The sequence below is a fragment of the Stigmatopora nigra genome, chromosome 3, assembly GCF_051989575.1.
Source record: "Stigmatopora nigra isolate UIUO_SnigA chromosome 3, RoL_Snig_1.1, whole genome shotgun sequence".
Lineage (NCBI taxonomy): Eukaryota > Metazoa > Chordata > Actinopteri > Syngnathiformes > Syngnathidae > Stigmatopora > Stigmatopora nigra.
Genome location: NC_135510.1, coordinates 4,743,226 through 4,872,939, shown reverse-complemented (window position 1 = coordinate 4,872,939; position 129,714 = coordinate 4,743,226). Strand labels below are relative to the sequence as shown.

General features: G+C 38.1%; 2 protein-coding genes and 2 long non-coding RNA genes across 11 annotated transcripts in view; 1 reads left to right on the top strand and 3 right to left on the bottom strand.

Annotated features, from left to right (window-relative positions):
- Nucleotides 1–16,042: 16,042 nt before the first annotated feature.
- On the bottom strand, nucleotides 16,043–87,667 carry LOC144194779 (uncharacterized). Of its 2 annotated transcripts, none has more exons than XR_013325971.1 (5): nucleotides 87,543–87,667; nucleotides 87,344–87,451; nucleotides 71,472–71,571; nucleotides 49,267–49,342; nucleotides 16,043–16,131 (listed from the first exon to the last, which is right to left on the bottom strand). It is a non-coding gene; the product is annotated as an uncharacterized LOC144194779 (long non-coding RNA). The 2 variants fall into 2 exon arrangements; XR_013325970.1 differs by lacking the exon at nucleotides 16,043–16,131 and adding an exon at nucleotides 40,691–41,973.
- On the top strand, nucleotides 27,109–111,940 carry unc13c (unc-13 homolog C (C. elegans)). 4 transcript variants are annotated; one of them, XM_077714055.1, is made up of 33 exons: nucleotides 27,109–27,553; nucleotides 33,393–37,677; nucleotides 44,794–44,816; nucleotides 45,663–45,709; nucleotides 47,347–47,425; nucleotides 51,730–51,783; nucleotides 56,012–56,231; nucleotides 56,608–56,835; nucleotides 59,964–60,105; nucleotides 63,393–63,562; nucleotides 65,024–65,139; nucleotides 66,205–66,368; nucleotides 69,101–69,257; nucleotides 69,599–69,667; nucleotides 74,087–74,176; nucleotides 75,145–75,273; nucleotides 79,128–79,261; nucleotides 80,948–81,033; nucleotides 90,658–90,784; nucleotides 91,245–91,341; nucleotides 91,585–91,728; nucleotides 92,279–92,356; nucleotides 94,010–94,087; nucleotides 95,749–95,775; nucleotides 98,047–98,135; nucleotides 98,510–98,647; nucleotides 100,262–100,385; nucleotides 100,542–100,601; nucleotides 102,467–102,547; nucleotides 103,880–104,027; nucleotides 106,922–107,014; nucleotides 108,369–108,528; nucleotides 109,729–111,940. In XM_077714055.1, exons 2-33 carry the CDS (start codon nucleotides 33,570–33,572, stop codon nucleotides 110,012–110,014), a joined length of 7,746 nt encoding a protein of 2,581 aa, XP_077570181.1. In that variant the 5' UTR covers nucleotides 27,109–27,553; nucleotides 33,393–33,569; the 3' UTR covers nucleotides 110,015–111,940. The 4 variants fall into 4 exon arrangements, with proteins under 4 accessions (XP_077570181.1, XP_077570180.1, XP_077570183.1 ...); XM_077714054.1 differs by having other exon boundaries at nucleotides 100,539–100,601; XM_077714057.1 differs by lacking the exon at nucleotides 95,749–95,775.
- Nucleotides 91,185–120,297, bottom strand: LOC144194778 (uncharacterized). Of its 3 annotated transcripts, none has more exons than XR_013325969.1 (4): nucleotides 120,272–120,297; nucleotides 119,013–119,116; nucleotides 109,411–109,549; nucleotides 91,185–91,317 (listed from the first exon to the last, which is right to left on the bottom strand). It is a non-coding gene; the product is annotated as an uncharacterized LOC144194778 (long non-coding RNA). The 3 variants fall into 3 exon arrangements; XR_013325967.1 differs by lacking the exon at nucleotides 91,185–91,317 and adding an exon at nucleotides 97,162–98,636; XR_013325968.1 differs by lacking the exon at nucleotides 91,185–91,317 and adding an exon at nucleotides 97,162–98,636 and having other exon boundaries at nucleotides 119,013–119,119; nucleotides 120,272–120,291.
- A 5,383-nt stretch (nucleotides 120,298–125,680) lies between these two features.
- Nucleotides 125,681–129,714, bottom strand: part of igdcc4 (immunoglobulin superfamily, DCC subclass, member 4) — a 28,955-nt gene continuing 24,921 nt past the window's right edge. For both annotated transcript variants that reach the window (XM_077713652.1, XM_077713653.1), the window contains exons 15-20: nucleotides 128,377–128,547; nucleotides 128,108–128,242; nucleotides 127,437–127,539; nucleotides 127,015–127,240; nucleotides 126,817–126,933; nucleotides 125,681–126,739 (exon numbers count right to left, since the gene is read on the bottom strand). In XM_077713652.1, coding sequence (XP_077569778.1) covers nucleotides 126,296–126,739; nucleotides 126,817–126,933; nucleotides 127,015–127,240; nucleotides 127,437–127,539; nucleotides 128,108–128,242; nucleotides 128,377–128,547 — 1,196 coding nt within the window. In that variant the 3' untranslated portion in view covers nucleotides 125,681–126,295. The remainder of the gene's footprint in view (nucleotides 126,740–126,816; nucleotides 126,934–127,014; nucleotides 127,241–127,436; nucleotides 127,540–128,107; nucleotides 128,243–128,376; nucleotides 128,548–129,714) is intronic.

Below are 129,714 nucleotides of genomic sequence, written 5' to 3'. Positions count from 1 at the left end.
CACTACATAGATACATCCAAATATACATAGAAAGCAAGTGTAGAATATGATTTCTACAGGTTTCATCCATTGAAATTTAAGACCTTGTAAGACCATTTTGAATTGAATTTAATGTTCTCACCTGTTAACCCTGTTAAAAAAATCCTAAAACTAAACCATTTAAGTCAAAATGGACTGAAATCCTAATCGTAAAGGAAGAAAAAAACTAAAATAAAAGTAGCAAAGCTCTCCAATGCAGGTGGAAAAGAAAATTCAAATGCAAAGAGGAATGCAACACAAACTTGTTCTATCAAGGATTCTCTATCTGTACAACATTGGAATCGGAATAACTTATTGGCAACATGAACTCAGCAAGGCAGCTAGCCAACAATCCATACTGAATGCAAATCTATGAGAAGTAGTCATCAATAAGACTGCACTATAACATATTTTTTTCAAGAAACATACCGTTCAGCATATAAGACTGCATTTCTAAACAGTGATATTTTTTAAAGAAAAAACATGTGATTCAACATCCGTGCTAATGCTTCTATCATTGAAGATACAAGTCCTTGCAGAGGATATATTCATGGCAGCAATTCCAGTTTTCCAGGGCATTTGGCCTTGCTAACATTCCACCTCTGGCTATCTAACCACAGCAGAAATTGCGTGCATTGGCAGCAACATGCTCGAAACACGAGGCCTTGTTTTGCCCATCATCCGGTCGTATTAATCAGCGCTAGGCAGATTACATCAGAAAGACAAGTGAGCGTCGACCACGTTAACGCGCTTGCTTCCAAACAGGAAAAAACAGATCAAAAATAGAAGCTCCTGAAGCAAACAGCGAGTGCTGCTGCTAATCTAAGCTGACATATTGGGGAGCGAGTGGGGAGGCACACTGGGAAAGCCTTACTTCAGGGTCCCTTGTGTTCACCAGTGTGCTATTTAGATGAAGAGGAAAGCCCAATGTGAGCGATGCATTGATTGATTAAGATGACATGCTTGCCGTGTAGTAAACATCCAAATTTTGAGGGTGTATGGGCTAAAATATAAGCATGGTATAAATTCTGGTTTTCCGAAGTAAAATCTCTCCATTTTTAATGAACTACAGCCTTTCATACCATTGTATTTTAATGCAGGTTGAAACAATATTTTGACAGTTAGCTATTTTATCTGTTGAACTTTAGTGTAAAATTCCAACAAACCACTAAAAGGCATTTGTTGAGATGCAAGAATTGCACAGAAAATAATTTCAATGAATCCAAGGCGACGTGATGTTTAGGTTTCTTTGCTAGGGCAATTCAAGATTTACAAATCCTCTCGAGTGGCTCCAAACATAAATTGTGTAAGGGAGAAGGGCCCAGCTATTCAAATTGTTATGTGCCAGGAAACCATAGTAGATGGCATAGCGAAGCCTTTTTTTAAGGTGGGGAGGAAATACATGAGCTGCCAGATATAAAGTAGGTTGTTTGTGAGTAAGTCCTTCACATTACTCTCTTGTCAAACTCTATATTGAATTGTTGAACCTCAGTGGCACTTCTGAACAATCCCGCAAGAAGAAGGTACGCCAATTCTTCGAAGCAGTTGTTGTCAGATTCGGTATCAGCCCCAGTTATGGATTTGGCCATCACTAAATTCCATGCTTTTTTTTTTTTAATCCAATCAATAAAAGGTGTATGTTGCATCTATTGTTGTGAAGCTGTGCTTTCACCTTAAAGCTCTGCTTTATTGAGGAGTCGAGAGAGGAAACTACTTTGGTTAGGCTTCCAGGAATAATGATCACATAATAGGGAAATCATTATCTTCAAACTGTTTTAAGTCTCAGTTGAATTTAAGGGCGTATTCAGACCTGCACTGTTTGCTCCAGACCAAACCCATAAAGTCTGTGGTGCGCACTTTTTGTAATGGTGTGAGGATAAACCAGACACTTAACTCATTTGGTGCTAGAGACAGTACTTTGAATGGGAGGGCTGTTAGCGATAATTAGATAGTTAAAAATGTAAAAATGTCCATATTCTTTTGTCCCTATAAAGTCAATTGGATAAGCCAAGTGGTCAAAACGTCATTTTAACCATGTCTGTTAATTACGATTCCATTATTATCTTCCAATATTGTCTGTGCTCTTGTAAAATATATTTTATTTAAATTGCAATTCCAATTTAATGATGGAATATTGCAACTTTACTTTTGTAATGTTTTTCCTTACAAATATGATTCTATTTTGCAATATTGTAAAATATTTGAATTAGATTTTTTTGAACCAGTTTACTATTTTCTCTCTAGACGGGAGTTTATTATTGTACCATTTTCATTATGTATTTAATCTGGCCTTTTTAAATTAAAGTGATTTTAAAGATGACTACAAAAAGATCAATGCATATACACAAAACATACTAAAATTATATTGATGGAATCAAACCATTGAGTTGATGAGAAATATGTTGCATCTCGCAGTAGTGCTGTTCATTTTGGATAGTGCAACCACAATTCGATGTCCAATGAGGTATGTTTATGCATTCTGACATTAACAGCACTCCAATTTTATGTCACTAACCTTATTATATGTATGTTAAATAATTAACCAGAAAAACACTACACTCCATAAAGTCCAGTATCTATGTGATGAATGAGTTATTCCAAAACAATAATTAAATATTCAGAATAACATTAAAAGATAGATTCCAGACTTGTGTGATTTGATAAGGCAATTTCTCCTTTTGAATGGTTGTGATCCAATTAAAATGCTTTTAGTACATATCCCCAAGCTCATCATGAGTATTTAATTGTTGGTAGTTAGTGGTTCGATCCATTTGTAATACAGCACAAATCATCCATCCACCATCTTGTTTATAGGTTCCTTAAAGCGATTTAATTTTTCCTCAGGGATATCTTGAAGACCAAAGCTTGTGTTGATATAAGGAACCGGGATTAGCAAAAAATAAATAAATAAATTGAGTTTCTATTGTCTTTTTGTCCATCTTGAGCAATTTTCGGACCAAGTCTAAAAGGGGTTGTTTGGATTTTTACTCATTGAAGATGATAAAACCAGACTAGAAAATAAAATAAAAAAACAGGAGAACTGGTATGTCTGTTAATATGAAGGGTGATGGGATACAATTGAGAAAGGTTTTGATGGCTTTGAACTTAGTATACAATGAAAGATCTGGAATGTACAACCAGATAGGGTTGCTGTAGAAGAAGTGTCATGTGGATTGCGTGAGAGGTCTTGTGAGAAGCCGGGAAGAAATTTTGGACCGATTGCAATTTAAAGAAGATTTATTTGGTAAGCGTGTGATTAAGGTCATGGGTTAGCTGGAGTACATCCCAGCTGACTTTGTAAAAGAAGCTAGGGACACCCGAGCTTGGTTGCCAGCCAATCACGGGGGCATGACTCTTCCATTTTCATGCTTAGATAATAAATAGCGATGTAACCCAAATGAATCAAATTTGGAAGGGATAAAACCCATGAAACAAAAGACCAGAGACTTTTCTTATTTAACCAAATGAATAAAGATACCAATTCACTTTTACTGACAGCGATCAAATGATCGTAGCCAAGTCTTTCGGTGTAGATGGATTGGGTATCACATTTGAATATCTTCACTGAATGCCTAGATGACTAGATAATGCCACTTAGACTAGATTGGAAGTCCAACTGACAATGACAACAAAAACTACGTTAAGGAGTGTAGTCCAACAAGTGAGTCATTACACTACTGAAACTTCTCAGAACAAAGAAAAACATGTCTCGCGACAGACCCCCTTAATAAATAAGGGGAAGAAAATCACAGCCAAAATATCTCAATTCATCGGGATTACTTCTTCACAAAGGGTTTCCAGAGAAAAAAGTTTGGGCCAAACTTATTTTGGCCTTGTGGTTATTTTTGGGTTCTCGTAGAAAGCCTGGGACCGTGGTCAATGATCCAATAAAAGGGTTATTGGCATTGATCAGATGAGGAAGAGTTGTATCTCTCCGCAACGCACCACTACTTGCTCAGACCGCTTCGGTCTTGCACTCTGAACAGCAATGCTATCGATAGTGAATCGACATAACTTTGAGTCGCTGTTGATGACGCACTCTTTTCCTATTTTTTTATGTCCGCCATAGAATGCCATTTCCGCCTCTTGGGGAATACACCCCTCTATATCTGCATTTTAAAATACAGGCTAGATAACACAAAACACTTTTTGCTATCACATTAATATTAAATTTCCCAAGATGTGAAGTTGGAAATTGAACGTGCATTTAAAAAGCGCCTTGAGTGATTTTGGAATTCCAACGCTTAATGAATTATTAACGATAGTTTTTTTTTTTTTTAAATGAAACGCACAAGGCTAGGAAAAGTCAATTTTTTTTAACTTGCTTTATTAATGGTGTCCTCTGCGCTTTCAGGAATGCTAAATATAAATTGATGCTTAAAGTTTCTACCAAGTTTTTTTGGGGGCGGGGTCAGGGAAATCAATATCGAACATTAATATAATAATGAATATTTTGGCTTGAAGCTAATTGTCATATGATTCAATTTGGCAAAAATATATTGGAAAATATTGCTCAATGCTCAACAAACGTATCTTCTTCATGTTTAAAAATTTACAAAAAATATAAAACAACATTGACCCAAGATTATTCCACACAGGTGGCCGCAGGCCGTAGTTTGAACACCACTGCAGTCGAAGCAAACATTGACCGAGGAACATTTTTTCCTTGACTCCAAAAAAATTCAGCAAAATCCATGCTGTGCTGGGAATATCAATGATGTCCTTCCTTTTACCCGCTGAGTAAAAATGACCTCTATAGCACACGTTAAAATGTGGATTACATCTGTTGTGTGTAACTATAGCGAAGATTGAGATGTAACAAAATTCTTTTGGTCATACAAGTCACAGATAATTTACTTAGTTCAAAATGTCTCAAAATAAGATAGTTATGGAAGCCATAATACTACTATTCACCTTGTATAATACAGTAGCAAAGTCACAATGAAGTACACATTTGTAGAACAAATACTTTTTGAATAAGAGTTCGTAAACTTTTCCTATTAAAGTGTATTAAACACCTAAATGACAATTTTTCTTCATTATTCTTGCCACAGCATTGTGTATGCAGTATCAAAGTACAGTTTGGCAAATATATGTAGCAAATACTTTTATGTCCAGTCATTTTATGGACATCCAGTTATGTACTATTTTCTCTATAGGAGCATTTCACCAAATTTCCAAGATGGAAGTGCAATTTTATCGCCCATTTGCAGTTGACGGTACAACACTACAGCAGATATTTATAGCAGCACCTGGTCACGGGGTGATTGGCCAGGTCGAGGGTGAACCTGACAGGAAGCAGGGATAACACATCCTTCCGAGATTTAAGCACCACGGACAGTGTCATGGATTGCCGATAAAAATGCACAGTAGAGCCACTGATACAACTGGAACATATATACTGTAATTTTGCTCCTGTACAGTGGATCAATAACAATGCTGACTCGGGGGGCCCTGGAACATATGCACTTTGCTCGGAGTAGTAAAGGATCTCTATATAGTGTAGAAATAAATACATATTTTATATTTTCACAGTGTAGTGCAGTGTTTACAGTTTCCAAAGGGTTCCATTTTGTTTTATTATGCCATTCTAGCCATAGTTAGGCGATCAATATAAGAAGTAAACTTTCACCTTCACCCCAATTTTGAACAAACTTTGAATTAGTTGGGGAAGAAATTATTTTGATTTTATGTTAAACCTTAATTTTGGACCCAAATTAGAAGAAATGCGCTTTGTTTGATTTTTTTATTCAGTGTAAAATGTCTTAATGGTTTTCGGGCATTTGAAACTCTGTATTCTTTATGAACTGATTGCTCAATATCTGACAAACTAGTGAATTTCCATATATAAACTGTTAATTATAACGGACTGATTGCCGAGATTAATTTTCTTATGATCTTTAAACTTAAATTTTAAATAGTTTTCAGGGATGGGATAAAAAAAACAAAAGATAATAGTAAATCCCATGTGCGCGTGTGTATGTGAGGCTGCAAGCCTTCAGGCACGGTATACACTACGTGCATGTTGCAAGTGGAAGTACAGTAATCCTTAGTTTGGATGTGAGAATTACTCTCCTATTTGTACAGTGTAGGCGGGATTAACGCTGCCGGATTATATCTTCAGGCTTCTTGATCTACTGAGGGTGATATGTTATGTACACTACTAAAGGCGCCCTGTTGGTAATTGTGTCTATTAGTGACCTGTTTTAGCGGATTTTCTCACTTTATTAGGATTTTGGGTGCAAGAATAACAGTATTATGCAATATGCTTATAGATTAAGTGGTGGGTGTTCTAAATCTGCTTGAAAACATGGGAAAAAAACAAAAACAAACATTAGACTTAATTTTATTAAATCTAATAGAGAAGCTCTTCCCAGAACACAAATGGTTGTTTTTATTTATTTATAAAAATAAAAATGTTTAAAATAGTATTTGTTTTAAAAAAAACATGATTATTATTATATCTACACATAGATATTGATTCATTTTCCATGCTGCTTATACTCAAGGTTTTAAGGGTGAGAAAATATAAAGTTAAATCAGGTTAAAGTGGGTTTTGACAGTTTTTCAGCAAATCTGTAATGTACAGACAGACATATGTTTCGGATTTTTCTTGTGAAGTCTCTCAAAAACCGAGCAGCTTTCCAGTCGCTGCTTGTGTAGCGTGATGATACGTGACATTTGAAAAATGTCTGCAAAGTGATGCGATTGGGCTTCTAGTTTAATGTCTTCTAAATCATCTCGGCAATTTGACAGGTAAGCTCTTTCCACTCTTAACATCGTTATTTCAGCAGTAACTAATGTATTAAGGTAGCACATTCGGAAGGGTTCCTGTTGATCTTGCAGTAAAGATGTTGCGCTGCGCAAATTGTAAGCCAGTTCCCATTTCCTTTCATAGACAGAGTGCAGTCAGCAATCTTATCATCACTTCTCTCATCACTCCTTCAACAGACCCCCCACCCCTCTCTCCACAAATACACACACACACAACATCGACGCTGAAAGATAAGTGCGGTCATATTGTAACAATTTTCAAAATTACTGCACCTTGCCAAGAAAAACTTCAGCATAATACCGTGTAGGTTTTAACCATATATTTTACATTAGATAAAGTTCATAAAAAATAACTGCAATGTAAAACTGCCCTACCAATCACAGGAATAGCCAAACCTATTCAATGCAATGTGAAATAATCAGCAGTTCTAGCAATAACAACACAAATATACTTTGCTTTTGGCTCAAATTAACACACTAGAGTTCTTTATTTCTGTTTCATACGGTAGTATTTGAATGGGTGCTTTTTAAAGGGGGTAAAATACACTGTGGTCCATAATTTTGATTGCATGACCTGTATACTTGTTCCATTGACACAGAATACAGATAATACATAATGTATGTATTTCTTGAATCTTATTAGAGGTTTTACTGCTATATTTAGGAGTGGATTTTGTATATAATGATAGCGGATGATAATCATGCTGAAACACTTGAACATCCCACTTAAACTGTAAAGCATTAGTTATGAATGGACATTCTGAGAGCAGTTTTTTTCTACCAAATTGGAACAATTCTTTACTTGACTTACATTAGAGGACGACACTAGCAGAAGCCTAAAAGCTCAAAAGGTTGAGAATGAACAGACTTTTCATGGGGTTACCAAGGAAGAGCATTTGCATTACAACTGACTGTACATCATTTAGATGGAGTGCCAAAGTCACACTAAAAGTCAAGCAACTGGGCTACGGGTCAAATATTGATTCAAAGGGAAAACACAACACCGGCCTGAGAAGGGGATGTCAATGCAAACGTTATATTTTAATACATCATTCTGACATTGTATTTGCTTAAAATGTTTACTATTGATGGGAATGACAAACTTGGTCGATTTTTCATGCAAATATTGTAAGATAGTTTAATTAAATAATTCCATCTTGTATATTTTACCAAGAGCACCTTTTATACCTTGTCTTGATTGCCTTCCGATTGGTTCCTGCCAAAACCAATTCACAGCAGTTTTGTATTTCATTCCCACATAGTACTAAACATGATGCCAACTATGACATTTAGTAAAGTCTAAACACACAAATTAAGATTGTGCTCATTGCCAAACTCGGATTGTACGGCAATTACTGCAAACTTGCGTGAGGAAATTGAGTTGAAATTGCTCATTCACTCTGGATAGGATGTGGGAAAAAACACCAATAGATGTGTATACAACGTCTCTGATTATTCACATAGCGAAATATATTCACTCGAGGGAGGAACATTGTGAAGCTTCATGTCACCAATCCATGTTAATATATTATTGTAGCCATGCTAATGAGTGTCGCTCATTTGTAAATACCAGCTATTTATCATTGTTTACAAGCTGACCATGCTTGGTATATGACAGCTATGCACCCCTCTTTCCCTGGGTGCTTCTGTTGAAGGAGGGTTGTTACGGGTTATTATGCAACATGAACTCTACTTAAATCTCTTTCCATCTTGCTGAGGAAGCGTAGGCGGTTGTAATAAAGTCAGCCAATGCCAAAAGGAGCAAGCCTGAGGTGCGTTTTCAATGTCTTGGCGTGGAGGGGCGACCCCCAAAAGTGTTAGCTATTCGCTTCCCACACAATTACAGCAATTGCAGTTAAACTGAAAACCAGATTACAGATTGACCCAATGTTATACACCGATTGGAACCATTCACTCGTCTCTGATAGCCACTGATCCTGTGTGTGCATGTTAGGATATATCAACCACAATCACTGTAGTCCTAGACTACAATCATTATGCAAAACACTATCCCAGGCAAACGATTAAAATAGTAGCTAGTGTTTTAGCTTGTTTTGCTACCAATTCCGGGAAAATTCTTAGCCTATGCTAAGAGCAAAACAATGGGCATGCAATGTAATTGTTGACTAAAACTAGTCAAGAAAAGAAGAATGACTAAATATGACTGAGCATCATAGGTTTTTGCCTCGCAAAGACTAATACAAAGATTAAAGGGGCTAGCAAATCAACATTGCTCAAAAGCAACAGTTCTCCTGAGGGTTTTGTGTAGCAAAGCAATCTACTTGACAGCAATCATCTGGTGTAATCGCTTCTTCTATTATTTACAAGATGTGTTGAAACATGGCGGCCACTTGTTGCAGTACGTCAGACAGGATGTAGCTCCCTGAGCAATGTACTGTTTAAACTGGCCAATAGTGTTTATTACTGCGACATTTGAAGTTTAATGTAGTATGTATTCTGCAACTAATTGGTGACCAGTCTGGGGTGGAATCGACTCCAATTAAACCATGACCCCAATGGAAGGAAAACACCATAGTAATGGATCGTAAGACTAACTCTGTTTTTCTATGCAAAGCAATTCTGTAGGAATAATTTTGAAATCTTCCCGTAGGCTGCATTGCTGGCCTGCACACTGTCAAAGCTAGTTTCCACTGATGAAAGCAGGCGAGCTCTTAAACTCAAACGACGCCTCCGCTTGGCCATGAGCAACATTGACCTCCAAATGTAATTAAGCACTAACCAATGTTGACTGTCCGGAGGATAAGTTCATCTTTTGAAACAGTGTCCATTTTGAAGGAGATAACCATATTGACATCTGACATTTTCTAACATCTGACACAAGATACAATGTAACACCAGTTTGTCAACTTTTGCATGAGTCATAAGCACACCCACAGAGTGCCAAGTGATTATTTATTGTCTACAATTCTTGAGTTTTTGGATTGTCAGATCTTATACAATGTTTCCAATATAATTGTTTTGTCAATTTTCCTAACTACAATAGGGTAACGAAGCTAGCTATGTTCATCCGTAAAGCTAAAGATAATAAAAACGAACATATGCTGGTTTTTCATGTTTCTTTTGCCATTAACGATGGCCTTAATTCTCCTCATTTTATCTGTTTTTCGTTGGTTTCACGCAATAGAGAAAAAGCGGCTGTACCCAGTGGTGCTGCAAAGGATACTGCGAGATAAGGAATCAATCAAATGGGATCTTACATAGCACTGTTTTTTTTTTTCATCTCAAGCTGCTCATCTATGAGGCGTGCCGGAGTGGCTCAGCTTCAAGCGCCACTGAAGATGTCCTTCACAATGATATGCTGCCCTCACAAAAGAGAACAAGAAACTGATTGAAAAGTTGAGTCTGCTGTTTTACGTGCTGCTGTCAAGAAGTATGTGTGCAGTCTGTTGGCATCCATTGAACAAGTACCTGCAGGTGGATTTTCAAATCTTAAAAATGTATCATTTGTAATTGAACATCTATATTAAAAGAGAAATAACTTTAGAAAGTTTTGGTCCTGTGTGCATTGTCTCACTATTAACCTAGCAAAATGAGGCTAAAATCTTGTAATCTAACAAAAAACATACATAGTACTATCCAAGTTCCAAACTGGACTTCAGAAACTGAACATGAACACAAGACCCGCAAAGTTATTGAAAACTTTTTGCAGCTTAAATTGTGTACCACTGCCTAAAACCTGAGTATGAGATGAATAATGCACGTGTTCATTGTCATCATATGTTGCCCCAACTTCAAGCTTGACCTTGATGAAGTATTGGAATATAAAAAGCCAACTGAGATCATCAAATTTGTTCTTGGAACTTCTACATGGAAACATCTTCAGATAATTACAATGATCATCGCAATCACCAACAGGCATTGACCTTGACGCCGTGAGCCAAAGTGGCCGTCAATCTGATAATGGAGTTGCTCATTAAATCGTTTGTAACAAACGACTTAAGCTGTTTCGCTGAGGCTTGCGGAGAAAATGATGATAGAAACAATGTAGACCGAGTAAAGCCCCATTAATGTGAAGCCAACACAACACCTTTACTATATAATATAAAGGTGACCATGGTTCTTTCAAGGGGGTTTTGACATGGTGTAAAAAGGTCTACGTTAATTCTTACGATTCAGAGTAAAATCCCATTACGTTATATAGATTGTACAAATACATATAGTATATCAGGACAATAAACGATCTTTCAACAAGCTAAGAAAGAGATGCCTCACACTATATTTTGGCTAGCATTAGATAGAGAAACCGCAATCTTTACGATGTATTAGACACCACTGCCAAAGTGGGCCAATGGCATTTTTCTTGTAGAAAGTGCTAAGACAACAAAAAACCAAAGCTGTGATCTCTCAACTCTTATTCATCTAATGCTCTTGGAGATGCCTTCCTGAAACGGAAGTGCAGTGATCTGCCTTCAGGGATTTGGATGGGAAGGAAATGCAAGGATGAGAAAGGGGGAGTCGGGTGGGGCTGTTGGTGAGAGGAGGAAGTGCGGCAATACGGGGAAAGAGTACAAGGGGTTATCAGGTTCTGACAACTGAAAAGTGCTCAAAGAAATGTTCCTGCTGCAATGTTTTCGTTTCTTCTTACCTCTAAGATGTAAAATGTGTGTTGTTGCCGGCGAATACTATACATGTCTACTTTCATTTAGTTCTATATAGTATAGCTTTATACAGAATATCAATTACGTGAGATCATGTAACCATGTCATTTAATTACTGTGAGATAATGGAACATGTATGTGACAGTCTACTGGAACACTTACATTGAACTAATCTACTCAGGTCAGTCACCCAATACAGTACTATACATATGCTCACAATATGGTGCAGAAAACACAATTAATATTTTTTGTCTTGAAAGTTATTGTTTTTCTGGCCCTGGACACTTGTCTCCTATGTGTGGGTATTGCTAAATGTTAGTTTGCTATTCTGGAAGTTGTTCAATAAGAATTATAACAGCGTAAGTATCAGTTTTGAGAGGTTTTCACAAATTATTTCTGGAAGAATAACCTGGTGAGGCACTTGGATTATTTTTAGTGGTTTACTCTATATATAAAAAATAATAATTGGAACCTGAAATAGAATTTTATAATCTAAGTATACATGACTGTTTTGAATAACTCCTCTGTTACATAAGTGTTGCTGTTGTTGTACAGGATGTCTGTTTTAATTTTTTGCTTTGTCTCAGAGTCTTGTACGTTTTGGAAGAGTGCCTATGCTCAGTTAAGTCTTTTACAATACATGGTAGTACTTCATTTTATTTATACTTATTGTAGTGACACGGCAGATGAAAAAATAGACAGAAGTCAGTATTACTCTTTGTCAAGATTCCCAGTACTTGTTGGGTGCCCAATTGTGCATTTTATCCGGCATAAAATGCAATGTGTATGCGCCACCTGGCTGTATCAGCAGTTTGTGTGTGTGTGTGTGTGTGTGTGCGTATATGTCAATCAATTGAGCATCCGCCTGCTTGAGGCGCTTCTATCTTCTCTCTCATGTAGCTGGCTGAACAGGATATATGCAAATTCAGCTATTTGAACCATGAAATGATGGACATTATTTGATTCAAACATAAAATGAATATAAAGTACAGACCTTAATTAAAATGGAAAAGGTCTACGCAAACTATTAGGTTTTTTCTTATTTTTTCTTTAATGTTTTTCACCTGCATTGCCTGCACATTACATAACACGTCTTTTGTACTGCATAGTGTTTACATAGAAAGTCTCTACACATTAACTTATGAGAGCTTCCATCGCTGCCTTATTTTTGTTCAGCCGTACAATTCAAATTGGGTCTAACCTTAATGTTAATAACATTAACACAATTACACAATCTCTGTTGCTTCCAGTTTTTAATGCTTACACCAAAAACTTGGATTGTGTTTTCAGAGGACATTTTTCATGGACCCTGTGATAAAGTGATAAAATTATGAACACTGGGGTTTTGTGCGTTGGCAGTTAAAAACTTGACGCATTTATTTAAAAATTGTAAAACTTCTGGGTTGCGTAACTTTGGGTTCAAACTCAAGTTCAACCTTTAAAGTGCTTAAATTGGGGAGAAAGAGTGGAAGTTTATCCTTCCTTAATGAGCTTGAGTTTTTATTCTGTAGCAGGGATCTTCTGTGAAAAGGCAATTAAAAATAGCATTACATCGGCTGTCATTTTGTTTAATGTAAACTGTGGTGCGCTAACAGCCCAAAACATTTCAAAAGGGGACTCACCAGATGCGCAACATGGCTGGTGAAACAAAATAGTTACTGCACCATTAAATTGCACCATTACTAAAGTTTGTGTCTTGGCAGCGTAGACTCAAAAAAAAAAAAGAACCAAATTTAAGGCATTACTTTGGAAGTGGCAACATTAAAACATATTTACCTTATTTTTTCGCATATACACATCATAACCTTAACATCTCAAATATTTCCCCTTAAAGACAAGATTTTTTCACAACATCTTGCATTGTATTTTATTTAATTTTTTTTAATCGATACCCTGACTTCGTGACCGGACGTTTGGTCGCTGGTCTTTTGGTCGCCGTTCTTTTGGTCGCCGGTCAAATGTACTTAGATATTAAACAGTACTTGGATATTAAACTCTCTCTTAGATATTAAACTATTCATCTTTGATATTTAACTCTCCCTCTTAGATATTAAACTCTCTCTCTCATGAATATAATTTTGAGAGCTGGCGACCAAAAGTCCGGCGACCAAAAGACCGGCGACCAAAAGACCGGCGACCAAAAGACCGGCGACCAAACATCCGAGCACCCCTGTCTTTTTCTTCTTGGAGAAGAATGTTTTCTGTTGAATTTTTATGTTCACTTTATCTGGCGTGGCAAAGTCGATGGCGAGGAAATGTTGGTTGAACGTGAGGGGGGAATTCAAGACGTGGGCGACTGTCACGCCAGATTAAGTCCCACCGGTCTCATTTCTCTGGCAGCACACACCAGAAACCTCGTGACTTGATGTAAACGGCCACGCAGCCAAGGGAAGAAGAGTGGAGTCATTGTCATTATCATATTTATGATCTCAATATTCCCACCTTGATACCGGGGGGTTTGACCACCCATGGGGATCTTTGATAGTTTTACTGACTGGAAACAGAAAATCGTAAGCTTTTTTTTGAATCCGATAAAAGTGACGGAAATGAGAAAAGTTGCGTTCAAGTAGTGTAAATAAAAAAATAAGTTGGCAAGGAGGGTTGTATTATCTATTTTTGGTTTGGAATTTTCACACCATTTAGACCAATTTTTACACAGAGTGAGTATAAACAACACCATCACAGTAGCAAAAAAAATGAGTAGCTATGAATCTCACACAAGCAAGCACGAACATATTCAAATGTGTGTGTACATAGACTGGATCATTGGCAGTGAAAAATACTTTGTATCGATTATTCTTTTAGGTCAGAATCACTTAAATTGCAGCCATCATCAATTAATTCACTGTGTCGCTATTGGCGCTGTGTAACCTTCATTTTGACCTCTTATTAGAGTTGCAGGCAGCCACGGTTCATTCAGCATCCATCACGGTGTCGTTTTTGTTGTTGTTGTCTATGTGCATTTGGATCCTACGTAACGTATACAAGCATCTATGCTCATGCTCTTATGTAAAGCCATATACCATGAATATGTTTGTCACATGTTGAGCTACTGTCATGAGTCATGCTTGAACATGCTAGTTCAGCAGAAACTGCAACGGATGCATTTCACTTGGCGATTTGGATTACTGTACCGCGTCACGTTTTCTCTCGAGCATGTGTTGAGGAATAAAAAAATAAGAAGAGATCTTTGGTTTTTGCCATTACTTAGTCAGTAAAGAACCAATTCTATTAGTATCATTTCCAAACCAAAGTTCTTAAAAAAGAGGTATACTTCATTTCTTTAGGCAAATGTAAATCTGCAGTTAAAACGCAATCCCACCCTTAATTTTTACAAAAGCCGCATCATACTTTTAACACCAAATAAATATAATTTCAAGGGGGAAAAAAACCCTATCTAACCTGCAAGGATGATTGCTTAAGTTGTAAAAATAATAATTTTCCAGGTACTCCCACTTGATTCCAAAACAGCACACATAAAGCAACATATTGATCATGAATATCCCTATTTTGTCACCAATTCCTGTTCAAGAAAGAAGAACCAAGAAAATCTCACCAAGACTTCCACTACTTCTGAAATCTTAAGACGAGAAACTAACAACCAATTTCAAACCACTCAATCACATCATCCCAAAACTCCATATCAACCAAGAATAGAACTGAATGACGATACTAATCAAACCAATGCACCCATCAGATTAAAAAAAATCGGCATGCAAGTACCACCCTTAAAACCAAAAAACTGAGCGGTTGTGTAGGGCAAATCTGCATTTGGATATATAATGATAAACGACCTTGGCTGGCGGTCGCAATCCATTCACCCGATCCATAATTTCTATAAATGACATCTGATGGCTCCAAGCGCCTGAAGGGATGTAGAAGGCAGTGAACAACAGAAGAGCACCTTAGAAGAGAACATCCAGTACCAAAGAGGTAGGCGTTTATACAGTGAAATCCTGGCGTGGTTCCGCAATATGGAGCATGTGGCGTCTTTCAATCGGAAGAATCCTTTTGCTATGGAGTTGTGGTGTCAACGCAATCATTGATGTGGATTAAAGGGGAAATCATATGGAAATATGACATTTGATTGCTTGAAAACAAGCCTGTGTGTGTGGATAATCTGCCCTTCCATCAAATGTGAAATCAAACAGCAGTAAATATACCATGTTGCATCTCCAGTTACAGGTTTAAGACAGTGTTTTTTTTGCAGAAACTACAAGGTTGCAATGATTTTATGTCATAACTACATGGCAATGATGGCAAAGTAAAGGTTTTATGGGGGGTTAAAATCCTTGGTAGACATTTTTGTAGAGATTTGCTAACCCAAGAAGAGTAAAATTAAAGCACAGTAAATATTTCATTAGCCTTTTTTTCTGAGTTTAGGTTGAATATAGTGTTTCAAGTATAAATTAGTAGTATTTTTTTTCCAGAAATTGAAAGTAGTTCTGTTTTTATGTCCTAACAACTTTTGAATTATGACAAAGTATTATATAGTTTGGAGTGAAAAGCCATGATAGAGATTTTTGTTGTTGATAAGAATGAGTTGTAACAGCCACGGTAAGCAAATTTACTCTTTTAAGAACACACATTAATAAAATACACTACGCAATGCATTTTTACTTACTTCCTCAGTGACGATTTGTTGCCAGCCCATCAGAGTTCAAATAAATTGGATGCATATTATTGTCAATGGCAGGACACAATTAAAATGTGTCTTTTCCTACAAAAAAAAAACAAAAAAGACCAAGAGTCAAACAAAGCCAATATAAAAATACTAATTTTCAACTGTCTTTTATTTTTCTTAATATCACTAGCTTTTGCAAATTCATTCGCACACCCACGAGCCCATTAAAAGATAAGAACTTACCACAGATAAATCTTTGAAGAAGAAAAAAAAGTCACTGAAAATATCAAGAAACTGTTTTTTTCCCTTAGTTTATGGGTTTCATTAGCTTGCATTGCACTGACGAATAATATATTGAGCATCTCGAAGGTTGGCCACCATATTAAGAGATTGGCTTTTTAAGGAAATATGAATGAATTCATCTGATTTACTTCCATTTAAAATAATGATCACTTCACATTTCTGGCCAAATGGAATGAGTCATGCAAAAAAATATATGGTGTATGGATAATTCAAAACAAATTTGTTCAACTTGAGTTATAGTTTCATCTCAAAAAATAAAAAATAAATAAATATCTCAATTCATTTAGGATGAGGAACCCAAAAAGTGTATGTATCAACATGGAAGGTGGACTCACCTCTAAATGAAATGCTTTTATTTTGATACATTTAGTAAATGTCTGTTAATCTGAGCTATTTAAATCAAGACTCACTATATAAATATATATATATACACACATCCCAACACAGCCCACTGGTTGTGTGAATCTTTGTACTTTCAAGAGGCTTCTGAGAATCTGCTTCCCTTATAAAGCAATCTAGGAATCAGCAGCAGCTGAGCAGAGTGCTCACAGCTATGTCCCATTAGGTCCTACACAAAAAAATTATAAAAGCTAAATTATTTAAAAAAAATGGATGGAAATATTATGCAAAATCCTAGTAGTTATGGTACATAGGTTTGTAGAGTGTGAAGTGTTTAGAGCTTCAGCTTCCAAATATTTGAAAATGAAAATCTAGGGGCAACAGGGGTTCGGAAAACACACGGAGGTGATACCATGACAGATGGCTTTTAGCTGGACTTTTTCCATTGGCTGCATAATAATGTGCTCACAAAGCCAGCATCTTAGAACCAAATAGGACTAATCATGATATTCCGCATTCTCTTTATACACGATTGCTATTGAATGAATGGTTTCATTCACATTTTAAACAAGCGCCATGAAAGAAACACGCCAAAAGACCATAAATGCAGAAAAATCTGGTTTTTGCATCCTCAACATTCTGCACTCTGACCCTAAACTAGTCACCTCACCAACACTTGTTAAAGAAAACTAAAAGATAAGCCTCAACAAGGGTCTCTTAAGTGTATTATTATATTGCCATTGAAGCACTCCACTAGTCATCGGGTTGATCATCCCTCAACGATTGGAAATGGTGGGCAATTCATGGGTTTTTTTTCTCCATGTAGCCTTATTTGCGCCTCCCATTATAAGCTGCAGTAAAAACCACCGGCTCTGGCTCACCCTGTAAATAACGAAAGAAAGTGCTGTAGTGTCGCGGCAAAGTCGACAAAGAGATTAATAACTAGGGTCCAAGCCGTAGAAGTCCGTGATAATTGCTCTCAAGAGAAATGGAGGTGCGCTCCATGTGTATGTTGACGGTGATGCTATGAATACTTGAAAAGCATTGTTAAACTAAATCAAAGTGGGACCACATTCATCATGTATGCTAGAGCATAATTAGTCTGTTGCGGCAAGGAACGACGCATGAACAAACATCCGTGTCTTATATGGATAGCCTACAAATATGGACTACCTGAAATATAGGTCAAATTATGATTCTATATTATGGTGTCAACCCACAGAGGGAGTTTGTCGCGATATCCCTTTTATTTAAAAACAAATCCCAATGGAATTAATAAAATATCAGGATGGGAATCGATGTAAAACGTGGAAGAAAGTGCTTTATTTAAAGACATGGATAACTAAGGACTGTCCGCTTGCAAATTGAGGCAATTAGGAAGGGCTCAGTCAAGTCACCCCTATTAAATACATTTTTTTATGTCAGTGTTGAGTCCTAGCAGCAAGAGTGGCTTTCGTTTTAAAAGTTTCAGCATGGATTTTCACTTTATGAACTTTAAAAGATAAATTGTCATAATCAATAGCAGAAAAAAATGTGAAGTCGTGAATTTGCGATAAGTGAAGTCGCGATAATTGAGGGATTACTGTACATGCTTTTCTAGATGAAACAAATCAAGTTTCCAATCTGACCCACGGATTGCTGAATCTCTTATCAGTCACATTCTTTCTCCCCCTGCAGTCAAAACTGCACTGGCAATGGCAGCCAATGTGTTATCAAGGAAACTTAAAATGCCCCAAAACCAACAAGGACTAATCTGGAAATAGCCAAAAATCAGCAGAAACACCACCTAGCCCGGAAATTCCCGCAAAGTCAATACGAAATGATCCAAGATTTACAGAAAATGACCTCAAGCACCCTAAAATGTCATGAAACTGACCCAAAATTGACTTCCTACCAGCCATTAACAACAATCAAGGTCCAATTCCCTTAAACTGGCAGTGAATGCTCAATTTTCAGTGCCATTGATGGTTATTAGACATCCTATCCATTTTGACTGGGACAATGTCAGCCATTAAGTTATCTTTTTATAGCCAAAAATTAACTGCCCAGACCTCTATGATATCAAACTGGCAAAAATATGGCCCTCTAACGAAACTGAAATTGACACCTCTGCACCAAGATCAGCCATAAGGGTCCACAAATATACCCTTTCTAACAAAGCACAGGACTCGGCTTATAATGAGCCTGCATATGATTTCAGCTCATAAATACTATACGCACAAAATGATAATAAAATGCCGCCTTGCCCTTTACAAGGGACACCACACGCACATAGAAGCGTGCTAAGGTGTGGACGCCTAATACTTCCACAATGAGAAAGAGAGAGAGAGAGCAAGGGAGTGACTATTATTAACATGAGCTCAAAGACTATGGTGTCAGGGGCTTCGCCATGTCAGCAAAGAACTTCCTGTTTGCCGTTAAAACGCACAGCAGGGCTGTGGGAGCGAGATAATGAGAAACACAGAGCATGCTGGGAGATAAAGAGAAATAAATATTCAAAAAAGGAAGGGAGACCCCCTAGAGCAGAAGTCATTGCCTGATGTGACATCAGTCAGTAAAGCCAATGGGAATTCTGTATTCCTCAAAAGTAACAGGAAAAAATAAGCGTACCAAGAAAAGGAAATATGTGATACCTGTTATTATATAATATATCACTTTCACGACTATGATTGGTCTTTTTATTTTTGTTCATCTTGGTTTTTATCGCCACCTGTTCTCGTCAGCCTGGCTACTTGTGCCAATTTATTATCTCGCTGTAACCACCTGTGTCCTCAGTTTGTAGCTAGTTCCCTGATTTCCCTCTTTTCATATTTGTTCCTTTTGTTGGTGCTTCTGTCTCAAGTCCTGCAGATTTTGTCGAGAATTCCTCTAGTGGTGATTGTCGTTTTCTCCTGAGTATTCCTTGTTTAGTTGGAATTTTGATTCTTTTCAGGTAGTTTTCATGAATAGAGCATTTAGATGTCGGTAAAATTCGTGTTAAACCCATTTCTATTGTTAAAATACGATGTGAAGATTACAGTTCCTCCCCTTTGTTGCGTTGGGTCATTATCACCACAAACCCCAGACCAATTTATTAATTTAACACAGGCATCAAGGCATACACTGAAATCCAAACCCTGATTGAAACATTAATTCATGCACAATCTCTAATTGAGACCTGGAGCACTAATTGTATGAAATCAGGCTTAGTAGCCTAATTTAAAACCTCACAGTGTTTTCATACAATCTCTGTGCTCTGCATACCGATTAATACTTACAACTAAATTATGGTCGTGGCCAAAGCTGTACCAATATAATATTTCTTGGGGGGGGAATTGGACACCACAAAGAAGTTCAAGAAATACAAACATCAGAGCCACACAAGCAATAGGAAGAACATGCCAAATTTATAAAGGACAATATAAACCAAGCTTGAGATTGGCGTGTCTACATAATTTTGTGTAGAATTTCTCACACGACCGTGTTTGAAGGCCACAAAAGGTGTCACGCAAACAAGTTTTTATCTGCAATGCAGCAGCCGAGCAAAGTAGACAACGGGCTCCGACTCTGCCAAGGACTTAAGCACCCATCTATTGATCCGAGAGCATCTCTATCACATTCCGACGATCCCAAGAATACGCTCGATCTTTGAATGCTGTCTCAAAAACCTGGGTTACTGCCATTCTGTGATCTGGCATGACTAAAAAAAGCTGTGTGGGGTACTTGAAGGAATTCACATTGGTTCCTCATAAATGCAAGTCTGTGTGAAACGTCCCAACATGACTTTTGAGGAGAGTCCTTTGAGCTCTGCTCTTTGTATGAGGCAAAGTAATACTTTTAATGGGTGGGAGCAAAGTTTTTGGATAATGAATAACAGTCAAATACTATTATATACTATATTTTTCCACAACATGGGACAGTCTAATTTATTTAAGATGATTTTTTTTTACATAATTTAAAGAGCCTCAGCTACAATTAATTAAAATTAAGTCTAAAATTGATATTTGACAATTATAGTAGTGGAAATATACTGTGCTGGATTGTTTCTTGTATTTGCAATGCAATGAATATGAATGATAATATCAGTATATAAAAAAAATAATTAAAAAAACTAATGTGGGCGTACAGATAGAAAGTGGTTAGCGCATCTGCCTCAAAGTTCTGGGGACGAGGGTTAAATCCTAGGTTGGTCCTCACTGTGTAAATTTGCATAATCTCCCCATGGCTTGTGTGGGTTTTCCTCCTACCCTACAAAAACAGGGTAGGCTGGTTGAACTCTCTATAATTTGCCCCCATGTTATCAGTGTGATCATGAAAAGGTTGCCCATCTCCTAGTGGCCTGTGATTGGCTGGTGTCCTCTACCTGGTTCCCATAGCTAGGTGGGATATGCTCCAGCACCTCCTACAATTCTTGTGAAGATAAGTGGTTCCGAAAATGAATGAATTACAAAAGCGATGCACCAAAAATTCTAATAGCTTTCTGCATCAGTTAATTTAACACGCTATCCAACGAGTGTCTATTTTATCAACAACCTTCAGATTTTTTGAATCATTTTGCTATGAGCAAATGGCCCAAAAAAAAATGCGCCCAGAGAAGCTCAAGGCACCGAACATTCATGTGTTGTGTCACCCGCTGAGTTATCTCCCAGTGACTTGGGGTTCCTTTCATCATAAATGAAACATTTTTTTTCCCTTTAAGCCAGCGAGCACGTGATAGATTTAATGCTACGCAAGCCCCTCCACGCTTCAACAGAGGGATTTGAACCTCGAAAGGACCAACATAAAGGCCATCTGCTTGTCTCATTAGTGGTGATGTTTCTACATTCGTGCCTCAAGAGGACAAAGGTCTGTCATGGAAGACGGTTGAGCGATTATGTACGGTATACAGTATATATGTGTGTGTAGTTGTGTGTTTCTTATGTGTTGAGATGAAAGCTTTGTGGCTCTGAAAGTGCAACCTTGGGGAATGCAAAAAGTCACGGTGCAAAACAGCCTTGGAGTGTATTTGAACTGAATGTGAATAGCCGGTGGTTACGTTTTTTTTTTTTTGGCACTGTTGTATCACACACTGACAGTTAAGCCAAAATCTAATGGCCTTGTTGGTCACCTTTAAGATTTTAAAAGTAGGATTAAAAAATGGCTACTTTTTTCCTAAAATACGAAATGACTGCAGATTATTACTCGCAGTCCAATCTAATTAAAACAAGGAAGAGAACTGATAAGAGGGCGTTATGAATGGAGTGGCAATAGGAAGCAATTCAACTGTGTTATTAAAATACTAAAGCAGTAATATAACTGATTCACAGGTTGACTAATTTGAATGGAAGAGTATTATGACGTCTTTTTATGACTAAAATGGTTTTGGAGAGTGAGCTGAACACTCAATTGGGTTTTAATGGTGACATGTTTAAGGTTGGGGAAATGGAAAATGGGTTTAAATGAGTTTTTTGAAACCTCTAAATATTAATACTCAAAATTTGGTTTGTCATTGGAATACCTTGGATAAGATTGCATTTTAGATTACTAGTGCTAATGTACGTTATCCATACATATACATACAAGTATATACATAGTAAGTTTTTTTCTGTATTAACTCAATTGCTTTAGTTATTTTAGCAATGAGGCACAACTTTGTTTTGTGTGCATCCAGCAAAACTCAACCCAGCTCTATTTACCTTTTGGTTTGGCATGACAACAGGGTTGACCCACCATTGGGAGATGCAGCTGTTTCTGCTTGATAACACACTACACAGTATTCCAACTGCCTGTACAGTTAATAAAATAAACGGAACCGCTTGGAACTCTAGTTTCACTTGGGACTGGTTGGAGTCAAGGCAAATGAATGCTTAATAAATCCAGATTAAGTGGTTTTGGAATGAATTTAAATGGTCACTGGAGAGAGTGTAGTCGAGGGTTGTTGTGGATTTTCTGCTACCTTCCAACATTGAGCTGCAAATTCATTGTAATAAGAGAAACGGCTTCACTTTATTTCCCTAGTCAACAGCGGAAAAAAATAGCGCTTGAAGTCAACTTTAATAACTTTGGAAACAGTGGGAAATAAACTCAATATGGAAATAAAAGCCAAGGGGTAATCACAGATATTTGAGTGTTACTCTGCAACTACAAAAACGAAGTAAAAAAAAGTGAGAGCAGATATTACGTAGCGAGCTAGACACACACACAAAAGACAAGACAGAAAGAATTGATTTGTACTGACAAAACTAATATTCCACAACTGAATTCCTCTATTATTATCTCTCTCAGACACAACTACTCGACACATTAGCCAACTCTAGAGCGCATTAGACTTGAAGTGAAGCATGTCATAGCGCTTAAATAAATCATTGGCTGAATGTTTTGCAGAATGAAAAATCATCAAATGGGTCCGATTTGTTTGAGAATGCAGTAATAGCAGTCGCCAGCAGGGGGTGAAAGGGGGCCACACACAAACCACGTAGCATAGTGCTGCCCCCCCACCCCCGAACATCTTCCATCCACCCATGTGACAGCGAAGAAAAAGGGAGGGAGGGTTGTGACTTCCCCAAGAGGCCTTACAATTAGTGGCTGCCAGAGGAAGGCAAACTGACGAAAAAAGGACTGGAGATGGAAGTACGGAAAATTCCATCGCATAATGTATTTCCTAAATGTCAGCATAAAATGAAGGCCTTGTTCAAAGATTCAAACATGGAGATTTTATTTAGAGAATAGAGATTGACAAATGTCATCTCGTCTCATTTTCTGAACCGTGTTATCCTCAAAAGGGTCGTGGGGGGTGCTGAAGCCTATCCCAGCAGACTTCAGGCACATGGAGACACTCTGAATTGGTCGCCAGCCAAACGCAGGGCACAAAGAGAGAAAAGACCATTCATTCATACCTAGGGGCAATTTTGAGTGTCCAATCAGCCTACCATGCATGTCTTTGGAATGTGGGAGTAAACCGGAAGACCCAGGGAAAACCCACACAGGCCTCGGGGAGAACATGCAAACTCCACACAGGTAGACCAACCCAGATTTGAACCCAGGCCCCCCACTGTGAGGTCAACACGCTAACCACTTATCCGCCGGGCCACCCTATTGACAAGATACCTTGTCAATTGTACCTAAACAGCTGGTATAAATTACTACGTGTTCTAGGTTGGAGGCCATCTTGTAAACGTGATCTACAAGCATTGTGATTCTGTTTTGCCAAGACCCCAAATAGTAAGAGGTTGATTGCATTCTCGCTTGCTAAAAGGTTTCAGGCATTGTTTGATGTATATGTATAAGTGGTGAAGACGGCCATGACATCCGGTACTTTTAAACTCGGGGAACTGGCTATCAATCTTCATCTTTCAGTGGTCTAGACAGTGCTGGATGTCAAATCCATTTGGATTTGGAGTGCTGAGCGCTATCATTCGCTGACAGCGTCTACCAGTCAAAATGGATTTCAGGTTTAGTGCTGTCAATGACAGCTCGTGAGTTTTAAACATGGGGTTTTCATTTTCTTAAACCAGCTATTTGGTGTAGTACCAAACTTGACCTGTGTGGGGCAGCATATAGCATCCATGGAAGCAAAGAAGAAACAGCGTAAGAAAATGAGTAGCGAAAAGCGAAGATTTTATTCGGTAACAAACTATATCGTCATGAATCATTTTTTAGATGTTTAAATACACAAACAGCTACGCTTTTGGTATTTATCAGTGGCATAAGCCTGAATTTTCTACATTACTTAAAGTCAAATGAACAAATCAGGTCAGTTTAGAAGATTTCTTAGAAAATGTTACGCACCAATGGCATGACAATACAAGATTGAGTCTTTGAACAATAACACAATATTTGCTGCTATTTTGACAGCCATGAAATGATTTGAGAACCTTTACATTATTTCATGCAATATAATGAACACATGTAACCCAATCAATTCTATCTCACCTGAAGAAATTTTGATATTTTTAACAATTGTTGCTGATACATTTTAGACAATATGCATAATTTATTAAAATAGCACGTCTAAAAGATGATGAAATGAACGATATTTTGTAATTTGTCCAGAACTACCGAAACTACAAATGACATGAAGGTTTAAACTCAAGTTCACTTCATTCTCCAATTTTAATAGCTTTCTTCCAAAAATGCTTTATGCATATAATTTTTGTACAAGTATGATATTCTCAAGCTTGCAAAGCACTATTAACCCACCCCTCATGATAGTATAATGGTTGAATTTTGCCCTATTTTTTTTTTGTGCGTACCACATTTAAAGAAGATCAAAGCAGATGTTTTAATTGACTTTCCCACTAGCTACTTTTTTTTAAAACTATGTCCTCTATCAATACAATTATTTTGTGAAATGCTAAATTTACACTGTGACCCTGGGTTTTATTCAATACACCGGAATGTGTGCATGACCAATGAGCAATTAATGTTGGCGTAATGAGAATATTGCTTGTGTTTACTCTGGATTAAAGTGTGTCGACATTGGATTAGATTTTGGGACTCTACACATGAAAATCATAATGTCATATTTATAAGAAATGCTTGTACCATTTTAGATATAATATTTAGATTTTTTTTTTTAAATAAATGGATTAAAAGAACTGGATTAAACCCAGAAAATTCTTTTTTTATAGATAGAAATAATGTTTATTTTATCTTTTTTAAATATATTTTATGATTTCACAAAATTATTTTTTAACTAAAAACAGAAAAAAATGATTAAAAAATTACAATTATTGATTCAAAAGGGGGGAAATCAGGAAATATAATATACATCAATACTCTTCATTTTAATTTGATCCTAAAACAGAAAGTCGGCACTTATCATTTACTTTCCCGGGCCACACAAAATGATACGGCGGGCCAGATTTGGCCTCTGTGCCGCTACTTTGACACATGTGCTTTCGGGCATTTGCCGGCTTCAAAATTGGCCAATGACAACAAGAAAAGTAAAAATAAATATAAGTATAGCAGCATTAGGGTGGTACTTGGTTTATGTTCGCCTCAACTGTCAGTGTCGTGTGATTCCAATGCATTAAATAAATAACTAGGGTTTCCAGCACAACAATGCATTCCCATACATAAATAAGTGGTTTCCAGCACATCAAATTTAGAGGTGGCCACACTAGTTAATTGTGATTTTGGTGCCGGGCCAAACAGAATGAAATTTCTTTTTGCATGCACTTGTACTTGGCTGAATGTCAAAGTCTGCTTTGTGTAAATATTGCTTGAGTCGAAGGATGTTCTAACTACTAAACTATTTTTTTGGTTGTTTTCTTTCAGTATACTCTAAATTATACTGACCTTTACCATTTTTTAATATTAATAATGACAAAATGGAAGTTGCAAAGCGCATGCAATCTCATCCAATCCAGCATTTAATAAGTTCAAACTCCTTAAGTCACTTTCTCTAAAAAACAAGACAACAAAATAATCATTACTATGTAAATCACAGAAAATGGACTATCATTATCATCCCTTATCTGCTATCACATAAAATGAACTCATGTCCTCTCATTCTCCTCGAAAATGACCACTTTTTAGTGGGTTGTTTAATATTCATGACCTTGAAGTGTTTTCATGCAAAATATTTACTGCAGTTATATCTTCACTATATCTTGCAGTAATTGCGTTTAACAAATTAACCAACTCGTAATTTTTACGATAGTTAGTCATCAGCCATGTATCCTACACTATATTTTATCTTGCCTTCTTACCCTTTCCCTCCATTGTTCCCTCTTTTGGGCTATTTTTTTTAGCCAAGTTAAATGTAAATAAGCCTGACTTCCAATCTAACATTTTCTAGACCAATAGCCAAAGTGAATTAAACAATAGTATTTTCTGAAAACGCACTGCAAAATAATTAACACAAATTCTAGTTCTGCATGAACGCAAACACAAAGAACCATTAGCATTACATTGTGCTTGCAAATGTTTAAAAAATTCCAACAAATGCACTCATATATTAAAAAACAACAACTCTACAAATCTCTTAACCAAATACTCACAGGCTAACACAGCTAACAGACTCAGGACACGCTCAAAAGACACTATCAGCTCTATCTTTCATTCTTAACCAATCAGCAACCCTCCAAAATTTCTGACAACCAATCAGCCATTGCTCCTTTAATACAAACATATTAAATCATGTTCCATTCTTATAACACCATAAGAACCGAACATGACCTGTCCATAACATGCCCCATATATTGATATTTTGTCCTACCTATGACCTAGAAAAACAAAATATACACCCACACCTAAATATTTATCTTTAATTAGCCCTATTCTACTCTTTGCATAATCAGAAATACAAGCCATTCACACACCCCACAAAAAACGGGGTAGCAAGAGAGAAAGAAAGCGCGAGAGTAAAGGAGAACGAGGGAGGATGGAGAGAGAGAGAGTGTGAGTCTCGTGCAAGGGAGGGGACAGACATTCTCCAAGCAGGGGAGTAGAGCCTCAGTCTGGGCAGTAAGGAGTAGAAGCAAGAGCAGCAGCAGCAGCATCAGCACCATCAGCAGCAGCATTGCTGTCTGCCTCTCCCACTTACTACCACTACTACCAAAAACCCATCTGCATCTAGCTTTTCGGACTACACGTGACCCAGAAGAGGAGGTTGGAGTAGACTCTTATTTTTCCTTTTGATTTTTGGTAAGGAGTCAGAAAGTGAAGCATGGAGGAGGAGAGGCGCGGAGGTGCGGCTGTGTGCTGTCTGCCAGGCGCCCGGCGACCATGATGCCGCTGCTTTGAGAGCCTCCCGTGAGCAGGCAGCTGCGCACCCAGCCGCCCTCTTCCCCTCCCTCTCCTCTTCCCCTCCTCCCCTCACCTCGCCAACATCGCCGATCGGCACTCACTTGAACGCAGGGGTTCGGAACCGACACAACCACCAGCGTCCTGCAAGGGAGCTTGGCATCAGCAGGTATTTTTTTTTACGTGCGTGTTGCATGCGTAAGAATGAATGGACTTCATTCCGTTCCTTGTTCGCACCACCACCCTCTCTCTCTCTCTCTCTCTCTCTCTCTCTCTGTGGCCCCATCATCCATCCATGACATGCCGCTTGACCGGAATGCAGCGGGATCATGCAAATTACACTCATTATTTCAAGAAAAAAGAAAAAACGGTGCACATGCTTTGCATTCCCTCTTTCGCTGATACCATAACATGTGTACCGTTTCCACTCCGAGACTTAAAAGGAAGCCATTATAGTGATTTTTTGGTTTGGTTCATGAGGCAAATGCAGATTTAAAACATAGTCAATATGATCTGAAGATGCTACCCCCTCCCCTCCATCACAGTGGTGTGGTCCTCTCACTCTCTCTCATTCTCTCCCTCTCTCTTTATCCATCTCTCGCACTGTCGGTTGCTACAGAATGCAATCATGCACATGTGTGTGCATGCATGTGCGAGATGCCACGCACACGCCCACATTCATCTACACTCTGCCGTAATCCCAGATCATGTGCTTCGGGAGACATGACGTAACTCTTATGCATATTATCTACGACGTGTTGCCACCCCCCCAACCCCTATCCAAAATATGAGGACAGATGACCCCAATCTGGCCATTGGGAGAAATGGGTTAGCATGCCTTCAAGAGGGTGGCACACATATTTTAAGGCTCTGGCAAATAGAGTGTTTGAAAGATGGCCCTCAAGGGAAATGGAGGAAATGGGTCCCTGGATATTAGTGATGATGGCCTACAGCGTACTCAAGCAAGTAGGTGTGGCTGAGGTGGCTTCCCCCTTGTTTTATTTCCGTTGGACTAAAGTCAAACAGATGGACACTAGGATCATGGGAGCATCCTTTTTAAGGGAGTAGTTTGGCTTCAAATGAATATATAAATAGCTGTAGTAAATACTACGAGTTAACTCTTTACATAGAGAGAGATTTTCCATTCTAAATATGCATTGATTAATATCTGGTGCTAAATTCCTAAATTATGTGAAAAGAGGATTCTTTTACACTCAAATGAAATTAAAGCCAAGAGTTGCCAAGCCAGCATAAAATGGTACAGGATTTATTTGTATTTTTAAAGGAAAAAATGGTGCATAAGGAGAAGAAAAGTTGCTACATTGGGAACATTAAGAATATATAACACATGTCATAGCTCCACCTCTGGTTGTCATGGTAACAAAAAGCATGTCTGCTATTTGCATGAGGCAGAACAGCACCACTTCATTCAATATTTTGACTAAGCTTCAATTAAAGTAGAATCTTAAATGTGCTTTAGTTTATCCTGTTATGTTTTGATAGATTATTAGTAAGCTTTTAACATATTAAAATGTTACAAACTATGACAAATAAAGGAATCTCATTTTAGCCTTCAAGATGCAAGCCCAATTTATTCAATGTAGCTCGGATAAGGTAACAATTAAAGTAGGTAACTAAAATAACGCAAGTCAAACTAATTTATTAACATATTAGCAGTGGATGAGTACTACTATGTACACACGCCAATGATGCATGGTTATGGTGACTTCATGTTTTTGTGTTTGCCTGGGGGTGAGGGGTGGGGGCTGAGTCAGACCTTCTGCTTTAATTATTAATGCTAACTTATTGTTGCTTTAGCAATATTGTGCTGACAAGACAGGACAGTAACATGTACTATTTTATGACGTTAATGAAAGTTCCATAAATGCTTTTACGATAGACATCAGTTTGTTTGTGGATGTCCGCTAAGTTTAACTCCAATTTTAAGGCATACTGGTTTTATTTTCTCCCAAAAAACCTTGCATGAATTCCAAATTACAATATTTATTTGTTATTGTGCCCATGTGGGTTCTTTTTCTGGGTACTCCTATTTCATCCCACATCCCCGAAACATATATGGAAGGCTGATTGAGCTTTCAAAATTGTCCCTAGAAATAAGTGTGAGTGTAAATGGTATTTCATCTTCTTGTGCAATTGGCTAGTAACCAATAGATAGGCTCATAGCACCCCTGCAACCCTTGTGAGGATTGTGAGTATGGAAAATGAATGAATATACAGGTGTGTAACATAATGGTATTAGGATATGTTAATTTAAACAAACTGTTTTAGGCTTATTGTTCCATCTCAGGATTGCATGTCGATTCCTTTTCTGCCTGTTAACTCACAATAATCCCCCCACTAAGATTCTGTCTGCCTAGGGATGCTTTTAGAGCTGTGGGGGCCATTAAATCAAACCATTGGTAGCTTCTCACATTCACTGTGTCATTCATTAATCTGACTACATACGGTTGAACAGTCCCTAGAGAAGTCATCAAGTAGTACATCCCATTTTTTGTACCTCTTTGATCAATTCCACACAAACACTTTAACCATCAATAAACCCACCAACTAGCATATTGTAAGTCTCTATACTAAACAACAATCATCTTGTATTCTCTCCTCTGTATGGAATTGTTAATAATTTATACCCACCAAGACGATTCAAATAAAAATATCATAAACCACTCAGGTTATGCTATGGAAAGAATGAGTACTTGCGCGGATAGCTAAGCTGAAGGCAAGGGGAGATCATTTCACATGTCGTAGGTATTATGGCTGAAAATGAATGACCTTTACATTTCAAGCTGGTCTGCTGGATGCAGCGGTCAGACTGATAAAATGCAAATGGGCCGCAAAAGGTGATACAGTCATCCGTCATTCCTTCCGCCTAATTCCTGCGTCATTATTTCCTAACGGGACAATGCAGGCGATATTGCAAGGATATTATCGAGTCATTTGTGTGGCATTGCTACCTTGGGTAAGAACCTGAATGCTTCATTTGTCAACGGAAAACAGGCATGTCAGGATGTTGGCTTTGTGAAGCGCTGTGAGGCGGCAGAGCAATTGTTAATCAGCACTCATTTAAGATCAGCGCTTTTTTTAGTGTAGAGGATTTTATGTTGCACAAATTAAACACGAGAAACTTTATAGTTTACTAGCCAGTGGGTGTTTGATTACTCAACTGTATGCTTAACAGGTGTAAAGTAGACATGCTGACTACTGTTTTAGGTGTTCTGCTTAAGGTTTGTTGAGTGTCATTTACTATCATGGTACCAACTAGACGGAAAAAATGAATACTCCATGGAACTTTTCGGTGCCCGGACGTTTGGTCGCTAGTCTTTTGGTCACCAGGCTTTTGGTCCGTTTTGGTCGCCGGTCATATGGTGACGGAGAGTTTACTTTTGAAGCCAGCTCTTAAAATTATATTCATGAGAGAGAGTTTAATATCGAAGAGAGAGAGTTTCATATCTAAGAGAGAGTTCAATATCTAAGTATTGTTTAATATCTAAGTACATTTGACTGGCGACCAAAAGACCAGCGGCCAAACGTCCGGTCACAAACTTTTCTCATGCAACTTAATTGTTCCCTACGGTTTAGTTTGACATTAACAGCAGGACTCGATGAATTAGGTCACATACAACATTGTGTTGTCAAAATGCCCAATCTAATATCACTAGGGTGGACCCCAACCCCCCAAAACGTGGGGAATTATTAGTCTAATATGCTCAATTGATTTGAGACTAAAAGCTCTTACTACATTTTTCATTAATTCACCTCATTTCGTTTCACTTATTAGTTAGACTTGCGTATCCTCCCTTTTCTACTCATTTCATTGTGCAAATCCTATTCAATTATAGCATTCTTTCCGTGCACAAACCACAATATAGAACCACATAGACACACTGTCATAATATATGCTAGCTTTCTTGAATCTTGAGGTAGCGTCACAAAGGGAGGTGAGATGTTTAGATTAGATCATATGTGTCAAAGTGGCGGCCCGGGGGCCAAATCTGGCCCGCCGCATCATTTTGTGTGGCCCGGGAAAGTAAATTATGAGATTCGACTTTCAGTTTTAGGATCAAATTAAAATGGAGTATAGATGTATATTACATTTCTTGATTTTCCCCCTTTTAAATCAATAATTGTAATTTGTAATATTTTTTTTCTGTTTTTAATTCAAAAATCATATTGTAAAATCTAAAAATATAGATAAAAAGCTAAAATAAACATTGTTTCAGATCTATAAAAGGCTGAATATTCAGGGCTTTTAATCCAGTTCTTTTCATCCATTTATGTAAAAATAAAATTCTAAATATTATATCTAAAATGGTCCGGCCCACGTGAAATCAAGTTGAACAAAAAATATCCCTTAGGAAATTCTTTGCAACTTAATTTAAAGGCCTCACCATAAAAATAAAAAAAATAAAAAATCTCAAAAGGTGTCTCTGACGTACCCCGCTGATTAAGTTTGCCAACTTTAAAGGGAGTTATATAGCTCCAGGTGTCTATGAATTATATATATCGTAAAATGATAAAATATAATAAAAACCCAGACACTCTGATCCGATAAAAAGTTAAGATTAGAATGGGAGACGCCAATCACATGCTGTCTCTGCCCACACCATCTCCAGAGGAGGGCAGTTAGTAGAAGTTGTGTAGGTGGACTCTGACTGCAGGGCTTGTGATGTTTGAAATTGAAAAAGCACTCCATGAGGAATGCTGTTAATAGGTTAACTTGACATTGGCCAACTAAAAAGGTGTCCTGAAAAACCTTTAGTAGCATGCAGATTAACCAATTGTGACAGCAGAATTACGTCACTTCTTGGTCTGGGTAGCAACGTCAAGGTATATCAAATCTTTTATTTTCAAGCTGCGTTCAAAAATCTTCGGGCCCTAAACAGTTTTTTTCTAAAAGCATGCCAAATATGTTGTTTTGTTTGACTCATGCAAAAATTGAATTTCTGGGTTTCCTGGCGTGCCTAAATAACCTTTTTCGTAATAATTCTTGACCATAAATTGTATGAAATTTTCAAGACTGAGGCCATGATTGAATATTTAATCCTTGAAAAGTCCATTTATAGATCTAACAAAGATATTGTAGTTTATCCGGATTTGAGATGAGCGAGTTGTGCAAAATATCCTGAAATATCAGACCATTGAAAATGTCCAGGGATAAATTTAGGGATGCTTTAATTTAAATTAATCTTTAAAGGTTAGGCTGTATTTTAAGTTTATCATGAAAATTCACCTTGCAGCAAAATAGCCCTAACTTTTTGCAAGTTGTGTAAAGATTCTTGTAAACTTAACAATTTCACAATTTGCTCCAGGATGCTAGTCGTTTCCTTCAGTGAGTGATGACTCAAAAATCTACTCGGACAATCTGATCATGTTCAACCTTAGAGATCCACTGAAATAGTGTCAATTCTTTATGCTTGCATTCCAAAAGAATAACAACTAGTTGAACAGCTGTACCCACTCTTTTGATGTGTGCCAGTCTTTGCCAGTAGTGAGATTGTTGTCACTTCAAAACCGCAAATTTCAAGGCTAATGTGGAGCAGCTGTCAAATCCCCCTGGATGACAAATATTGCTCTTTCAGTTGGTTGGTTTTGCTCATTGGTATACAAATGTCTCCAGCAGCTATCCCAGACTGTTTAAATGTTCAGCACTCCACCTTTACATGCATAGTCTGCTGCATCATTGTATTATCGCCACTTGATTGATTCAAGTAGCGAGCCATAAACGTCATGACTTTGAATAAGGGACAAATGGAATTCCAAGTCATTAACGTTTAATTAGTTAATAAGTCATACTTGTTATTATAATCAATAAATGGAGATGTTGCTGTGTCTGACATCACCATTTTTATCCCGTGTTGGAATGTGTATTTCTTTCTTTAAATCAAACATTGGGTGACCTTTTCATTTCATTCATTGTATGAATAAAAATCTAAATTTCAATAGGACAGAGAATTGTGTAGATAAAATAACATTTCTTTTTCTCCTTTCAGGGGGATATCCTTTCCTGAATTTTAACACGACTGCTATTTCCTTCACCGTGTTGGTTCTGGTGCAAAGTGGTTCGTTCTCCACAAGAAGAAGTTGAGCTAGTCCTCATCGTACCAGTGGTCTCTTGTCATTGTACTCCTTCAGTTGCTAGTGCTACAGAGTCTTCAGCGTTGCCATCCATGGTTTCTACCCTCATCAAGATTATATCAGATTACATTGAAAAGATTTGCAAAGGAATGTTTACAAAGAAATTGGCAAAGCAAATCAAGAAGAAAGAGAGAAGTAAAACTAAGGATCAAACCAAATTGACCACTGACCTGCAAGCACACAATCCAACTCTTTCTAATACAGTGAGGACCACTGTTAAAAAGATCTCCAAATGTTCCTCAGCACGTAACGTTTCGTTGGAAGACGACGACGGCAAGAACGACTGCTCATCCCTATCGCCCACTTTCAGTTATCGCGTGGCCATTGCGAATGGACTCCCTAGAACCGCCCCTTTCTTGAATAACAACAATGAATGCATATTTCCCGAGGTTATTTCAATCGACAGTAACTACTCCGACACACTGAGTGACGCAAAGCCTGTCCGTAGACTGGATGAGCATAAGTCGCACACTATGCCAGTAAGACGGAACCGGAAGAGCCTTATCAGTTTGGCTCCTTCTGACGGGAGCTCCGAGGGTGAGCGAGTGGAACGATCCAGTCTCCACACGCTTCGGCTTGGCGCCCTTCGCAAATTGAGGAAATGGAAAAAGAGTCAGGAATGCGTCTCCTCAGACTCAGAGGTGAGCAACTGGAGGAAAACACTCGGCATCCGGAGCAAGTCTTTGGACCGAGCAGGACGGCAGCAAAAAAGCTCTACTCTGGAGCCAGGTTCTTCCTCTACAGGTTGCATCAATCAGACGCAAGATGTCATGGAAATGATCTTCAAAGAACTTCAGGGGATCAGCCAAATAGAGACAGAACTGTCCGAACTACGTGGCCATGTCAATGCCCTAAAGAGCTCGATTGACGAGATTTCCAGCAGCGTGGAAGTCGTTCAAAGCGAAATCGAGCAACTTCGCTCGGGATTTGTTCAGTCAAGAAGAGAAACACGTGACATCCATGACTACATAAAACAAATAAGCCACCAGGCCAATAATTCAACATTGCGTTTCATCAATGTTCCCGAAGAAAGGTCAGAAAAAACAGAACATCTTATATATAAATTACTAAAAGACAAAGTGGGTCTTACTGATGCCCATAAAACTATTAAAATCGAGCTTGCACACCGGTTAGGGCAACAACGAGAATGTTCCAATGCAAAGCCACGCCCCATTATTGTTATATTCGCAACGACGCAAGATAGGGATTTAGTCTTGAAAAAATGCTATAAACTTAAAGGCACCGGTATTACAGTTTCCACCGACAGCTTAACAAGGGAAGGGAAAGACCGGAAAGAAAAAGCAATGTCCTCCTCACAAACCTATGAAAGTATGGATATTAAGGTTTCAGGGAAAGATAAAGTAGTGGAGAGTGACGACTGGGATTCAATGGACAGTGACAAAGAGTTAGATGAGCTGAGCAGAAACAAATATGCAATGGTAATCTCGAAGCCTACTCACAAGAGTAAATCAGAGAAAAGACGATCTCATGACCAGAGCCGGTCAGGGGAAGAAGCCAGCTACTCAGGTGCAGTTCACTATGCCGATGATTCCTACTATGACCCCGACAAGCAAGGAAAGGCTTACTACACAGATGTGACATCAGGTTGGCTCTCTCAGAGTGACTATTCCACACCAAAACTTAGTCGTTCGGAATCAGACTGCTCAAAACTTTGCCAGTCATACTCAGAAGACTTTTCAGAGAGTCAATACTTCACAAGGCCCAATGGCTGTTCCCTGTTATCATCTTCAGATCAAGAACTGTGGCAGAGAAAACAAGAGGACATGGCGTTCTCTTGGTATGGTAGCCCCAGTCACCAACTCAGTCAAGGAAATCAGCCTTACGAACACAATGAGATGGAGACAACAGAGACTGTTGACAGTGGAGTGAGTAATGGACTTGTCTGCATGTCTGGAGACAGAAGTCACTACAGTGGATCCCAAATTTCTTTGCAAGCTGACTTGTCACCTTGGAAAGACTGGCATCACATAGAGCAAGGTGCTGATTCAGGCTTGGAAGTATCCATAGAGGTCAGCAGTCCATTTGACCCATCCACCATTCCAGGTTTCCCAGAGAATATAACAAAATGCCAAGAAGTGGATTTGCAATTTGAAGGAGAGGAGGAGTTCATGATGCTTAACAGAGATTCTTCCTTGCCACCGATAACCACCCACATTATTCATCCCGTAGTAGAACGTGAGCCTACTAAAGCACATGCACGCCAGGCAAAAGGGACTTCAAAGGGAGTGACAAAAGAAAGTACAAAGGTATCATCAAAAGAAACGACAAAAGCTACAGCTAAAACTTCCAATAAACAAACTAAAATCATGTCAAAAGATACAACTCCCAGAATACAAGAAAAGGAGACTGCACATGTACCTGCAAAGACTCCACCTAAAGTGACAGCAAATGCCACTGCAAAAGAGCCGGTGAGAGAGAAAAGAATAGCAGTGAAAGACAACTCTCAAGTCCCCCTCAAAGACATTCCTAAACCAACAGCAAGATATGCCACTCAGCCTGTCAATGAAGATGTACCTAAAGTAGTACCTAAGGTCATAAACAGTGAGACAGTTAAGATCAGCAAAGCAATTCCAAAGGTTTGCCAGGCAAAGACACCGAAACAAAGCCCAAGAGAGTCCCCAAAAGAGAGCCCGAAAATTACCCCAATCGCGAGCCCAGCATCGACTCCCAAAGAGTCTCCAAAAGAGTCCCCCAAAGAGTCCCCTAAGGTATCTCCTAAGGAATCCCCTAAGGAATCCCCTAAGGAATCCCCTAAGGAATCCCCTCTGACCAGTTTTAAAACACCTATACAAGGCACACAGAGAATTGGTGCCAAAGAGGTCACCAAAGAAGTTGTAACGGTACTTCCAAAAGAGTTACCTAAAGTAGTGAATAAGGAGAGCAACAACAACAATAAAGTACCACCAAATAAAGATTTAAGCGTTTCCGTAAAAAAAGCACCAGTTCCTAAAGAGACCCCAAAGGTGCCTGTGAAAGAATCCCCTAAAGCATCCCCAATTCAATCACCTAAAATAGTCTCCCCAGAAACCCCAAAAGTAGTTGTTAAAGATACTCCAAAGGTTGCCTCAAAAGCAATTCCAAAGGAAACATTTCCTGAAATTGATGTCAATCACAGCTTTCACCAAACTCAAGGTAAATCCACAACAATGTATCGCAGCCAGAGTGAGATTCGGACAGAAAAGGTTGAGGAAGTGCCAAAGTCATGGAGCAGCAGGCTCAGCATAGACCTAAGTGAAAAGTCTTTTGGTTTTGGCTTTGGTTCTACACTGCAGAGGGCAAAATCAGCTTTGGAGGTTGTGTGGAAGTCCGGGCCACCGAATGCTCCCCCACCTCCCGAGGAACCCACAAACCCTTCTTCAACATTCATGGGCCGTTTCCGCACAATCTCAACATCCAACTCACCATCTGCTCCAGAATCTCCTGCGCATAAAGAACCTGTTCCCTACAAAGCTGAGGAAGCAATCAAAGGTGCTGAGGAGAAAGTTGTTGAACAAACTGAGGACAGTGAGACCCACTATGTTGAGGTGATGGAACAGGTCCTGGCAAATTTGGAAAACAGGACTAATGTTAACGAAACTGAAGAACTCGAGCAGGAATGTGAGCCGTCTCAAGATAACGATGATTTAGAGGACATCAATGCCTCTCAGGATAATAACGTCCCTCAAAATGTTGAGACCTCTGAGAATTTCAGTGCCACAAGAGACAATGACACAAACCAGGAAGCTCATGTCCTAGAGTACGACTGCGGGTTGGATGAGCAGTATGACGAGGAATTTAGCGAAGAGTATGAAACTAATGTGACTGAGGACACAGCCGAGTATGACGCAATGGTCGAGTATTTGGATGTTGAGGAACCCGACGAGACAGAGGAAAATGACCTAACAGAGGAGATGGAAGAGGGTGACGAGGATTTGGAAGCGATTGAAGAGATGGTTGAGGAGACTGTTGAGACCTCTGAAAAAGTGGAGTTACCTGAGGGAGATAAAAGCACAGACATCACGGAGGAGAAGCCCGCAGAAGCACCACCGAAGAAGCGCTTGCGACCGACATTTAAAGAGGCTGCTCTGAGGGCCTACCGTAAGCAGATGGCTGAATTGGAACAACAGATTTTGGCAGGAGGTAGGTTTCCTTCTCCAATTCGTATTGTTTTCTATCACTTTCATTTAAGACGCATTTTAGAACACCCAGAACAATGTCACCAAAAGCAACATATAATGGAAAAACATTAATATAAATGATATGATTCTCAATTCACAGGGGTTTTATGGAATATCCACACATGATTGAGGGCTTTAAACTCCAAATTTTGCTTCCATATAAATTAGAAATTCCTAAAATCTTACATTGAACGAAGAATTGTTTGCCCTAGTATTTATAATAATACTCAACCTAAAAAGTATTTGAAAGAGCACATAAGACCCAATCAGTCATTCTTCAATTTTTTTTGGTTTGTTTTACTAATTACCTTAAATTAGCAATACGCAATGCACATTTTAAGCTGCAAATGAACCGAGGTGAAATTCTCACAGTGGGAATAGAATCCCATAATTAAACAAACCTCTATACCGTTAAATACTTTGCTCCTACTTGGATTCACTAGAAAGAGTCCAAAAACACTTCTGACAAAAGATACATCTAACTACAGATGTTGAAAATTGTGCCATAATTGGTAGTGCACACATGCATATTCTACCCCTCATTAGCTTTATGCCTCCATTCTGTGTAGTTGATGTGTGCTCGTCATGAGCGTGCTCTGATGCATGTTGGCTGGTTTGTGTGTGAGCTGTGAAGGGAGTCTCAGCAATGCTGCCACCCCTGCCAGATTTCCCTTCTTCAACTGGCTATAGCAGTGTCTGTATTCAGATGCTAATTCACGCTCCCAAGGGCATTCTGTAACCAGGTCAGCTTTGCTTAGAATATTTATAGAGGTCTACTGCTAGTGAAGTTTGAAGGAGGTACACACGTTTTATGCTTAATGCATCATTTCTTCCGAAAATGTGGTGATGAAAAATGCAGTTATTGGGAGAAAAGAGCCTCTGGTATTGTGTAGGTGATACCCCCGGATTTAAAATCCTACTGATTCAGTAAGGCCGTTTTCATCAGGGAATCCCCGCAAACTTTGAAAGATTTAGGGCATTCTTATTGGGCCTTTCCAAACTTTACTTAATATCTGGCTCAAATTACACAAACATGCAGCCATCTGCAGAAACCCTCGAGGTTATACCAAGGTTACAAAAGACACTAAGTGAACTTGTGTTCGCAGAGCCCAAAAATGAATGCATAAATAAGTGCGAGAGTAACAGAACTTTGCCTGAAAACTGCAGAAAAAAATAGCTGTCACTGTTCAATATATAACACGCCTCTCGCTGACAAAGAATGCAAGAATGAAGTTGACAAGGCAATTTTCTGCCTGTCCATTAAGCATCTCATACTGTACGCAAGTTGTCACATATCAAAATTTAAGGGTCGGTTGAGGGTTTCTGTATCGCTGTTATTGAAGAGGTGACAAATCCTCCTAAACTGCTTTTTCTCTCTCCGGAAGTTTGTATAACAGAGGCGTCGTGAATCACTCTCATTTGCCTAATGTAAGGTTCTGCCATGATCAATTTTTAATTTTTGTTCCAAAATAAAAGGAAGTGCATTTTCACATTAACCTGCAAATTGGTAGCCTTTGAAAAAAAAAAAAGACTTGAGGTTACGTGTGAGTGCTACATTAAGAGTTTATTATGTATTCATTTTATGCTATGCTGTGCTGGTCCTCAGGCAGTGCTGGAGTCTCAACAGGAAATGCACGCTTAAACCTACTCACAACTAATGACTCTGGGGTCTTTCAGATGCTCACCTTTAGTGGCTGTCAAATCTGCATGGACCAAAACTAATTTCTTTTTTTAGTCAGAACATTTTTTCTTATGGAAGTTTTGTTTTCTGTATTATAGTGACACATAATAAACGTTAAGTAAAAAGGATTGGGTTTTCGCAAATTTCCATATTTTGCATTTAATTGTATGTTTGTAACTCATTCAAGAATGTTAGAAAACTGAAACAAACTAGTGAAAATGCAATGCGAGAGAAAAAAGTTGAGGCAATCACAACCAACATAACGTAATAACATTATGCAAAACAAAATACTGAAACTCTACTATTTCCTACATCATTTTCAACGTTAGGTTTTGACCTCTGAAATCAGAAATGTCTATTTAGGCCTTCGTTTTCCATTCAGTATTAATTGACCCGAGCTTTGTGCAGAATCTGTCACTCGCCATCTGAGACAGTGCAAGGTGCAGGAAAGCCGATTTAGCCAAGGTTGAAAGAGCTAGGCTTTTTGATTGAAGTGCAGACAGCTAAAACCCCTGCAAAGGCTTTCTCATTAGCATGTCTGTCCCCAAAGCACAGATATCCATAGACACTATGACTTTAAGTGGAGTTTGGGTTTATCAATAAAAATGCAGGTAAGCAGGCAAAGAAATACAATTGTCTCATTGCAGACACCTCAAGGCATTTGGGTTGATGGGCCAACTGGCCTATATAGTTACAACACTGATGCCAGGACTCACTGGCATGTACAGTGATAGGCTTCTGTCAGCGGGGACTAAAGCCTCATTGAAGCCTGTCCACCCCAAAGGAAAGCAACAGGTTGTGGAAAATGCTTTCAACGATTTGTCATCCTGCTTGCCAAGATCAGTAATTACATTCTCTGATGTTACACTCTGAAGTAAAGGAAAAGAACAGTAATTCATTTTTCATTTGATCCCACAGACTCATCCACCACTAACCAGTGAACCATTCTTTTCATTTCAGAAGAAATGCACTTTGTTTTTTTTTGTTTTTTTTAGAGCGGAGCATTTTTACAATATGCGATAACATTTACTTGCTGTTGGGGTTATTGATAAGACAATTTCAGCTTGTCTTCTACTAATTAACAGTTGTCACTACTAAACAGTTTTTGCACAGGCTGGTATCCTCATTCTGACTGTTGTCCCCATGTATCAGTCGCAGGGTGAGAAATAGAGCATAAAGACTATTGGTTTGTCAAATTCAATGTTATCTGAACTCAATGACCCCACTGAAGCAGTGGGGTCATTGAGTTCAGTCAAACTAAACAGTGGTAAAACCCACAGAAATTGGGCAAAAATTAGAAATAGTATTTCACAAGTATTTTACGTAATAATAGGTACAACTACACATTTTCCCGCTTCACCAAAGTGTTCCCAGAACAAAATGAATATCTCAAGACGAACATGAAACGAAGTTCAATGCATCTTAAATTTGAAGATGTGCAATTCCGACTCCGAGTGATACTCAAAAGTATGCATTCTTTCTAAATAAACTACGAGAAATGATGATTGTTTTTCGAATCATTCTTTTTTTAACAGTTCTGTGCAAGTGTTTGGCAACGCAGCCATTGCAGTTATAAAGAGCCGCAAACTGATTAACAAGTGTAATTTGGCAGCCAAGTTATAAAGTGCCACTTCAACGAGTGAAAAAAATCAGATGCTTTCACTATGGAGACCTGGCATGTGTGTTGTACAAAACAATGGATGATAATAACGGATGAGCCAATAACGTATAGAATTTTGCTCAGAGGGCTAACATCATGTAAAAATCCTTGTATGTGCTAATGGAATTTAGCATAGTGTTTCTGTGGAGCTTTTGTTAACAATGGGACAGAATACTTATCTATGCCACTGGACATTTGAATTATTGTACAATAATGATTCCTCTCTGCCATGTTTGATGGCATTTTTAAATCCTTTAGTAAGATATTAAGTGATTAGCAATGGCAAAATCCTTTCCATCAGTTTAAAACAAGGTTACATCGCTTCACTAACGTAGAGCCGTGTGTCATGTAGCTATTACTGAATTGGGGGCTTGTTTTGTGATTACGTAACGATTGTTTCACTTGCTCAGAGGAGTTTCCCCCCGCTCTCCTCTATTGTGTGCATCTCTGCCTGCACTTGTAAATAGAAATGCACCAGCATATATTTACTGTCTCTCTGTTGTGTCCATCCTGAAACCAATGTTGTTGTGTATTTTCCACTATCAGCCAAAAACAGGCTTTTCCGCTCTGGTGAGCGTTGATCTACGCGAGGTGTGATCACGCGTGTCGGCAGCAAGATGCTAAATTTACTGCGATTGTTACTCGTGCAACACTTTGTTGAAAGCATGGGGAGATGACCGTGGGCACTATCTTTGTTACTTTTTTGTGTCTTTCCCCCAAGATTTAAGGCACCTGTGAAACGAGGTTCATCTCAGCCTGCTGTAAGGCTTTATCTAGTGCAGCTGTGGCGACGGCTCAATCTTGTCATTCTCTGGCTCAGAGAAGCTTAGCTGATTGCTGTCCACGGTGACTGCACACACAGCTGAGTGCTGCTCCTCTGGTTTGGTACAGCCATGTCCGATATGGTTTGGCTTGAACTGCGGTAGAGCAAGAATTTGCCCCGTGATTATCGAAAAGAATAAAAACCAGGTGACATTAGCAATGTATCTGGTAAACCTAAATAAATAATGAGTATATGATTGGTTATTCGATATTGGTCATTGGGTAAAATGACGTAATAAGATTTGCTAGCCATGAACCCCCTGTGGTATGTACGTAAAATACTTTTTTAAAGTAGGTTTTGGTCAAATACTATAATGAATGGTTCCTCTTAGTCTATAGCTGTGGTTCTTAACCTGGATTTAAACAAACCCTGGGGGTTTCGTGAGTCGGTCTCAGGGGTTCGGCAGAGCATCTGCCGTTGAGGTCAAGACACATCGACTCATCATGTCTATTCATGACAACATGCCCCGCTTGACCATCACTGGCTGCAGATGATCATGTGACATTGCTTGGCCAATCAGTTCTGCAAGGGATTTATCAATCTTGAATTTAAAAAAAAAAAAAAAAAAAAGATTATTGGTGTAAATAGAGTTTAGGAAGAATCATAATTGTGCTTAATTTGGTAATTTTGACTCTTTTCTGATGTGTGTGTGTGATACATCTGAGCTATTCTTCTGTTTTGCGGCTGTGTTCATACTGATTTTGTCCCCAAACCTTCTTAATTTGTGTTGAAAAGGTTGGAGGTAGAAACTGATTTGAGATTAGCATTTCTAGACTTTAATATCTTATAGCATTTTCTAGTGGGAAAGAGAGGAAGGAGTTGTGTCCAGAGCAGAAGGAGTTCTTAAGGATTCTATTGGATTTCCCCAGAAGTCTGCCAGTGTCGGTCTCTCTGAGGGTGAGCTGTGTACATTCAATCCCCCCACTTCGCTGCTTTCACTATCTGCTCCAGGTCCCACTGGACCTTCATAGTACACTTTGAATTGACTTATTTCGAATGTACTCGATTGCACGTGCAGGAGCTTTTCAGGGTTTTCAGGAAGAATTTAGCACTTGTATGGTAAATGTCTGGAAGTGTTTTGGGGCTTGGCTTGGGTTTTATTCAGGTCTAGCTAGGTTGTTGTTTTCAAAACCTTGCCGCACCTCCTCCCCGTACGCTGATCCATTGTTATCCGAGATCAATCCTACATAGTGCGGTCAAAGAAAATCTTCTGATGGTGTGAGTCACGTGTAAAGTATATTTTCACAATAGGATCTAGACACAACTAACAAAAAATAAAAATGCATTACTAAGTCAAAAAACGACCATCTGGGAATACAATCATTTCATTTTACACTTCATTCCAAATCCATGCACACGCTCAGATTTAAATTTTTAATGTTTAGTCATTAACAACCATAATACATCTGCACTAACTTTCAAGTACGCCGTGCATCATCTAATATTACCTTAATGGTCCACTTGACGGCATATCAAGCGCAAATAAAATTGCCTGGGTTTGCTTTAATCGCGGTTGCAATTTAATCACTCTGTCATAAACACTTTGTACTTTGTATGATGTTAGATAAGACTAGTGACGTCAATAATCAAAATCCAATTACTAGTCCCAGGATTACGTCCTAGCAGTTGGGTCTGTGATGTCATGCAGTTGTCTGCAAAAAAAAAATGCTATTACATACCGCTAGCGGACTCCTAACACGTTTTCAGCCTGCTCATGGTGCATTGATCTGGTGCATTTAATGTGCCTATTTGGTCATCAGGATGATTTTATTAATGTACATTCACTATTCCTGCAGTGCGGTGGATAATCATTTAGCCAAAGGCTTCAGAGTATGAAAATCAATAGGTTCAATGAATCTGCAGGTGTGATTACAAGTGTAAATGGTTGTTTATCTTTTTCTTCAGTGTAATTGGCTAGCAAAGCGATTCAGGGTGTCCCTCTCCTCCTCTGCATCCTGCTGAGATAGGTTTTAGCACAGATGTGGTCAAACTATTCCACAAAGGGCCGCAGCGTTTGCATGTATTCATTCCAACCGATCAAAAGGACAGCTCTACACCAATCTGGTGTCTTACAAGTGTGTAATCAGTTGATTGCAGTCACTGCTGTTATTTCTCAGTAAAAACCTTAGTGGTTAACTCTGCTGGATTGGTGGGAACAAAAAGCTGCATCTAGAGTGGCCCTTGAGGACCTGATTGGACACCCCAGATTTAGCAACCCTAATAAGTATAAGCTGTTAGGATAGTAAAACAAGTCCAACTTGATGGATACAAATATGGTAAATTTGTCATGTACTGTATTCTGTATTTTAGAGGTTCAATTGAAACAATGAAACACATGACTGTTCATTAACCACATTGGAAAATTAGGTTTGTTTGTTTTTTTCTGTATTATATATTTAAGATACACCTGCATATTTTCACAATACCTGGACTTGGCAGTACTTTACTATTGACTGCTAAACTAAAGGGCATTTTTACCGACTTCCATTTGGGGAAGAATGAATGGAATACTAAAGTACAGCAGGACTCGAAGCGTGTCTGCCTAAGCAGCCAAATTAAAAGCATCACCACATTTCTGACCTCTGTGACTCGGCTCAGCATTTCGACTACCCTTCAAATTTGAGTTAAATGGGCAAATTCTTCATAAAGTTACCATGAAATTAATTTTCTGAACTCTATAACATTTGACCTAAATCCTCCCTCCCCCATTTAATAACTTTTTAATAACTCTTCATACCACATTACAAACATATCCTCCAAATCTTGATGATAATTCCTTAATTGCACCACAAAGATTGGGATAATAGAATCATTTTTTTTGCATCAGATTTTGAGTTACAACACTATTCACCCGATGACTGTTTTTGCAACTACAATTGTACTGATTGCATTTCCTGTCATTTTCTCCTTTCAGACTGCAGTGCTTTGGATAATCAGGTTTTAAGTCACTATTATCATTCAAGTGATGTTCACGCATGTGCATGTGGTTTTGTTAGCCCTGTATTTTCAATACTAAAAGTTTTTGTTTTGTTTTGGGCCTGCAACTATTACTCAAATTCAATTTGTTTATTTTTTCCTCTCCCTGAGCACCCAAAGCCTGTTTTTTTTCAAGTTATGGTTAACCAAAAAAAAAAAACTGTAAATGTTACATTAACTGGTGCCTATTTAGCCTGTTGTTCGCCATTTAACATTTTAATAAAATTTTTACTTTAGTGTATGTTCTTGGTTTCTGGGGAAATAACATGTTTTAACTTGTTTTATGTTCATTTTGTATTATTTGGCTGGTGCGACTTATACTCAGAGGCAATTTATAGTCTGAAAATATGGTATGCTCCCATCACAGTTGTGTAATGATCATATCCCAAATGACTAAAAAAATTCCCCTGTGTGTAATGTAAACAAAAGGGGAAAAAATCTGTGTAATTATCTCTTGCCAACCCATTTTGCTGCTCCTTTTTATTTTCTGAATTTGTTTGGCGTATTATTTGGTCAGTGAACATTGCACAATAGGCATATCTGAGCCTGAAGCACGAAGAGCGACATCATTTTCAGTCTTGAGTCCACAGATTACATTGATGTGGAATAATTTGGTCCATTTTTGCCTTTGGAGCTTCCCTCCCTTCCTACTGTGATCCCATTCTCCCACTTCTCGCCCATCATTTATTTTATCCCGAATTGAGTCCCGAATGTGGGAGTGTTTGTTATGAATGAGCTGTTTTGTGATTGGTCATGTATCTTTGAGCCAACGGGCTTTTACCACAGAATTTGTTTTCTCTCTTGCAGCCTCGCAGTATTTTGGACCCCAAAGTGCTCGGCTTGCAGTCTGGAGGGTGAGTGGTGGCTCACTTTGTCATCTAATTGGTTCAGAATTTCTTTTAAGGCGATTTTTTTCACCCTATAGCGGCAGGGCAATGTGACAGCAATCTTTTGTTTTCTACCAGGCAGCTGTAATTAGTTAAGGCAGCTTGTTCCCTATTTTATTTTTTTTTGCGAAATATGGCAAATTTGGAACAGTTGGGACAACTTCATTTACTATTGGCCTATTTACATCTGGATCAGATAAAATACTTAAAGGAGACTATTTAAAACTACTACACTTTCATGTGAGCAAGTACTGGAACGTGACTGGATTTGGCTGAAGGCCTATCTCATTTCTCCTCAAATTTGATTTATAGGGGTGACGGTACACACTATTTTTTAACAAGTTGCCCAAAATTAATTTGGGTCTTTTCAGATTGGATTACATTACTGAGTGAGCCATCTTGTAGGTTGTTGTTAGGGTTAGGGTGTGACGTCACGGTCAATTAAAACCCACGTGAGCCGCCTAGGCTGAATAGCATAGTTTCTTAAATGGATATGAAACTACTTCCTATTTGTGGTTTCAATCCGTCTCGCAAAAATCAGATTTCTGTGCTTTGTAACTGTATCAAAGACCCATCCTGTTTCAATCTGTCACTTTTTGGCTGCCAATCTGAACAAGGCCTTTTAATTTCCCGAGCCCAGTGACCACTTTGTAATAAACAAAGCATGCACAGAGGAAATATCAAATGTACTCAAAAGGCTTAGCACAGATTCTAACCTTCAACCTTTTGGCTTAAAACCAGGAATTCTACCCACATGCTCCACCAGTTTCATTTGTGCCATTACTACTGTTTAGCCTACATGAACTCCGGCTCACTATTTGTCCATCTGGTGCGTGCCCTTTGCATAGAGGAAGTGAGAGTCAAGGGACCCCAGGGTGGGACAAGAGCCCACCCTTCCACTCGTCAAATCGTGCGACTCTGGGATCTTACAGCCGGAGACAAAGGCTTAGTGAGCTTCCACGGCAAAGCAAAGAACTTGCTGCTGAGGTCATTAGAGAGTCTTTGAGTGACAGTTGAGGTGATTCCACCCTGGGACTGGGGGCTAAGGAACAAGGCTGATGGAACACCAGAGGGAAATATATAGAGTGTGAGGATTGAAAGAGTGGAGAGGTCAATGGACACCTAAATGTGACATGGTCATAAAACAAAAAATACCCCACACCCCCTCAGGTAATGGGTCAGACAATTTGATGTCATGTTTATAAGATATGCAACATAATGCTCTCTTATAGTATGCGTTCCAAACTTCATAAAAATATGGATTACGGTGAAATTGTAGGAAGTGAACACCATTGAAAACTGAGAACTGCCCATGAGTGTCATTGAGTAAAACTTCAATATACAACAAACTCAAGATCAGTTTTGAACAAAAACACTTTCACGCCCAATCGTCCATCCATTTTCTTTGTAACTTTACATCCACACCTGTTACAATATACTGTAAATGATCTTGAGCAGAGGCTGTCACAATGGGATGCAATGAAGTCCCATCCAAAGGTGAGACAGGAAGAATGACCCTTGGTTGTAAATCAAAAGAGGAATGTCCCGCCTTCACATGATGTTATTATGATATTAACACACTTTAAATCTATCTACTTCTCTAGGGCTGGCAGTATTCTTTACGGTATTGACAGCATGCCAGATTTACGCCGCAAGAGGACAGTGCCTCTTGTCCGAGACCTGGTGAGTCATCTGCCTCAAACGGTGTTGTATGTGATTTATGTCAAAGCTATCGGAGTGACCTTTCACTGTGCCACTCTGATGGAACTACGTGTGAGTATCAGCTGAAGGAACGCCATAGAATTCTTACTTTTCTGTACAAAACTGGCTGATTGCCTTCCATAGGTACCAGATCAATAATAAATAAAAAGGAGAAATTACAAGACTGTTGTATTCGAACAAGAAAATACGTAGTCCCTACAGATGAATAAAATGCTAAGGGAAGATTAAACAAGAATCGCATTGGTTTTAGATGAACACGTAACCCCTGGGCATCTGCAGACTGTTAATGATAGTCTTATAGTATTAGGTACAAGACTCAGATATGAAAGACATTACAATTTGGAGCATTTGTCGTCAAAGCATTAATGTCAACACAACCAATGTCTAAAAGACATAAAAACCAAACCACAAGACCTACTCATCTTCTCTCGGGCGATTTAAAAACAAATGTAAACAATTGGGCCAAGATACAACATAAATGCAATCCACTTTACCTTGACTTGTTAGCTTGAAGCGGACAGGGTCTAGTTAAAATTGCTATCACGCTTGATGAATTAAACTAAAGGCCCCGGCACAGAAATTTTGTCCTAGCACACTATGGCTATCTGTCCTCTTTAAATCTGTCTAACCACCCATGACTAGCCTAAAACTATTCTTCTGTAATGGCATAAAGCATCAGACAGACCCTTCATTAGCAATAAAATCCTCTCAGTTCTCAATGAAAATGGCTACCAGATAGTCACATCTGTACTACTATAGCGGCCTTCTTTTTAAATCCGTCTCACCATCCGTAGTTAGCGTTAAAGTATTCAACTGGAGCGACAGGGTAGATCGAATGGAGTTCTATTCATGTAGAAGGTTTATCACTGTTAGAACACACCAGGCGGTAACACCACAATTGAGCAAAATCCACAATAAATGAATCTACTTTAGTTTGTCTGTGATTGTCTCTTGTGTATGTACGTTTCTCATCATCATGTACTTTGCCAAAAGTTAATATTTATGTTAAATATTAGTTTGGTTTATTTAAAATTTAAGGAGACTGTAGTAGTAGAGAAATACTATAGGTGCATTTGAATGCTCTACGTACTATGGATGTTGATCAATGTTTATATCACAGTGAACAACATGAGTTGATGCTGTATTTGTCCATGTCTCTCATGAAATTAATAACCAACATTGTCTTGGTAAGTATGGGTTGTTGTCTCATAATTTTTCAATCTCTGGGGATTTTGCGTGTATATTTTGCCATTCCTACATTGACCCATCCCAGTTATGGGTAATATTTTTCAGTGGGTTGTCAGATTTCAGCCTTTTTTTGACATTTATTTTTAATTTTTCTTAGATTTGGACTTGACTTGAAATGTTGACAACTCAACCCAAAAATATACATGTTAATAGGGGAAAGACTTCATTGACTTTTGATTTAACGGTGTGAGGCTTTTAAATCATGTAAAGTGGCACTCGTCAAGCCTTTTACACGTGGGATGAAGTCAGCAAAAAAAAAAAAACTGGTGCCCCCCCAGTCACGCCTCTCCTTTGTCAATATCCCCTCGCTCCCCACCTATCCCCCGATTTGCTGTATGATTGCTTCAGGGCAGCAGCAGCAGGGTTCACCCACATATCGGAAAGAAGATTTATAGGAAAAGAAAAGAAAATCAAAGATAAAGTTGAAAATTGATTCAAAAAACAGTGATATGACCACCGATCCGATTCTATCAGTCATGTCGCATTGCCTGCAGCAACCTCAGCAGTGCTGGTGCATGTTGATTAAAAAGCAAAAAGCAAAACTAAATACTTACATCAACACTTGCAGTTCATGTAGAGGTTTATTTTGCCATCCTCCATGGCTGTTCGTAGATCTTTACCATAACCGGGCTGCGAACAAAAGAGGCTGGTGGTAAAGACTGGTCCACTATTGTCAGTGTGTGCAGTGTTTGTTATGTCACCTGAATTCCTTCATAATAGATTAAAAGGATCAATGGATACATATAGTTCTTAATATGCATTGCATTTTCATGAGTGTATGAGTGTGTGGGTGTGTCTATAATAGGGGTGGGATAAAATATCTATTTTTAAACCTCATCATATCAGTTTTGTACGTCGGCACTAATATTTTGATCAATATACAAAATACAATTTGTTAAATGAAGCCCAATGTGATGAGTGGAATCACTCACTTTTTAATTGCTTTTATCTAGGCTTAGCATTGGTGCCCGAGATGAGAATCAAAGTCGCGTCTACATGAAAGAATTTGCCTCTACACAAGCAATTAGTTCAGAGATCAATAATTAACATGAATCTAAAACCTATCATTGAATGGCTGCCATTAATAAACCAACTGTAATTTTAATTTACCAAAGGGTGACAGTAAAGCTATTTTCCCCAATTGGCGCATGCCAGTAAATTTGTCATTATGAATTATTGGGTATTGCAAGCACAAGATAACAGACATATGTCTATGGCATCAATCTGTTGTTCTGAAATGAGAAATATAAAATGTAGTGTAGGGACACTAATGCATTATGATTAGCAGCAGAAGATGCAATGAGAGGTTGGACACATTAGTTCGGCTTACAGCTACCAAAATGAAAACATCTGATGAACTGTAAAGTGCCTTGCATAAAGAAAAAGGAAAAAAAAACAATCAAGAATCAAGTATAAATCCTCTAATTTTAAGGATTAAAAAAAAAGAGTCCCTAGTGTATAGAAGAGGATCCCAAATATTTACTTGGTTTTCAAATAATTATTGGGTATATTGCTTAAAATACGGAGAAAATAACAGAGATATGACAAATGCAAACAGAAACTGTAAGTGGAACAGAATAATGTTAATGACAATGAATACCCTTCATGCAAAATTATGACCTCGGTTCCTTTAATATATTGTTTTTGGATAATTTTTCCTCGTCATAACCGCAATTCCTACACTTAGTCTACATGCGTCTTTCCATTTGTGCTCTTCAACAGTTTGTGGGTGTATGCTGTATGTGTGAGAGTTCGATGTGTGTGCCGCAGCTGGCTTCATCTTTACATGAGTATGTCCGTCTGTGTTTGTTTGTGTCAAATGACTATGCAGAGCAAACAGCAGAACATATGAGCAAAAAAGCTTCACCCGACAGCGAGCTCAACAAAAGTCAAGCATGACTGCAATCGAGTAATAGTTAGTGCATGGATGGATTCAAAACAACCCTTAACCGAAAAAAGAAAAAAAATCATGCAATGGGCTTTTATAATCAATCTCTGATGACTAATTATCTGCTTATCAAAAGTTCTAAGTCATAACAATCAGCAGTCCTGCATGACAGTTAAGACACTTCTGCGCTCACTATGGAAAACACAATGACTCTGCTGTTAGTGCTTTTTAGTCCTAATTGAGCTTCTACCGCTTCTCTAATTCTTTTCTGTCTGTTTTTCACTCTCACGTGATGGCTGTCTGGAAACCACAGGCTTTGGTAAGCTTTCTTCTTGTTTCCACTTAAAGTGATTAACAGTGCATCATTCAGAAATGGGAAAAATAATTCATTTGAGAAAGCAGTTTCAGGTTACCCAAAGAATACAATGGAAATAATTGTCCAGTAAGATGAGATTTCAACTCTTATGTATAATACTATCAGATGATGTAAACAAAAATGCATTCACCTGTTTGCAAACTGCAGAGAATATTCCATGCGAAAGTTAGAAGCTGATAGGCTAGGCTGACACCCTAAAGAGGTTGTATGCAGTTTTTGGTTTGCAGAGCTAAACACTACTCTTTTGTGTTGAAAAAATACATAAATCTCTAAAATAAAGTATCGCTATCATTGAAGGAGAGAAGTCGAAGGCTACGAGATGTGGAGAAAGGAAGGTCAATGCTAACTGCTAAACTTTACATACTAATCTAAAATGCAAAGTTACATTCATGGTTGAAAAAGATACTTGTTTATGTAATATGTACAAGCATGAATTTATTTAAGAAAATGCCCCAGAAAGCCTGAATTACTTAGAGAAATGGTTATGAATGGAATCGTTCGCAATCTATTTCTTAAACCTTCAACCCTAATTGATTGAATGCCATTGTTGGACAATCAGCAACCACTGTTTTAAATTATTTACTTGTATATACATAACTAGAGTTGTGAATAGATGTACATTTCTACTCACTGCACTGTGAATGTATGTGATTTATTGCACAAAACCATTGAAAAATGGGTCATTGGATTTCTCCCTTCTCATCACCATGTACCTTGTTCCACTTTTGCTCCCAGACCCTCACTGCTCGAAAGGCAGGCATCTCGTTTGCTCTGGTGAACCGCTCCACCCTGAATAACGAGGACTTGGTGAGTACCCGGGCGAGCATCCTTGGCCTTTATTGTTCAGTTACAGCTGAGCTCTTCGGAAACGGATGTGGTTCTGTATGCAGGATGGTGTTGCCAGAGCCACTAGGTCTATTCACTAGCTTATATTCTGTGGTTGTAAAGATGTCTCAGTGATGATTTGGACATGGGAAAGAAAAAGTGTTTGCATGTTTCTAAAAAAATGAACTACCACGAATAAATTTGTATTGATGTTTCCATGGTAGCAGTTTATCAGAATTGGACATCTTTATAGTCGCCTTGCAATTTACCATAACATAATATTCTGTCAGCTTGTCGAACGGGTAGAAAAGATAGTTTTCCTCCGATTGTGGCTCTCTGCTAAATCGATGGCGAGTTCCAATTAAGGGAAACAAAATCCCTCAGACATCTCCATTTTCCCATTAGGCAATAAATGGGTAGTCCTACTGGGACTCTAATTACTTGACTTCAAAGATGCCATCATTTATCCAAAGACATTAAATAATTCAATGCTAAGACCATTTGAACTCTGTCGACGGCTAAAACAGTGGTACAAAATTGTCAACTTTGTGCTAAAGCGTTTATTATGTTGCTGACTAATATCTCACTCCTGTGTGCCAGATATTGAAATGTGCTATCCTCATGTCAAAGTCTGAACATCAATCAATTTATGAATAAACACCAGGCAATCCTGTAAGACTGAAATAACAGAGTACAGGTGAAATGCAGAAGTCAATAGAAAGAGACACTTCTGTGGTGACCTCCAAGGCTGTCTCTATATGAATTGATTGCAATTTGTCTCTCCCAGAGAGGAGGCGGATTTACAGTGATGTGGAGAAAAGACAAAGAAAAAAACTGGTAGACTAGTTATAACATAAGGAATAAATTCTTTGCATTTATTATGGAACAATCTCCATAGATGGAAAAACATATTTTGGCTTCATTATGTCCTGATGATTAGGACTTATTTCACTATCAGTTTTGGAAATGTGTGCCACGTCTAATGTTATCCCGATAGCATCTTTTAAGAAACTATGTGGACGCAAATTTATTAGTAATAAAATATCTGTTTCACATGCTCATATTTACTGTGCTAACAAATTGAAGAAACATAAGTAAAGGAGTATAAAAGCAGGTAGGACAAAAATATATTTGGATACTCCGCTACAGTATACAAACACAAGGAAAACATGCTTACAGGAAAACAGTGACGATTGGATATGAGGCCAAAAGTTCACAATATAACATAGCAATGAGTGAGATTAAAAGGATTTTACGGATGGACAATCCAGATGGAGCAGAAGAGACATGAAATATTCATTGTGTTTATTAGTGGAGCCGAGCTGCTCCCTTTATGAATTGAGACGATGCGTCCTTGTAATCAAGCGACTAAAAAAAAGGGGAAGCGTTGAGAAGTTTATTCGGAAGAAGGGGCAAACAAAGATTTGTGGATTTTTGTGGTCGAGTTCCCAGCAAGGCTGCAGATTGTGTGGTTGTGGTAAGTAGGCCGAGCAGATGTCAGAGTTTTATCTGCTGCATTAAGTCCAGGAGAGTGCTTCCCTATGAGGACTGGAAGAGTGGGCTGAAGGGCTGGATAGTGGGGGGAAGTGCTCGACATAAACAATCATATGAGGTTAGAGAGTGAAATCGGATCAACGAGGGTGAAGAGAGAAGAATGGTAGGGAAAGAACGCAGCAAATGATTCGTCATCTCTATCCTATGGCGTTGACGTGAACAGCTTGGCATCCATGTTGAAGTAACTGCCCATCACCGCCCGACTAGGGAGGTCCCTCCATCTTACATGTCCTGACTCGCATCCACCACTCTTCTTTACCTCCTATATTGTAGATGTTACAACTTTTCTGGCATTTAAGAGATCTGAATCACGCTTCCGATTGATGTGCTTTTAAGAGCAGAATAAAACTTTGTGCGAAGGCTTAATCTAGTTAATCAGTTGTGTTTTTAACGTCACTTCTAAGTACTGTGTTTATTTCCTAGAATTATCGGAACACTAGGCTCTCAACGTGAAGAGTCTGTCATTAAATTGTGTTTGAATGGATTTCAGATGAAAGAAGACAAAAGAGATGTTGGATTGATTAAACATTTTAAGATAAAATACCTATTCCACATTTTGACCAGCTTTAAAAGAAAAATATATGGAAGGAGCTCATGACAAAAGCTCTGAGAAAGGGAGGTGAACCTGAACTTAATACAGTAAACAAGACATCTCGAAACCTATGTAGGGCTAGAGAATTAAAAAAAAGACCAATACCGATATAAAATCAAGACATAGAAAAAGACAGGCCCATATAGGATGAGACGCAAGTCGATACCAAATAATTACTAAGAAGAACCCTACAAGACCATTATAGTATCATGCCAAAAAGCAGATTGAGACTAGAATAAGACAAAGACTTTGACATCAAGTCAAACTTTAGATGTTAGCAATGTAAAAAATGAGATCAAAGCAAGTCACACTATGTTAAAACCAAAGTCAGATCTAGCCTTGTGTGATATTACATAGAGATAACAGCATTTGGTGAACAGCATTTTCTGTTTTTGCAATAACACCAGGGCATCATGTGTCATTGCCACGACAAAAGTTCAGACTAGGCAATCTTTAGACCTGAAAAACAACTAGCAACTTTTGCGCCCTGTCTACCTGTGTTTGAGGAGTGGATGTTTGGACAGAGTGGTGGACAACACAAACAAGGGTGGTCAAAGGAAGGGTCAAACGGGAAATCCAAGATCTTGACTTTTGTGTCCTGTTACTCTCACATAGATGTGGCGTCTGTCAAACTCGTTCTCTTGCACCTCAGAGCTCAGGTAACCTCAAAGGGTGACTCATCCCAACGCTCTTCACACTTCCGTTAAGGGTTGTGATAGGCAGCTTTGGGAAGGGGAGATGAAGAGAATTCCGATGCTATCAAAAAAAGGATTGTTGTATCATTTATTCCTTCCATTTTTTATTACTTTTGTGAACACTTTTTGTTCATCATCGATTTTCGTTTTTCCACTTTTGTCTTTTCCAAGGTGACAGTATTGGTGTGGCACCCTTGCGCCCTCTGTTGACCAGTGGCTACTGCTGAAAGGGTTCCCAGCCATTGGGGGAACAAATCTTGTTAATTCATAGAGGAGTCGAATAAATCTTAGACATCTGCTCTGTCTCATCGCCCTTGGATTAAAAAAGGGAAATCTCTAACCGTTTCCTTTGGCGTTTCATTAAAGGGTTTCAGCTCTTTGCATGAGTGACTCAAAGTCCCCTCCGTTTAACCTAACCTTGTTGTCTGGTCATTTCGCATCATTTAATCATCTGTTGGTCTGAGTGGACCGTGCCAGGCTGCTCCAGGATTCTTTAACGCACGGGAATCGCGAACATGGCGGACAGACAGATTTATCGAGCCCCCATGGATCTTGTCTTTTTCGCCTGCTCCAACTCCATCTCAATCTGATCATTCCCATCTTTAAAACCTTCTTTACGACGCACATCGATTCTTCTTTCAGGAATTGGCAGGGCCCACTCATTGTTGGTGGTGCCATTGCTGCAGTAAAGCATTCTATTTCTGAAGGTTTCTGTCAAGACGGGCTTGTCAACGCCAGTATTTGGTGTGGAGAGGTTTTAGTCCGCCAACCAGTCGATCGGAACAAAGCCTTGGGGGCTAAGGCCGTTGTTAATCTGAGTTTAACGAGATGTAAGGCTGATTTACTTTCATACGCCGGGACCTTTCCTTTACTTAGAGGGTAATCAGACCGTGATAAACAAAACTAGCATAATTAATGACTCAGATCATGCATCTTAAACGACACTGTGGTAATAATGATTTAGAGGCTTCGTTTTTGGATACAATGACATCTTAATCCACACGAATGTGAACACAAGGGGTTGATTGGTAGTGGAAGTCATAATCCAACAAATACATCTATAGATATTCAAAAAACAGTGACTGAGTCCTCTCTTACGTTGAAGTTTCCTGAATTTGTAAATCTAACTGAGCATAGGTATTTCTCAGTGTTTTGGGATGTTTTAAATGCTACTTGAGTTAAAAGTGATTTGTAATCAGGGTTTTCTATCTGCTGGTGGACTACCAGGATTGTCTTTAGATTAATAATCATTCTCTATTCAGATGAAATGTTCTATTAGAATATGGTTGTAGTCAAGAGCAACTCTTAAATATTCTTATATAATTATATTCCATGGTACAACTAACACTTTTTTTTTTAATCTGCACAGAAACTTCACGTCTTCAAAAAGACACTCCAGGCCTTGATTTACCCAATTTCTTCCACAACGCCACACAACTTTGAGGTGTGGACAGCCACTGCACCCACTTATTGCCATGAGTGTGAGGGGCTCTTGTGGGGCATTGCTCGCCAAGGGATGCGCTGCTCCGAGTGTGGCGTCAAATGCCACGAGAAGTGCCAAGACCTGCTCAATGCAGACTGTTTACAGAGTAAGTGTCCCAATTAAATTGTACTAACATGCATTACAATGGTCAATTGAAAATATACCGTTTCACAAACTACAAAGACTATAATTATGGTTCAATTACATTGCACACTCAGGCACTTGCACTTATTATCATTCCCAATCAGTAATATAATCAGGGTTGTCCTTTTTGTAACAGTGTCGGCTCATAGAAAGGTGCCGCAGGATACTACTGCCTCGTTCACACTTAAATGGATTATCTACACCAAAACACAATGTTTTTAATGGTAGTATTGTAGTATAGTAATCTTTTCCTGAACCATTCTGTAATTTATCCATGTCAATGCGATAAGGATGAATTGTATATTCTAGTTACCATTTCAATTTAAAATCTTTTTTAGGGGCAGTGGAGAAGAGCTCCAAGCATGGGGCAGAGGACAAGACCCAGAATATAATTATGGCTATGAAGGAGCGAATGAAGATACGGGAGAAGAACAGACCTGAGGTGTTTGAGGTGATCCAGGAGATGTTTGATATCTCCAAGGAAGATTTTGCTAGTCATCTCAAGACCGCCAAGCAAGCTGTCCTGGATGGCACATCTAAGTGGTCTGCTAAAATCAGCATCACCGGTAAGCTTGGTGCATTACATGCTTTATATTTTAATTTGAGGCTGGTTAGCAAAACTAAACTAAAACTCCTATATATTATGGATCAGTTTAACAGACGTTCAAATGCTATGCCATTTAAGTAACAAAGCCATAACTCAAAAGTAGGAAAGTCATCTATGCAGTTATGTTTTCAAAAAAATATTATTGGCAGTTAATACACAAAAGCTGAGTGACTGTACTCCCGCATCATGACAATTATTCTCATGCAAACTAAATAATTGCACGCCATCTCTCAGCGTAGTTGAAAAAATGAGTCTGAATTTCTATTTTAAATTCCAACTATTACTATAGAAACTGAAAACTGGGATTGTCCATCACTGCTCAATTGTCCTGGGATAAAATCGCCATCCATACATGCCATAAATTGGTTAACGTCAAATAATATTTACTACTATGTTAGCATGGCGCATTTGTAAACTGCTATTCCATACAAGAGTGGTTCAATGTCCAATCAGAAATACAATTAAATCTGATAGGCATTTCCTGATGTGTTGTAAATAGAGCGTAAAGCAAAGTCCATTTTATGGGAACAAGTCGCATTCATACGTTTTTTAAACAAACTGCTATTATTCTGAACACAACAGCAGCTCCAGTGAAAACAGAAGGCACAGGGCCCTGCTTCTGGCAAATGTTAAACAAGCCTCAAATAAAAATAAAACAAACTCCTTGAGGCACTGTGGTGTGAAACTTTTGTGAAGTTCAGTCTCAGGTTAATCCCACAGCTGGAAAGGCTCAGATAAGTTTGCATAGTAAGATCTGGAAATGAGCCCACCAGCATGCTTTCTGAGATGCCAATCAAAATGTCAAGTGGCTAAGTTGAATTTGATACGACAGCTCTTGAGCGCAAATTCATTTTACTTTGATAAGTCTACATTTTGGGACCGCTCTCTCGATTTCATGGGTTATTTCATGCTTAATACAATGTAACATTTTCGGGTGGTTGTAAAAGGAAAATTGATGACCCATCCCTAGTCATGAACTTTATCGTCTTTACCAGCCTTTCTAGTAAAACACAGACTGTCGAAAATGGTGTCTGTTACTAGCTCATGTCGTAGTGCCATTATATAAAATCATGTTTAAAAAGAGAAAATCACCATTCACAAAATTATAACAATAGTAAACTGTACGCCAAACCCTTTCCTGTCCCTTTTAGTCAAGCACACTTGAGCAAACAAGTCCTCAGCCTCATTCTCAGGTCTCTAATCATTCCTTAGGGTGACTGCTGTTTGTCATTCTCAGCCTAGTTACTGCCTATTTTGCATTTTGGTGTCAATACATGAGTAAGCAGCAAAGACAGAGGCAGTGAAGCATTAATAGACAGGGCTGTCCAATATTGGATTGGTGGGGGAAAAGGGAGGTTAGGAGAGAGCTTCTGGACAAAAAGCAGGACTGCCTCTCTTGATACCCCAGGGGCCTATTGTATGTACCATTTTGGAATGCAGGCATTGCAGTTATTTGGTCATTATTCATTAAAGAAGGAATGACTGGCAGTCTGGCAATGACTCCATGGCTCTCATGAGGTATTCCACATTGATGCTTCTGAATTTAACATCAATGTCCAGAGAAAACTCCAGATCTATGTAGGAATCATGATTTTTGCACCATTAAGAGATTCTCTGAGCCCCCATTCCAGTACTGTTGAAAATCTGTAGATAAACAATGAAATTAAGTTGATTTAAAACTTACTTTTAAGGAGTTTTGTACTATTTTGATTTATTTGGTGCAGAGGTCACGTCTGCAGTGGTCATAAAAATTGATAAATACAGTACATGGTGATTTGGGCTGTTACTCTGTAATAAAGTGGTCCACTACAATAGTTAATAACACTGAGCATAAACTGAAAGTGATGATAGCAGAAAAACAGATTTAGTTTACATAGCTTTAGCTTGATAGTAGCATTCTGCCATTTATCATAATACAGTCAAGTGAGGGGTTAACTTAACAAGTGATGATTGTGAAATCTTCCATCCTGACCCATCAAACTTGACTGCTGCTGGGTATTTTTCCAATATGTTGGCCCTAAAAAGTATACACTTGTGTACTCAACTCAACCAAACAAAGCATAGTGATTTTGTGTATGGATGCAGAGATTGTACGTTCGAATAACCCCTCCAACTTCTAGATGCATTGGACTGGAGTTTATATGTAACCTGAATTATTTAACTAGTATCTTACATTTTTAATGACCCAGTGTACTCATCATCCCGTCATGGCGTGGTGAAATACAACTGTCTTTTTATGCTCTTCTCAGTATGTGGAGTATAGGATTCTGGATCACAACTACACAGCATGGACAAGAGATTAATTATGGATAGATTTAACATTATGAGCAAAATGAAAAGAAAATCTATCCTGTCAGTCGAGTCAGAGCTAATTTTTTTCAGCTCCTGGCTATCTTGCATGAATTTGAACAAAGAACCCAATCTATGAAAATACTGTTGCTTGAAAAATATTCGAAAAAAGCAACTCAGTCATATTTGGTAATGATTTCTCTAATGTTAAAATGAAGTTTTAGTCGTTGGTTGGTTAGATTCGGAATTGATGGGAAACTAAGAAACTGAAAAGTCTAGTCTAGTGTATTTCTTGCTTTGCAAATTAACTGCAGAATTTCTCTAAATTGTTCTGGTCCACCAGAGTCTTACGAGTCCCTCTCTGAAGAGTAATCTCCATGAAAACCATTTTGGTAAATACAATACCTGGCCTTAAGCGGCCATATGTTAACCTGCAAATACAAGGCAGAATCCTAATACCCAGCTTTAAAATGTCTCGAATCCACTCGCCACTGATTCTCTGCAAGCACCAGACGCACCTCTGACATTTACTTTAGGCTTAACATCAATCCTTTTGCTGATGCTACACTCTAACATGGGTTCATCAAATTGATAGACAACCAAAATTGGAAATCTGTTACCACATGACAACAAGAACAAGACAATTCTGCAAACAAAAAAACAAAAAATCCCCAACAAGAGCAAGGCAATTCTGACCAAAAAAAGCCTCCATGTTAAAATCTTTATTCCTACTTGCACGCAGATCTGAATTTCAGTTGTTGGGAACATCTAAGTGCCTGTCACTTCTTTCTACTCCAGTCATGAGTGCTCAAGGGCTCCAGGCCAAAGATAAAACAGGCTCCAGTGATCCGTATGTCACCGTCCAGGTGGGAAAAACCAAGCGGCGGACAAAGACCATCTTTGGAAACCTTAACCCGGTGTGGGACGAGAGATTCTATTTGTAAGTAGCACCCAATGATTTTACCGTTTCTTTGTCTGGATATTTCGTACTAGGACTCTTTTGTGTGTGTATGTGTGTTAGGGGCTGGGGTGGGAGGTTCTTAATCCATTATTTAGTATGTAAACCTGTTTTATTAATAGTTTAGCGGAAGTATAATTTGATAGAGCATGCAGCATAGCTCTACAAATAGTCCTGCTGCAGTTTTACAGTGCCATCCATCAGGGTATGCACCAGAGCTCTTATCCCTTTGGTTTTACCAACCGAATAAATTGTATGTGACATATGTCCTCCCCACAGTCCTACCCATCTGCCCCTTTTCTTTTGCTCTAAAAAGGTATGAAGTCCTATGATTTTCCCAACTCCTTTATTATGCGCTCTTAGTCTTGTCCTATTTCAACATTTTTTTAATTTCTTTAATGTGCACATAAAAAATAACCAGGAAAAGGATTTGACGAAACCTCCCTGCTACTTTATGGGGAAAATTAATGAGCAGTCATTTTTATTCTTTAATGCGGCGGGTGAAGATCTGTCAGATTTTCCGATATTCTCTTTTAATGCCTATTCATTATAAGCAAAATTAATCACTTGAATGTCCTATTATTATGTCTGAAAATAGAGTACAGTACATTTCCCCTAATTTTAGGGACGGTGCGAGCAATTTTGCAATCATGATCCACTATCTTATGAGAGTATATTTACTGTTTCACATTCGTTTGAAAATTATCAGTAGTTGCCAAGTTATTGAACAATCGTGGCATTGCTACTTGGCGGATATATTTTCTTGATAGCCCTGCCATAGAATACACAATTTCTAACTCGGAATTCCTGAAATATTGCAGTGATCATTACTTACAAAAACTTTTTTTGCTCCGGCTAAACAAGCGAACAGTCTATGTGATAAGGAATAATTAATTATTACATTTTTTTCATGAAACAAATGTCGAACAAAAAGTTCAAGTGTTAACCAAATTCAATAGTTGTCTTCTCAACGCATGGCTGAATAAAAGAAGGTTTTAATTAAACTGTGATATGTATTTCAACCCACAGTACTTTATCTTTAATGTAAATATGCCGCATGGTTATATGATTCACGGCGTTTATGCAAAGGCCAGTTGTCCTCAGTTCCTCTATGGAAATTTCCTATAAGTATTGCAGCAACTGATACTGTATGTTGATAAATCTGTCGCCTCACAGATTCCACCCGAGTTTGCCTACATGATGTCCAATTTAAATGCCGTGAGAATACTCGAGAACAAATCTTAGTGTCAGGTTATAAATCTGCATTTTTTTTTATTTCGAACATGATGGCCCTCGTTCAGGACCATTACGTCTCCTATTTTTGCAATACGAGTTAATAAATTGAGCCGAGTTAACACAGAATGCGATCAGATGGCATTAATCAGCGTGTAACAATCACTACGAAAACAAGTGGGTCTGACAGCAGATTCACAGTGACAAATCAACTCGTGCATTTGATGCCTAGCTCTAGACAGCAATATCACTTGGCGAGCCATTGTCACCGTGCTTCACCGTGATGAGTGCATCTTATCACAGCTATGAAGCCAGTAATGTGAGAGGCTGGCAGTGTTTATGAATCACTGTGCAACCTCATCTGTTGTCACCTTCCCCCAATGTTTTTACTTCCCGTGATACTACGTTTGTGTGAAAGTCCCTGGATTAATCATTCCTCTAGAGGTTGCTCTTTTTCGTAGTTCATGCTCTATCACGGCTGGCACCTTTGATGGAATGTCTTTGAGATCTAAGATTTTGGTCGGAGCATTAACATAAATGGCAATTCCAGATAGAGTAAAGTAGCGAATGGCTTCAACATTTAAAGGTGACTGTAATTTCAAGAATTTCTAGGATGAGTTCTCTGAAATTGCTCATGCTTCCGAATTCCGATATTATAGAAAATACGGAGACAATTTTTAATTTTTCTTTTATCAAGATGGGATGAAATTATTTCAGTTTTGCTCTCTCCCTGTTCTCCCTGTCTCTCACCTCTCAGCAAAGTCCTTTTTTTGGGGTCCATTGTACTTCAAATCAAATATGATTAGCACTCATATTGACCTTTACTCAAATTACCCAACTCCTAACAAAACCAATATATCGGCTATCTGAATTAAGAATATAGTACTTCAGGATATTAATCCATTTAATGTATGTCGTGACCGACGTTTGGTCACCGGTCTTTTGGTCGCCAGTCTTTTGGTCGCCGGTCTTTTGTTCGCCAGTCTTTTGGTCGCTTCAACAGTAAACTCTCTGTCACCATTTGACCGGCGACCAAAAGACCAGCGACCAAAACGGACCAAAAGACCGGCGACCAAACGTCTGAGCACCATTTATGCGAACAGAATGAATTGTGAACTCAAGACATGCCTCCATCACATAAAATGTGTATATTTAATTTCATCGAAAAAAATGCAATAACCCCAGAAAGTGATTAACATTTTATGACGAAAATAACAAGTACAACCATAGCAACTGCACTGCCACCTGCACACAGGCTCTGCACCTGTAGTGAGGCTCTAGCGGTGGCTATAATAAAACTCTTGGCTATTACTATAGGGATGTAGATTAATAGAGTGATACATTACTGTGTGCTTCGCAAAGAGCAAAATCCCAGACAAGCGAGTCTGCAAGTATGCAGGGCTTCCCAAAGAAAGGGATTAGCGCAGAAATACTGCGGCTAACATTCCTGTGGATTTTGAACCCAAGACGTCATTAGTACATGACCTAATCTGTTGGTATTAATCACAGGGCCGGACATTCTGACCCCATCTCTGGCTATAAGTGCTTGATGGTGTCGTTACCGCGAAGCGGCCGTTGGACAGGAGCAATGCTTATTTTACATAATGATGTTTTCACAAATAGATAATCCTCCTTGTGAATTCTATGCAGTCATTCTTGTGTAACAAGCAGCTCTGCTCTGATGATGTCCGCATATGCGCTAGGAGAAAGTCATGCAGAGGAAAGGTCATATAGCGTCTTGGGGGTGACAGACGATTCAGAACTCAAACAAATGATGCATGCTATTCATTCACCAATGCAGAAATGTATCTCATGACAGACAAGATTTCTTTATCATTGTGCTTTTAAAAAGAAAAGGTGAAAGAACGTACATGTCTGTGCGTGCCCATGCTTATATCCAATTGTGTGTTTGACATTAAGTCATTCCGCTCGGCTAAGCGCCCCGACCCAATGAGCTGTCAGCCAAACGCGATGCTGTAGAACACGATGCCGCTGATTGCTCTGACCGACGTTTCTTTTGCTTGTGCAATTCCCAGCGAATGTCACAACGCCACAGATCGCATCAAGGTGCGCGTGTGGGACGAGGATGACGACATCAAGTCGCGGGTCAAGCAGCATTTTAAGCGGGAATCAGACGACTTCCTTGGCCAGACCATTATCGAAGTCCGTACTCTCAGCGGAGAAATGGATGTTTGGTATAATCTCGGTACGTATTTGAATGGCAACTGTGCCAAAGTTACCCTAAACAGCAAACACTAGCAGACACACAGACCATACATTTACAAGCCAATTGCAAACATTTCATGAATTACTTCAAAAGCAATTCTCTTCAATCCCTGACATTTTATTTTATTGAATGTTAAGATTTTGTCATATCAAATTTCAGCCTTTATTCTATTTAATCCTAATTGAGCTACTGAGGTTTAAAGAGGATATATTTATATTTTTTAATTGTCATACGCCTGATTCAGGCAAATCAACAGGACTGATGCGAGGATTATTGAATAATTTCAGAAAAATGAGCAATAGACCGCTAAGAAAGTTAAAGTATGATTCTGACTTAACAAAGCATTAATTAAAGTAAAACTTTAGATCGTTCAGTCCTTATCATCTTGTCATAAATTTTATGCACATGGTAAAATAGATCTCCACATCTACGCCTTCCCTCCAAAATCCCATTAGACTAGCCGCAGTGTAACCATTACATCCACTCCCGTCCAATAACCATTACCCCCAAAGATAGCAGGATGAATTCATGGTCAGATCAAGTGTATTTTAGTTGAGACCATCAATGCTGTTCAAATACCACAGAACACTACATCCCTGTGGTTTCTGTTTCGAATGTTCCGTTATTTCCGCTCTCACGATGGTTTGAATGGCGGATTATTAGGAGTGGCGACTGCTGCTGGAGTATTGTTTGTCTCTCTAGCTAAAAGGAAGCAATTTGCGCTAATAGTGACCCCCACGACCGGTGCCTTGGTTCAGTCTCTTTAAATTCCCATGATGAATGTTTAAAAGGCCTTTTGCCAATGTGGGTAATCGCCCTCCGGCTGCACTCCTCTTGAAGCCTCTTCAGTTCCTCTTCAACGCAGGGACTCATGGCTTCGCTTTGTCCCTTAATTATTTTACACTTGAGTGAAGAATGGAGTGGAACGTCACTCTTTTTTTTTTGTTGCATACAATACCATGGATGGTGAAAGTCTACCAAGAGATGGAATTAGATTCGCTTTCTGTGTATGTCAGCATTTACAGTATTTGCAATTTTTTTAGGATCTTTGGGATTTAGGTGAAATTTTAGGATGAAACAAAATAAGAACCTTTGAATGAACGTATGTAGCTGTTAAGTGTTTAGTGCTTTTTGCACGAGGTGCTGTTGCATTAATGCTTTTCATTATGGGGTGTCATCCAATCAATGATGCTTGACATTGATATAATGTCTTTAGATAATGTGATGCATAGTCTGGTTGATTTATGAGCAATGCTCTCTCCATAAGTCATGTTGTTTTGATGCATTCAAGGACACAGTCTCCAAGCAGAGGACAGTTACTGTTTTCTCTGAGATTTACTCTGATGAATTTATAGGTTAGGTTTCTGGAACATGTCAAGTTTTGGATCTGTTTTCCCAAAGGATTCTGACTGGCTTATTTTGCACGTTTGTCTTTTACAGATAAGAGAACTGACAAGTCTGCTGTATCCGGTGCAATTAGACTTAAGATCAGCGTTGAAATGAAGGGGGAGGAAAATGTGGTGCCCCCTCATGGCCAGTACACCTGTTTACATGAGGTAACCTGCAGTATTTAACGTCCAATTGTTTTTAAAGAAGAAATTACATTTACAGAGTACATATGGTGAGAATCAACATATGCAGCCAGCTAAATATTGATCCAATTCAGCCAAAAATTTCGAGAAATATAAACACCATATAACGCATAAAATTGGTCTCATTTTGATCAATTATTTATTTTTGTAAGCCAGTGTACATTTGCATATTTGCTAAAAAGCATATTTTGAAATCAATACTCTAAAATGGCCTAAAACTGTAAGTAGGACCGATTAAAAATACTTTATATGTATTATAATATGGTATTTGGTATGGAATATAATACTATATATATATAGCATTTTTAATTAGATGGATAGACTGTTTAGCTTAATGTATTAAATCATTTTTATTGCATTTTACCTCACTACAGATGAATAGGGTAAACTATTTTAGTTAACATTCACACGAATCGAAATTGTTAGCTATAGATTATTTCATTTTGACAAGTTAAAAAGCCTGAACCTGGGTCAAGCTCCCCTAAGAGGAGCTCACTTAATTCTAACTTGTTGGCCACCAATCGTAAATGTGTATTGTCCTGTTGCAACGGAAAGGAGAAATGCTAAATAAAGACTAACACAAAAGTCCTGGGAAACCTCTATAAATAATTGCTTAGGGACATGTTACTGTATCAATGCATCTCATTCAAGTTAAAAGCACAGTGGGGGAGCAGTTACCATGCCTGCCTCACAGTTGGTTACATTTAAAGTGGAAATCCTGCTCTGGGACCCGAGAATTCCTGCAAATAAGAATGTTTTTTTCTATATTTTCCCTGCCATTGATCTGTAATAAGACTCTGACTTAATGTAGACTGTTCTCCTGGCAACATTTCAAACCTAAATGAGGTGTCATTGTGTTCTTTCCATTTCCTGTATTTCCAAAATAAATTTCCAATGTTTCCAGGCCCCTATTTTCAGCAAGATGTAGATTATGTGTGTCAATGCTAACCCGTGTATCTTCAATAACTCTGAATGAGGCTACTCTCCATCAGACAACCCATACCTCCTTATCTCCTGTCCCACCTACAGAACCTGTTCCACTATTTGACCGAGGGAAGGAACAATGGCGTGGTAAAGATCCCCCAGGTGAAAGGCGAAGAAGCATGGAAGGTCTACTACGACGATGTTTCCCAGGAGATAGTGGACGAGTTTGCTATGAGATACGGAGTAGAGTCCATCTATCAGGCTATGACGTAAGTGCCACCTTGATCTATGGTCCTGTACCTCAGACATCGGTTACTGTCTCATCGGACAGAGTGTAGGGCGGAAAGAGACGAGGAAGACTGTAATGTCTCCTCAGCACTATCGGAGCTCAGAGGACTATCGAGTTTCCAAGTTTGATTGAGTTTTTGCTGGTGTCCAGGAAAAAAACTGAACTCTGCTCCAGTCACATTGTTTATGTAGACAAATAAACCTTCTGCCCAGAATGGCCCTTCCATTTTTCCTATTCATACCCCTTAACTGTACTAGCGCAAGCTTGAACAGGCCTTGTGATACAACTGTTTTATGCACCCATAGCGGTTCGTAAAACACATAAAAAAGGACACATACAAAAAAGTCGAATTAATTCGTAGACCTTATGAGCAAGCAACAAACAGGACATGTGCGTATAACCACTAGTCTCTCAGTCAATATAAAAATACATATTGATTTCGTTCCATGCTGAAACGAAGATTAAAAGCAATTTTAAGATCATTCTCCACGAGGGGATGCAGTCATTTTCTTTACAGACACAAATGACTGACTTTGAAATAGATTGTGGATTTGCCTTTTTGACAGAGTGCAGATTTATCTATTTTTTTAAATAAACCAATCATGTACAGACACATTAAGTCATAACTGTGAACACATTTCTCATGGGCGAGAACTATTTCATTTGATTCTTCCACATCTTGTCAAATGTAGTTTAACAAAGAACAACTGATTTATTTTATATTGTGTGTGCAAGGCCGCTAAGCTACAGTGTTTCCTGTGGTATAGAAAATGTTTTAATAACAATATATGTGATGCATCCTGAAAACTAAGGGCCTGTATGCATTTGACTGCTTCCTACACATTTTTATTGATGACTTGTATTGCGCCATATACATGAATGAGGACAATTAGCTGATTAATGGGGTTCTTTACGATTAATGGCTGGTGTGCTACTTGAAAAACGAAGTATTCTGGTCACATCCTGTCTGCTGGAAGCTGCTTCAAAATGTTTTAGGCAATTGTACAGGTTGCACAAGCTCTCTCTCTCTTTCTGGTTTGTTTATATATGCACAGGTAGAGCAGTGAATGACTTGCAACAGCGTTTGAGCTTAGAACCTGTTGAATTTGTTGTACCTGCTCATGAATTCTTAAAGCTTTCAACCTTTCCAACCTATTTGTTGAATGCCCTTTTCTCTACACAAATAGCTCTCCCTCCACTGCCTTCTATGTTACATTCTATGGAGGAAAAAGTCAAGTGGGTGAAGCATTATCAGGGAGTATAATTGGCTCCGGAGATTGAGGGATCGGAGAACCACAGGACTTGAATTGACACCATCATCAGTCATTTTATATCGCTCTACTTTCTCACCCCCTCACAAATCTTTCTGGATAATTTGGGTTGTAAAAACAGTAATTAATGAAGTCTTTAGATTATCACGTGATTGTTGAGCCTCTTTCGAGAATGATACAATGTGATCAATCTTACAATTCTAATATTTATATGCCTATAACATTCTTCAGTCATTTTATGAACCGCTTATCCTCACAAGGGTAACGGATGGTGCTGGAGCCTATCTCAGACAACTATGGGCGACAGGTAGGAGACACCCTGAATTGATGGCCAGATGATTGCAGGGCACAAGGAGATAACGGACAACAATTCATGCTCGCGCTCATACCTAGGGGCAATTTAGAGTGTTCAACCTGCCATTCATGCATGATTTTGGAATGTGGGCGGAAAGCCAGTACCCAGAGAAAACCCACGCAAGCCCGGGGAGAACATGCAAACTCCACACAGGAGGGCCGACCTGGGATCGAACCAAACAGTATGAATTCATAAATACTCAACTAGGAGAACTTCCTTCTGGGTGAAAGCATCCGTAAAGCAAAACAGCTATTTTTCATGGGTTTTATTGCCTTCATCAGGGTTCCTCACCTTGGCTATATTCCCTGAAGCATTCAACTAGACTTGGAGATGACTACAGATTTACATTTTTATGCCCTGCAATGTAAAGCTGTGCAAGGTTTACGTGCCGCACAAGTTGGGATGCAGCTGCTCAAGTGTTTACGTTTTTGGATTAGCATAGACTCCTGACTTTTGGAGGAAATTTGTGCTCCAGCCAGTTTTTAGCAATTCATTTGCTTATTTATATGAGAGTATGAAGTCCATGTTCAGAATGGCATTGCCATTGGAAACAAGAAAACAAACTAAACTGAATTCATCACATGTAATCAAGTTGTAATGCTTATTTTTGACAGCAGGCTCGGATAGAAAATTGTTGGCGAGTATTCAAAAGTCAGGTGTAGCGTTTATTTGTTCTGGCCTATTTGGTAATAAAACCAAAACTCCAGTACAAAAAGTAGATATCAGATGTGAAAATATATCGTGCTTACAGAAAAACATCCGAACAATAAGAAACGTTGATTTACTGTCAAAGCAACTCTATTTCTTCCATCACTAATGGAAAGACTCATACACACCTTAGCTTTACAACACAGCTCTGCATTATTCATTCAGCATCCCTTCCTGTCTACAAATATCAACTCTTTCTTCAGGAGCAATTGCTATCGCTAACATAGCAATTATATAAGTATATAGATTCATGTAAGCATGTGCCCACCAAAGTGTTTAGCTTGATTAGTCTAAAATAGTCTTCAAGTTTATTGTGCTTAATTGCATCTACATCCCAAACTGTAATTAAAGATAATTATCATTCATTTTCCATTGTAGGCATTTCTCCTGCCTGTCCGCAAAGTACATGTGTCCGGGCGTGCCAGCGGTGATGAGTAACCTGCTTGCCAACATCAACGCATACTTCGCCCACACGACCACTACCACGACGACCACCGCCTCTGCTTCGGACCGATTTGCTGCCTCTAATTTTGGGGTAAGGGCTTGTATGTTTGTTTCACATAAACGTGGAACAATTTGAGTAGTTAGTCCATTTTCCCAAAGTACTTGTGTAAGTAATTATGTAACTTATAAAGTCTATCTTCTCAATTTCCAGCCCATCTTTGGAAGCATTTTTCACCATGCCACTTAAATAACTGGAATTGTTCATTTTATATTCTTTTAGATCACTACCCAATTCTATATTGATTATGAGAGAATTTCTAATGAACCAAATGATGATACACAGACTGAACCCTATTTAAATTGCAGTGGTAAAAATATTCGGATCCAACTCTGAGCCGGGTCTAAATTGTAATTGATTTCTTGTCCTGGCAGAGGGAGAAATTTGTGAAATTACTGGATCAGCTGCATAACTCGCTGAGGATCGACCTGTCCAAGTATCGTGTAAGTCTCAGCATTTTGTTTCCTTGTGTCAACCGTGAAAGCAATTCACATCTTTTTTTTTATATATTGATGTTTTATGAGCTTACATGTAACAACAATATCTAAAAAAATATATTTTATATTTCTTTGAAAATGTATTCCTTGAGCCACTATAAATGTTCGATAAATGTCGTTGTGAAAGTGGATAATAACACAGGACCAAGGTTACAGTGCTTCACAGTATAAACCCACGTCCACATACTAATAAAGTCAGTTTAAATAGTCACTATACCGTATCTCATAGCAGCATATCATGCCTATAGAAGAAATAAATAAAAGGCTATGCTTTTCAGATGAAGTACAATTTTAACGAAAACTTATTGAAAATCCGGATAAGATGCAAGTTAGACTTTGGGTCCATTCTTAAACTCTGGTTAAAAAAAGTATCCAGTAGTTTATGTTTTGATCCATCAACAATGTGCAATAACAAATCACCAATGCCCCTACTGCCTTCCATAATCTGGAGAAAATATGGTTTCTCTTTTAAAAAGGAGAATAGTGAGAAATATGGCAGTGACACATCGTTCCACAGAGGCCTCAGGCCAACATCAATGGACTGTTTATTTAAACGATTCACTCTTTATGGTCAGTAGTTTGGTGACTTTCCAACATTTGCTTCTGAGCACAGATGTTCTACTGTATGTGGAGGATTTTCCGCTTGACCTGTTTGCGACACGCGGTGTGTTTGATGACGAGGGCAGGCGCAGTGCCACTCTTACATGTTTTATACCCTCCAGACAGCTCTAGTGAGGTGTGTTATTTACCTCGTAGGGTGTTCTCACGTGTTGATGTGATCTATTTGTGCAATAAACTACAGTAATGTACAGTACAGTGATGCCATTGCAATTAGGACTTGGCCTCATCTGGGTGGTTTCTTGGCAGCAATACAGGCCGTCGTAAAGGCCAACAAATCTTCTTTAACCTTTTCAGGAGTTATCATTCTATGCCAAAGTGAGTGCCCTATCGATTTTCCAATTGATATACTACCTGAGATGGTGTGGCAGATTAGACTACAGGTCCAATTGATAGCATGATCATTGTCACTTACCATACTCTTCGCAATGCTTAACAAAACAAACTGGAATAAATACATATAAAACCAAACCAAACCTGAAAAATCCCTACAATGTAAATCCGACAACTGTTCACCGATTTAAGGACTTATGAAGAAACGATAACCTTTTCAAAGCGAAGGCAATATGAGCATTTATCGTGTTTTGCTTTTTTTCCCTTTTAAAAATAAACCTTGTGATAAAGAACTTTTTTTCAGAATGATCTAACCTTTCTTCTACTAACAAAAGTACTGCAAAACCCAATTCCACAGTACCCAATTGATATTCATTAGGTAGTTAGACCTATTTCAAAGAAACTTGTCAGGTTACACATTGGCCAAAGAAACCTCCATTAATTCAAATATTTGAATCAAACTTTACCAGACACGAAAACATAGCAACATTTTAAACTAAACGGATTCGAGCAAATAGAATTTCATCTCCAATAGCTAGACTTGGTAGAGCACGTTAGGCCTCCAAAGGTGCTGTGCTATTCTACTCAGGCAGATTGAATTCCTGACATTTAGTACATAAGCTTCTAAAACAATCCCATGAGCGCTAATCCTGTTAGCCCCATCACACACACATGCGCCCACATGCAGGTACATAATGCACTTTCACCTTCTTGCTCTTTTTTTTCTTACTACTCTATGTGTACGTGTCTGTGTGTGTTTTTGCACCTGACTACCACACTTGTATACAAACAAACTCACCTCCAATATGTCCACCTGGTTTCCATTGCGAACTGAACCATCTCTGACCCCCTGGTGGGTGGTTGAGCACTTTCTTCCCTGTTAGCAGCTGATGCTAGAGCTACAAGAGGAAGGAAAATGGGATGAGAGGAGAAGGGATTAGATGGGGAAAGATGAGAAGATTGAAAGTAGGCATGCTGTTTGGGTGAGCATGTCTAAAAAAACGTGAGTTGGCCGTAACATTCACACACTGCGAAATCACAGAATATCACCTGCCAGCACCACCCTGCTGCGTCCCTATCACAGGCACACACACACGATTCATTCTCTTTTTTTCATTCTCTCGGAGCAGAGCCAGTGTGCCACAATTGGAACGGAATAGGATTCCCATCTGGCTCACCCTGTGAATGTCTCCCCTCTCCCCTAATGACATTCAGTGGGATATTGAGTTTGCCTTTATAAAACAAGAGGCCTTGAATCACTGTCTTGAAACAGGTCTGATGTACAGCGACATATTGTGTATCCAATGGCTGTCCCCTGTGGGATCGGCGAGGCTCCCCCGGATTTTGCTGTTGTTTGGGCAGATTGATATGAAGTCATGGTTGTTCAGCAAACACCCATGGGAATTGGACTTAAACTTGACAGAGTATAAATGTCATTTTATTTTATTATTATTATTTATTTTAGGTTATTTGCTTGTTGGATAACTCTTGGATTCACTGCAGGTTATTTCATTTCCTTTGCATGTATGTGACACAACATAAATTAAATGTCTATTTGACGGCTGTGCAATATCAAGGTGATCTGGGATTTTTTCAGGTTGTCGTAATTAAGAGTTGAACTGAATTTGCATTCATTGGCTCGCTTTCTCTTGTCCAGCTTTAATAACCCTATTATCCTACCATCCTTGATTAATTTTGTTTTGGTGGCAGGTTTTGATCCCATATTTTGGAACATACTTTTGGGTATTTTTTTAGGAAAAAACTTGAAATGTAGTTCTAGACCCCCAAAAGTCTGACAAATAAGCATCATGCACTGTACAACACCAATTTTTATTCAATCACCTGTTTTCTCATTTATTTTAGGTGTGCCAAAGGGCACATAATACAGCCCATAGCATTTTTAGATCAAACTGCTGTAGCATTAATAAATACAGCGCATGTGTTGGCTGTCCCAGCATGGTTATTTCAAAAGCTATAACAGATGCCAACATTCAAGGCTGCTTTACTCAGTCTCAAGTCCGGGTTTCTAAAGACGGATGACTTTTATTGCGTGCGAAGGCTGTGTGGATGTGCACTTATTGTCAGGGGAATATCAGTGTCAGCAGGGAGAGAGAGTCTTGTGACTGATGGCACTTCGGCTTCAAGCTGTGAAGCTGCAAACAAGACCATTGCTGCAACAATGCAGAACTCGGCAAGGCATTCATTTACATGCCTAGAATTGAAGGTCATTCACAGTATTCTAAGGATTTTAGAAAATAATAGCACACCATAATAATATATAATACATATATTACATAATACTCTATTGTACTTGTATAGTCACACATACGTATTCACATATATAGAAATATCCATAGGGGTTGTGAGGATTAACAACACAGAAAATGAATGAATGAGTATATATTGTGCAGTGGTTCTTTTGTCAGTAGTCAGCATGGGATCGAGTCCTACTCAGTGGCGGTGGGATCGTGAGTGCTTATAGTTAGTTATCTGTCTCTGTAGTCTGTCTTTCGCCCCAAATCAGGCAACACTGACAAAGATGTGCTGTGTTCAAAATAGTTGGATGTTTTTAGTCAAAAATCATCAATGCAAACACTAAATTGCATGTTAAAAATACACGTTTTGGGCTGTTGAGTCAGCATTACATAAAACCTTGTAAAATGTCAATGTCAAATGTCAACCCTTTTTAAATTTAGCAGTTGTGGCAGATGTTCACACCCTTGCCCTCGTATCATTACCCTCGGTGGCTACATTTTAGCGACGGTATATCGAAGAAGGAAACAGAAAGCTAAATCTAAAACAGTTTGGTAATAGAAAACCTAACCAAAAACTGAAAAAAAATCTCATTATATCTAATTTGGATCTTTTTGGGTGAGAGGTTGTTAGCTATTATTAGTTAGTAGTTTTGGCGAATCTGTTTTTTTTCCAAACGAAAGAGTTTGCATAATTCATCATCCTGTTCAAATTTTTCAGCATACTGAAAATCATTAGCTTGAGCTTGAATGTCTGCTGTGTTTTGCAGCAAAGCCAGCGGGGCATGTTAAAGAGTTTTCTCCAACTATTTACTGGCCATGCAGTCATTTTAAAATAGCAGGGAGGCATAGAAAATATGAATCATCGTGTTTGTGCAGAGTGAATTGGGTGGGTGGTTAATACTGTAAGGGTGTTGGAATTCTGTGAGGGATTTAAAATGTTCCCTGTCACGCTCCACGGCACCGACTGATGACTTCATGGTGCTAAAATCAACATTTTCATCAGAGAAGACCTCCCTAGACCAGTAAATGGTGGGGCACCTATTCTGTAATGATTGCGGTGCGTTAATCCATTTTAATATCTCAGGCCTAAATTACAGTGAGGTGGTGGTGACTTTTTAAAGAGTATTTTGCTCTGACGCTCTCTCTCTCTGTCCTCTAGGACAATTTCCCTGCTGGAAACCAAGAACGCCTCCAAGATTTGAAGTCAACGGTTGATCTTCTAACCAGTATAACCTTCTTCAGAATGAAGGTACCAATTTCTTATACACTATCTAGTGAAGTAATTCCTTTTCTGGAATAATCCCTTCAGATTATCGAAAGGTAAAAAATGTACTGAATCTTTGCACAGTAAGGTTTGGGACAGACTGGACTAATCTTTCAGGATTTTATCAGAAAAAAACTGCAATTTCATCAGAACGGTGTTCAATTATGGCGGGAAAGATTCGAAAAAGAATATTGCCTGGAAAAGACTGCATTTTCCCATGTGGCAGTTCTTCAACAATGACTCCTACATGAGTGGATGAAGCGGATGCCGACTCACTACTGTGGTTATTTCATGATATGATGCCACCTGTGTTTGTGTTTTTGTGAAACACTGGGACTGGAGAGTAAATTTTAACACCTGATACTTCTAGTACCCTCTTGCATTGGAAGCTGTTAGAAACCAGTCAGTGACATTGATATAATAACAAAGGGCTAGGTTGCTGTGACAAAACCACATACTACATTGATAGCGACATTCTGTTAATGATATTTTTTATAATTATCTTCAGTTTCAAGCGCCCGCTGTTTATATAATCATGCATTTTCTTAGTCATGATCTTCCTTCGAGTTGGTACCACATTTCCTTACCCTACCCTATGAATGATACAAAGACAAACCATTGTGATGCCCGGTTATCTGATTGATCTGAGTGGGTTTCCTTTTTTTTATATTTAATTTATTTTTTTTAATGTATTTTGTTTTAAGTGCACAGACCGAGTGCAATTTTGTAGATGGTCTACCTATAAAACAGGGTCCAAGTTTAGCAGGTATTTGTCAAGTGTTCGCTCACATGTATTGTCCATGAAGTGATTTGATTGACGTTGCCGTATTGGCCAAGAGATATGGATGATGCGATTAGCTCTGGGGAAGGACTTGGCCCCTATACAAGCAACGCTGACAGGGACAGCCTTTACTTACATTAATGGGTGCATGTGTGTGTTTGTTCATGTGTAGGTCCAAGAACTTCAAAGCCCACCCAGAGCCAGCCAGGTGGTGAAGGACTGTGTGAAAGCTTGTCTGGATTCCACGTACAAATACATTTTTGACAACTGTCACGAACTGTACAATCAGCTGCTGGACCAGGTAAACTATGGGCAATTTGCCATTTACATTCAATTCATATTAATATTTTGCATCACATGCAATAAAAACATTGTCATAAAATTACTGAATATTGGTTATGTAGTCAGGTGGACATGCAGAAATGATTCATCCTTGGTAGTGTCTTACCTATTCATTATTTAAAGTCAGTGGAATGACCTATCTGAAATGAAATTGCTTATTACCCCGTAAAAGCAATTAAATCAGAACACCACAGGATTTTCGACCTGAACAACAATTGGGGAAAAGTACTGAATGCCTCAAAAGTCAATTAAAACCCTAAAACAAACTCAAAAGTACCAAGGAATGTTTCTGCAACCACTCATTTGGCCTAAAATGTTATCTTACTGGAATTTGAAACTGTGAGACCAATATTTTAATTCCCTAAGCCACATTAATATCACTTATTTACTTTAAAATACATACAAAATAAAATCAAAACTTTTGAAACACAATGAGTCCCTTTGGCTTTTTCCCGTTAATAATTTGCAAAAATCTAACAGTTATTACTTCAAAATATTACTTTTCCTTTCATGCCACTGTTATCACGTCATTTGACACTTTCGGTCTTCAAAAAATGTGTTCAAAGACTCGAGGCGGCCAGAAAAGCAACAGGCAGTGCTTAGTGATGCACAAAAATAACACTGTTTCATGGCCCTTTTTAAAAGCTAGCCGGGACCACCTAGAGGTCTTAAATGAGGCAACACAGGCTGACTTGGCTGCAGTAGGAAATTCTGTGTTCTTGTTCCTTTATCAAACTAGGAAGCGTACTAAAGCAACGTTTCTGCATTTTATGACAGCCAAAAACAGATGATAATTGTTGATAGGCCCAAATAAAAGATTAAGATTTCTTTTTACTTAAATAGCCACAGGCTTTACCGGAATTACCATACCGTTGAGACGGGCAGTTTTGTTAATTAAGTTATTTTTCACGCATTTCAATCTAGGCCGCCTCTTCATAAAAAAAAGGAAAAAGAAACAAAGGCATTGCCCTAGAGCTAACATCACCAACATGAGATATCTTTGTCTCCGTGGTTACAACTCATTTGAGAACCCCGTCTTGTTACAAGGCAGGGACCCTAGCCCTGCCACAACGAGGCATCTTGTGTAACGAGACAACTGAGCATGCCACTTCCGCCCAGCCATGAGATAGCTAGAGGCTAGGACGCAAAGTAGTTGGGGGTTGGGACCAGAGTAATGGTTTCCAGAAGCCTCTCTGTAAACTATAGGATTGTTTTTTAGAAAATCCAGGAAGCTTAGTCATGGTAATGCGCAAAGGAAGAAGCTTGTGGAACTTTTGCACAAAGAACTATTGCACTTTCCATGTTTGCCAAAGAATAAAAACATATTTTTTTCCGCTTGGTGAAATTTCATAATTACTTTTTAACAAGTGACTACGCTGCTAATTCACTTAACAAACTTGTCGACCAACATTGTCAGAAACTGCCGTGAGCTAAGCTAGCTTGGACTGTAAATCATTTAAAAAGAATCAAGAAAAAAAAAAAACACCCAGGGCGAAACTTAGTAAAAACAACAATAGTGTGTCACCATAGCACTGCTTATTAGTGCCAGTATAACCTTTCAAGGGATGTAGTTAAGTGCAAATAACTCAACTAAAATCAACTTTAAGTAAATTGAAGGATGGCATTCAAAGTAGAAGTGCTAATAAATGAAGTTTCGGAAGATTCTTTTTAAGAACAAAAGCTTGTTAAATTCTTTGAGAACACATTCTTAACAAATGAAACATCTAAAAAGCCACGTTTTATCTATTGCTGTATTTTATTACTTTGCACAAATCTACCCATTCCCCTTCCTAAAGCCACTCAGATTTCCACGGCATTATTAGACAGCATTACTCAATTTGAAACTCTAATTTGGAGTTGAATTGTAAAAAATTGATGAGGGACTTTAATGACCAGTGAGTTGCATGCAAATGTTGAGGCGGACCACAAAGGAGTACCAAACGATGAACATAAAGCACTTGCTATTCTCTGGGGGAGCCATGCGTTGCAATCCATCTTTTTGTTATTGCCTTAACCCAATGCTAAATGTAGAGGTGCTAACTTATATCACTATTCCATATTATCATCATACAAGTTATATTCGCGCAAAGTGTGTTGGCACATTAAAGAAAATAAATAAAAATGCAACAATCAGCAGTGTGACTCTTAATCACGTCTAACAATATGTTTACGGCCACTTGAGATGAATATAAATGAGTCAAGGGAGATTTTACAGGATGCACGCTACATCCAACGGGGCCTACCTTCAAACGCGTCCTTTGCTTTTGCACCTGCACAGAGAGCTTTTCCATGACTGACTTAAACCCCCAGCAGGGAAGTTCTCTTCATTATTAATTTTTCAAATTGAAGATGAATTTAGTCACACATCTCTACCAAGTCCCATTGCTACGCTTAGTGCCTGTGTAAGTGTTTAAACCAAGCAGTCCATTTGGAATTTCCCAAGATAGTACAGAAATCATTTTGAATTAGAATGAAATGATTTAAATGGAGACACGTCGTGCAATTTAGAACAATTCTTGGGCGTTTTATTACCTTTCTGAGAGACGCTTATATCAATGTTCTTCGTGAATGAGGAATTATGTCAATTATATAAGACGCTTGGGAAAAGGAATTCAATAACAAAATTCTGTAACAATTTCAAGTGTTACAGAACATTGTCATATTCTAACAAATACAGCAGGCAAGGCAAATTAAAAGTATTGGAAAGAAGCTTCTAACAGAATGACGTAAAGATGTCATTACCGACAAGCCCAAACCCGCAAGATTAAAATGAGGCAGCCCAGAACTCAGTCTTACACCATCATCATCTGCGCCCTTGTTCATGTTAGATTAAAAAGTGTGATCTCACTCTTCAAAGATCCAAAACGTGCAACGCAATAGTTTTGCCGCCACACCGAGAACACAAAGTTAATCATCGCAGGTGTCGATTGGATGTTGAGAGTAGACGAATACGTGCAGTAATCCCAGTTCCCGAGCTCTCTTCTTCACAATGTCTCCTGTGTGCTGCACCAGAGTCAATATGCTGAAGGTTGTTAGATCATTCCCGCTAAATTATTCAGCAAAAAAATCGAACTGCTTTAACCATTCATTTACAATAGGCTGAAATTTGCATACACAAATGAAGAAAATGTGTATATTACATTCCTGGGATAGTATCTGTTATTTGAATAGAGATTTGCATATAGAATATGCATTGGTGAAATCCTTCAATGAATGAGGAATGTATGCATAGAATAAATGTAAAAAACACCTAATTACTCGGGGCTGCACCTGGTACCCAAAAGGATAGGAAAAGGGAAGACGGGTCAGATAGGGATGTGATAGGGCAGGGTGAGTGCAATGGAATTTAACCTGTGCACTGAAGTTTGAAATTCATTTGCAACATCCGGTTAACCAAGAAGAAGCAATTGATACTCGTCTCACTTAATCGGCCACACAGGCAATCAAGTTAGATTATACTACACTGGTCATGTGACATCTCCAATAATTACACATTGAGAGTTAAAACCTAACCTAATTGCCACCAAGTTCGATGAAATGAGACAAGAATCGATTGCTTATCCCTGATTATCAGACTGTTGCAGCTGGATATTTCATGTTCCAAATTACAATAAAAAAAATTCAATCGTAGAACGCCAAATACAAACATTGGGGATACAGATTTACTTTTATAGAGGGCAGACGAAAACTACATATCTACACTACATATCACTAACACTTCCATTTCTCACTTTCGATTGTCCTGGAGGAAAATTATGTTAAATACAAAGGTTAGTGATCCAGTAGATCATTTCCAAAATTCCTTTTCTGTAGAGCCGGAAGCAAGACATTCCACGTGAGGAGCAAGGACCATCTATCAAGAACCTGGAATTTTGGCCCAAACTCATCACTCTGATGGTGTCGGTTATCGATGAAGACCGGACAGCCTACACACCAGTCATTAATCAGTATGTATATTAACACACCAATCAATTAGCATATTGTTTTCGTCAACACTACATAATTGATTGTGTTTTTAGGCAAATGAAACGTCGCAATTTATACTTGTTTATGTGCACTGAGACTGCTTAGCGACAAGTCTGGTGATGCAGATAACCTCCAGATCCCCCATGACGTTTATTAGCAAGATTAAAAACAATTAATGAATGGGTTAATTTTATTCCCTACTCACCCAAGGTAATTAAGTCATATGGTCATTCTTACCCTCAAATTTAAGACTTAATTAAACGGCTCTTAACAATGCCATTGATGAAATAGTAGGTTGTAATTGCGGAAGATATGTTGCACACTCCACAAGAATAATGGCATTTATTGTTGCAAAAAACAAATGGTAATTTCTTCGTCATTTTTGCCCCACTTATACCAATTAGATATCCCTCTCATCCTTTGGTATGCAATCATATTTTTAGCTCATGTTCTGTTTCTTCTTGCATGTTGCTGATTTATGATGCTCATTACAACTGTTTATGCCCTGAGCTTCCGTCCCTTTTCCCACTCTCCTACACTGTCTAATGATAGCTCTCCGACAATTAGATGTATTTTCTCCATCTTTGTTTTGCTGGTCAAAGACCATAATGACCCGCGCTGTTATTTTATGGTAAAATCTGAAAAGTATTAGGTGTTGGTATATATTAGAAGGGCATAAACATTGAATATATAACATACGTATAGGACTCCTCATTTCGCTTTGTGGTTATTCTGCACAGTGGAGCGATTATGCTACCAGCTGAGGAATAGTTAGGATGCTCAGGAATTCCAGAAGAACTGACTTTTCTCCCAGCCAGGGAGCTCTTCATCTATAATCCTCCGCCCATGATTGTCTGAGGATATGGATAATTAAACCACTATCTTATAAAGTCAAATCTCTAACATTTATAGACGCAGATTTGTTGGCAAACAAGTTCTGTTAAATCTGTCCTATATTGTTATTTTTGTTTTATACTTCACTATCAGTTTTAGACCCATTTGACCACCTTTGTAAAGTGAATTGATTGGTATTTTTTGGCTCCGAGTCCGTAATTTTTTATCGTCACAATCTGGTTACCTTGCCACTTCAATCTATTTGAAAAGGTTATGATTCAATACAAAAAAGACAACAGTTCAATTAAAACTCAAGTTACTAAGCGATACGATGTAAAAACAAATTAGCAATGCTTATATTTGAAGTCAGATGAAATTGCTTTAACATTTGTACGTGACCGCAGTCATTATCATACTTCTTACTAGCTTGTACGACCAGTCCGATAATGCCCCGAAGCAAGTGCGAGGTCTGTAATTTGAGCGCTTAGTATTTTTAAAATGAAAACATGGATCGTTGGGCAACTGATGCTGAGCATCATGATATCCGGTGAACAGCTCAACAATTGGTGTATCTCAGAATTACCGTTGGATTTTGTATTGATTGAAGAGCCTGCTGTCGAGATATTTGTATCTGGTGCGAAAATAGGTTTCTGTTTTAACTCTACTAGCAACGTGGCAAGGCCTGATGGAAACACAGTTTGTATTTTTAAAAGACTAGGATGCACTCCCACCAAGTGTATTGTCTCACCGGACCATTCCGGCTTCCTCTTTATGCCACCCAGCAAAGCATTTCATTTGCGGAAATGAGTTTGACAGGAATCCATTTCCACTAGGTTTCCCCAGGAGCTCAGCGTAGGCAAGATCAGCGCGGAGATTACCTGGAACCTCTTTGCCCTGGACATGAAGTATGCCATGGAAGGTGAGTAGTATCAAAATTCAGTAAGCGATGACATGATGTTTAGAGACTATACAACTAGACTGCAAATCTGGGCTAGTTTTAATGGAAAATAAATGTTTTTGTTGACACCAAACTGACATCAACACTTCCAAGACCTTACTTCATTAACTGCTGACACAATACAATCATCTGCTTGTACTATTATCCTCACTGCCCACTCATTACACACTATTGATTCACACATTTTGTGGTGGATTCTCTGTATTTACTCGGATGAAATCTTCTCTTGATTGTTGTCAATGACAAACATATGCCCCACTTCCGGGGTGTGTTTTTGTTCTAATTAGCTGTTGTGAAGCTTTTTCAATTTCTTTTTACTTTGAGAAAAAAGGCTTTAGTTATCCACCATAGTTATTTTCTTTTGCAATCCCTGAGTGTTAAAAATGTTGAAAAGACTTGATTTTCTCAAGCCTAATGTTTTGTTAGCCTCTGAAGGGGGTTATTTTGGCAAATGATGTCTTGCTTCAGTGTGAGCGACAGCTTTCTCATGTCAAATTAAAAGTTGACAGCAACAGATTCCAAAGACTAATAGCACACTTGGGATGAACTCTGAGTTGTGGACATCTACGTGTTTGAAATAAATTCGCTGCTCACAAATTCCTGAAATTTCTGTACTTTGTCTATCTGTGGTGAGGATTTGAGGTCAACCAAGAGAATCGTGTTTATGTCCAAATAATCATGGAGCGAACCAAGTGTTTTGATAAAGGTGGAAGCACTGAGCTGTTTTAATGCTTCAAGACTGAGGTTTCTGGTTTAATCATGGCTTCTGACTTTTACTCCCAAAGTGAACGCTCCTTCTGCTGCATCTTATTCCCCTAAAGACTGAGAATACTTCCAATAGATGATTGAGCAAGCTGTTTCTGTTAGCTAAGAGCCGCCAGGATCAACCTGTAGGTGGGATGCAAAAGGGAGTTGTGAATCAATATTACTGTTGCCTATGTGTGTGCACGGATTTATGTGACTGGGAGAATGTGTTTGAGTGTGTACACTAGAATTAGTTTTTATTGCACCAGCATGGTGACACAAAGCATTTAGGCACTAGGAAAAACTGAGTAATATACTCGTAGTTGAAGATTTTGACGCAATAGCAACTGTATTTGTGTCTATGTTGAAAATATAGTATAATCACAAAAGTATCCAAATGAAGGACCGTTGCTTAAAAGTTATTTGATCATTTTTTAGACAAGAATTGCAATATTTTCAGTGATCTTAACTGCTACTATTAAATAAATGTTTGAGGTGTGGTATTAGAATTAGGCAGGAGTTGTCTTTAATAAGGTGGTGTCAATTTGTCCTCTAATTTTCTTCCCCTCCACATTATTGGTAAGAAATCGTGCAATATGGAGCACCAAGCAGCACATGCTCCGCACAGATGCACCTCATTTGTCTTGTCGGCCTGATCTCCTCACGTCAAAGTCAGCTTTTATAGTGACAGAATACCTCCTGATGTGTAGGAGGAGCATTTTCCTCCACCAAGGACAGGTTGGCACCTCTAATACCATATTTAATTGACTGAATGAAATGGTTACATCCCCATTTATCGGGGTCATCTTTTCGCCCTCTTTATCTCTCTAGAAACCATAAAGAGTTATTTACTGTAAATGAGTGTTCACAGTAAGAAAGGTAAAAAAGCTTAACACATCACAATAAGTCATTTAGTATATAAAGAATTGCTAATGAAAAGTATAATGCAACAGGATGAAAATGTGTAGTGATTGATGAAAATGATAAGCAACTACAGGTGCTTTTCTTTTTTAACCCTTTGAGATGTAATGCAGTATTATGGGATTAATATACATTTGTTAAAGGCTCTTGTACATGTTTCGAGACTGATTTGTAATCCATACTTTGAAGAAAATTTGTCTTGCAAATGGATTTTCTCTTGCAAACATTTACCTTCAGCATAAGCCTAAAATAAAAGATTTTTTTCCTCTCTAAAAATGACAGATCACCGAAAGTAGCCTTCAAATTCAAATATTAAGTGTCAATGTCCTTACAGCCGAAGTATTTACTTGCAGCTTCTTCCATAATGCACCACACTGGGTCGCCATGGCAACCACATACCAAACGAACATCCAGAAAATTGCAGACACGGAACATACACACATTTTAAGCACGAATAAGAGTGATGCAGCAATGAGCTGCTGAACTCAAACATCAAATAGAAGTCACACAGAAGGAGGGACATGATTACATAAGAAGTGTTAAGAGAGACACCCTGAAGGATGCCGCCATATTTGTCCGTGCATCAATGTTGCGTCAGATTGAAAGAATGGCAAAAAGGAGTGTGTGTGTGTGTGTGCACATGTGCATGACTTAATCAAGGCTGTGATGCATCTTTTGATTCCTGCTATAAAGGTCTTTTTTATGCGGCTTTAAAAAAAAAGATGCTAACTTTAGCATCCCTGTGTTAATCTGAATGTGGGAAGAAGGGAAGACAAAGAGGCAAAAGGGAGTGTGTGAAATAATGAATGAGCACACTTCCTTGTGCTTTTTCTCTTATTTATTCACCAGCACTTTCTGACACAGCCTTATTTTTGGTAGCACACTTTTTTTTTACATTTTTGTCACCCGAAATAGCCTATGCTGAACAATAATGGGTTTCTTTCTTAAGGCGGCAGCCCTGTATAATATTATCTGTTTCCAAATAGGAAGGGAAAAAGCAGTTGTTCACTTAATTGTCCCAATTTGAATTTAATCAGCAATCATTTTTGGACAGGATTTTCTCAGGATGAAATTACACTGAAATAATAAAAGTTTAATTTCATTTGAATTAAAATTTTGATGGAAAACTAAGTTGCTAAAATTCTTAAATACACTGGACTTTTTCACATGGTAGGAACGGTTTATCTTGTAATTTGAACTTCCGTTCAGTAGTTTGAAGTCAAAGTTTTAAGTAAATTATATTTGACTTTAAGTACATTGAATATACTATAATATATTACTCTAAATAGGAATCAAAAACATGCAAAATTGAGCTAGAAATTCATTTTTTTGACGATATCAGGTGCAAGGTATCAATTCAAGTTCTGGTCATTCAGAAATTATAAAATATGGGTTACAAACTTGATGCTGCATAAAAATCCACTCATTTAGTCAAGTGCACAATACTATTATCTTCATAAAATGAGTTAGAGATATTCAAAACAAGTTCACTATGAAAAAATATCAGGCGCTTAGTACTTATAACTCAAATGAAAATTATCTACAAAACCTTGAACCTTTTCTTTACAGGGAAGAGGGACCAGAATTTTCAAGAGATTTCAAGATTTACAAGAGTTGAAAGAAGGTGGATTATGCTTTTAAAAAAAATCTTGCTTTGACTCCATCTCCAAAAGCCTAGTCGTTTACAGCTTGCAGTTCCATATTCACAGCACGCATTTTCTTTTCTTTTACGGCTTTTGCTGGCGTAATATTGACATTCATCTAGTGTTCAAATAAAGTAACCAGTTTGAAATTCTGCCAAAATCATATCGCAAGTCCTGAAAGGCTGATGTGCACTTTGTTGATGGAGTAGATGTGACTAATGTTTAAGGCTATAAAATATGTGACTAAATTCTTAAAACAGATAGAAATACGAACTTGCTCAACCTAATCGGGCATTATTAGTCGGCTAGGTATGTTGAACCAAGTGCTCAATATGATGGAAACAATATTTTTTTCAAGCTTTAAGTATAAATATTGCAACACTATAGATGTTTAATCGCCATCACTAAAGCATACATAAAGGATATCATTTACGACCCCAAACTCCTGCAGGCCATAAACGCAAATCCTGCCTTTCAGAATAGCTTCGTTAAATATCAATCAATTCTTGCTGTAGCCGATGTAGCATGAATTGACCATCATAATGGTCTTGCCATATTTCATCATAGATCTTAGTCTAATAGAATATACTTCCTTCCTTCCTTCTCTTTGCCTGAGGATGGTACAAGCCCCAATGTACACACTGAATGGATTGAAGAATGTACACACTGGATGGATTGAATTAGAGCTTGGGAGATATATTCTTTACTATACAAAATTAGTTATAAAATCCTTACTTTGGAAAAAAATGCAAAATTAAAAACCCTTCACGAACACGTACCGTATTTTCACGACTATAAGGTGCACTTAAAAGCCTTAAATTTTCTCCAAAATAGACAGTGCGCCTTATAATACAGTGCGCTTTATATATGGCAAAATTGTCATTTATTGAGGGTGCGCCTTATAATGTGGTGCGCCTTATAGTCGTGAAAATATGGTACTTGCTTTCTAAGCCTGTCAGGTTAAAGGGAGTTGTCAATTTGTATTTTATAAAGATTCCCAAAGACTATTTAAGCCAAAATAATGTTCAGTGGGACAGGCCGCCGCCATATAAGGAAAAATGATCTTGTAGCTGCTGCCTGTCTGACTAATGACACGAAGGGGAACAACTTCATTAAGAATCCATTTCTCCCGCAAGCTAAATTTTATTTCAATTTGCACGAAACAAATTGATGGCTTATTGCTTTGCATGTGCCTCCAGACATCAACAATGTTTTTCAATGTGTTGCTCAACCAAACTAAATTTTAACACTTTATATGACACTGACTTAAATAATAGGATGCCATTGCTGGCCATTGCAATCCATTCCGACCCTTGCAATCAAAGCGGATCGGTAAAAGATGAGCATTTATAACCAATCCTCACATTTTAGATTAACTAGAGGACTGTCACTGACAATGGCAAGCAAGGAGGTCAATAATAGGAAATGTAAAAAGCTACTTTAGCGAAATTATGTGCTCATCTCAAAATGCATTTTTGATTATCTTAATTTGAATAGTAATAATTTTGTTCTCTTTCACATCATCCAAAAATGATATGTAATTATTCCATCAGATTTGGCATTCATTCAAATGTTAACTGAGGTCTACATGATGACCCAGAATTAGAAATTCACTACACTAGTCTATATCGTTATTATATAAAATCAAGTCACTTGCCTTAAAAAAAGGTTAAGTAACAAAGGGTACATTTATTTCAGTCTCAAGAGTTATTCAACAAAATATTAACAAATGAATCCTTTATTTTGACGTCTTAAAAGGAAACTGAATTAAATCTGTCCCTATTCTCATGCCCATGTCTAATCATGCGGATGGTCAACTGATGATAATTTTAGCAAGCTGCTGTACTTTGTCATTGTATTTTTTTTCTTTTAAGCTATAACTGAGAGGGTCCCTTGTGATTCGCTATGCCCTAGTAGGAGGGACATCAAATAAGATGACACCCTCACCAGGGACCCCAAGCCTACCCCTTAGGGATAGTCAGCATTGTTTAGCCACAAAAGAGCATGTTTTGCTATCGCAAGCTTAGCAACAAATGGAACAATTGCCTTTTGCCCATAGGCATGCTGCCAAGCATTTTGCACAACAACAGTGAATCAACATAATAACAGTGGTTGGTGTGTTGATCAGTCAATACCACACTAAAAACAGTGCCAATGCCAAGTGTAGGGACTCATTGGTATATTTAAGTAATCAAAACTCCAAGTAAAACAGTCAGTAGCACTCAACAGGGAGCTGAGAAAATGACAATACGGAAAATGTGTCGGCCCAAAAAATAGCATGTGTCATCTTGTCCATCTGTTGTCTTTGTTCACATTTAAACATGCACATGAATACAAGGCAGTCGGTAAGCTGTGTTGCAGTGGAAGAAGACCGCATGAGAATGGATTTGCATAAGCAATATGTATGAATATGCGCGAGCTGACCTTCACAAGTGACAGATATATACAATGAGGCACCAAAGACCTCTTAGTGGGCACTTCAATAGGTTCTCCTTGCACTTCTGTTCATGAGATACAATAGACTTGATAGTAAGTGAACACTGTAAAGACAGGAAACTTACATAGCTTTGTTTAATAATTATTGTTGCTTTGTGCATGAATTAATTCTAAGAATAGTATGGAAGCAATCATTATAGTTACTTTTTTATACCATTCATTGTCTCTATTCCAGTAGACTTATTTACCACCCCAACCTGTGCATGGCTGGTTGTTTGTCTCCTTGTGCCCTGTGATTGGCAGACAACCAAATCAGGGTATTTTTAATGAATTAAATCATTGGCTGAATTAATGTTTTGCAATTGGATTTGACGTCTACTGCCGCTATTGGCATTGAAACATGGTCATTTTATTTTAATGGTCTGATAAATACACACCAAAAAATCACTTGTCACTTCCCTTTCCCAGTAGAAATTGTTGAATGTAAATCATTAAAGGCCTTTCTAAAAACAACACTGATGACTCACCGCCAAGAAGTCACGCATCTTTGCCGTGTTTTCCTGTGAGACTCCCAGTGGACTCGTTTCACGTCCCTGGGACTCTCCTTCTATTTTAGGCTTCAAGCTGTGTTGGGCCTGAATGGAAAAAGAGGTTCCTTTGCTAAGTCAGGGTTGCTTAAATCACATAAGTAAAGATAAAACATATGCAATATTTAGCAATATATACTTGTGGATTCAGAACTCTGAATACTTTGTTTTTGACACTCCCAAAGAGTCATTTAAAGTTCGCCAATTTAAACAAAGAACACAGTATTGTGTGTATTTTTACTTCTCAGCCATGTTAAAAATGCCACTCTCCCTCAAAAAGCCAGTCCAGCAATAAGCACCAGTTAAATGACAGCTGCACAGCTGTGCCTCGTCTGGTCCTAACAAGCTGGCGTGACATCCACCAATCCCAAAATAATTTATTACATCCATAACATAACCATAATCCACACTTTTTGAGTACTCTACAAGAAAATCATTACAAAATACAATGAAACTACACAAATTAAAAAATGGAAAGAGGATGCAGCAAAACATTTATGCTGATGTAATGTATGTAAATGAACACTTAAGTTCACCAAGTGTTTCAATTCTCATAAATGGCACCCATCTGTTGGTGTAGGACAGCCAAGTGAAATGCTGTAAATAAATATAGTACAGTATGCAGCAATGGTGGAACCAATCTGCATGGGGTCCTTCACTTAATAGCCGGCGATATATTTTAATATGTATTGTGTGACGACAAACCGATGGGACAACAAACCATGTTCTCCCTTTGATTACTTTCCTCATTGACATGATGCTATTTCAGCAATGGGATAAAGATTTGGCTTCTAGAAAGACAACTTACTTTTTTCACATTTCTTTTTCTAGTTCAATCTAATCCACCCTTGACAGTTGGGGGTAGATGGAAGCAGCGATCCCAAAGGAGGGGAAAAGGTGCTGCCTGGTTTCATTTAAGGAAGGATATTGCAGTGCATTGAAAGAAGGTCTTTTACTTGGGCTCCAGGGATTCTTGCCAAACTGTCAACATCCATGCACGAGTTGAACAAATCCAACAAATATTTAGTTAAACGGAAGGCTTGGTTGGAGTGAAGTGGAAAAAAAGGTTTCTGTGAGGCGAGATGCAAAAGCGAGATTTTTGTTGTGTGGCAATTCAAAGAGTAATGATAAAATGAAAGGCAAAACAAATATGACATTTGCTATGCCGCTTTCTGTGAAAAGCACTAAATCGCCTTCACAATCTTCCTCCTTATTGGAAGCCAGTGACACCCAATATCCTTTTGCTTTTGAAAATGCAACAAGCATGTGTATGGGGAGAAAACATATTTAAACACCTGGCAATATTTTCCGAGAGCTTAAAGAGCAGTGTAGGATGGCAGGCTTAGTTAGCACTATTCATCAGGCTAAGCACTCGTGGTTCTTATCGGGATTAAGGCGTGACAGCCAAGTTGCGTTGAGCTAGATCCAAACCCGTCTATTGAGTTACCGTCGAGGTGGTGGTGCGAGTTAAATGGAAGCAGTCATGTATATTAATTTCTTATTGTTGGGTTATTCAGCTTCATTTTTGACAAGGTGCTATGCACAATTATATTAAGACTTTGCATGAAATAGGTTGAAAATGTCAGTGTTCGATTCCTGACATAAAAAAAGTTAGATTTGATGAATGGCGTGTTGAATTTGCACTACTATTGCTGTTTTTTTATATGTTGCCTGAGTGGTTAACACGCCAGTCTCACGGTTCTAGGGTCCTGGGTTCAAATCCAGGTCAGTCCAGCGGTGCTCAGACGTTTGGTCACCGGTCTTTTGGTCACCAGTCAAATGGTGACAGCGTGTTTACTTTTGAAACCATCTCTCAAAATTATATTCATGAGAGAGAGTTTAATATCTAAAAGAGAGAGTTTAATATCTAAGTACATTTCATCGACGACCAAAAGACTGGCGACCAAAAGACTGGCGACCAAAAGACTGGCGACCAAAAGACTGGCGACCAAAAGACTGGCGACCAAAAGATTGGCGACCAAAAGACTGGCGACCAAAAGACCGGCGACCAAATGTCCGGTCACACAGTCCAGTTTGCATGTTCTCCCTGAGCCTGTGTGGGTTTTCTCCCGGTACTTGGAGAATATTGTGATATGTGATTTTAACTAAACAAGGCACTTTTATTGCGTTTTTTTTTTTGTTTATCTGTTGCCTGAGTGGTTAACACGTCAGTCTCACAGATCTCAGGTCCTAGTTTCAAATCCAGGTCAGTCCACCTGTGTGGAGTTTGCATTTTCTCCCCGGGCCTGCGTGGGTTTTCTCCAGGTACTTGGAGAATATTGTGATCTGCGATTGTAACTAAACAAGTAAAAAAATAATATTTGTATTCACCAGATGGCTTTGTGAAAACATTCTCTTGCGGGTGTTGGTGTACTTTGGCAACAGTAAACCTCATATGTATTCTCCTTTAAAAGGGAAATGCCATCTATACAGTCTGCTTATCTTGACTTTTCATTCACACCTCATGCACGCGTTTGTATGAGCTTTCCTTTCACTGCATTTTTAATCTCGTCCTGGAGAAACTTGACAGAGAATTTACTCTCGTCTTGTACCGCTCTTCACTTGCGTGACTGTATTTTTTCCATTTTCTTTTTTTTTGATGGCACCTGCCCAAGCAAATTTTGTAGATTTTTGGGTGTGACGCTGCCAAAAATGCATCAAATATTGTATTCTATTCCTATAAAAGCATCCGATTTTAGTGGTCCAACATATCTTATTCCACAGTTTTTGCCTTGCAAGAAGTTGGAAAAGAAATGTCAGATAAACTGGAAACGATTTAAATTTGCGTTTGCATATCACATTCATTTTGACAGCCTGTTTAACCACGATCAAGGGATCCCAATGAAAGGTTTAATTGTTCCAAAATATGTGAAGCAAGCTAGATGTAACGACCCAGCATCAATTCAGCTAAAAAGCGATTTATTCTGAGTTTCTCTGGAGTCATTCAAGGCTTTTCTGTCTTTTCTGAAGCTAGCTGCTGGCCACTTTTCGTTATTTAATGCCATCAATAGCTACAGGGACGCTGGCATAATTGTGCCTGTGAAGATTTTTGTTAAAAGCCTAAACAGTTTCCTTACTCTTTTATTATGAATATTTCTTTACATTGTTCTCTTTGAGTTTGAATGGCTGTTTTTCTTCAAAAAAACATTTTATTGGATAATATTAACTGTGTAGGTAATCCAGTGGGGCTTCACCATTCATGCATAAACCTCGGTAACCGGTTTCCTTTTCTTGTGTTTTAATCTGCATTCCAGAGCATGATAAGCACCGCTTATGCAAAAGCACTGAATACATGAATCTTCACTTCAAAGTCAAATGGTTCCATAATGAGTATGTGCGCGAAGTGCCAGCCTTCAAGGGGGTACCACCGGAATATTCTCTGTAAGTAATAACCAACACTTTCCTACAAGTACACACAATCTATCAGTATACACACAAAATGTATCGCCTGTGAAAACATGCTTTCACCCTGAAATGCCATACTAGGTGAAACAGCTTATCGGAATTCCCTTTTAAATCTACAATAGCAATATTTTTGCACCAGTTAGTTAAGAAACACTGAAAAAGCATTGTGGAAAAGGACTAAGTTAATAATATAATTTTGAATGTGTTCCATGATAAGAAGTGAAAGTTCAAATAAATGATTTTGCTACACATGGTTTATTGGCATAGTTGGGCAGCACCAAAATAATGTCTGAAATGTAACAATGAGTGTGAGGTAAAGATAAATGAAGTTGTGTCAGGAGTCACTTTGTTCTAATGGAGTCTAACGTTCTCACCTGATTTGAGCCAAGCGCTTTCGTGAATGCAACTCATTTTGAATGAGTGTTTTCTTCTTCAGATGGTTCGAGCCATTTGTCATTCAGTGGCTCGACGAGAATGAGGATGTGGCCATGGATTTCCTCAATGGGGCTCTGGAGAGAGACAAGAAAGATGGCGTGAGTTAAAATGGAAAGCATACAGAGGTTTCTGTGAGTTCTCAATGAAATATTTCTTTTTTTTAAACTGGTCAAAGACGGCTGCCTAAGAAGTCATCTTCTACAGATAAAAAGTCATTTTAAAGAGAAGAAAGTCGAGATTATGAATGGGACTTGATACAACAATAACAAACCAACATAACCCTTATATGTCATATCCAGATCCAATGCAGTATTCTTTCTTGTGTTTTTATTCAACTACAGTTCCAGCAGACGTCCGAGCATGCTCTCTTCTCCTGTTCGGTGGTGGATGTGTTTACACAGCTGAACCAAAGCTTTGAGATCATTAAAAAGCTGGAGTGTCCGAATCCTCAAGCTCTGGCTCACTTCATGTGCCGCTTTGCCAAGGTCTGGTCTTTTGGGAACTAATATATCTATTGGGGACCAAAAACATCCCCCAATATTTGTGCAAAAGTATATCATATGCAAATGATTTTTTTGCTAAAAGGACATTTTAATAATTATTTTTTTACCTTTTAAAAAATAATTTAATAATGATAATGTGGACATTTTTATTTAATAATTAAATTTGAATATTTCCTGTATGTTGAAGCAAAAAAGTGGATTCACAAAGTTTTTTTTATAATTAAAAAAACTAACAAAACATTACAAATATTTCTAAATGAAACTATTTTATTTTATTTATTTTAATAATTTCAATGAGAAATGTAAAGGAAAAAATCAAGATAAAAGAAGAGAATACTTGCAAATAAGACTTTTGAGGTCAACAAACACTCGCAATGGAATACAATATTTCTCCTCCTCATAGCCTTTTTATTCAGTAAAAGCCAACCATATTGATCTTTATGCTTGTTCTTTTCCCTATACGTAGCTGTAATTCCTTCATAGGAAAAGCAAATATTTCAAAAATAATGCTGACTCTCTTTTCCCCATACAGACTATCAATAAAGTTCTTCTGCAGTATGCTGCAATCATTTCCAAAGATTTCCCTTTATATTTGACCAAGGAGAATGTGGTAAGTGTGATCCATTGATGCAAATTCATGACAAAGAGTTGCGATAAATATTTCAGGTCCATCCCGAAGACACTTTAACAGGAAATAGAAGCGTTGTCAGCCGACTCGAGCACTGTGGGCCGTAATGCACTTAAATGTGTAATTACTCATCTCCCGACTGGCCCAAAGACGTTGTATTTTTTGCCCTCTGCGTCAGATGTTTAATGTGACAGATGAGCAAAGAATTAACTCGAGGGGGGCCCTTACAGCACCCTAATTACACCCACTGGTCTTTGCTGTGTGGTACATATTTCTTTTTCTTTTCACTCTGGAGAAAACAGATATCCTGCTCCACAAAGGGAAAAAAAAGGCATCCGAGTCATGCAGTGGCGATAATACATCAAACCAAATGCAATTGGTTTAATGATGTTTGTTTCTTTGCATTGTGACGCAGCGTTGATAAATGCAGCAATGCATTAACTTGACTCAAGAATATATTTCATTTCTATTTTAGTATTGTAGCTGAAGAAAGCCTTAAATATACACAGAATATCATGAGGACGGTGTGTAGACGACTCAATAAAGATTTTGAGTTGTGATTTATAAAGTTGCCACTAACATTTTGTCCTCTTTCAATTTGATGTTAAAATGTTAATGTTCAACACAACGCATAAGCTTTAAATCAAACTACAATAGGACACAAAAGTGAGAAAGGAAAATAAGACTTTTAAGAATGTTTTCCGTATCTTCTAGTTTAATATACCCCCCCCCCATTTAATATTATATCAGATTGAAACTACTTACTGCTGAATAAAGTCTGAGTTTGAATTTTAATGAACTTAAGTATCTATAATTATGCCCCTATGAACAACATACAAATCTTGCCAAAAAAGCTTAGTTTCCATTTAATAAACCCGGGGATATAAAGCGGCGGGGTATAATAAATGGCGCACAAACGAGAGGCTCAAAAAACCAAAAATAATTTAATACACCCGGGTATATTAAACAGTAAAATACGGTACATGATTTTATCTGTCACTAAAATACTAAGTTACAGCATTAAAGGGCACTTTCGACAATTGTCATCCTCTGAAAGGTTAAGGATCGTATTCTGTTTCAGAGAAATCTTCATTTGCTATATTCATTTTCTAATCAACCAATAGTGATTGCTTTGTTCATTACCAATGAAGTACATTCCTACTATTTAGCAAAAATAATGCACGCCATGTTCAGCTAACTAAAAAAAATGGGAAAGGAAGAATGGGAACGCCTGAATTACTGGCAAGCTGGCATAAAAAGTCTACGTGATTAATGCTCGTCATCTGTTAAATATGTCGGGGAACCGAAAAATCGTTATGTCCGACGTATTCAGAGCGGGCATTGCTCTCCCTGTAGTATTATGTTGCTCCACAGACTGACAATGTTGTGTAGACCCCTTGCATTTCTTGTATAGATGATGTGTCAGGAAATCAAAACTGATAGATGTTTGCGATCCCTGCACATTTTTTCCCTTCGTTTGTTGACGTTTTTGCAATAGATTTTCCATTTCATGGGTAAGTCGTAGCCCCACATGCTGCTTCCGCACACTTGAGGTTGTCATTTATTTCTGTGAGACGTCGACATTAAATATGTATGGCATGCTGACGGTCATTTGTTTCCAACCCCTTCTGACAGCCCTGCATTCTTCTCAACAACATCCAGCAGCTCAGAGTCCAGTTGGAGAAGATGTTTGAGTCCATGGGAGGTAAACAGGTATGTCTCATTTACCAAATTGGCTTAGAAAAGTAACAGAAGCTTAAACTAGTAGACCTCACACAAGCGCTCAGCCCAAGGAATGAGTGCTAGGTCATGATTATGTAAATCATCATTTCAGGTGACATTTATTGGAAGTGAAAAGTCATTGACCCTGACAGTGTTTCCCCATAATCCTTCCTTCAGTTTCCCTTGTATCAGTCCTGTCGACTATTCTGGCCTGTCAGTTTGTTGCCATCTTATTTTCACTTCTTATCTTCTCATGCTACCGTAAAGTTTAAATCGTTTTTCCCACTTGTGACGTTGGCTATCATGAAAAAGGCTTGTTTTGTGTAATTGTGGTCAATTAATCAGTATTTTCAACACAGTGTTCCGCACTTGAACGTAGCAGGTGTCAGAGAAGGGATGGGTAGCCAAATGGATAGATTGATGGGACAGGTTTGCAATAGTATGGGAATTGTACTCTTCGCAAAACACCATTTCATTTTCCGTCCTTTTAGGTACACTGGAATACAGGGCGCACTTTCAAATATCTAAAAGTGTGTTTCATATACAAGCCACACCGGATTATTAAAACACAGTAGTGGTGGTGTTGGTGGTGATAGTAGTAGTAGTAGTAGTGGATTTTGTTATATACACCTCTCGATGGAGCTATAGTAATAGTAGTAGTGGTTAGGAGTTGCATATGGAACAGAGAGGCCTGTGATCTCTCACTGTCCAAGCACTTTTCTTAAGAGCAATGAAACTAGATGAATATTTTTCCAACACTCCATGTATGTTGTGATTTTCCTCTACATTATACTGCTCTTGCCATTTTACCGTTGCTAAGCAACAGTTCAGACCACTGCCACATTCCCAAAAATATGGCAAGTATCGGATTTAAATCCACATACAAATGTGACCTAGATCATATTTGAAAATGTCTGCTTTAATTTGACTCAGCCTATTTAGAATATGAACAAAAGATTTGGAGTTGCAGTCAGTTTTTACTTCTCAGAATTCACTGACAAATTGGTTAAAGTAGGATGACAAGCAGTTAGGCTGTGTAAACCCCCAAAAAATGGTCACCTGAAGAGATGTGTAGGGACTTTAATTATTAGAATGAGGCCGGTGTTTGGGGTAAATACTGACAATAATGTAGCTACAAAAACGGGAATCCTTCTGACAGAAGATCACGTCACTTTAGAGGTGGTACGCTGAGAACTTCTCTCAATTAACCATGTAGCTGTCTAGAAGATAAATCAGCATCGCCCATTCGCTAAGACCACAGCTATACCAGGATTATTAACTCGATAAAATTCAAATCCGCATTGACAAATGGTGTCTGAATCAGGATAGCAAGTTTGGAGATCAAAGATTTGTAAAATGTGTGAAGGATTGGCCAGCTTATAAAAGTGGTACAGCACAATGCAGATTTCCCACCCGATCTACTGGGATTCCAAAACTTTTTCAACAAGGTGCATTGAGATAAAACCTGTGTGAAACTCATCGCCTCACTGGCCACTCTAAAGATTATTCTAACTTAAATGCATGCTTCTTTTCAAGTATCTAATACCTTGTCTCGTCTTGCATTTTGTTTCCTGTTGTAATTCCCCCTGTCCCCGACATCCACCCTTCCCAATATCCCTTTCCTCTTTTCAATTTTTGTGTTCTCTCTCCAGGAGGAGGGGGTTGTGTCCTTCTGTAAGGTGTGTCTAATAGTACCTGTCAACAACCCTTTCCCACCATTTACCGAATGATGTAAAAAAAGCACGAACACGTTCCCTTTCTCTCCTGCCACCTTTCATATGCTTTTCTTTCACTCCAGCCCACCCGTCCACTCCGAAACCCTTCCAGCCGCATGTGCCACCGAGCATACGGAATTCGACTTGCCCATTACCCCTTAGGACAGATTGCTCTAGCTCACCATCCCAGGCAATATAGGGGAAATGACAAAAAAACATGCGTTTCCATCTATTTATTTTTAGCTTGCTTCCTTCCCCATTACCCTACCCTGTTTGCCAATCCTTTAATTAAGGCTAATTTAGAAATATGTCATTATAACTTGTTGCTGCTCCTGCCCACACATAAATACAGTCACACTCACAAACCTATCCATTATATTTTCAACAGGTCATTAAGCCTGTAGCCAGGTCACGATTTGGTTTCAAGAGGATGGCAAATTTTTATGTATAATATTGATGTTCCTAGTCTTGGTCATGCAGATCATAATCTGCTTCTCGCTAGAGCAGGTGTGTCAAACACATCTCATGACAAACGGATTTATCTCAGGAAAAGCTATTTGCAACTATGCGTATTGTTGACATTTCTCCTTTAGTTTTTCCTCTGTAATGATGACCATAAATTGCATAATTGCTTTCGGTTCGCAATGAACTTCTAAAGTGCCGATATTATGATCAAGAGCATGACTACATCAGCAATAACCAGACTAACATCCGTTTAATTATTTCAGTCTCGTTGGCTCCCAATTCTGTTGGCTGCATCTTGTTTTAGACAGTAGTTTTTCAACCATTCATTTAACCCGCTTGTGTTGCTTTCCGAATTACTTCCCTCAAACAACATATTTCACAGGACTAATTCTTGCCGTTTTGGTAGCTACAGAGGCGTAGCTTGACAATTCTCTCTCTTAGTAAACAGCATCATGAAGACTTTGATCTGAGCACATGTGAAGATCTGAAGTCAGATTTGAATTTGCAGTTCCTCGTGTATCAAGCACATTACTTGTATTTTTCCTCACTCACATTGCCATTAAAGTGAGGAACCTTAGAAAAGAGGGAAAACAGTTCCAGAGGTCAGGCAAAACCATTTCCTAGGAATTTGAAACTAATGCTTCTTTTCTACTATCACTCTAACCGAGCCTTATTTTATGAAATAACATGTGCAACATTCAAGCAATTTTTTTGACATCAGAAAAATCGTAGATGCCTCCGTGTATGATGTTAGGGTGATAGAAGAAGCAATATGTTCATAAGCGAGCATATGAATACGGTGCAAAAAGCCTGGGGAACAAACCAACCAAATCATTACTACAAAACACTGATATAACATAGATGTTTTATATTTGTGTTTTTTATTTCATAGCAACCCGATAAGTTAGTTTAATTGAATGCATGCACAGTAGTGTATATGAATTTGTAGTTACTACATCGATTCTTCAGAATAAAAGCTTCATTTAAGCTCAAGGCTAAGTACCAACACTTGTTTTTGTCTACCCTATCCATCATCTTGTTCAGGGGCCACTGGTGATTGTTCTTAGACATTGTTTTCCACCCAAGAAACAGCTCACACCCACATAGACTTGCCAATCAAACTGTGTCATGGCTCGTAAAGAAATGGACAATAAAATATCCACAATGTTTATTTCTATTGGTACTTTGGTTGCTGAAACTCAATTTCAAGATTATGGCTTTTTGTTAAATATATTCACAATTACAACAGTGAATTTGAAAACACTTTTTTTAATGATTGATTAATGTATTCACCACAAGGCTTTGCAAGTTTTCTATGGGCAACCCTGCACTTCATTTGCATTTTGGATTAAAAATAGAAAGAACATATGTACAAAACATGAACTAAAGCAAAGTAGTCCATATAGGAACACACTTGCCTTTTTTGCCGTACTCTCTCAGCTGGGTCAACTATATGCTATGCATTAGTGCACGCAGCATTGCCCAAGTGGGCTCCTGCTAGCTGGCTGCGTCTACTTTGCCAATGCAATGTCTTGTGGCCGCGCTTGGCTCGGAGCCATCCATTTGTATTCAAAGCGATGCTCGGCACAGATGGTACGCGGAACGAACGGGAGGCAAACAGGTTATCAAAAATGCCCCCCTCCCTGCCGTCCGTGCACACGGCCCCCTTCCTCATTTCAGCCCAGGCATCTGCAGAATTGTAAGATGGGGTGGCAGCTCTGTGGAGTCAAACCGTGCAGTAACTGTTAATCTTTTCTCCTACTATGACAGCTGGATGCAGAGGCCAGTGATTTGCTCAAGGAGCTGCAAAACAAACTCAACACTGTTTTAGATGAGCTCAGCGGCGTCCTCGGCTCCAGGTGAGTGTCAGTGGAAGCCATGCACAAGATTTTCAATTAGACAAATTATGCCACTAATCTAATGCACACACTTCAACTACGATCAGCTTCAGTAGTTTTAGCAAAGTCACGTTTAGCAAAAAAAAAACCTTTTTAAAAAAACTTACGCTGTTAATTTTTTACGGCCAGCCTTCGGGAGTTAACGACAATACTTTATTGCCTTATGTCTACCAAGCCATATTGTTGAGCGTTGTTCATTATGTTGACTTTTATACCTTTACGGGGAATAGTTTTCTACTTCAGGTTAGATCGATCGATGCTTAAACAAGGAAAAAAGTGTGAATACACATCACACAAAAACAGCACAAAGTAATTATTCTGTTTCGAATCCAAAGTTTCAAACCGGTGATTGAGGACTGCGTGAAGCAGATGAACCAAGAACTTGTCCAAATGAAAGGTTCAGCCAAGGGAAGTCACGCTGCCATGGATGCCGAGACTGTTCTTCGGCCTCTGATGGACCTTCTGGATAAAAAGTAGGTGTCATCTTGTTGTGTTCATTGGTTGCAAGTGGTGCAATTAGCTCTCAAAGAATTGTGCATGCTGAAACTATAACTCTTTGTAACACCCTTTCTCAAAATCAGAATGATACAAGAAAATGATTAATGTGAGAAAGACTATTTCTGAAACAGCCTCAAAGATTGAATCGCTTCAGCTGAGGTTTATAAATCTCTCTGTCATTGTCAAATGAGCATTTAGGTCAATGAAATTTTACAGGGGGAATCCTCTTTTTGCTATGGAAATCCTAATCCTTCCTCCCATCTCCACAATGTACTGCCATAAATAGAGGTACAGTACGAGTTCATTTCTGTCCCTCAAGGTATCAGTCATTGAATTCAGTGACACATTTTAGGATTACAGTAAACCACTGCTGTTTGTGGGGGATAAGGACAGAGCCCTACCTGGAATTGAAGAAAAACTGCAAGCAATGCACACACTCTTAGATGTCCCATTAAATTAAATTTCAAACTAATCTTACAACATTTACTTGACTAATAAATGGCTTACATATAATTTCGTTTTGCATCAGGTTTTTTAAAAATCTGCCGTCGGTCTACCATTGAAAGAGTTAATATAGTTAAGAATATTAAACATATTACAATCACGTCTACTTTTACGATGGCTTCCAAGCCAAGGAGATCAGATCAACAAAGGAAGGGTCATTGGCGGTCCAATCCCTGTCAGCAAAATCTGGAAATTGGGACTTCCAATGTAACTTCTCTGGTTGGGAAGGAGAACAGGCTAACGTGTAAGGTTCACAATGCAGTTGCCCATGGTGAGAGGCGACAAGCAGGTGTGGGCATAAACCCTCCAGTTTAGAGCCTGTACATTGGGGTTCACCCAAGTAGACAAGAAGGTAACCTCCCTGCACCTTCAGGTGGTAGGATGGGTCTGTATTCTTGACTTTGTTCTCCACCCATGTTTGGAGAGTGGTGACATTGAGTCCGAGGGGAAAAAGTCCAACCTCTGGGCAGCCCATGAAGGTATACAGCACACAATTCTTTCTGTGTCAAGAGTGCATAAGCAGTCGTTTTCAGGTTATATCCTTAATTACCACTCAAGGCAGTGTGTCCCTTGAGATTTTTTGAGAATGCAACATTCCCTCAGCCTGTATTTGGAATCCATCCACTCCACCTGGTTTGACTGATTGGTCTGCCATGATGATATTAAACTGTGGTTTCTTGGCTTGAACAAAATTGATCCATCGAGCATTGTGTGGGGCCAATGGCAAGCAGCCAACAGCCTGCAAGCCCTTTTAACTCAACGCTCTTGTTTGTTGTTACTGCAGTCCACGCCCTGTTCATACCATTGTCAACTTGTAAAATGATTTGTTATGGAAATGTGAAAAAAATGGAGAATGTTTTTTCTGCATGGGGAAAATCCTCAATCCTCCAAATCCTCCATGGGAATTAGTCTGAGTCAATGTCAGCCTGAAGATTTTAAAAAAAGCGCAACGAGTTGCATATTTTCTCTCATATCAGGCTTACTAAGACAAACATCTAATCCAATTATTTCTGTAGACATCTTGTGGAGCTGTTTAAAACATATGCTTGAAATGTTCAGTTGATTTTTTTTTTAACTCGTTTCAGTTTGATGCTATTCGCCAAGATTTGTGAGAAGACAGTACTGAAACGTGTCCTCAAAGAGCTATGGAAGATCGTGCTAAACACCATCGAGAGAACCATTGTTTTGCCGCCGCTGAATGACCAGAGTGTAAGTTTAATCAGAACTGCAAACTGGTTTCATTTAATCTTATCTCTGTTTCCATGAATAAATGTGCCGCTCTCCCTCTTAACTACAGTGAGAATATCCTTCAGGTACATCATGTTATGTCACAATAATTAAAAAAAATATTCTGTCTTCCAGCAGCAAGGAGCTCAGATGATCTTCAATGCTGCAAAGGATTTGGGGCAATTGTCTAAATTGAAGGTAATCCACTTTGATCATTGCACTGCTCATGCAGGTTTGCTTCATAAAACATTCTGGCGACCGTCAGTATACGGCACAGAAATTGTTTTATAGTCAGGCAGAATATGACAAATGCTGTAGGCTATTCATATTAAATGCACAGGGCTGTTCTTGTGTACTGTTATGCATAAGTATTACGTATTTTACAATCTTACAAGCATTAATAATATAAAATTGATACACTATATGAACACGAATGTTCACAAAGCAGCTGGATTTCCTAAACGTTTCAGTACTTGAACAATGTGCTGTTCTCTAACTGGAAAATTATTGGCTGTATGCAAAATAGGTCTTTCATTCTTGCATTAAACAGTATATTTTCTGGCCAGTGTTTCCAGGAGGTGCGACCGAAAGAAATGGCATTTTATCAATTAAATATAAATACCGCATTTCCAGACTACATAAGACGCTCTGGAGAATAAGTGGAACTCGTCAAAAAACGTGTTAGTCAGATTCAGTTGTGGTCTGAGAACTACCATTGGTCAATAGTGTCCTCCATGTCCTGAAGGACTTTACCAATAAATGCAGTTCTACATCAAGTCAATGTGTAATAAGGTTCAAGCTTGGGTTCACACTATGCCCAGAAAGATTATGCAACGTCAAGGAGGAATGGTGGATCCCAACATCTGTTAAAACCGAAACATGTGTTTGCCACTGCTACAGCACCTTTATATCGTTCATTTAGGCTACACGTTTAATTGCTAATGTGAAATTAAGACGAATCATGTCTCAGGCTTCATTAACTTGCGCTTTTGCAAACTTCTACGGTTTGTCGATACCTGAAGTATTTAACGGCACCAAAGATGCGCCCAATGTTTGCATTTAACTTGGCATTGCTTCACTGACAACCTTCCTCGTCTTATGGGAGACTCTGTTACGCTTAAGGCATTGACATCTGGAGAGGAGAACACAGATGGGCGTGTGTCTCTATCCTTCCTCGAGCGTTAAAGCCATTTATCATCCTCTTGTTAATGATGGTCATGAGTCATAATTATCTAATTTAAGGGATTTTCAGAATATCCAATTTACAATATGGGAGCAAAAGGTTAGCAGAAGCGTTTATTATTCAACTACAGATGGAGAACATTGAAGCATTTATTGGCACAGAGTGGTTACAACTGTGACTTTTCATATTTGGCAAACATCAGTGGCATGTAAAGCACAGGCTAAACATGGACAAAAAAGGATTCCAATCATTTTATGGGAACAATGTGAAATCACTGATATTTGATTAAAATTCCTATTCACTAATTTTCACCAACATTGGAATTATTCCTACCTCTTGTTACTTGTGTATAAGAAGAATTGTCATTATGTGTGTTGTTTTTTTTTCTTACTTCGATTAAAGTCAAATGGGTGTGGTAAAATTTGGCACCTGACTCGCATTTTAGCAGCGACGTTAATTAAAGTGCTTTCAGTCTGACGCTGGCTCATGGAAATCAATTTAAAGCCGACGTCGACGATTGATTAAAGGCGAATGCATAAAAAAAATCTTAGTAGGTTTCGTGTTTCATCCGCAGGATCTAATTTTAGGGATGGGATGTACAGCACATTTTCTCTTCATTGCTTCACCGATGTCCGCATTGGTGTGTTAACGCTGATTATAATAAACTTTGATCCATTCTAGAGTGTCCTGATATTTTGAGGGACTACACTGCTTATGATTAATATGTATTTTCTAATCCCAAGCCAATATGGCAACATTCCCGTTCGCCTGTCGACTCAAAATCTGCATTTGTGATGCCCACAGCGTGTGATTAAAAAAATGCGTAGCTCCTGCCTTTTCTTTTGCTTAATATTTAACTCGATATGTTTGTTCACCACAGGAGCATGTCATCCGTGAAGAAGCAAGGAGTCTGACTCCACGTCAGTGTGCAGCCATGGACCTTGTGCTTCCCACTATCAAGGTGAGGATTATGTCAGAAAGGCAGCTGGCCCAAGAGACCTTAATAGGTGGCTAACATAAAGCCCTTATTTTTATGCTCCTGGGCTTCCCTGCGGCAGCAAAATAGAATTCACATTTTAGGCACTTGGTTTATATACTTTTCTGTGATAGAAGAACCTCCTTTTGCTCATTAGTCATCTGGTTTAAGGGTATCTTTACAAGATATTTTATGCTGGTTTCATGACTAAAGCCACATATATTTTCCATAAAAATGCTAATTTGTTCATTGGGATGGTCCAATGATATATTTCAACAATCGGTTGTCTGCAGTTTTCTTTTATTGGATAATTGGTCCTTAATTTTCCTTTACAAGGCGGTTGAACTGATTACAAAAGTATCGGATCTGGCGGTTGCCATGATAGTGACAAAGATGCTTCCCTTTTAATGCAATGTGTTATATAAATCCTCTTCGATTCGACTTTTGGGTAGACGCCCTGACAATTTAGTCGTTGTGTGGCATAAAGAATTGGGAGTCATGGAGCGTGTGCACCACTCCAAAGAAACATTAATTGTGCCAAATCTGAGGCGACTACCTGCTGCTTTGGATCAATCTTGTCTCTGGAATTATTGTCATCAGTATTCCACAAGAAGAGCCAATTAACACATCTCAGCAATGCTTTAGGGGAGTTGTGACCAGATCAATTCAATACACCTTCTCTTTGGAACAATCTCCATCGAGTTTACAACAAGAAAAAGACAAAAATGATATATTGCACTGAGCTCAAATGTGAGCAGAATCTGCTTAAACTCTAAAAATGAGTCATGAATTTTGCATGGGAAAGATTTTATTGAACTTTAAACCCAAGTATACTTATGGACATGATAATGGTCAAATGGGCTTTGCATTTGAGGGTTCATAAAAGACAGAGATGCTAACTCTGCAGAGATATTTCCAATAATTTACATTATCTCCTGTCTAAACTATGACCTGTAAAGAACAATAGACAGGCAGGGATTTTATCTCCCTCACCACGTTTTATGTGCATAATATGTATCGTACTTACCGCAGTATGGTTAAGGCAGTAAATGTAAAATCAGGATCTCATGAAAACTAACTACAGGTAATAGTAGGACACTCCTCATTGTAAGTGTAATAATTACTGGTCCCTAAAAACTTTTTTTCCGGCCATGAATTGTTCATTGCATTCACATTTACATACTGTGCATGTTAATTAGCTGTGTGACTGATTAGGTTGGCCTGTGTAAAATAGTTCCACATTTCCCTGAAGCCTTTGCAACATTCACACAACACACTTTCCTCTCTAAATTCATGAAATATTTTGTTTGTTTTCAGCAATATTTCCATGCCGGAGGAAATGGACTGAAGAAAACCTTCCTGGAAAAAAGCCCTGATATGAAGTCCCTAAAATATGCTCTTAGCCTTTACACTCAACCTACAGATGCCTTGATCAAGAAATTTATATGCACCCAAACCTCTCAAGGTACGAAGCCCCAATAGCTATGTTGTCTGATTTTCTTTTGAGCTATTGTTTGTGACACAGTCCATTTTGCATTGTTGTCTATATGATAATCAAGAATTTTCATGCGGCTGAAGCGTTTTTGTAGCCAAAACATATTAAGATCTGAAAACTGATCTGATACAAAGCTGTAAGGCTCTGTTCTTATCTTATTCTTTTTGAGTTCAGAAATTTTAAACTAAATGTACATAATTTTGCCAAATTTCCGATTGGTCAGCAAAGGACAAACTGTAGAATATCTTGAAATGGTTTTCCTGATTTTTTTTCAAGATAATATAGGGTTTATAAAGGTGTTTTTCCAGAAGAATGTTAGGACAGACTATTAGAAATGCTAAATTTGCTCAATTTTTTAACTCCGCAAATCTATTTCTAAGGCTCGTAGATTGAGGTGACTTCCTCAAGCTCTTTTTCTCTCTCTTGATGAATATATAAAGTAAACAAAAAGAAAAATGACTGTTGCCTCCTCGCCCCCTTTCCCCCTAAAGCCCCCACACTTCATTTTGCCCCTCACACTCTGTCATCACATAAAACAGAAAATAACACTGTCAGAACCAATGGATTATTTGAAATGTATACTGACCCACTTCTATGCCTGTTCATCTATTTATACCAAACAATCCGCCTCTCTCCACTGTAAAACCCCATCTGAAACAACACCAAGTGTCTGACTATGTTAAGGTGGGAATTGAGCCCTGGTTGCTGAAGTCTGTGCCATGCACACATACAGGTTGCATATAGATAAGCACTGCCTCGCTAACTGGAGGCTTGAATTTTTCTATTCACTATAGCACTAAAATCCAATAAATCTATGTTGTATTAGACGTAGACGGATGCAATGCCTATGAGGGAAGGTTGTGAGGTGGCGTGTGTGCATTAGGTCAGCAAACAAAGCGGTGAAACACGGGCCCTTGAATGTGCCTTCATTAATCACCGACCCCCCGTTGTTTGTTACAGTGACACATTTAAGTGTGACGCACACTAGTTTACTCTACAGAAGACTATATCTGTTTTTCCTTGTTCAGGATCATGCTGAGGTCGTGTTATTATGCTATTAGGATACCTGGCAAACCTACAAAGCCTGTTGTTTTAGAATCCCACGGACGGCCCACCATGTTTAAATAAGTAAAAATGTTAATACTACAGAGTATCAAAAACACCAAGTTCTTATGTAACTAAAAAATATTCATAAATGCTGATTCAAATCTGGTTAAGACATATCTAATTTATGACCTTTCTAATAACGTTTTCAAATAAACAGACTGCAAGGAGACTCTATGGAAACCCACCTATTCAAAGGGTTTCCAAGACAACCAATCCTTATTCATTAGTTCGAATAAGTTAGAAAGCGCAGACTAAAAAAAGTCTTACTGTGCAGGCAGTTTTTGTTGCTGCAGTCATCTAATATAAGGATAAACAGTTCATCCCTCTATGCAATTATAAACAATAGCGTCATTACTATATCAACATTATGAACTACAGTAAAAGTACTGAAATCTTACTTTGTTTTACACAATTTCTCTGCAAAATGATGCAGGACTGACTAACCTCTTGTGTTGGAGTATCATTACGATAAATCACCTTTCTTGTTCATTAATGGCATAACATAGCTAGAGTGTTTGGAACATATCAATCAACTATCGGATCAGCCAGCTCCTTCATCATCAAGCCCACTTGCAGCCTTCCAGCGTTTGCCATCCATCCTCACTTGGCTGCAGAGTGAGGCGACAACGTGCTCAGCAATCTGATCTATATACGTAGGTGGTGTCTAGGTTCTTCACTTAGTAGCACACTCAAAAAATGCACATATATTTCCCTTAAATTAGCAATGAAGATATAGTAAATACTTTGACTATCCATACTGGTGAATCATATGTTTGGCACGTATGGTATGCTGATCAGTGTGAATCGGGCAGCCATCACAATGGTGCTTTGGGGGTCATTTTTTAAAAATGCCACAAAATGATCATATTGGGTCACGCTGAGGCGGGTTTGAACTCATTACCACATTTCAAAGTGCCTCGTTATGTCCATTAAAATAAAATTAGGGTTTGGCTGACAATCAGGATTTTACCACGACCCCTGGGGGCAAGGTAGAGAAAAAATGTCTCTGGAATCCACAAAAGTAACATGGGTCAGGAGGTCCGAAGGTTTAATTTCTTCACACTAGAGGGTGTGGAAAGGGCCATAATTATTGATGCATTCTCAGAATTAACCATATGAAAGTGGAATTTGAGCTAATGCCATCACAAACGTGACAAAAATTCTAGATAGATAATTTTATATGCGACAACGTTCAAGGGGTGGTTCACGTTTTTTCAAATGAACTATGCATCTTGGTTGCACAAAACGGATTGAAGTCTTGGTTCTGACAGAGGACAGACACTTCAAATTTGGGGGTTTTGTGTACAGAAACATTGCATTAGCTTGCAGGTTTTGGCCTTTAAAAATTGGGTTTTCTCTTCACATTCATGAAATATGGCATAGCAATGATCTACAGTAGCCTCATGCAGTGCCTTCAGCCACTGTAAGTGAGTGTCAAGACACTGAAAACACCCTGATGTATGATGCATTGCAGCAAAGTAAAGTGAACCCGCAGTGTTTTGTTGGTATTTCTCTGGATGACTTCATTAAAAAGAATTATTTATTTACGACATCTCTTCACACCACTAGCCTGTTACCGGTCTTCAAACCAGACAGATGATTTTGTGATTAGTATTCGGTCTTCTGTTCTTGTCCAGCCTTGGGCAAAACAAAATATCCTATTAAAATAAATATGCTTCCTATGTTCGTTTGTTTTCCTACATCTCCAAATTGTAATGACAAAGCTTCCTTACGTCAGGTTTGCGTTTTGTTTTCAGGTCAGTCGAGCAATGGGTCCGTAGGAGAGGTCTCCATACAAGTAAACCTCATCTCTCACCCTGGCACCGGGGAGCACAAAGTCAGCGTGAAGGGTGAGCGTTGGATCCGTTTTTATTTCTATTCAAATGTATTTATTCCTACGTGAATGCCTCAGGCAACACTGGAGATGATTGTGCTGCTGGGGCACCAAAAATGAATAAGCAGCTATGGCTCAATTTAGAACAAAATGCTATGCTATATTACCTCAAATGGTGGCCAGGGAAGAACGCAAGTGCAGGCATGAGGGAAGAAATATTAGGGGCAACTATTTATGTGTACTATGTGCTAGAACCAGGTGATAAGATAAACCAAAGGTTTAAAAGAAAAAATAAAAGTAGCTAGAGAGTAAAGCAGTTTATCAACATTCAGTTTGCGTCTGCGATGGCTGTCCTAAAACAGACAGTTTGTTGTGGTTTTGTCACTTTTATCTCATAGTATCACTCTTTTTCAGGTAACATTAGCCCTATGATGACATGTTCATAGCCTTACAATTATCTTTATTGCCAAGACAGTGGAGTATGCCATTAGCCTGTTATTACGCCATGGAACAGAAGAGGCTGAGTGCTGCTTTTTGCCTTAATCTACCATCAGCTTTTTTTTCATGTTCCCTTTCAGTCACAACATCACAAGTAAAGTCACATTCAAAATGCTTTATGGTCTGTCCCAGACACTGTAACAATCAATCATGTCTGTCTAGATACTCCAGAGCACATAAGATCTTCGAAACAGCTAAACAAATGAAAAAAAGATCCGGTCACATACTCACAAATAGTACTAACTACTGTTAAAGGTCAATTCGGCTGAGTTTTCATTTTAAAACACATCTCCCGTTTAATTCATCAATGTGATATTTGGTTGGCATATCTATCTTGAGTAGACAAAAACAGAACTCACACCCTTTCCCTGCATTCCTTTCAGATCGCAATGTCATTTGTGAACATCACGGGGATTATTTGTCCACAGTTATTATACAGTCTTACCTCATCCGTCAGCCTTCCCACCAGCATTGCATAGAAAAATGTGCTCAGACCTAATCCATTATGCAGCATCATCTCCACCTGAAACTCCTTTGGTTCCAAACTTCGCCACAATTCTGATGCCCTTATAGATGTCTATACTATTCTAACTAATCTAGCAATCCAGAGCTCATCATACATTACCAGAGTTCCTTGCTGTCAAACTCTTTCTCTAGATCAATAGACTCAATGGAGCTCTGTCTTACTTTCCCTTTTATTAAGTTAAGATTAATGGGTGACAGCTCCGTAAGAAAGCCTGAAGTTTCCGTCCACTAACCTTGCTTCTTACTTGACGATATCTTTCAAACAGTTTCCTGGCTGAGCACCACCTTTCGCCTCAACGTATGTTACCACTAAAAGCTGGAATTCAGACTCACTACTTGTGTTTCAGTGGTCGGCGTGGACAACCTCCAGTGGCAGACCAATGCCATGTTCCGGCCGTTCGTTGAGGTCAACGCCGTTGGTCCCCACCTCGCTGATAAGAAGCGCAAGTTCAGCACCAAGACCAAGAACAACAACTGGTCTCCAAAGTACAATGAAACATTCCAATAGTAAGTCATTGGATAAATTACAAATGAAACTGGTCAAATTCATTGATTTTGCAATAATCATGTTTCATCTATGCGTAATACTAAAGTTCTTGGCTTTTGTCGGCTGCATTTAAATTTTGCAAGCAAACTGAAGAAAGAAATTGAATTAATTTGGAACTAAATGTCCATAATCTACACTGTTGAAGTCAAACACTAAATCCAAGTCACACAATCGGAGGGCCATGTTAGCTACCTTCTTAGGGGCTTTATAGATTCATTGAAATCTTCATTAGAATCTGAACACTTGTTAAATGCAGGGAACAATGAGAACAATGGCCTCAGGAAAAACAACTGAATCATCTTGACAATCCCCAAACAAGAGTATCTCTTTTCACTAAGGGTGCATGTCAACGGGTCACTATTACAATCATTAGTCTGCCTTGACAAGCAGCATTATTGACAAAAGTATTGTGAGAGCAGACAATTACACTTGCAGGAAGTGAACAGGCAAATAAAGAAGTTGGTTTACTTCCTCGAGACTTTCAATTGCTTCCATTGTAACAATGATTTTGTTCGACCTTTCATACCTCATTGACTGCAATCCCTATTTAAATGGGATAGGCCAGGGGTCTCAGACTCGGGTTGGTTCGTGGGCAGCGTTAGCGTCAACTCGATTTTATGTGGGCCGGACCATTTTAGATATATTATTTAGATTATTTTGATAAATGGATTAAAATAACTGGATTAAAATCCCTGAATATTCAGTTTTTATAGATCTAAAACAATGTTAATTTTAGCTTTTTTAATATATTTTATATTTTACAAAATTATTTTTGAACTAAAAACAGATAAACTAGATTTGGCACGTGGGGTAGGGAAAACAAAAACAAAAAAAGAACCTACCTATGCTCTGTTCCTTGCTATAGTCCCTCTCTCTCCTCTGGACATGTCCAAATCATCAAAGTCTGGTCTCTCTGCTGGCCTCGCCGCTGTTCTGTAGACCTGCCCCTCATTGTCGCTGACACTCTCCAATCACACCACCCTATAACCAGAAGCAGTTAAAATAGCACATTAATACTTTTTTGTAGTACTGTTTCAGCCTAGCAGGGGTCAAGGAAAGGCTGGTGGCCCGCCAGGCTAATAGTGCACTGAAGTAAGGTATATTTTGCTATTGCAGTTCAAGGTCTGAGGTTTATTTTTTTCAACCTATTTTTCCCATAGCGTCCTGAGCAACGAGCACGGCCCAGAGACGTACGAGCTGCACGTGTCAGTAAAGGACTACTGTTTTGCCCGAGAGGACCGCATCATCGGCATGACCGTCATCCAGCTCCGTGAGCTGGCCGATTCGGGGAGTTGCGCCTCCTGCTACCCGTTGGTGAAGAGCATCACCATGGACGAGACGGGTCTCACCATCATGCGGATACTCTCACAAAGGACCAACGATGAGGTGGCCAAAGAGTTTGTGCGTCTCAAGACGGACTCACGCTCGTCGGAAGAAGTATCATAATGCCTGTGGGCCGTGTGAAAAAAAAAATGCAGTATTCCTTCCGAGTGGTGTTGTCTTACATGTGAGAATGGTTGGAGGGTTGTTCTACATGAGGAGCCAAAGCAGGTAGCAAGTGAGGGAGTTGCGTTTGTTTGTTTGTTTGTTTGTTCGTTTGTTCGGTTGGTTGGTTTTGTGCATGTGCGTAAGAAAAAACAAAAAAATCATCTGTTGGAATGTTCATTTGAATACTACAAGTACGTACAAGTGTTTACTGACCGTATGCTTACTATTAAGAAATATATTCTACCAGTTACGTTCAAGCAGACACAAAATACCTTTTTTACATTTAGTCTTTTTTGAACTGAGATTTGTTCCAATAAAGTGCCAAACCAGTGGAGTTAAACAAAAACATGATAAAATGAAAACAAAAAAGAACAACATGTCCTGGAATTATGGCGATGAACGTCGCATGTTGGTAAATTTGCTCGATTATCCAGTGTAAGTCAGTTCTTGATTGTGTGGCGTTCCGATTTTTGCAGTGTCTCATTTGTTTTTAATCACGTTTTTACACCAAGTACTGTTTCTAATTTTTTTTGTTGAATTTTACATAATTTTACAATTTCTAACACCCTGTTACATTCAATGTTTGTTTTTTTCGCTATAATTTTTGCCAGTCTGCAGTGTTGGTGAGTATTTATTATATGATTATTTGGTTATACTTTAAAAAAATATATTTTTTAAACAATATCAACCTGTATTGTTGTTGTGCCCATGTTTTGTGTTTATTATTTTTATTCATTTCAGAACTGTTGTGAGTTTTTTGTTTTCCTGAACTAGCACTATTCAATAAAAAAAAATAACTGAAAAATATATTTAAAAAAATAAAACCAATCAATAATAAAAACAAATCATTACTTTTGGAATATTCTCCCCTCTCTTTTGTTATATTATATTTTGTCTCCCAACATTGTCTCAAATTGTCTAATATTTTGTTTGCATTTGTAATTGATTTATTTATTATTATTATTGTTTTTTTTTTTTTGGCTATCACCCAATACTGTTGCACGTCATTTCTTAGTTACATCTCTCCCCATGTTCCCAAAGTAACCACCACCAAGCAAGGGTTGCAACCCCCTTGCTTCCAAGTCTTTATATTGTGAGACCATCACCACCAGGGAATAGACAGTATATTTGTTTTGAATTTATTTTTAAAATGGCGACGACTGCTATGTAAACCTCGATAGGCGTTTGTAATTTTATAATCTTGCCACATGTAACAACACTCTAGAAAGAATGGATAAGATGTTAATTTTTTTTTTACCCGTTTGTGTGACTTTTCATTTCATTTTTGAACGTTTTTCAGCTTTTTGGCCTTTCTGAATGACTTATGTGAACAAAAAGCTTTTGGAAGGCAAGCTTACTTCACATCATTTCACATCATATTTTCTGATGTTTAGTTCCTGATAAACTGCCAAAGTTGTTTAGAATATTTGTACAAAAAAAAAGCAATCCATTCCATATCTGAAGATATATATGTACATGTGGTCCGGTTTGTTCATAGGGTGGTATCAAGATTTTATTTTTTTTATTTGCTGTGAAGCTGTAATGATAGCAAAATGAGAGTTGCACATGTTCCTTTAAAAAGAGAGAGAGAAAAAAACACTCAGCTTCTGTCATTTTTTTTCTTCATAAAAAAGGAAAGAGTTTAACATTTTGGTAAATATGCAACATTCCTATGTATTGCACTGATGGCAAATTGTATGTCATGTAAATATATTTAGTGAGATATTGTACAAAAAGTCTACTTTCCTTCTATGTGCATAAAGTATGTGCAAATGTGGTCATAAATTTTGGTCATTTTGACAAAAACAAACACTAATGCAATTAATGACTACACATTTTAAAGTGCACAAATAAAACAATGACATTGATGTTCTACTTATGGTTGAGGAGAGTCGCAAAGAAAGCTTATTGGCCCAAAAGTACATAGGGACATTTTTTAACGTTTTACATTTATAGATGAATATATCACCACAAACTCTTATACATATTAATGTATATTAACACACTCTTCCTGGAATGTAAACAACAACGTACACATCAATGTGGTAGGAAACGTCAAACGTCTTCTACTGTGCCCCCCCCCCCTCGAGTATTGTAGTTTTTTATGCTCTACTTCCTCTTTGACACTTGGTGAAGGGCATGTAGAAATGCTTTTGAGAGATAAAAAAGAAAAAAATATTTAATGCCCTACATCTGTCCTCTTTTTAGATACATTACAGATATACATCATAGATGACATAAGAGTTAAATTACTTGGATACTATATGCATAAAGGCAATTTTTATTTAATATTCCTACATGATTGATGATTATTTATTGCAACTCTCCCTTTTAGTCTTGGATATTTTATACTGTGTCTGGAATGTAAAATGTGTACTGGTACTTTAACTGAGATGTATTTCCTATACTATTCATTCATTCATTTTCTGAACCGCTCTAGGGTCGCAGAGGGTGCAGGAGCCCAGCACAGCTGACTTCGGGCCAGAGGCAACTTGAATCGGTGGCCAGCAGATCGCAGTTTTCTATACAAATCTTTACTTTGACAAGATTATTGAATTTCAAGTAATGTTTTTTTTATTTATTCATTTTTTTACATAATGCCAGTCAGAATACTATTAATACTATTCATATTCCAATCTTGCAATGTCATTATCGAGCCAGACAACTGATGGCTATTTTCAATAGTACAAAAAAAGATTAAGCAAAATGTTAGATATATACACAAGAATATTGGTCAAAACACGTAAAAAGCATAAAGTACTTTTGATACATACCACTAGCTTGTACGACTACATATTAGATTTTCCCCCACATATCGAGCATGAATAAAACTAAGTCCAATGATAAAGGATACCAAATATTCAATTTTAGCACCACGTAAACTGCATGTACATTTTGTCAGAATTCGCCAAGCGCAAGCGTGGACGTAGGAGTTTCATTTCTATTTAAAATCAATCTACATTAATCCTTTAATCTTGCCGTACCTCAGACATTTCTCGCTCGGAAAAACACCGCCAGCATTGGCTGGCTTGTCAGTCATAGTTAACACAAGCAATGGTCCAGTCGATATGCCAGTTTTAATTGGCAAAACACCGATTGGTTGGTTTCGTCACCAACGTACTGTATATAAAGACATTAGTCAATCTACAAGTCACAGACGACAAATTAGATTTGTTACCTGCTACATCACTTAAAAATGTTAAATAGTGGCCGTTGTGATTGCCAGAATCCTAATTATCAAAAAAAAAAAGATAAAGTTTAAAAGGTTTATAGTGCCAAATTAAAAAAAACGTGGCGGGCTGAAGGCAGCATAAATCTGGAAACCACAGCTGCCAAAATGTCTTTTACTGTGAATTTAAAGTTTTCTTTTTTGTTTGTTTGTTTCTAAAGTGTGTAGCATATTGCAATGTGATATTGGGTTAACTTTTAGTGAATAATTATTCCGAAATGTTGACTTTTGTAAAAGCCCAACTTGACTTTTCACTCAATAGTAAACATTCCGACTCCAAAAGAATTTAAAACAAAATCAACCAAAAAAACACAACAGGGTGACAAGGGAATACTAAAATTCGAACACGCTAGGAAACGAATAAGGATCAATTATCCTGAATTTGGGTAAGAGGTCACAAGAATCTTGCATGTCCATCTGTGAGAAGATAATGTGATGCAGCAAGCTGTTGTGTAACGAGTGTCACCCAGTACACAAACACTGCATCCAAACTGGACTTTGCAATGCCCTTCAAAGTGGAACACTGTTTATTTTTCAAGGGGAAGATTGATGGAGCTTACCTTCAGGGATGGATTACTCGTTCACAGACAGATTTTATTTTTTTGGACAATCTCAAAACCGGACTATTTCAAACAGTCTCGAAACTGTATTAAAAAGATATAAATAAATGTAGCTAGGAAATATTTTTCCAGACTGTGAGATTCGTTCATTGGGTTCATTGAGTTAATGAACCCAGCACAGTTCTATCAACATATCTATAATTAAAAATTCAGAAGACAGCAACACAAGTCTCATTTGCTAGAAGTATCAACCTTCGCCTTTAAAACTTTTTAATAAATCATGCTGACAAAGGCCATTTGATACACCCTAAAAAAAACTCCTACCATTATTAGGTACCGTGACATGCAGATTTATTCTATAAATCAAATAAATAACAATAATATGTCATAAAGAAGATTGTCTAAATTAAATAAGAAATAGAAAAAGACAATAAACAGGAATTGTGGAAAAAAGTGTCAATCTCCACAGTCCCCATCTGATAAAATACCTCTATGAAACACATTCACATTCTCTCCCAGCGTTAGAATCACAAACATCAAATATCCTGAAAGATATTCTACAGTGCCTTAAAGTTAAAGATCCCTATGCGGCCATAAATGCTCAACTAAGTATCATTTGAGAGATCATTTTTCACTACAGATACCATTTGCTTGATTCAGTGGGTCCCTTCCCTATCTGGCTTGAAACATCGTTAAAAATAATGTTGGTGACCCAGCCTGTTACGTTAAAACCACAAAACACCAGTGGTAATGTGGTTCTTTACACTTCCAACACTCATCTGAGAACGGACACTGCCTCCCTTACAACGAGCATTAAAAAGGAATGCCACGTAAAATCCAAGTAGAGCATTTTTTTCATATAAAATGTTCGTGTCACGGTGGGATTTGGTAAAATGCCATTGTAGCTCTTCAGTATCCAATGCCTGTTTTTACGAGATTTTTAACAGCATGAGGAAAGGAGCTAAAACGAGACAATGAGTCAGCGTCTATATTTCCTGCCCATAATTTGATGTATTGCAGTAGGACAGCTGTAACAGAGATGGAACACCTCTGCAAAATCTTACATGCCAGACCTCCATTTAAAGCAATTCGACAGTGCGACTGCAGATTCTCTCACTTTGAGGGCGGCGAGCTCCCTGACAGGGAGGGAGGAGCATCATCCTGCATAGACCATCTGCTCCACACATAATTACATCCTCATGGGTGTCATCACTCTCCACTCAGCGGTATCAACTCTGCGGCCTCTTGGCCGAGGGGGCAGCAGGCCTGTAGATGGCCGTGCCGCCTCACACACCGACAATATTGAATAAGTAATCAATCAGATGTTTAGGATCTGAGAGATCCCGCTTGCCATGCATCAAGCATTGATGATTTTGGTTGAATTTTTTGGGTGGAAAACCCACTATCAAACACATAGCAACCTCTTCTAGAACAGGAGATCGCTATTCCTCGCGGGCCAGAAATTACTGGTATAAATGATTGGACATTGAACTGATCAATGTTTGTATGTCTGCCAGGTTGCCAGGTGAGATTGGGAGGACTCAGGCATCTCATCGTTTTGCAACCTTTGAGGTCTTCCTACTCCTACGAAGAGAACAATGAGGAAACTGACAATGTAGAAATACACAGTGTAGACAAAAGAAAATGGCTCCTTGATGACATCATTTTGTGGGGAGGCAACTGAAGATGATGTCCCAACATTGACTGATGTCATTAGGGATGTTCCAAACACATATTTATGCAATATAATCCGTGCCTTAGTCACCGGATTTTGCGATCTACCGATACAAATTCCCGATCTGATACCTCGGGAGCAATGTTCCTTCTAATCTGCGCGTATGCGCAATTGCGCACTACTCTCGTCTTCTCTGCGCAGCAGCAATCATATGGTGCGCAGTAAATAAAATCCAAACTTTTTTTGTATTTTTTACCCCTTTCTTCATGATGGCGCCGTTTATGTGGCAGCCAGGTGGCAGTAACTCCGTCCACTCTTATGTTTTTGGTTTTACAGCATGTTTTACATGAAAATTTTGAGGTAACATTGACATGCACCTGCTTATGGCAGGTGTGATACAGGTGTGTCCATAGCGAGGAATGATGATGTCGTCCACACTCAGTGCGCTCAGGGAGGTTGTCTTTTTTCCCAGACCACCAAAAAAACAGAAGGAACATTGCTGGGGGAGTGCATTAAGAACAAACATATCAGAATGTTCGAAATGTCTAGACCACAAACATTTTCAATTATTCATGATGCCATCTTACCAGATTTTTATGAACTGTCAAAAAAATAATTAATAGCAGAAAAAAATCACGAAGAAGTGAATTTGCGATAAGTGAAGTTGCGATAATTGAGGGAAAACTGTAAAGCCCAACAGCCAGAAAGCACCAGGTGCACAAACTGAGGCTATCGGTGCAGGTGATACGCCTGATGCTCATGGAGCCAGCAGTGTTCCTCCTGGAAATGCGAGCGAGAATACTGAAAGTATATATAGTTTGGAAATAATGCTCACTTGTTTGAAAAATAAAGTGTAAATAAGTAATTTTAGATAACTCGTATTAAAATCAGTTTTTCGGAGCTATAATGAGGAACCGTGACAATTTGATTCAAGGTCCTGTTTCATTTGCGATTCAGTTGCACGAATCATGGCCATTATCTTAACAAATCAATGTTTAGAAGCTAGGTTTTTTGTACAGGATGACACCAAAGACCATGAGTCTTTAATTATACCATTACCTGTGCAATTATGGAAGTGTTTTTGATGGAAACAAAATGACCCTGGGATGGAACATATTTCACTTTTGTTGCTTTTCTTTTATCTTTAAAGAAATTCCACAGTCATAAAATATTTGACACAAGAGCCCCAGTGTTTTAGAAGTTGTAAAAGGTACAAAAAAACAGCTTTCAAACAGAGCAGGAGCTCATTTAAATCAGTGTGTAATGGGGTGTTCTGTTTTTGGTTGAATACTCACATAACAAAGCTACATCGCTGAATGTCCTCCCGTTCACGGCATTTATGTTAATTTGGTTTATAACTGCTAAAGCAACCCAAATTAAGATTAATTCTATGTCAAATCACTCTTGCCTTGCTTCACTATGTCTATAAGACTTCTTGTTGCGTTTTGCGCTACTTTATGGTCTCCACACCTCAATGCTGATACCCATTTAAGTGATTGAATAGCAGCAACTCTGCGACAGTTTTAATTAACTGCCTCCTTATTGATTTCCACTGAAAAAACAAGAGCATCTAAATAAGTATGAATGTTCTACGCATAACCTGAAGACAGCCACATTTAATTCTTAAAAAGAGAGATACTAGCAAGCCGCCTAATTTCTATTGACATTAAATTCATTTATAAATCGATTTTTGAAAACATGTTCAACTTACATATTGATAAATAAAACATTTTTCAAAAATTGCAAAAATATAAGAGCACTGAGTAGTCAAATTCAAAGCATCTCCATCTGTCTAATTTTTGTGACCCTTGACCTTCTCTTCTCATTAGTTTGCCCACCCTGAATTTCTGAAATAAATAGCTTATCGATCCTGAAGTTTCCAACCTCTGTGACATTTAACCTTTGACCCCAATAGTCCTACAAAATTAATTATTTCTTTTAATATTCTAAACCACATGTGTCAAAGTGGCGGCCCTGGGGCCAAATCTGGCCTGCCGCATCATTTTGTGTGGACCGGTAAAGTAAATCATGAGTGCCGAATTTCAAATGAAGAGTATAGATGTATATTCAATTTCCTGATTCCCCCCTCCTACCTTTAAATCATTAATTGTATTTTTTTAATAAATTTTTTCGGTGTTTTTAGTTCAAAAAGCATTTTGTAAAACCTAAAAATATTTATTAAAATACCTTTGTTCTAAACATCGTGATGCAATCCACTGGCAACAATTTCCTGATGTACCCTGATGTACCCATACTTAGTTGGAATAGGCTCCAGTACCCTCCCAACCTTCATGAAGCTAAGCAGTACATGAGGACAACAGATGGCAAGTTCTTTCAAAGCCAGTTCATGAGCAATATTTCAGGCAATTACTGTGATAAAGTGTTTCAATAGACGTCTAGAAAAGATGTGCGATTCACCCGTAATGTTTAGAAAGCATCATAAAAACTCTCTGAAATGCGTGTAATAATGAAGTTGACACATGCACCTGTTTCCATGTGCAGGTTGATCCGTCAATACACCAGCGTAACATCATCTTATATGGCAACCGTGGTATTGTGACAATTTTGCTATTAATCATAGTCATCGCAGTAGGCTTTTTCTTGTCATACTCCACACTGGAGGTGATGGTTTCATTTCCATAGTAATAAATAATCTAACATAAATGTATTGCCAGGCTTTTTGTTTTCCACGAACATATTGACTTACAAGGGTTAAGTGTATATTTACATGAAAGTGAGAGATGGCATTTGAGATTCCGGCACGTTGACAGACTGCAAATATTGTGACATTTAGAGTCGCACTATCACCTCAGGAGGTACTTTATGTGCTGAATTCGATAAATTGGACTTTGCCGTGACATAACTCATAGCCAAACCTTTTCTTTGTAAAATAAACCAAAAATAGCATGAAAAAAAACACTTTTCCCCATATCAGTTTGGCCAGAAAGCCAGAAGTGCCACTGAGTGGTGTCGCAGGGAGATTGCATCATCTTCTCTTTAGTTTTATTCCTGTGGCTTTGGGTTTTTGTTTTTCCCAAACTGGAGTAAATTATAATAGCGTTAGATAGTTTGCATGTGTACTAGCTATGATTGGATTGGATAACTTTATTTATCCCGTAATCGGTAAATTTCGTTGTCACAGTAGCAAGAGGGTGAGGATGCAGAAATAGGAAAGGCATTTTAGATATAAATAGATAGTTAATAAGTAAGTTAATATATAAATATATAAATAAATATATAAATAAATAAACGTGTTGCCGAAATATAAATATATATTTATATACTTATACATACACATACATATATATGCATGCATACATAGGGTAGGTCCTAACACAGCCATTTATTTGTTAAAAAGCCTGATAGTTAATGGTTTTAATTGGATGATAAATTATTACTTCAATCAATCAGTCCTCATGCTTTCTTTTAGAGTTTGGGATTGTGAATGTAAGATATTTACCGTTCAGTAGATCCAAAATTGGAGGTACTTACATGTAAGACTTTATTCTTTCTCTCAGTCATGGGGGCAGTGTTATGGTGCTTCAACCTCCAGGACTTCTTGTTCGGAGTCGATTTCAATTCCATGCTCCAACATACTGCTTGATAAAGACAACAAGTTCTCCTCTACATGTCAATATTTCAAGAATGTTCCCATTCAACCAACTTCTGTCCTCTTAATACTCCTTCGTTATTAAGAACATTAATCCAAAAAGTTCCATTATTTTTTGGGGGTACGATTTGAATAGTTATGGATCTTGAGATATATATACCCTTTTTTACTTTACTTTGTACTTTATACTTTAATGATGAGTGATGAGTATGTCAATACTTTAGTCCTTTTTCTGTTTATGTTTCACATGTACTGTTAACGGATGCAGTTTTTTATTTGTATCGTATCTTGTGCTGACCCGGCCCATCTGTCAATTTTTTTACGTAAATGTGGCCCCCGGGCCGAAAAGTTTGCCCACCCCTGATTTAATCCATCTGTACAAATCTATGATAGTGGCACTTTAAAGTAATCATAAAGAATAGTTGTGTTAGTGTTCATTTTTATTTTGACAAATGATTGATAACGTGATAACAGCCTGCCTGGAAAGACAGAAACAACTTCGGTCAAGTTTTTTTGAAAGTGTTTCCAGTAAACACCACCGATTTACAGTTCACAATATACAAATGCACTTATTGGTGTCACTTGTCCAAATGTGAAGTGTTTTATTGACTTCAAGTGAGTGAAGTCAAAGTAATGGAATGCTGTTAGGAGAGAACCTTTATATGTCATTGACTATGTCATTCAAGGTAAAAGCCATGCTAAGACAAGCATGTCCTTTTGTTGTGATGTATGAAGTACAGAGTGCTGCTGTTAAAAGAAAAAAAGAAAAGGAAAACAGCCTTTACTGTGAGTTATACACTAGAGTAGGTGATTTAGATTTCACAGCTAATGCACATGGTTGACAGGATGGGGATCATATGTCTACTAGAGCAAATTGAAAACAATGAATTATTTTTGTATAATATTATTTTGGTGCTTATACATATTTTTCAGTAGATCAATTCAAAGTTCAATTCGTGCACTCTTTACATTCCGCGAAATAATATTTTTCCAAAAGCAAAACAACCCCTTGATGCATTGTGCATGGATGGCTAATATTCGCCACTATAATACCCGATTTTTTTCTTTACTTTGGATGACTAAATTATTGCACTTTTATCTATTTATTTAACATAACTGTGAAGCAACGTGCAAGGCTTACCTTCCATCAGAAGCAGGAAGTCTTATAATTAATGAGCCAGCTGAGCATTCTGATTGGATAATAAGTTTTCAGGGAAATAACCCTTTCGTTGCTGGTGTGAACTTGACAACCGAAATAAATGACTTCCATACAAGGAAATAAATGTTTTAACTAATTAAATAAAAAATGTAAAATTTCAATGAATGCATTTTTTAATGTTTTACATATTTTATGCATTATACTTTTTATTGGTTTGGAATATATTAGTCTGAAGGCATAGATCTTGGACAATGGTCTTGGAATTTTTGCACATAGGGCTGCAGTGGGGACAGGATTTCATTCAAATCAAACGAGGTCACCTTTTCACAAGTTTTGTGTAGTACATTTGCACAGCAGTTGGGCTCACAGTGGGGGATCTGGGTTCAAATCCAGGTGGGTCCACCTGTATGGAGTTTGCATGATCTCCCTAGGCCTGTATGGGTTTTCTCTGGGTACTCCAGTTTCCTCCCACATTCCAAAGACATGCATGGTAGACTGATTGCTCCCAGGTATGAGGGTGAGCGTGAATGGTTGTTTGTCTCCTGTTAACCTGCGATTGGCTGGCCACCAATTCATGCTGTTCCCCACCTCTGGCCCGAAGTCAGCTGGGATAGTTACCTGCATCCCCTGTGACCCTAGTGAGGATAAAGCAGTTCAGAAAATGAGAAGTGCAAACAGTTTATTGCACTTGAGTTGTACTTGACTTGGCAGAAATGTATTTTTATTACAATAATATCAGTTGGAAAAAAATAATGGGACCCACAAAGATCGTAGATTTACACTTGAGGTCCAGATGCCTAATTCAGGAGTGATGCTGTGCTTATTTGATTTCAGAAAATCAACATTTTAAGTGAAAGTGTAAGCATTGCCAGTACTTGTATTGTCAATAGTAGTCAAACAATGTGATGATCTTACTAGTATATTCCAAGCTTTCTCCAAGACAATAGTAAGACATTCCAGCCATTATGATTCTGGGACGACGTTAACCCCCCCAAGTCATCTTAAAATGACTCCAAAAAGCATTCCACGAACAACAGGCAGTGACGACCCCTGCTGAATGCAACCGATATCTCTAATGGCATTCTAATGCGACAGCACTTTAGCAAACAAAGAATCATCTGCCGAGCCATCATTAACAATTCACAGTCACATTTCCTGTTGGGTAGACTTTATAGAGCTCCCTGCAATGAGTCCTGCGTTTATTTTCACTCAGAGGTGGAAACTATTTCTAAGTCCATAAAAAAAGACCATTGAAGGATTACTTACAATTCAGTAAAACCAAGACTATTCGTCCGTGTAGTTTTTTCTGGTATCACCATCATCTGTACAGCTTTGGCTATATACTAAATATATAAAATAACACTTTAAAATTTGTTTGTTTTGTTAATTCCATAGCATAAAACTCATTACAACTCGCCATTGACAATGACTTTTGTTAAATTCATTTTAACTGGGTGAGGATGGCAGGTAGTCAATTGCAGCCAGTGGTTTATAAAATGCCCAATAAAGTGTTAATTATAAATATGTGACATTTTCTTTTCTCGCTAATGATGGAGTGACTTGATTTGAAATTATGGTACAGTATTCAAAATTAGATAATTATGTAATTTTGACATGCATGGGAAAAATGAATGATGGATATAATGTACTACCAAGGGAAATTATACAATTAAAGCCACATCAAAATGCTTAATGGGAATCCATTTATGGTTCAATAAGCAAAGCTCAAGAGGTGATGAAACACTTTTAAAAAATTCTAAATTACACTTCAAGTGGACTTGAGCTTCAAGATTACTATAGTAACACATTTTGACAGAAAAGAAAAGTGCGCATGGGATACTTTTATGACAAAATCAGTTGGACATCAGCTGGATTTATGGTCTTAATTGAATTTAATGCTTCTATTGTCATTATACAAGTATAATGAGATTTAAATGTAATGTAAAGTCGGGTGTTGAATGAGGATTTCCAACTTGCAGGGATGGATTATCATTCCAACATTATATATTCACATTTTATATTTATAATGACACCCGTCAGTGTTAGCAAACCACACTGTGAAAACGATCATTATTTGTCTTTTTACATCAGTATTTGATTTGATCCCCACAGTGATCGAAAAGTCAAAATGTACTTAGATATTATCTCAACCACGGTTTGCTGTTTGTAGATAGCAATGGTGGGTGCCAGGAGGCTCTAATGAGGCACCTGCTGCAACTCTAAAGTGATTAAATATCAAATTGTAATCGCCTGTTGGACTAATCAACACCCACACATGATGTTCCTCAGTAGGGACACCTCTTCTTCTTCAAAGTCGATTATCTTCATGAGGGCCGCGGAGGTGCTGGAGCACACCCCAGCTAACTACAGGCAGTTGGCGGGGTACACCCTGAGTAGGTTGCCAGCCAATCGCAGAGTACAATGAGATTATGAAAAGGAGAAATAATAATAATAATAATAATAATAATCGGACATAGGCTTTGTCATCATCATTGGTTGACAAAAGCCTAATTGTCATAATACCCAGCTGTGTATGACAAAATTGGTAGTGCTTCTCCACAAGGTGCGTTTTCTCACCAAAAGACCCAAATAAGTGATAATTTTAGACTCGTAATTTGGCAATCTGCCGTGATGGCTACATCGAATCACCTCCAGAGCGGATCACTTACCTCTCATTGTTTCTCACTTACCTTCAGTCAGCCAGTAGGAGGCAAATCACCGCCCTACGTCTTTTCATGTTACCTCGCCCCGAAGTTATTACACAGAAGTGTCGTGTTACCGCAAGTTTAGAGTCTCGATCGACGTGGGGAAAAAACTATCCTTGAGCCTATTTGTCCATAGTTTATGAGACCAATAGCGTCTGCCAGATGGCAGCAGCTGGACCAGGTTGGTATGGGTCCCTGACAATGTTCCTGGCTCTGCTGGGGTAACAAGTCTTCCAGTGAGGGCAGAGAGCAGCCGGTGATCTTCTGGGCAGTGTTAATAAAAATATTTACTTGACCAGGGCTAACACAGTCTTTTGTCCTTTAAAAGCATATCTGATTAAAAAAATCTAAAACTTCATCCATAGTAAGACTTGAAGTACAGAGACAGCCTTATTAGAGCCCAAAGACAGATGACTTCTAATGATGTTCCTCAGGATATACATATTAATGGCCGTCACGCTTTCTTACCACTCTGTAAGGACAACAGTGGAGATAACTGGCCGAGCATAACATAGAACGCAATGTTACTCGGATTGCCGGAAAGTGGGTCAGCGGGCCCTCTGAGAGTCGGCCTGTACTGCTCGCCGAAGTGGAACTAAGTTCTCCTGCATCGGGAACAAGCCAGCCGGGCTGCTCTCCCAGATGCAGGCTGCTTTGTAAAAAAAAAAAGTGTCACATTTTGGTTTTCATGTTGGGTCACTTGCTGTTTTGCCAATCCTATCAAGCTAAAATAATAATGTCTTGTGCGTAGTGGCTTAGCTGCCAATGACGCATTCAAATATTCTTCTACATGGGATCAGGATGAGACCGCCTATATCACCACCCAATGAATGTGACCCATTTGGAAAAATAATATCAACCCCGTTCTTGGATTATATACTATATTTTTCAGACCATAAGTCACACTAGCCCAATAATGCACAATGAAGTGGAAAAATATATATGCAGTAATCCAGCTCATATATTGACATGAATTTACAGCAGAAGATAAGAAGTTTAATTGAAGAGGATTTTTCAAATCCCCCATTCCCTGACTTCATTCATAAACCTCCTCCTACCTTATCCTTCCATTGGCATCTCAGGTTGTCTCTGTTTGGTTTAGGGAATATTTCATTGGCAGGTTATAGCCCCCAGTTGTGCTGACAAAGGGGAAAATGCATCTTATCAGGAAGAGGTTTTGAAAGTCATTTCTAAGAGTCAATAGATGAACATGACAATTGTAACGACACAACCTTGTGTAGGTAAGTTCATTCAAGACTAACAAAATATAAATGCTTTAAAAAAATGCATTAATTATTGCCCATACAAACACTGGAAGGCAGTATAGATCAGTGTCTTGGGGCACCACGTTTTTAAATAACCCCCATTTAATATACCCCGCGCATTTAATATATATATATATATATATATATATATATATATATATATATATATATATATATATATATATATATATATATATATATATATATATATATATATATATATATATATATATATATATATATATATATATATATATATATATATATATATATATATATATATATATATATATATATATATATATATATATATATGGGGGGTTTATTAAATACCCATTAATATATCCCTCCATTATATATATATATATATATATATATATATATATATATATATATATATATATATATATATATATATATATATATATGGGGGGTTTATTAAATACCCATTAATATATCCCTCCATTATATATATATATATATATATATATATATATATATATATATATATATATATATATATATATATATATATATATATATATATATATATATATATATATATATATATATATATATATATATATATATATATATATATATATATATATATATATATATATATATATATATATATATATATATATATATATATATATATATATATATATATATATATATATATATATATATATATATATATATATATATATATATATATATATATATATATATATATATATATATATATATATATATATATATATATATATATATATATATATATATATATATATGGGTGTATATTAAATACCAATTTCATTTACATGGGGGTATATTAAATAACCATTTAATATACCCCCCATTTAATATTTTGCTCTATTTAATATACCTCCCATTTAATATATATGTGGGGGTATATTAAATACCCATTTAATTTATATACCACCCCCCTATTTAATATACCAGAAACATGTTTGCAAAGTTCCAGAATCACTTGGATCTTCACATGCAGCAAGCAGGAACTGGGAGTGGCACTTTTCCCTCTTTTCCAAGCAGCTAGTAGTACTACTGCTTTTCAGGAATCTTTGGGAATGATTACACTGCCCCTCTGTGGTTTGTACATAAACAACAGCTAAACAGAAGCACCCACAGAATTAGCTACAATTCCATTACATCAGTGGTTCTTAAATCGAACCCTAGGGGTTCATTGAGTCCGTCTCAGGGGTTCGGCGGAGGTCAAGACACTTCGACTCATCATGTCTATTCACGATAACAAGTCAAGCTTGACCATCACTGCCTGCCGATGATCAAATGCCATTGCTTGGTCAATCAATGCTGCGAGGAATTTATATTTAAAAAAAGACAAAGAAAGAAATCTTTGGATGGCATCCGATTTGAAAAGTCTATAGTGGGCTAACTCCCTTTAGATCATTTTTTCAAGTGAGGAACTTGCGATAAAATCAAATGTATACTGGTGTTGACAGATGCGCAAAGTTTATTAATAAACTCAGCGCGTTTCCTGATAAAACAGTGGGTTGACTCCCATATGAATGAAATCTTTTTAAAATGAAAAATAATGGAGTTACTCCACTATTTGGCTCAATTGACGTGAAAGTTATGCATACAATGCAATACAAAATTCCACACCCCAAAATGTGTGTAGGTCCATGAATGAACAACTGTGGTATGTATACTTCACAGTTATATGTGACCCTGAGACAACAAGTGGGTGTATTGGACATTCATTAAGACAAACTACTTTGACACACTTGGACTGATGCCTACCAATTTGGTTCCTGTCTTAGGTTTTACATCGAGAGGTCTGCAGTATGCATTTAGCAATCCAGAGGAATGTATGGTTGCAATGCACTCGGCTAAAACAAGCTATGTCTAGAATAAAGACAGTATCATATATATATATACACATACGTGTGAAATTGTGGATTTGAAGTACAAAAAGAATCCGACAATGAGGTGTGTATACACAATCATCCTTAGTAAGAATGTCTGTTTGCCTGTACCTGCAATGCAGATTATGGGCACAAGTAACTGTGTGCAACTGAGGTAGGATGGACCATGCCCGACTTAACAAAAGGGGCGGGGCTGAGCCCAGCGGAATTTGTCTTTGCTTGCGCTGAAGGACAGCGTTTAAAGTCCCCATTTTCCCTTGTTCTGGGCCCCAGCCTCGGCGTCTTGGGGGAGTGGAAGCCATTGGCCATAGGCGCGTTCGGTTTTGGCTTCGCCGTTTTGTGCTCCGGCTCCCAATTGGAGTCGGTTGCCAGATTCGTGGAAAGACGATCCTGTGGCGAATGTGTACCACCGAGAGAGTTCTCCTCAGTCTGTTCTAATGAAGGTCCACGGTTACCTTTGGACTCCTCGGCCTGCCCGCTGTGCTCTTTGTCCTTTCCGATGACCTCTGTGTGGACAATGACCTCGGCCTCCACTTGGTTATTGGACAGGGATGCGATTGGACCATCCTGAATGCACATGCATCATTACATAAAAAAAATGTACAAAGTCTTATCTTTCAGGGTATTCTGGAGTTTAGATTTACCGTATTTGTCACGTTGAGATCTCCATCGTTGAATCCGGGTGAGTCTTCGGTGACAGTGTCTCTGTATCGGGTGATTCTATTGGCCCAGTTATGACTCACAGAGCCATTCCAAGCATCCTATAAAGTCAACAACAAATCAGACGCTCCTAAAAAAAACTGTGAAATATCAGCAAGGGAAAAAAATAATCTGGTTTTGACCTTGGATTCAGTTGCTGGTGTTTTCCCAATCACCCTGGAGCTCACCATCAGACTCTGTTCCTCGGGGACTTCTGTGGACGACTGGCCACACTCTTGGCCACTGGAGGGCATTAATGTCTCCAGCTCATGCCAATCACTGCACTCTGGGGCATGGACGGGACTGGGGTAAACTCCTCTCCTGTACTGAGAAGTCACAGCTGCGGAGTCCAGGCCACCAGATAAATCCCTAAGTGAGGGAGACATAATATTGCTACTTCTAGGATGGACATCTTAGAAGACTTAACACATATTGGACATTAGCATTTCTCTATAGTCATTTTATAATGTCTCTTCATTTCTTCTGCATACACACAGTTAAAACACATGTAATGCACTACATACTTAAGTTTGTACTTCTCCCTTTTTAGTGTAAGATACATTACCGAGTTTTTGTGTTGCGGAAACTGAAACACATGCAGAGGAGGATGCATATGAGCCCGAGGCACACTCCAACGATTATTCCGGTCACTGCATGGATATCCAACTCTGTTAAAATTGGACGAAAAAAACATTAGCACTAAAAGTCTATACATATACAGTATAGTATTAATTTATAGTTACATCCATTCTTAAAGCTAATTCTGGTAACAATAAACATGTTTTGATTTATGCTTATCTTCACCCACAGGAGTAATTTACTATAAAAGACCAGTAGATTCACAGGGCTATTATTTTCAATCAATTCAAATCCAACCCCTTTATTGATATTCATACTACTTTTTTTTTCTTTTTGCATCAATCAAGATATGAAACAGACGGAAAGAGTCTTCTCCCACCCGTACATCATGTCATTTCCATTCCTTGTGAAAAACCCTGCAACATAATAACAATACTGACAATACTGAAACATAAAAAAAGACAAATGTATGACTTGTATACAAAATATAGGTGTATTTGGCAACCCATCATATGTAACAATAATACTTATTGACGATGTAATCGATAAGTTATCGGTCTTACTGATACTGATTTTAAGATATCTTAGAATTGTCTCAAATTGTGAGAAAATGCAAAATATCCTTCCTAATGTGTGCATGATTTAAATGGAACCTACCATAATGCTCAACGGGAGTATGAATATCCTTTACATGTGAATAAGGCCCAGCTCCTACGTCAGTAGATGCGCCCAGCTTGAAGAAATAATGGGTGCCACTTGATAAACCCCGCACCGCAACATTAGTGATGGTGCCTGTACAATGGGAAAACAACATTTCATTTTCTTGTGTCCGACGAAGTTGAAGACAAAAGTGAGAAAACATGGAACGTGTCCCTTTTGTAGCTCTTTGATTCATTCATTCAGGTTAAAAACTGGTAAATTCTCACCATCCTGAGAGATGTTCCTCCACGTCTGCTCGGGCTGGCTCAGGTTGCTGCTGTACAACACCCTATAACCCACGATAGCACCGTTTGGCTCCAGCGGAGGGAGCCAGCTCACCAGTACTGAAGAGGAGTCAGTTGCGCTCAGTCGAAGCTCCTGCGGTGGAGAGGACGGCCCTGTTGGAAGCCAAAAAAAAAGGGAAATAGGCGTGGGTTTGGGAAGCAAGGAGGGAATTGGACGGGAAGCAGAACTTAATTAAAAGCCACAAATAAGGTGCCTAGCTAGAAGGGGCGTGTTAGGGTGTATTGACTTGGCGGGGGATTGGATATGTTATATGACAACCATCTGCGTCCTCTTACTGCAGCCACCTGGGTTCAGCGTAAGGACCTCAGGTGGGCGAATGAGAGGTATGAGGAGAAAGGAGCAGTGGTGCAAGAGTCAGCAATGTTGCTGGCACTTTATTGGCATATAACATTTAAATTTAACCACCAACACACACCTGGATTAAATTTGGTTAAATTTGTAGCTACAACTGAACAATATGATGCCATGAAAAAACTCTTATTAGAATGTAGGGGTGAAGGAAAACTATTGGGTTGGCCTATATGTGTATATATGTGTATATATGTGTATATATATGTATATATGTGTATATATGTGTATATATATGTATATATGTGTATATATGTTTATATATATATGTATATATGTGTATATATGTGTATATATATGTATATATGTGTAGATATATATATGTATATATGTGTATATATATATGTATATATGTGTATATATATATATATATATATATATATATATATATATATATATATATATATATATATATATATATATATATATATATATATATATATATATATATATATATATATATATATATATATATATATATATATATATATATATATATATATATATATATATATATATATATATATATATATATATATGTATATGTATATGTATATGTATATGTATATGTATATGTATATGTATATGTATATGTATATGTATATGTATATGTATATGTATATATATATATATATATATATATATATATATATATATATATATATATATATATATATATATATATATATATATATATATATATATATATGTATATGTATATGTATATGTATATGTATATGTATATGTATATGTATATGTATATGTATATGTATATATATATATATATATATATATATATATATATATATATATATATATATATATGTATATATGTGTATATATGTTACATTATGTTATATTACACTTTTGTTGAATACATATACATACACATATATATATATGTATTCAAC

Bases quoted from the DNA above. Each gene is read 5' to 3' on its own strand.
- unc13c (XM_077714054.1), top strand. From the start codon at position 33,570: ATGGTTTCTACCCTCATCAAGATTATATCAGATTACATTGAAAAGATT. The intron at 51,784-56,011 runs GTGAGTACCCGG...TAATCTGCACAG, and splicing joins CCCTGAATAACGAGGACTTG to AAACTTCACGTCTTCAAAAA. The intron at 56,836-59,963 runs GTAAGCTTGGTG...TTTCTACTCCAG, and splicing joins TGCTAAAATCAGCATCACCG to TCATGAGTGCTCAAGGGCTC.